Consider the following 144,179-nt stretch of genomic DNA (forward strand, 5'->3'; position numbering starts at 1 on the left):
ATAAATTGTAATTTATTTTGCGTAAAATAATGATGATTTTGTATAGTAATTATAATTTATCAATGAAAGAGAGTTTGTTTTCTTATATAGATAGAAGTAGTGTTTATATATAACTGTATGTATTTAAGTATATATAGTTATGTGTGTTGTGGTCCATGGATATGATTGTATAGAATAATAATAAAAATAGAATAATAATTACTTGGAATTGTTGACAGTTTGATTTTAATAAAGAAATTAAAAGTATTAGTAAAAAATTAACTAATATTGGCTGAATTTCGTGGTACAATTAAATGTAAAGAATTAATTTTTAGTTTTACGTAAAGAGTAATTATGAATTTTATTTATATAAATATTTTGTATTTGGGTAATATGAAATTGGATTTTTTTTTTGAATATTTTATGATTTTGATTTTTTTTTGCAAATTTTAATTCAACCTTTTTTAATCAACTTTAATTTTAAGTGGTATATTATTGATACATATATTCTAAATGGTTAGCTCATTTGTAACTAAACATCATCTGGAAACTAAATTTACGCCTTCCATTTGAAATACTCAATATAACAATTTCTTTACTTCCCGATTTTATATAACTAAAAGGACAAAAATTTGCATAGTTTCGGGGGCTGTAATTTAAAGAAGAATATTTTTTCTCTATTTAATTAAAATTAATATTAAAACTATTATTTTTATTTAAATTGAATTTTATACCATTTTCTTATAAAGATAATGTCAATAATTCTAGATTTATATTATGTCAATATCTATATTTGGATGGCAATAATTTTACCATTAAACCATGTCAATAGTTATACTAGGGTGTTAATAATTGTATTTTTTGGTATTCACGTAAACATTTTTAATTTTTAATATTATTATTTAACATTTGATTGAGGAATATTTTATTTTACTGATGTTTAAATTTTCATAATTCTGTATAAAAAAATAATATTCATAATAAATGTTTAAAAGATATGAGAAATATCGCTCAAGAGTGTCAATAATTATACCCTACACGCTATTTACAAATAATTATTATTTTTATTATTCAAGATTAATTTACAAATTTTTTTCTATAAAATCAATTTTATAAAATTATTATAGTACATATTATATACACACATACTATATATTATATTTAAACTATAATATAACATATATAACATATTATATATAAAAATTATAGTAGTAGGGCTGTGAAAACTAAAGCACTTTTATTAATTGATATTGTAGATTATTATGGATTAAAAATTCTGAATTATTGTAGATGAAAAAATAGGACTAAAAAATTTTGTTCAACGATAATAAATTCAGGGTATATATATTTTAATAATTGTGTAAAACTACTCAATTTTTGTAATTTTATTTAGAACTTAACACATATTTAATTCGAATGCATGTATGTATGTAAAGATTCGTTCTGCTTGGATACCAGTATAAAAATCTTATTTCGAGTAGAAACTATTGAAAAGTCTAATACTTATTATTTCCTTTGAAAAATCCTATTTGCTGCTAAAAAAATTATTTTACTCGGGTAGTTACTTCCACTTTTTTATTTCTTTAATAAAATTTGGTTAAAATTACCAAATTATTGTATTAATTTCTTTAATAATAAAAGATAAACTCAGAAAACTGAAAATATTTAGATAAAACCACGTCTTTTACATTAATCTTCTTTAAACAAATTTTACAGTGTTTAAAGCAAATAGAAAAATCGTGTAAAAATTTTCTGACTAAAATCGTATGGGTATTATGAACATTGTGGGTTTTAATTAATTTTTTTTGAAAATCCTATTACAATTATTTATAAGAAGACTGAAGAGAACAAACTCATATATTTATTACAATATAGGTACTTTCAGAAAAATCATTAAATAATTTCAAATTTTTTAATAACAAAAATATCCTTTTTTCAAAAATAAATTACAAAGTAATGTGTGTTCATTTTATAACAACACTTATAAAATAAAAATAAAAACTTAATTTAAAAATAATATTAAAATATAAAGAAATATATAAAAAAAAAATTTTAAATATTGCAATTTTTCATCATTTCATTTTCTTAAATTTCTTTTTTTCTTCTTATATTAGTTTCGTCTTAAAATCATTTTTTATTGTAAATACAGGAATATATCCTTAGAAACGACAAAGTAAAATATAAAAAGCAGTTAAATTCAACCCCTTTTTTTTTCTTTATTATTATTATATTTTTATTAAATTTTTCGCTTGTTCGTTTTCTCTCTTATATATTATATTATTATTATTTTTATTATACCTCTTCAATATCTTGAATACTTTTGCATAATAAGATTTCTATAGAAAAAAATAAATGATAAAAAAAGAAAAAGAAAATCAAAATAAAAAAAAAAGGATAAAATTCTGACAATTTGCATTTTATTTTCATATATCAAAATAAGTATAGTAGGTACTAAAAAAATTTTTTTAAATATATTCATTCTTAACATTCTTATTGTATAACAATATAAATATAATATAAGCTGTGTATATGAACGTATATGTATATATGATTTATATAAAAAATATATTAATGCCAAATACATGAGTATGTATAGAGTATATATCTAACATTTCGGTTAGTAAATACATGTACATTATAGCCATGTACAGCATCTATATAGTAATTTAATTTAAAACAGAACAAAATCATATACATATGTAAATAGAACACATATACAATGAAAATATCATAATTTTAAAATATATACTTACTATACTAAAATAATGACAGTTTTTACAATTGCTATAAGATATCATATAAAAATTTGTTATATAATTTTAAATATACAAGCAACACATACTTGAAATTCTCATATAATACATTGAAAATTTAGTTTATACATTTTTTTTTAAATATTCTTTTATATAACAGATTACATATGCACATATATTTTCTATATTCATATTATCGTTTAACATCAAAATGAAAATAATCATCAACCCTCACCAAAAACAAAAAAAAAATATTCACCCTCAAATATTCAAATTTATACCCCTATATACATAAAACGCTTCTAAAATTGAGATGAAACTCTCTTCTTTTTTTAGTCTATTACAGCCACCATCAACCAACTTATCCATGTATATTTGATATAAAACGACATACTTTTAAAATTTTTATGAAGAATGTATAACGTAACTCTACCGTATACAAGACTAATATGTGTATTAAAGCATTTAGAAAAAAAAAATTCATGTTTCACACACTCAAAACAACAAAAAAATGGCATAAAATTATTCAGTCACATACACATACAAATCTATAAAAATACAGTTTTAATACAAAATTCATTATTTTTTTTTTAAATCGCGCATGTCCTTCAATATGTATGTACTTATATACCATTGAAAAATAAACAATTATCATGGAAGTTGAAATTTTATTTCCTTTATATACTCAGTTTAAATGTATTGCTCGCATTTAGTTTAAATGTATTGCTTAAATATATATGTGTATAATAATCTACCTAACCACCCCATTAAAACGAAAATATTGAAATTAAAATTATGTACCAGTAATATATAGACTATAAGTACAAATACAATGAAAATTTACATGCACAACAATAACATCGAATACATTTATATTTAATCAACGTTTACAACCACCCTCACTCACATTTACATAATCCTGAAATATTTTAAATAAATTTTCTTTATTTCATTTATTGTTTTCCATAATGAGTAAAAAAAAAATTCAGAAAATTTTCATGAAAATCGGGAAAAAGAGAGGGAGGGAAATTAGTTTGTATACTCAACTCATTTTCATTAAAAAGCAGTTTTTTTTTTTTCTATGTTTTTTTTTTTGTTGTTTCGCTATAGTTGTTGATTTTCCGTACCTAAGGTTTGTATATGCGATTGTTGCTATGTAGGGTAAATGAAAACATTTTTTTTGCTCTTTTTTTTTGTTTTTGCAGTTATTTTCATCAGTGTTAATTGCCAGCAGATTCATTGAGAAAAATAATGAAAAAAAAGGGCATTTTTTTTTGTACTTATTTAAAAAATAAAGAAGCAGGAAAGGAAATAAGAATAAATAAATGAAGAAAAAAAAATGGAAATTTTTTTTTTCCAACCAGAAGGTGTCTAGACACCAGTAATTTACTTTTTTTCTCTTTTTTAAGATTTTCTCTGTTAATTCATTTAGAGTGGAGCGGTTTAACAGTTCACACAAAGGATAATATTTTTTTAATTTTTCGAAAAAATTCTCAATTTTTAATTGATATTTTTAAAATTAGTAATTAAATTATTTTTGTAGATGCGGTGTATAAAATTTAATGAATTGAGTTTGTTAATTTTAATTTATAAAAGAGAGAGAGAGAGAGATAGAGATAGAGTTTAATTAAAATTTCTTTTGAAATTGTGATTAAAATGAGCAATTAATTAAATTTTTTTTTTGTTTTGAATTGAGTTTAAAGTTTAAATACAAAATTAAAGGGTTCTTATTCTCTCATCTTTAAAATTTATGAGATTTTGAAAGAGAGAGAATTTTAAATTAACTCTTATTTTATTATTTTCATATTTAGTTTTCAATATAGAAAATATTTTGACATTGAATATTTGTTTTCTTACTCAATTTCAAATAGAAAAAAAAAAATTATTGAAAAATCGAAAATTTAATTGGAACTACAAAGAAAATGTAAAAAAAAAATATTTGAAAATTTTTATATTTTCCTGGTTTATTATTTTTATTTTTCCAAAATATATTTAAGAATATTGAACAGTACATAAATATTAAATGTATGCAAAATTTCCAAAATAAAATTAAAAATAAGTTGAGAATTGAATTAAAGCTAAGTATACTCGCATTAACACATTCGAATTGTAAAACAGTTAAAAAATATATATAGTGAAAAAAAAGTGTGTAAATGTATAACAGTTACAAAAACAAAAATAAAATAAAAATCTTGAGTGTCTAAATAATTCAATGCAATCAAATCCTGAAAAGGATATCGTCCCACTATATAATATGTAATCACAAGAAAAGAATATATGTGTGCTTAGTATAAGAAAACATTGAACTAAAAATCACAAAAATTTGCACAAAAAAAAAAAAACAATAACGAAATGAAAATAAAATAATTTCTAAAAAAACATAAAGTTTTATTGTTGACAATAAATTACTATACTTCTAACACATACACTGTATGACAATGGCTGTGTGTATGTATGCGAAGTATGTATTAATATGGAAAAATTTATATAATATTTTCGCGTTTATTTTATTTAAAAAATTTTTTATGAATTTTTTTTTCAAAAAATTAAATAAAAATGTAAAAATAAATTTAAAATTAAATTTTAAATTTCGAAAATTTTTTTTGTAAAATTTTCAAATAATTAATTATATTGATAATAAAACTTAATAGGTTATATACCAGGTTATAGAGCAGTTCTATATGTATTGCAACAGTGAAATTAATTTAAAATTTTTCCTATTATTCTTGTATTCTTAGACCTATATTTAAAAATCAAATATTAATTTATTTAAATGCGAAATTTACAATGCATGAGGAGAGAATGTGAATACATAATATTATATTTATAACAAGTTCTGGTAATATTTGTGACAAATTTAATAATAACAAATTAATCCTTCCTTCATTTTTTTTGGTTATTTTTATTAAAATATTAAATTAGAAATTAATTGTTCTATCATATAAGAAAATTAGATTACAAGTTTTATTATTTTACCTATATAAATTACTATTCATACAAAATTTTAGTTATCTTAAGTAAAACTTGTATAAAACTTTCTAAATAACATTGAAAATTCTTTCTAAGCCCTTCACTCAATGAATTTGTCATTGTAATCAAAAACCGCTGGTTCATGAATCTTTTGAATCAATTTTCAGGCAATTTTGTTCAAGCAATGCCATAATTAACGTATTAAAGTAGCCATAAGTATTGTTAGCATTAGGAAAATGAACTAAAATAGCACAAAATATAAATAATTTGTCTGAAAAAAGTGAACCACTTTCCTTCAGAAAGAAAATCACAACTTTTTTTAAATTATAATAAAATTCAAAATTTACAAAATTATTTCTTATTGTGCTAAAACAATTTGTTATATACTAGAAAAGGTAAAAGTGTGTAAAAGAGTGTTAGTAAATTTTGTACAAGGAGAATATTAAAAATTCTTTATAAATTTACAGGATCCAAAAGGTAGGTAAATAACATACACAATTATATGCAAAAATTTTTGCAAACAGAAACTGTTATATAATTGCAGTATATCATGTACGTCCTTAAATCAAAATATTACAGGGACCCGTCAAATGTTAGAAATAATTCAAAAATGAAAAAAAAAATTATAATCGCAGAAGAAAACCAATTTACAAATTTCATATCTTTGTGATACGGCCTTATTGTTATATTTGGCAAAAAAAATTATTTTTTAAATCTTTACAGCATTTAAAGCAAATAATACAGAAAAATTCACTAATTTTAAAGTATTTTCTAATTTTTTTTTCCAAAATTTTAAAAATTTTCGTTCATTTCTGTTACATTTAATATATTTTCCAATTTCAGATCTAAATTTCACCAATTAATCAAAATTTTGCTATTCAATATTAAAATTTTTTTGATTTCCCCCACCATCTTTCCTTAAAAATTTTGGTTTAACAAAGATCTCTTCAAATTATGTAATCACATTTTTATTCAACAGTTTAAAAACCTATTTAAAACTATATAAAATTTTCGGAATATTGGAGCTTATAGTCAATTTTTATTGCATTCATAAATTATTCAAAATCACTTACCAAACCAATTTTAAATAATATTTGCAATCACACCATTTATAGATATTACATACTCTTTAAACTCATCAGTGTCCCGAAAATCCGCAAGAATATTATAATTATACAATTTTTTTATTGTTATATACAATATATAATTTAAAATAAAATTCAATTTATTTTTGATCATAATACTGGCTTAAATGTATAATGCTCTCAATTTTAAATCAAAAAAAAAACAAAAATAATCACCACATGATACAAATTTTTATTCAAATTCTAAAATTCAAAGGATACTCGTATGCAAATTTTATTTTTAAAAAATTTTACAATATAAAAAATATTGAACTACAGTATTACTTATATTGCGCAATGTTAATAATAAAATATAATAGCGAAAAATTTAATTTTTGTCTTAAGAATCAAAAATAATTCAAAAGAATCGAAGATAATCAAAAAAGTAGCGAAAATTTTTTTAATAAAATTTTCTAATAAAACCCAATATATACATGTATGTCAATATGTATATGGAGATATTTTTAAGGATAATGCAATAAAAATGAATTTAAATAAAGAAATAAAAAAAGAAAATGTGAAAAAAATCTAATAATAATTTGTTTTATTGAATCCTTTTTTTTTATTATTATTACAATAGCGACCTTTGAATTGTCCTTTTTAATGTAACATTTTTTTTTCGTTTCTTATTTTCACATCTATATTCCTTTTAAAGGTAATTTCGAATATTGAAAATGCAGATATGTATATATATATATATGTATATGTATGATTGTATATACTCGTACATTAGATTTGAAATGAAGGTAAGTACAATTTATTATGTTGATTGGATTTTAGATTTTACTCGACTTTATTCCCTAATATATGTAAAATAATAATATAATGCTGTATGTAAATGAATATAACATATTATAAAGCATCAACAAACTTATTCTCATCTATATATGTATATACATATGTTTATATATATATATGTACATATGGATGCGCAAAAGAAAGGATTCACAGGATATACACAATGTATATGACATTTTAAGAATACAAAAAAAAAATATTCTTTCCAACTATAAATCTACACCAAGAAGCATAGAATAAAAATCAAAAGAAATGAAAACCAAAGTGAAAAAAAAAAAAACAAGAAGAAAGAATAATAATGAAAAAAATTTTTTTTTTATAATGAAAAGGATATTCGATCCACGGTCGACGTATTCAAATTACGTTTTATTTTTTTAATGTGTTTTGTTGCCTGTTTTTTTTTTTTTTTTGCAAAATAAATTATCGTGGCAATATTTTTAGTCTTTCACATATATTTAAAGCACAAATTTTTGCAATTCACATACTAGACACAATGTAGGAATAATGTATATATATATGTATGTAAGACATCATACTCCACGTACTTATACAATTGAACATTAGAAATGACATATGAAAGGTAAGTAAGAGTGAGTACCTTTGCTATATAAAATGATGGGAAAAAATTTGCATACAATCAAGCAATATTCTCATTTCGAAATTCAAAAAAAAAAAAAAAAATGAAGAAAAGAAGAAAGTAAAAATTATAAAATAAAATAAATAAAAAGATTTTCTCTTTTCGCATCCTTCTTCTTTTTTTTTTCATTAACATACAGTTCCTTTATTTTTTAAATTTTTTACCTGGGTCCTTATTGGATTTTCGTAGTTTTTTTTTTTTGGGTATTTTTACGGGTTACAATTGGAACCCAATTACATCTACTGATTATGCGATTTGATGTCTAGAGTTCAAAATTGTATTAGCAAATGCATGTACTGATTTTTATTAATGCTTTTAAATTATTAATTCAAATTTCATGTAACACTTTATGTATTAATATTATTCGGAATCTAGCGTGCAATAAATTTCAAAAATATCATCTAAGTGACGCTATAAATGAAAATTTAATAAATGAGATCAAAATTAAGCAATAAACGGCTGAAATCATCAAGCTTACTTTATTAATATGAGTTTTTATTTAAAGAAATTTACAAATTTGAGCTCAATTATTGGAATTGATAAAGAATCCACTTTATGCATTAAATAATTTTCGATTACAATCTGGTATTAGCAACTTCAATCACAGCGATATTTATGTAAATATATTTAAGATAATTATTTAAATTGATTTTGTTAAAAACAATTCGATTTAATTGCAGGCTAGCTCCTATGTTTTTGTGTTAAATGTAAGCTTTTTATTGAGCAAATCAAAAAAATTCCATATACAATTTATTTTCAGAAAATATTTTACGCGCATAGAAAATTCCTGTATTAGTTAAGTGTTTTATCATTTTAATTTGAGATTTATTAAAAAAGGCTAATCGATTTTTTTAGTGACTTGGACGAAAAGTGAATTTCAAAAACTTTAAATTGAGTACACCTATAGTTAGCTTCATCTGTGATATTCCTCGAATCTCGACATAATTCGATATATCTTATATTACACAATGTATACAATATTATCTTCGGGAATGAGAGAATGAAATTTTTTTTAACTAATACCAAGATATTAAGAAACTGGACACCACAATATTATAATTTGGAGCAATGCTCTGCATGCAAGAAAATTCTCGACTTTTCAACAAAATTTTCAACAGTGCCTATTGCCTAAACTCAAATATCGAATCTTTTTTAAAAAAAATATACCGTCATATATCGCCACTGTGCATATATTGAAATGTACTCTTATATAAATATAATTTATTATTTTAAGATATTTATAAAGTACATAATGTATGTACATATGTACTCATATAAATTTTCAAAGGATATATGAGATGACGAGAATATAAAAATGAAATTGGCAAAAAAAAAAAAAATTATTTCACTTTTCTTCATTTCTTTTCTTTTTTTTGTCCTTTTCTTTTTTATTTTATTCCGAAATTCAATATGCAAAATAGAAATTGAAAAGTAATTCATTTTTCTTCAATTTCCAAATCACTCAATATACATATTTTATGTGTGTAATTTTGTATATATTTAGAATGTGTATATGCCGTTCACATATCCTTGTTTTACATTATATAAAAATGTAATAATAATAATGTTTAGTATAAAATAAGAACAACAAAAAAAAATAATAATAAAGACCTCCGTATAGGGACTGATTTGCATACAATAATAAAGAAATGAAAAAAAAAACGAAGAAATAAAATAAAATGAAAAATTGTATTAGAGGATCTGAAAAGATCCCTTTTTATCATACACGATATACACACTTATATACATAATTTATATTGTACATTATATTTTATGCAAAATATACTGAATATTTTTAAATTATTGAATAGAAAAAGAAAGTAACAACCGTTGAAAGTTTATAACAGCAAAAAAAAAAAAAAATTAAATTAAAAAACACGGGAATGATAACACAAGTATGAAAAGGACAAAAATAAGAAGAAAAACAAGAAAAAACAAACCTGGTTGACAATAGGGCGCCTCCGGTATATTTTCGTTGTTATTTTTATTGAACACAAAAAAAAAATGTTATTTTCAATTCAATTTCAAACACTAAAAAATAATGTTGTATGTACATTAGAATTTTTAATTTATAACAAGGACCTTTAATAGAAATAAAAATAAAAAATTTAAGATTAATGTCGAAGTATAGCAAAGGTTCAATGATCTTAATGATCTATTTCAGTAATATTACTTAAAATGCGCTCTTACATATGTCTACTATAACTAGAACAAAATAGTTCTCTTGACTCATTCACTTTTTCCCATTTCATTTAATTTTCTTCTTTCTCTATACAAAAATAATGCATAAATATTAATTTCTTGAAAGGGAAAGGTACAAATATAATAGGGATCTGAAATGATCTTCACTATTTTTTAAATAATTAATTGTTATTAAAATTTCTTTTTTTTTAATTTAGATTCCTTTTTGTAGGTATACAATGAAAAAAAGGTTCTTGAACATAAGGGAAATTTCAAGGAGATCATCAATTACAATTTATTATCAAAATAGGAAATCATTTTTTTTTAGTTCTATTTTTTCTTTAATATTCTTTAAGGGTTAAGGCACTTATATTCTGTTAAAAAAAATAAGATATTCTTCCTCTTTGAATAATATTGTATAAAATATAATAAAGATCCTTGTTTTACAAGATATGATAATATTATATAATAGGAGTGAAAACTCATGAAACAGTATAAGTTAACATAAATATATAAAAAGACGTTGGTTAAAAAAAGCAAGCAATAAAAAGATCAAGAGGTTGAATTTTGTAGAAAATTGTGCTTGGTAAAAAAAGGGTTATTCAAAACAAATAAAGGTATGTATGCGAATAAGCAAGAAATTCTACAAAAACTTGCATAAAACGAAATTATAATAGATTAGGAAGTTTATAATAATTACGATCTCCGAAATTTCAGTGTCTTTTCATGCTTAACTCAAAAGTTATACAATATTTATAATTTTTTTTTTTTCAATTTTCAAAAACAACTCCAGTATTACTCAATTGCAAATTTTTTAATACATACTTATTTCAAAAATAGAACAAATTTTATATTATTTTGCGTCTTCACTGTGCAACCTTTTACAATGGAACTCATTTGATTCTCGTTTGAAATTTCTATCATTTCTTAAACTGCTCCAATATGAGTAAATAGTAGATTACAGAAAAATACGAAATAAATAAATCCAGAAATATGGTACCTCAATTAAGTCGACATACATGCGCATTAAATGTTTGAGTTTTCTTCTGTTCAATAAAGTTTTTTAATTCACATAAGTATTTCAGTTAAAACAGTTATGGAACAAAGGTAATATTTGCATTATATTCTACATATTTACATATATACCAAATAATTGCATTTTTATTTCGATGATATGAAGACCAGTTAATACGGATCCTAGATTAATTTGCGATATTTGCTTTATTTCTTTTGGCAATACAATATAAATTTTATAATTTGAATAGCAAAGGTTTTCTAGATTTAGACGGTCCATTCGATTTTTGCAAAATTTTATAAAATAATTATAATTTAACAAATAAATTAAATAAAATATTTAATTAAGATTTTTTTCATAAAAATTTCATAACAATATTGTGTAATAAACCCTATGCCAATAAGACAAATTTGCCGTAATGCTAATTGGGGTGCGGAGAACCTGCTAAATCTACTACGTCAACCAACCAACTAATCTATTCTTTTGAAAAACATACAAGGATTTTGAAAATTTAAGATTTTCAGATCAGATTGTAAGTAATTGTAAATGTGCTTAATTGTTGCGTACATAATTTGTTTAAAATCTCTTATTAATAATAATTAAAATTAATATGAATACTCGTTATATTTTTAACATTTTAACAATTTAAGAAATCTAGTTACTACATAATTAAATTACGAAACTTATACTTTACTTTCCTTATACATATAATTTTACTTAATTTTGTAATAATACAGCTAAATGTAGGTAAATACATAAATATATGATTTGAAAATATTTATAATGTAATTTGTTTTTTATTTGGTATTAATTAAAAATTATTTGGTATTAATTAAATTTATTTTATTAAAATCTATTCCACCGTGTATCCATTCACAATTTTGTTTTTGCGTTCAACATTTTTGACTCAAAATAATAAAAAATAAAAATTTTATCTTAATCATAATTTGTTATGAGATTTAATTGAATCTGTTAGGTTGTCCATTACGCAGCCCCAATAAATGCATAATAATTATTATCTCCTCATAAAATGGCTTATCTAAGTGCTTATAATACATTTCTTATCTCAATTAACTTGCTATGTGTTTCTCTCTTTTACTCTAAATACATACGTATATTTTAACTTTCATTTCTAAAATATTATATGACATATATTTACATAGAATGTAGACGCATATAATAATCTAATAATTATAATTAATCGAAATTGATAACTATAAGATCTAAATCAAGTTGATAGTTGGATTGATTATTTCTAACTATTTTAAAATTGAGAATTTTATTTAATTTGTCATAAATGAATTTTAAAATTTTTAAAGGCAAAATTATATAAATCATAAATGGATTAAAATCTCGTTTATTAGATTATTGATAATAATAATAATAATTGTTTAAATAATTTGAGCCCATACAGTTTTCGATATACAGATACCTTGTACACGTGTTTTACCTAATGTGCACAACAAATGTGTGTGCACATTATATAGACATGTAAGCTTGCATTGCATAGGTATAAGTTGAGTAACTTTTATAAAATTTTATTTAAAGAAATAAATATTTGTTACAAAAACACTTACAGTTTATTTTCATTTGAAAAATTTTTAAAATTTATAAAAATGCAGAGTTGTAACACATCATCATGAGGTACTAAATTAGGCAAAGGTAATTTTTTGCGAAGAGTAAGTTATGAAATTATATAACATTATGTTACTTCATATATATAATAATTTTCTATGTTTTAGCTGAATTTTGTAGATTATATCAATTTTAATAGTAATGAATATTAATAATAAAAAAAACTTTATTACCTTTAATCCAAGATCATGAAATGCTGTCTGCATTGCCCCCTTAAAGAAATTTTCAAAATGTTTAAATCTTAAGTTAGGCAATTTATTTCACAGAATTGTATAAAATGAATAATTGTATAAATCTCATTTGTATAAAATGAGATTTTATTAGAATATTTGAGAAAAATCTGATAGTGCTCAGCACATAACTGACCGCAATGCATTCGTATATTGTCTAGTTTGATGTAAGTGTAACAGAAAATTATGAAAATGCGTTTTAAAAACTTCTTGAAAAATTCAAAAAAATTCCATTAACTAGCTGCGTAGATATGGTGAAAAATGTAAAATCTACCTCTAGTTTTGTTTCCGAGTCCCTTCCAAAAAATTGATAGGTTCAATGTTTTAATACTCCGATTTTGCATGTGAATTTTAAAAGAAACTGGTTGATTATTTCTGTTAACATGCGCATAAATGTAAATTCGTCCCGTGAAAAATCCGTTTTCCAAAATTTGATCGATCCGTGACATTGCCGAACTTAAGATACATGCGTTGCCAAACACACCGACAGATAGACAAACCGACAGACGAACCAACATACAGACAGACGGACGTCTATTTAAGAATAGTTTATTTACACTTACCTACGATGGGGAATTGCGTTCCCAACCAAAATTTGACATCCGAAATTTCGTGCCATCACATAACGTCCCTTATTGTAATGTAATGCGGTCGGTAAAAAAGGGGCATCTTGCTGGTGCCTTCCTTAGGACTTAACTAAAAGCAAGATTGCAACATATTTTGGAGTATTCACAAACGGAATAACTGGATAATTTTTTACCTAATTTTTATATTTGATTCTACTACGATACAATAGCATAAATAACAATCAAAAATTTCGTCGACCTTCAGATACTCGTGAAATTTTCAAACCTCGTAAAAATGATACAACCTTCCACTTAATGAAATCTCGCCTGAATATTAAGAAGTTAAAATTTTATTCCGGTGTAGACGCACTTCTTTGTATACTAAGAGTTAAATAAATTATTTCAACTTATTACTGAATTGAGTCCCTTTATTTCAATATTTCAAATATTTCCAGTTTCATAATGCAAATCTTAATCTTTATTTTTTCACATTATTAAAAACACGAGTTATGAATTATCCATATAAAAATTAAGATAAAAATATTTTTTTGATTTCTTATTTTTTTACTACTCTTTCATACTTAAACTACATAATTTTCATAACCTCACGTTCCAATTGTAATTTTTACTTTCATTTTAATATTTTTTTCTTTTTATTTCGATTGTATTTTAATTATTTCATATATATATTATAAAAAATTTTTATTGAAATTATCAAATAATAATAATAAAAATGATAAAAGCAACAAAAAAATATTGGAATATTTTTAAAATGAAATGAAAGAATAAAAGATTTATAAGAAAATTTACTATATAGAATGGAATAAAAAATAAATAAAATACGGCACATTACTAACACTTAATATACTCTATGTTTCTTGGGCTGTTCTTACTTATAAGTAAGTTAAGCAGTATATTAGGTGATTCTTAGACATTAAGCTACAGCTATGAAATATGTATAATTTTACTGCACGCTCATTATTTTCAACGCATACAGAAATATCAATTTGTAATATTATAAAAAAAAATATGACGGCTTTATGCTGGTAATGCTTTTCTGATTGAATTTGTCATGCTGCAATACTATATTTATATCATGTTATTAAATAGTCACATGTATTTGCAATTAGCAACTTTTTTAATTACATCCTAAAGACAATAATAATTTACAAGTTATTAAAAAAATTAATGAATTAAATTATAATGAAAATTTTAATCAGTTTTACCGACTTTCTTAATTAAATTCTTAAGATTTTAAATATTTTTTAAGAAAATTGTATTTATTGCCTTTTCTTACGACTTTGTAGGGTTTTTCAGTACAATATTATATTTAAACATTGTGAATTTTTATTGTGAACTATTTTATGAATGAATTATTTTTATGGACCTTAAAATTCTTTAATTGCGTTCAAATAATTGTAATTAATTTTAGTTCTTTCTAACCGAAAAAATCATAAGCACAATTGAAGCATATAGGCAGAATTAATTACAAAATAAAAGCAAATTTATCCTTTATACAGAAATGGCAAAGTCATGAACTACTGTAAATCTTTTTAAAACATTTATATTATAAAAATTATATTATAAAATACAAAGAAAGTGACAAATATAGCAAGTGAGTACATAAAAATTAAATTTATTCATATTAAAAATTAAATTATGATTTCCCTTTATTGTTGAAAATGGAATTTTTCCTGTTCTTCCCACAGTAATTAAAACGAGAAAAAAAATAGAGTTGACCTTGTCAACTCTGTGATACCCGTACGAATTTGTTATCCTATGTGCAAATAAAGATGCCATAACTGACTAAGGGACACATTAATTTATGCAAAATTTCAATACTGTCTGTTTTTCAAAATACTGTGTGTGCCAAACTACTATTTAAGTTGTATGGCAGCTACCAGAAAAAGCTAAGAAATTTTAACAAATTTTATCAAAAACAATGGCCCTAGTAATATATTCGCTTGTGTGAAATTTCAATACCATAGCTTTTATAGTTTCTGAGATATAGCCAAATAACTTTTGAAGTTGTATGGCAGGTACCAGAAGGAGCCAAGTAATTTCAACGACTTTTATCATACACATTGGCCCTACTAGTGTATTCGTTTGTGTGAAATTTCAATACCACAACTTTTATAGTTTCTGAGATATAGCCCAATAAATTGTGAAGTTGTATGGCAGCTACCCGAACCCGTACCCCGATCATGTCCAATTTAAATAGGGTTCTGGCACTTACTACAATAAATCATTTGTGAAAATTTGGTGAACTTAGCTCAATTAGTTTTTGAGTTATCGTGGGGACGGACGGACGGACGGACGGACAGACAAAGCTAAATCAACTCAGAATTTGACGCTGATCAAAAACATACACTTGAGTCTATATCTAAGACCGTTATTTCTTAGCGTTACAAACGGTAAGGCAAATTTAGTATACCCTTCGAACATACGTTCGTACGGGTATAAAAAGAGGGATATTCAATTTGTTTCTTACTCTCTGCTGTCAATGTTGACTTTATTACATGAATCTTTGTCTTATATTATTGAGAATCTCGGGACAAAGACTCTTTACTCTTTTGTACTTATTTACAACGTTTACTATAAAAAATGTAATGAATTACTAGTTCATAATTCACAATATTTACTGAAACCATATAAAAGGTATCTATGTTTCTTGGGCTGTTCTTACTTATAAGTAAGTTAAGCAGTATATTAGGTGATTCTTAGACATTAAGCTACAGCTATGAAATATGTATAATTTTACTGCACGCTCATTATTTTCAACGCATACAGAAATATCAATTTGTAATATTATAAAAAAAAATATGACGGCTTTATGCTGGTAATGCTTTTCTGATTGAATTTGTCATGCTGCAATACTATATTTATATCATGTTATTAAATAGTCACATGTATTTGCAATTAGCAACTTTTTTAATTACATCCTAAAGACAATAATAATTTACAAGTTATTAAAAAAATTAATGAATTAAATTATAATGAAAATTTTAATCAGTTTTACCGACTTTCTTAATTAAATTCTTAAGATTTTAAATATTTTTTAAGAAAATTGTATTTATTGCCTTTTCTTACGACTTTGTAGGGTTTTTCAGTACAATATTATATTTAAACATTGTGAATTTTTATTGTGAACTATTTTATGAATGAATTATTTTTATGGACCTTAAAATTCTTTAATTGCGTTCAAATAATTGTAATTAATTTTAGTTCTTTCTAACCGAAAAAATCATAAGCACAATTGAAGCATATAGGCAGAATTAATTACAAAATAAAAGCAAATTTATCCTTTATACAGAAATGGCAAAGTCATGAACTACTGTAAATCTTTTTAAAACATTTATATTATAAAAATTATATTATAAAATACAAAGAAAGTGACAAATATAGCAAGTGAGTACATAAAAATTAAATTTATTCATATTAAAAATTAAATTATGATTTCCCTTTATTGTTGAAAATGGAATTTTTCCTGTTCTTCCCACAGTAATTAAAACGAGAAAAAAAATAGAGTTGACCTTGTCAACTCTGTGATACCCGTACGAATTTGTTATCCTATGTGCAAATAAAGATGCCATAACTGACTAAGGGACACATTAATTTATGCAAAATTTCAATACTGTCTGTTTTTCAAAATACTGTGTGTGCCAAACTACTATTTAAGTTGTATGGCAGCTACCAGAAAAAGCTAAGAAATTTTAACAAATTTTATCAAAAACAATGGCCCTAGTAATATATTCGCTTGTGTGAAATTTCAATACCATAGCTTTTATAGTTTCTGAGATATAGCCAAATAACTTTTGAAGTTGTATGGCAGGTACCAGAAGGAGCCAAGTAATTTCAACGACTTTTATCATACACATTGGCCCTACTAGTGTATTCGTTTGTGTGAAATTTCAATACCACAACTTTTATAGTTTCTGAGATATAGCCCAATAAATTGTGAAGTTGTATGGCAGCTACCCGAACCCGTACCCCGATCATGTCCAATTTAAATAGGGTTCTGGCACTTACTACAATAAATCATTTGTGAAAATTTGGTGAACTTAGCTCAATTAGTTTTTGAGTTATCGTGGGGACGGACGGACGGACGGACGGACAGACAAAGCTAAATCAACTCAGAATTTGACGCTGATCAAAAACATACACTTGAGTCTATATCTAAGACCGTTATTTCTTAGCGTTACAAACGGTAAGGCAAATTTAGTATACCCTTCGAACATACGTTCGTACGGGTATAAAAAGAGGGATATTCAATTTGTTTCTTACTCTCTGCTGTCAATGTTGACTTTATTACATGAATCTTTGTCTTATATTATTGAGAATCTCGGGACAAAGACTCTTTACTCTTTTGTACTTATTTACAACGTTTACTATAAAAAATGTAATGAATTACTAGTTCATAATTCACAATATTTACTGAAACCATATAAAAGGTGTTAAAATAATGTTGTTAAAACTATCACATGATCACACGCACATCGAAATTTTTTTTCTTATCATTCACCACAAACATTTTCCCAAAGGTCCTGTATATATTTTAACAAAATGTACTGATTTATTCTGAAAAACAAAACATGAAATTCCTTTTAAACCTATAACTTAACTTTACTATACTAATTTTCACCTATAATTATAAATTACAGAATAGTTAAAAGAAAAAAAATATATGTTAAAATATAAATGAAAAGAAATAATTAAAGAAACGAAATAAGAAACGAAGACAAAAAAAAAAATATTAATTATAAAAAAAAACAAAGTTGTTAAAATATTTTCACAAAAGGAATTCCTTTCAAAACCTTTTATGGAAAACTGAGCATATTTTTTTATATGAATAAAAAACTACAAAAATATTACTATAGAAATATCCTGAAAACAAAAAAAAAAAATATTTAATTAAATTAATGAAATATTTCTTATCACATTTAATTTCTGTTATTTTACCATTTCTGTTATAGTTTACAATTTTATAGTTTGCCAATCATTCTCCGCCAATGATAACCAAAATTAGTAAAAAAAAAATTATTAAAAAGTTAAAATAATTTACTTTTATAATAACGCGACTTTATACTCTAACTACACGCGTATATGTATTTATTCATAAGGCATAAATTGAATTGGCATAAATTGGCCGCAACATAACATTTACGGTACCGTTTTTATAAATACATCATCAAAGTTATTAATTTAATTAGAGTTACAAGTCGCATTATTTAAAAGGTAATAAACTACTTATATAGTATATAACCTATTAAATTATAGGAGGCAAGTAATCATCTGATTGGCATATCGATAATCATATTTTCATATATTGAATCCTTATATTGATTGTACATATTTCAATAGAATTTATAAGCGTTTCCGTTGAATATTTTACACTGAAAAAATTTTTCTTTTCCATCATAAATATAAATGAATCGAAAATAATTTAAAATAAAATCAAGTTGGTATAGCTGTTATATAGAATTCTTATTCTGCATACGAAATATTAATATTATTTTTAATTTATTATAATGAAACTGTTATACATATATAAAAATATATTTTTTAATAATTATGTTGTATTTGCGAGTATACTCGTATAAATGGAAATATTTTTTTTAAAAATATTTGCGTATTTGACATTTATGAATTTTCTTAGAAAGTTTTATTTTTTTTTTTTATAATAGAAAATTTTCTTGTAAACTGCATTTTTGTTTTCAAAACTTTATGTATGTTAGATATGCAAACATATTTGAAATTAAATATGGTGTTTAGATACTTGAAGACGCTAGAAAATTTGTTGAAAATATTATTAAAATGGTGGTAAAGTGTGAAATTTAAATGAAAATTCTAAAAAAAAAAAAAAAAAATTTCTATGTAATTTTTATAAGGATATTGCTGGATTTTAAACTAAAATGGAGAAAACTGTTAACTTTCTTGTTGGTATTCAATAACATTTAAATTTATAGGGGCAATATAATTGGATTTTTTTTTCTTTAATTACAGCATTTGAATATTATAGGAATGTATTGTAAGAAGATATTTGGATAAGTTTGTAGGAACTATAATTGTTAGAAATAAACAACAATATTGCAATGAAAATTTAAAAAAATTGCAGAACGAACAGATGTTAGACATGTGATTCACACACTAAAGACATTAAGATTAAAAAGGTTGGAAACATCTAAAAGTTAATTATAAAAGAAGATTTTTAACAAACCTCAATATTTATATACTCTCTATTATAATTTTCTCACTTGTAATTATGGGTTAATAAAATTTTTCTATAACAGTAACAAAAAGCTGTTCAGTTTAGCAAAATTCAATATAAAACAAAAACCTGAAACGAAAATTTATAAAATAAGGCGAAGTAAAATAGAAGCAAAGTTAGTAATTTGTCATAACAAAAGATTTCTCATGTTAGAATTGTACAAAATAAACACATGAGCAGAAACCTGTTTTATCTTAACAGTTTTTTTTTTCGTAAAGGAGAAAAAGCAAAAAATATTTCAACTTGTCCCCGAATGTCGTCAGGAATTTCATGTATCGTCAAAAATTTTTTGCATCACTTTTGCTTTTGTCAGATTTCACATGCTCTGGAATAAGCGAAAATTGTTATTTTTAGGTGTTCTAAGCAATTAAAGTGAAAGTTATAATTGTGAACAGTAAGAAGAATCTTCATAATATAAAATGGCTTAATTTTATGTGAAATTTGTGTCACAATATAGTATTTTACTCTATATTTGAAACGACCCATCATTTTCAGAAATCATAAAATAATATTGGGACTTGTTATTCCAGGAAATTCCAGATTTTCCCCATATATGTATGTATATTATTGCAAAAATGAGAATAGGTGAACCTTAAATGAGTAACACCTTTCACATTTCGATCTTTATATTTTTGCTAACCGATAAAATTAGTCATGGGAAAGAGGTTGATATAACAAAACAAAATTAGCACTTCAAAAACTATGGCGAAGCACAATTTAGAGTACTGGTTTTTTTCTATGTATGTCGTTTATTCGTCTTAGCCAGAATAGTTGCCAAATAATGCTCAGGCTTCTATTTTCGAAATCCTGTATTTTATTTGTGTATTCATTTTTTTTGCTAGCCAATTATCGGACTCATGCAATACTTGTGTTAAATATTTTTATTTCTGACTATTCCTGGATAAGTGTGAAGATTTCAGATGATTTTTAATCTGTCGAATGTCACCTTAGCCGGCTTCAACCTATTTTACTATTAAAATAATGTGTATTGACACTCTAAATTTTAAAAATTCTAAAATATTCAAAATATTTAACATCAATATTATAGGTTTTTAAATATAACCAACTTCAATAGCACGGCATTGTTAAATGTGACACATTAATCAACTTCATGACAATATTAAAACTAATATTTTTACAACCTTAGGCAATTAAATTTTAAATTATTTAAATATTTTATGTAATAAAAAAAAATTTTTAAAAAATATCTGTTATGCTTAAAATTTCTTAAGATACCAAATATATTTTGACCAATTTATGATCAAATTAAAAAAATATTTCATTTATAAAAATTTAAGGGGAGAAAAATATTATTTTTCAAAAGTTATTATTAAAATACCTTTGTTTGCATGATTCATGTAAGTTTTATACGTTACTCTTAAAAGAAAAATAAAATTCCAAAACATCCTACATGATTAAACTGAAGCCTGTCGAATAAATAAATTGTAGTAGTACTTATGGCATAAAATTATAAAAAATTTTCTATTATTTATTAAAAAAAAAAAAACATTTTTTTTAATTACATAAACGACTGAATTGTTAAAATTTTCAAGAAATTTTGAATTAAAATGACATAGTTTATAGAGAATAGGTTTTAGCGTTTATAAGCCACGTATCCCTTGTTCTATTCAATCTCTCTTAAAGTGCACTTATGAGCAAAGCATTCAATAAACTTATTGAAAAATTCATCCCTGATATAATCATAAATGGAAATTCGGGGAATAGCTTTGAGTTTATACAAAGTGTTTCGCATAATATGCGTTTTTCCCATGTTTTTTAAACACATTTGACACATCTTACCGAAAAAACTATGAAAGATGGAGGAAAATGTCATATAACACAAATTCTTAAGAAATTTTGAGTTTAAAAAAAAAATTTCAGAAAAAACCAAAATTTCTGATTTTGATGGGACTTATCTCGAAAAATATGGTTCAGATCAAATTGATTGTAAGGCCAAAAATAAAGATAAACAATAAATTATTTATTTATTGGTCGGAAACATGTGGTACCATTTTTATTCAATAGGCGTAGTCCGAAAACCAGTATGGTCCACCCAAACAATCAAAGAATTTTGCTTCAATTGATCAAAAAATCATCCCTGAAATTATTTGACAACTTATGCGGCACACGTTGTACAATTTTTGATAGTTTAACGAATTCAAATTACAAAAATTCAAAATCATAAATTATAAGCAATTTTAATCATGTGACAGTGAAAAAAAAATTTTGGTTTGCAACTGCTAGTTTTGCGCTATTCAACTATGATCCGATTGCTATCCTTTCACTATCTTAAAGTCTTCATAAACAACTTTGCTTTCAATTTGAATTTTTTTTATTATTTTTATTTTGCTAAATAAAATTAGAGCAATAAAAAAATTTTATTTTTTTTTATTTTCATTAAATTTTTCCTATCATTTCTAATTTATTTGGAGGAATTTTTTTTTCCAAACAAAATCATGTTCTCTATGCTATACGATACATAAACATATACATACTATGCATAATCCAAAAAGCTAATAGAAAATCAAAAATGAAAAAAAAAAAACAAACAAGACAAGCCGTTCACCATAGTATTTAAGATTTTAAATGTGCGCGTAACGCGTTTGTTTTTTAATTCAGTTGTTAAAGTTGTTAAATCGTTTCAAAGTACTAATTGGTTTTTAACAATATTTTAAATGCTCTACAGTCACAAAAAACAACAAAAACAAAATAAAAAAAAATTTAAAATAAAAATTCAAATTGACAGTCAACTTTAAATCGTGTTAACAACTTTAACTGTTAACTGTAGGCGATTACAAATTTTAGACACCATATCAAAAAGTAAAACAAGAAAAACAAAAGCAAGGTAAGGCATGATCAGAAGGAAGAAAAAATTTTAGCTGGTTATATTGATTAGATACCAGGCAGGCAATAACGAGCAACTTAAGTAGTTATAAATCTTGATGCTTCCAGGTTTTATAGATTATATAAAAAAAACAAAATCAATGCAACAACAGCATTTTTAGCTTTAAGTTCGAATCAAAAAGCAAAAAAAAAAAAAAATTTATTTCAATACTTGGAGGCTTGCATTTTTCTATCTCAATTCTCCTCAACTCTTTGATATTTTCAAATTGTATAGCAGTACATTTTCTATATGTCTATAAAATTTTTGAAAAGTGAGCAAAAAAAAATATAAAGGTGAGAATTATTATTTAATTGCGCACGCAATATTTTTTTAATAAACGTGATAATAACAAAATTGGAATTATTAATTGAAAATGAAAATTTTTTCAAGTTTTCATTTTTCAAGATAAACGTAACTTTTCAATTGAATAATTGAGCAGTTTGAATATTCGAAAGGTGATTTAATAATAAAAATAGTATACTATGCATATAATGTGGCTATAGATGTGGTTGTGTATAATTTAATGGTTTTATTACGCTCAATTGATTCGTACCTAACAAGTACGAGTATAAAATACTGTTGATTAACTAAGAATATATTTGCTATATATATATATATATGTATGTATATAGCTTGATTGCTAAAAACGCATAATAAAATCTAATACAATATTTAATATAAACAAGAATATGTGAATAATAATTGAGCAATAATTTTTGTTGATGTATAGGAAAATTTAAGATTCGAAGTTAGATTAGAAATTACAGTTTTAAGAATACAATAATGTTCAAGAACTTGTTGTATTTTTATTTTGAACATTAGTCTTTCGAACAGTAATAAGTTCTGCAGAGGATAACTGTCTGTAATCTAGGCTAACAACTGAGCTGTGTTATTATTGAAAAATTTAAAAATATTGAAAAGTAATTATTTAATTCCATGTTCCAAAGCCTAGAATATATAAGACAAGTTAAAAATAATGAGTTTGAAAATAAAAAATACTTGGAAACCCTGCAATGCACATTTCTTTTCGAAGCAAAACCTTTTTTTTTTAAATGGACCAAGTTTTCTTTTAAATGAATAAAAAAAACATTTATAAAGTCGATTGTCATTAGTAATATCAAATTAATATATTGTGTACACATGAAACAATACCCAATATAAATCGTATAGATTTTGTTGATTATATCACTTAATTTTTCTTGGATGTACCCAATTATCCCAGAAAAAGTAACGAAACACAATATTTTGGCTGGATTTTTTGATTTTTCTATACATTGTGCTAATGTATACGAGCTGATAATGTCCAGGTGTCATAGTAACCAGCTGTACGGAAGTATAATCAGTTTTTTGTAAATGTTACACATCGACAATGCATGCGATTATACAATTCAGATTAACCAAACGCTATACAATTTGGTTCATATTGCTCATTCAGCCGGTTTCCGTTGCACATCTTAACACATATACAACACAAAAAAAATAAACTAACAATTTGGAATTTAATAATATTAGTGCTAATTACGGAATATTTTAGAGCATAATGCTTATGATTTTAGTTAAAAAATCAAGTTTTAGTAAAATTTCCTAATAATAAGGTAATAGTAAAAGTAAAATAACAGTTTTGCAAAACGAAATGACGGTATAAAAGACAATAATGGTTCGAATTGAAAATCACGCTTCCTTTCTCTATTTTAATTTACTTGTATGCATAATTTTAGCATATTAACACTATAAATAACTATTTCTTCAAATGCATTAGCTTTCTACATAATAATATAGTACAACTGCTTACAAACTTTAACTAAATATTTCAAAACGCTAATTTTAAACCGTATTTTATATTTTTTAACGGATTTCAGTACTATTAAGATACTCAGATTCGGTAAAGAGAGTAAATTCCCGCACAGCAAATGAATTATTTTTATTTTCTCAAACATTTGAGGAAAAAAATCTTAATGTATGAATGTAGGTATATATACGAATAAAGAAAATCGAAGAGCAAAAAAAATATAAATTTGAAAAAATATTCAACTTACCGTTTTATGCGCCATCTGTTAGACAGCAGTGTTGACATTCAAATATGCTGGTTTGTTACTAAAATAAATTGAAAAAAATTCTTATTAGAAATGATTTTGCAGACATGTGAGTTTTTATATGTAGTGTTCTGCACAAAAAATAGAATAGTAGAAATAGACTTAAGATTCAATAGATTTAAAGGAATGTACATATACATAGGTAAGTAGTTTTAAGAGAAATGCATTTGATTTTGCTAATATCAATGATGGTAAAGCAGTTTAATGAAGACTAAAATACAATATCTACAAATTAAAATTATGATTTTTTGAACTTTTACTAAAAAAGGAAAGTACTCGTATTTTATTCTAATGGTATGTAAAACTATGTAATAATTTTTAATATCATTGAATATAATGTACTTTAAGAATAAACTAATATAAATAAATTCAACTTACTTTTGCGAAATTAAATAGGTTTAATAGTTAATGGTTATAATATTTTTGCTCTTTCTAAGTTGACGGCCCAAAAAAATATGACTTACAAGAAATTCACTGAATATTTTGTTTATATAAATTAAAGTGAATTATTCTTGATGAAGGTATAAAAACCGAAATACATGCGTACACATTTGTAAGTAAAATCAAATATTTGGATAATATTCAAATACTTAAATTAAACTACAACAAAAACCAGCAGCACTGTTTTATTGTTGTCAAAATAATTGGAACTTAACTAAAAGCTGATTTTATCTGATTACAACCAATTACTATTATAAAAATTTTCAACCAATGTTTAAAAAAAAAAAATTTTTTTAACAGCTTTCTAAATTTGGAAAGCACACATGCCCTGTATTTTTAAATTCCATAATATTGGATTGACTGCTATGTAATTTTAATTTTTTTTTTTGAGGAATTCTTTTTGGGAAAAATTTCCTTTTTATGTTATGCAGTATTTCGATTGACCTTCATATATTATATAAAAATTTTGACAATTATTTATTTCAGTTATTTCAACAATAAAGTGGACGTGTGCACTTAAATTGTTACTCTTGTGTGGTGTCATTATGCATAAGAAACATTAAAATGGAGGCATTAAACTTCCCGCATATTTATTGATTATAATATTGAATTTGTGAAATTCTTATATATTAAAACATGCAAAAAATTTCGATATTCCAAATTTTGTGGTTCAGTAAAATTTTCAAAAATATCGTTAATAATAAACTTTCCAATTCAGCAGTTATCAACATTTTTGGAATGAAAATATCAAAACTTGTTCTAATTTATTAGTTATGTGAAATACTGAAGCTTACCAGTTTACAATATTTGAAGAATATGGCTAGTTTTATCATTTGGATTATATTAATCGATTTATTATTGGATTATATATCGATTTTCAAGAAAAATTAGCCATAATTTCAAGTTAAGGTTAAAATTTCCCGATCGTTATGAATGTTCAAATAAGCTTGTATTGAAATTCATTTGAATTCAATGAATTGAATGAAAATTTAAAAAGAATCAATCGCCCAAATTTAAAATTTAATGTTTTTCATTTAAAATATTTTTTTAATATAATTTACAAATAATTTCAAAAATTTTTAATATTTTTACTTGTAAAATATTTATGCATTTAAAAAATAAACTTACTAAAATTAAATATAATTTTTAAGAAATATTTTTTTAAAAAATTCACCTCACTGTAATCAATACTTATTAATATTGTGAAAAGAATGCAAAGAATTTTTTGCAAAAAAAAAAACAAAAAACAAGGCAATATTTCTTTTGACTTTCATAATTGGCATTTGAACATTTCTGAATCGATCATTCAATAAAAAAAACAAGATATTTCTTGCAGAACGTAAAACTGGACAGAGAATATTGAGAAAATAAAACACGAAAAAGGAGTCAACATTTAAACGAAAAAAATAAAAATAAATAAATAAATAAACAAATAAAAGCGATCAAGTAAAAGCGTTTTCGGCATTTCGTGCCGACTTGTGTTATACCCTACACTGATAGTCATTAAAAGTTAGGGAATCGAAAAGCTTTAAATTTTAAATGTTTTCGTTTTGAATTTCGTTGGTAAGAAAAATTATTGAAGTTATGGCATGGTAAGCCGATTTGCAAAATTTCCCGCAAGGAAATACTGAAAGCATTAACAGAAAGCACTCTTTAGCAAAAAATCATTTCAATTCTTTATGTTTAACTTTTTTATTGGACAAAATTTGATTCAGTTCGGAACATTCTATACTAATCAAATCATATTGAGAAAAATGTCACTCAAAAAACTTAATTAGATATTTTTTTGAAAAAAGGCCCTTTTTCTAAAAAGATCTTAGAAACAGACTGATAACTATAATGCAGACTAATAACAGGATGTTCATATCTTACTAAAATGTGTCCTAATGTAAGTTAAATAAGAAATTTATTATTTAATGATTCTATAAACCCTACACTCTTTCAAATATTTTCAAAAGTAGTTGCTAATCTTTTTTAATTTGATAAGTTCGAAATTACTAATTTTGACTTAAGCTGTTTTTTGTTATTGCCATAAAATATTTTATGTGTTGGAATCGTTTCAAATAAATAAAAAAACATAGGCGTAGGGTGCAAGGCTTTTTTAGAATTCTGGGTCATTTGGTACCCAAAATACAAAATAATAAAAACAAAAATTCCACTACTAAATTATGTCAGCACCTATAACCCAAAGAAGCTTTTTCATACCACTATGGATCACCAGCCGATTCATATAATCCAATTTGTTGTCTATTTATTGCCTTTATCTTATGTGACTTTGTAAAGAGTGATTTAGTAAAGTTGGAAAATCAATATTTTTCTTCTATATAAATGTTTACACTATATATTGGGTTTGAAAAATATTTATCAGCCTTATACATTCCTTCGAACCTTTATATTTCAGATTTACTCCTATCGCTTCGTGCTTAATGATAACTGAAAAAAAAAACAATATGAAATCAAAATTGTTATCAAAAATGTAGAATTATTTATTAAACGCGGACCTAATATTAAATTAAAGAAAAAAATTCTTTTATTTTACAAACCCTTTGCCGAAATTTAATTAAAATTTTGAATTTACAGAGGGGCTGAATTAGATTGATGCCGTACTGACTGCACTACCACAAATTGTATCAGAAATCGGAATTATATAATTGCCAATACATAAACTTGATCAAGTTTAAAATTGCTGTAGGAAGATTTTAAAATTTGATTGAGAAGTTTATATTAAAAGTGCAACTAAACTAAATCGTATATATTTGTTAATACCCGTATGTAAACGTAATATAAACTTTCAGGTTTCATAATAGCATATTGAATAAAGGAACAAATGTACATATTTTTTAAATACGAATTGCTCTTCTCTGAGATTGGAAAGCACATTTTATGCAATATGAAAGTCTGCCTGTCATGACTTATATGGTACATAAATCTAATAAAAACTCTACTGCATGATGGTCAATTATAGTATTCCTATTCATATCAAAAATGATTCTTATATACAGAGAATAACAATAAAATAAATTACTATCAAAATTTACTTCCTCAACTTCAAAACAGTTTCTTTTAAATTCTAAAAAATCATCTTTTACAGTTAACATTAAATTCTGCATCGTTATAAATTATTTGCTTATCCTTTTTTTATTCAAGTCTTACATTGAAATCGCATAGTTGTTTAGTAAATATAGAAGTTCAGAACTCAATCAGTGTAACTCAGTAAACAAAAGAACAAATTAAACTATTTTTCGGAAAATAACAACAGCACAAACGGCACGGAAGTTTGTGCCTTTCTGTTATTTTTCAGAAAAAAAAACAGAAAGGCACAAACTTATAGTGTTTTTATCAAATGAAGATCTCAAGAATAAAATATCACTTTTTTTACATACTACAATTAAATTTTGATTGATGGAACGTGACTTATATTGATCTACGTCTGATCTCCGTAAAACGATAGAATGTAATAACATTTTACATCGACAATATTTTAAAAATCTTTAATAAAAGACATGTACATATGACTAAATACTTCTAAATAAATTTTTAAAATTAACACAATGTAATTGTGTAAACGAAAAATAACAGTTATTCTGAAATCATTATCAATACAGAACAGTTAATTGTTCTTTAATTCAATTAATATAGTTATTAAGTCCAACCTCACATACCATATAACATTTTGAATAACATCACATACTAAGTAGTTAATCTTTTAATAAAGATTAACTACGAGTAGTTATCGAACATCATTTTCTTGTATTAAGCATCAATTAAGACTGAATTTTGTTGTTTACTTGAAAAGTTAATAGAACCTCGTAAACGATTAACAAGAAATTAAGAAAAATTCCAAATTTAATTATGCGATGATCATTTAATCCTTATAATAAATTTATAACATTTTTATACGTCTTCTGTTTTTATGTTGCAATTTTCAATTTTAAAATTAAAAAAAAAATAATTACAACTTTTATTTATTGGTACACAGAAAGACCATATAACCTGTCTGCAAGGTTAAAAACTAAGATTTTATGTACATACCTACAAAATTTCATTTAAAAATTAAAAAAATAAGAAACGCCAAACTATAAACCATTAACTGGACGTTTGTAAAAAACGCAACTTGTCTTTTATATAGAAAATAGAAAAAAAAAATAACAAAAATTATTTTACATTACGCTGCTGCCTCTTAAAAGTGGCATCAAAATAAATTTTGATTGTTGCTAAATGATGTTTTTTAATTTAATTTTCAATTTTTTTTTAATGTCTACTATTTTAACATTAAACGTTAATCTTATTTGCACCATAGATGGTATTTAATAAATTTAATTATTTAAAAATGCAGCATAAATTGTTCGCTGCCAAAACTATTTACTTTATGACGTTATTAGGTCGAGAGTGCGTTAAAAAGCAAAGACACAAAGTTTTATAACACAATAAGACCGAATAATTGCATCACGCTGTGCTTCGCGCAGAATTGTATTAACGTATATATGAAGAAGTTCTAATTTTTTATACAAACGAAAGAATTCTTTTAGCCAGTGTTCCAACCCGTCAAAAACAAAATGTATCCCATTTCGAGAAGAAAATGTATTCAAAATGTATCCAGCCTCATAAAGTAGAATTATTATACTAAAACGGCTCTTTTTTTGTACAAATTAATTCATAATTAATATTAATTTGCTTTATTCAACAAGTTGAGTTTTGTTATTTATGGTAAGTTCTTTAAGAAATCACATACAACTTCTATTACATTTTAAATTGCAAAAGTTAAGATCAGAAAATTCATACATATGTCAATGTTCTATAGCTGTAGAACTCTGCGATTAAGACGATTTACCATGAAAACGGAAAAAATTTAAAAAAATAAGAACAGCCATTGCATTTTCTATAGCTTACACCAAAATATTTCTAGTACGTTCTTGTCTAAACACTCTAAATTTAAATACAGAAAGAGGCAGTTCTCATTCAATAAAGTATCTTTCTTACTTTCTTTTAATAAATTCAGAATTCTGCTTAAAAAAGCCAGCAAATAACATTTTTTGAATATAAAGCAATTTCATGATTTAATATTAACAGCATTTTAACAGTTTTGTTATATTTATTTAATGTCTCAGAAATAAATGTATCCACATTTCAGCGAAATTATCAAATGTACCCAATGTCGAAATTTGAACCGAATTGAATATCTTTGTATCCAAGTTAAATTTAAAGCAAAAAAAGTATCCAAATGGATACGTTTTTCCAGGGGATACATCTGCCCCACTCGGTTCCCTTGAAAAATTTACAATCTAATCTAAATGGATACAATTGTATCCAAGTGGGAACGCTGGTTTTGACTGACTTTCTCGGATAATTTCGTCAAAAGTTGTGCAATTTCAGTGGATATAATGTTACTTTGTGTTTATCATAAAATTACTATGTAAATAAGTGTAAAATAAATTTTTTGGACTCGCTTAAACTTTAAGGCCTATATAAAATCGAAATGTAAGAAGTTTGTCTTTCCGATTTAAAAATCAGTCTTGGTTTACTTAAATTGCATTATTTCTCAATTTTAAACTGATATGGCAAACAACATATTTTTCCCTTCTTAAGCATTTTGAACAAATTTCTTTGTAGATTGAGAACAACTGTCGAAAACATGTAATTATTCTAAAATTTAATTACAATTAATATTTGTCATTTATTACAAAACCTTTAATGCTTAAAAATACCTAAAATTACTTAATATTTAATTTATTACAATTCTAGCTCTTGTAATTTATTTAATTATTAAAATAATTTTAACTTGCAACACAAAAATTGATCATCTTATATACATTGTGTTAAGAATTGACCATCGTGACCACATCATTGGCAAAATGGTAAAACTTTCCAATAAAATTAAAACTGAAAATTAAAAAATAACAAAACCCAACAATAAAAACAGAAGAACAAAAATAAAACAAAAAAAAAGTAACAGGTGTTCATCTTTATATATTTCGAAAAAAATACAAAGAAAAACAAAATAAAAATTTATTCATTCACTTGATATTTTCTGTAAATAATCGCGCAATTCACTTTTATACTTGAAGTTAATCAACTCTTTGACTTTTTCCAACTTTTAACTGTTCAGTTAGTATTTTATTTCTTATTGGTTTTCTACTATTCTGTTTTTTTTTGTTTTTTCATTTTATTGAAATTTATTTTTAATCTGGTTACCACCTGTGCTGTGACAAATGATCACCTCACTTAAATAAAGAAAAAAAAAACAAAAACTAAATAGGAAAAAAAAATAAGTGAAAAAATTTATTTCATACGCTCATTGCGCGATTTCATTATTATTTACTTAGCGTAAATAAAAAAAACATCACTTACATAAAAAGAAAAGAGATAGCTGATAATAATTACAATTAAATATTAAAAAGAGAGATGCTATAAGCTTGCTAAAATAAAATTAAATTATTCGATAGTTTTTTATTTTTTTATAGAAACGATCGAAATGAGCTCGTATCTTACTGTGATCACTGCATGCTATAATACTTTAATTAGTGGAAGGTGTTAAAGGTGAGCAAATGATAAATAACAATACACGATTCAGACAAAAACAAAAATTAAAAAAATAAAAGATTATAATGTTATGAAATTGAAAAAAAAAAAATTAAAATAGCAAATCTTAACATTTTATTTATTACGATGAAATTAAAGCCTAAAGAAACAATATACTTCATATATGAGTCTAATAAAGCATAGTGGGTGGCAAAAATATGCACAGTCAAAAATATATTAAACGATTCATTAGTTTCTAGTTTTTAGTTTTTTTGGATTTCGACAAAAAAAAGTTTCATTACACGTCATAAAAGTGAAGGTAAATGTATGTGTAATCAAAGCATTATGGTAACAAGCATACAAGTACCTATAACAAATCTTGATTTTTAATTATAAAATTTAATTACTTAATTCACACATGTTCATGATATTATTGTACTAGATTTATTAGCATTAATAATATGCAGTTGTCTTATGAATTTTGCATAGAATTTAATAAAGTATCAAATTTAGGTCACAATTTATTTAACTAATGAATTAATTTAAGATTATTAAAATTAATAACAATTCAATGATGATTTATATTACACTTGCGAATTGACTAATAAATTTCTTTTTTAAATTAGCTGAAATGTTCGATAAAATAATTCTTTAGAACTAAATTCTACATTGTATGTCTACCCTATAATTTTAATTCAATTGCTATATAAAATATCATTAAATCAATTTAATTCTTACTGAGGCGTGCAGGGTGATTTAGAAAGGTATACCACAACATAAACCATTGGTTAGAGGGTCGAAAATAGGTAAAATTTTTGTTCCGGACTAGATCCTCAGTCCCGTGGATTTTCGAATTACAGGAATTTTAAAGAATGAAAATTCATCAAATTTCTGCTTGTCCAAATTTTTTTGCTTTAAACTAAAAAATAGGGGCTTCAAATAAACAGTTGTTGAAAAACCTCTCATGGTTTCATAATTTAAGAATTTTGAAGTTTCTTCAAAATAACAAGAAGAAATTCTCCATGATTTTACAATTTTTCAGATTTTCGCTATAAGTATAGCTGAATTGTTCAAGCTGTTTACGGATTCTAGAAGTGAAATAGCCTGAACGAAATTAAATATATGCTGTTGCATACCTTTCTGAATCACCATGTATACATACATATATTAGATTCTAAATAGTTTTTTTTATTGAGGATTTATTGTTTAAAATGATTCTAAATGTAATTCTAGTAACTTCTACTTAAAATATAACCATTTAAATAATAAAAGTTTTGTTTTTTTAATAAAAAATAATTTCTTCTATTTGTAGTTTCTTGAATTCTGGAAAAATTACTATATTAAAAACAAATTGTGCCTTGATTAACAAGGTTATATGGAAATTATAGTGAATTTAGACACTGCCTGTAGTTTTTGAATATTCTAGTCACATAAAATCGACTATTTTCTCGAAAAATACGGAAAATCTCTAAAAATAATTTTGAAAGACCGTAAAGTTAGTTAGATAATTTGATTTAATTTTTAATTGTTTAAGCGAAATTGGAAGAATTTTGCAACACGAACTCAGTTCATGGATATTTCTTAAACATGAATCTATTAAAGTCTTAATTAATCTTAACCGTTAGAGTGTCAAACGTCGATTTTCGTCGAATCGAATGTTCCCGAAAAGTGCCGATCGTCGATAATCGTCAATTGCGCAGGCGTCACTTCCAACACACGCTCCCGCGTACAGTGCGCATTTTCCGACCGTGTTTTTTCTTCACACTCTAAACCTAACTCGTGTTATTCTTTGAAGTAGATATTTTTTTGCAAATAATATTTTATTTTATTGATATTCAACGATTCTTATACGTAAAATGTCGCGGTCAAATACACTTCGCGAAGTTTCTCGTCCGAAACTTGTGATAGTTCGAGTGATGGTTATACTGACCAAAGTAATGATGTGTCGCTGTGTGGTTTGTAGTCACAAGGATGGTGCGTAGTCCGTAGATCAACATGGATCTGCATTCGGTATAAAAAAGGGGTGCACACCGAATGTTCAGGAAAACACAATTGTTAATTTTTTTTATTTCATGTTTTTTTTTTTTCTAAATAAAATATTGTGTTCATTATATTGTTTACTTTATTTCAATAACTACGGTTAATTATCGACGAAAATTTAGAAGTTTTTAGAAAATGATTTTTTTTTTAAAAAAGTCATTTTTTACACGGCATTTTGAGGTAAAGATATGCAAATTTTTGGCACTCAATCGGTTAAACCATGAGATTATTCAATAAACAAATTATTTATTATACATTCATTATTTATTTTTAAATCTACAGAACCTGAAGAACGAGTGTTCTAAATTAATAATTTTTAAATAAATTATTCATACTAAAAATATTATACCATGAAATCATATTGTTAGTTAACTTGTATGAACAATCATAACAAGTGTTTGCTCAAATGGTGGTTGTACTTAGTGATATTATACATGCATTTATAATTTTGCTGTTAGTAGATCCAGTTTTCATTTCAAACACTCAATAATAAAACAAATGATTTTTCCTAAACGGTTAAAATAGTTACTTTATTTGTAGTACAAATTTATGACTAGACTGTTTTTCAAATATTAGAACAATTCCAAAGTTTTTTACATCTTTTAATATGAGAAACATTTAAAATGGATAATGACTTTAAAAATTCCATTCCAGCAACATTTATAAGGTTTGCTTCATAAAATAGTTATTTTTCTCAAAAATATCCCAAAACGCTATAAGACACAATGATTTAATAAATTGCTTATGCTATAAAGTCCTTTTCTTTGAATTTACTGAAATTTTTCACTTTTCGAATTGAATTTATCCTTTTGATTTCGAACTTGTATTACATTCTATTCTTTAATAGATGACACTTCATAATTTGAATAAAATTTTTCTAATCTTATTATTGTTACATAATTTTCTATCCTCTCAAATGAATATTATAACAAAAAAAAAAAAAAAATCGGAAAATATTTTAATTGAGAACAGAAATTTTAAAATTTTTGCATATTTTGTTCTATAAGGATAATCCAGGAGTCAGGATATTTTAAGGAATTTTCTAATAAGATTTTTTTTTCCAATGTACCATTAATTTCATACTCAGTACAATATTGGCGAAAATATTTCCCTCTAAAACAAATAAAATAAGAGTAGAAATTCTCAATTTCAAATCAAATATAAGAAGAAAAGTAGAACCTCATTTTTCGTTTCTATATATACATAATATTATATACAATTTCAATACAATAACGCCGTCATATGAAAATCAAATTAGAGCACATAATGGCATCTCAAAATTTTCATTCTCTTTAAAAAGGAATATTGTTTTCTTTCTCTCTACTATGCTCTCATCATTTTAAACTCGTGAGAATAATTTTAATTTGAGTGATTTTGTAAAATGAAAGTATAGAGCGAAAGTAATCCTTGCTGTAAGTTATTTCAAAAATTTATTAATTTTTTCAATATTATTCACGGATTTTATATTAAATTTTAAATAAATAAAATGGAACCCGAATATTTTAGTTTTCTTTTTGAATAATAAAATTTTAAATATTAAAATTACATTTTTAAAATGTGTGTAGTGGTGATTTTATTGTAAAGAAATTTAAGCCAAGAACAAATCAAGAGTCGTTTTCTTTATGAGTAATAAAATTGTAAAAAAAATAGTAAAATAAATACAATACCTCTTCCAACTGTCAACATTCTCTATTTCTGAATGCAATCAATTTTATGCAACGTATAAAAAAATAGAAACTATCTTCATGCTTAACTTAATTTTTCTCTAAATAATTAATGTGAAGGTGCATATAATGAGTTAATAGAGAAGGAAGTGAAATAGAAATTTAAACAGAATAATAGTTATAAAATACTAGTTATTGTAATTATATTAGTACGTTTTTAAAGGTGGAATAAAATATTTGTTATTTTCCTACTTATGTATTTCAATTCTAACTTATCTTTTCACCTAATCAAACCGGTATTTGAACAGTTACAAAATGTTGATATTTCCGTTCTTCGCAATACCATATTATATACATAATATTATTATATCATTAGTTTACAATTAAAAATTACGTGGCACTTTGTATACCCTCCAACTATTTTTTTTCTTTAATAATCCTTGTATTTCATATTAGGTGAATTCTTTTATTCTGAACAGCATATATAAGTACATATGTGTGTTTGTCAGTTAGGTACCTATCCCATCACTATTATTCTTCATTATTTATATTGCGTTATAAAAAGCCTTTTGTTATTATAGAAGAAACTTACAATAATAATAATTGTCTCGTATTAGATATAGAGTTATTTGTATTTTACGCTTCAATGTTTTATTGCAAATAATTGTTTATAAATTGCAAATAGGCAGAAAGTATAGAATTCAAAACACAAATGCTTCCTAGAAAAAATAAAAAGAAAAAAAAAACAAAACAGATGTTGCGTTGCTTGCAACTTACGTATACACTCTTTTACTCCACATTTCATTCTATAATTTAAAAAAATAAAATAGTAAAATAAGAGTTAGATGTTAAGTTATAAAACAATTTGTTTGTATAATTTTATTATTTGGCCTCCCATTTGTATTTTTTTTTTTGCCATTCGTCTAATACTATAATTGCAATAAAAATGGAATATTATAATAATTCAATATGCATAAAGAGAAAAGGTCATTAAACTTTTATTTATTTTCCTATACAGTTGATTTTTCTTGTTTTTTTAATTTTGTTCTTTTTTTTGTATTAACGAGAAAAATTAACTCGTAATCCTTTCTATTATATTTTCATTAGGGATTGTAGATTATAGATTGTAAAATAGGGGTAAAAGTGCACCGCGACCGACTCAAAAGAACTATTGTGTCCCACAAATAGATGCGGGACAAGGTCCTACAACATCCGCTCGAGACTCACTCTTCTGATGAATTCAAGTAACTTTGTAGGCTTAGCAGACCGCAACTCCACCGGAGCAAGCACGTAGTTTCCGAGAATCTCTCTTCTTCTGCTGGTGAGGGCCTCAGATTCTTCCAGAAGGTGTACCTAGGCCTCATAGCCCTGATCGCAAAATCTAGGTCCAGAGATAATTTCATTAGGAATATTCAATAGGGATAAAAACATCGAAAGAAAGTTGTAATATTGTGATTTTATGAATTCCATTCTTACTAATGTGCTATGTATTGAACATTATACCTGAAAAGAGAAATTTATCCTAATTTGTTCTCTGTTCCTTGTACGACAAGACTTTGTGCTTAAAACTATACCGCTAATGTATTATATAAATTTTTCTTTAATTACCCAATCTGAATTCTATTGTAAACTACATTTAAAGAAAATATAGTAAAGTACTAAAGTACGCAACTTAAAAAAAAATTGCGTCATTACCTTTTGTTATTAAATAAGTTAAATTAGCATTCTCAATTGAAGTACAATTATATGTACAAAAAATATTACCATTATTGTCTCATTTTATTATTTAATATCCGAATCTACTATACTATTATGGAAACTTTATTCTCTTGTTTAAAAAAAGTGACTGGTCTCGTCACTTACATTGTTAAGCAGAAATAATAAAGAACTCAAATACCGTAATAATATTAATTACACAATACCCTTCGAGATATTGTTAGTGATTTTTCTAAATATTTTATTCGGACTTTTAAATGCAAATATTTTTAAAACTACTAAAAAACTAATATTCTAAATTCACCTTCATATTTCAAGAACATATTTCCAATTCATTATGTACAAAATATGTATACAACCTTTTTTTCATTTTATCAACAGCTTCCATTTGAAATTTTCATTAATCATTCATTATAGTTTTTATTAAACGCTTCAAAGCTACTGTAAAATATTTAGCCAAACAACAAATTTCTTGAATAATTTCCAATTAACAGTAAGATAATTCTACTAGGAAACCATTTTAAAAACTATTCTCTTTTAATTTCAACCATTTAAATAATTTTAATCAAATTTTCTTTTTACACATTAAAAAATATTATGATAAATAATTTTTATATCAAATTATTTTTAAATTATTTTTAATCATTTTAATAACATTACTCACACACATACACAATTTTTTTTTATTTCTTTTTTAATAATAAAATTATTTCCATTAAATTTAATTTATATTATAACAACGTGTCCAAAAATACATACATATATACATACAAAATATGAATAATAATACAACCAACCATAATTAATAAATTCCTATAGACATGTCCTTATAGATTTCCTAAAGAATATCTTCTGACAAACACATAAAAGTTTATACACAATAAAATATAGAAAAAAGAAACGATTCATATTACTTACACTAAATTTCCCAAGACCCACTCCAATCTCCATAATATTCCAATTATAACATAATTTCTAAATTATTTATAATCAGTATAAAAGTTAAATTTTGTCTATATATACATATATGTATATAACATACATATCTACAAAATGTAAACAATGTTAACAATATGCAATAAAAAACAAAGAAAAACAACAAGAAAATTTAGGACTCAGATCTCAGACCTAACATAATAAATAATTATTAAAATATTAAAAAAAAAGAAACAAGAAGAACAAAAATCATAAAAGATAACAAAGAAACAACAGAATTTGTGTTTCGTGTTAAAAAAATAACTTCATTGCCCTAATTAAATTTAAATTACTTTCACAACTCAACAAAAAAAGTTATGCATACAATATGATTATGTATTATATAGAATACAATTACATAATATATATGAATATTCTACCAATTATTCAGCAGAAGAAAAATAAACCAAAATAGCACAATATACAAAATATAAATAAAAGACGGTATTAAAAGAGAAAAGGAACACAGAAATTAATTCCTTCTAATGATTTTAACATGACCTGACCTGACCCAATTTTTTACTATATTAAGAATTACAATCCTCATTAACATTTTTACATTTTATATATAAGCATTACATAATACAAATATACAACTATATTACATGTCTATATATATAGTAAGTATTATTAAGGATATTAGATACATCCTAAAAATAAAGATAAACAAGCTATTAAATAACAAAAACAAAAAAAAAACAAGAAATTTTACCAATTATCACCCTCATTTTCATATTTATATTTCATGTACATGCCTATGTACATATAATACCAATGTATAATTATACAATACAAGCATTTATATACATATACCTATATACTCACATATATATGCATAGAGACTCACTCATTATCATTACCGACATTTTAATATCATACTCAGTTCTTATTTTTTAACAGTACTGTTCCAACTGAAAAATTATTATAAAAAAGAAAAACAAAGCACAAAACAAGAATAATATTAAAATAAAAATTAAGAATAAAATAAAAGTGAATATCCTTATGGAATCTTTTTTTCTTGTTTTTTGTTATCTTCTCTCATTTTTGTATACCAATTTTATAATGTCATGGCTAAAAAATATTGTTACACTTCTTAACTTACTACCACATTTTATTTTTTTTTTTTTAACTTGCATATTGTATATCATTGTCCAGAACAACATTAACAAAAAAAATAATAACAAGTTAGAGAAAAATTAAAATTTAATTTTTACTTAAAATATACTAAAATTAAAATGTTAATAATTTTGTCGTAAACTAAATTAACTTGTTATTGAAAAAATGTAATGATATTTTCTAAGAGCATTTTTTTCCAGAAAGTTCCGAATCTGGGGATTTTGAAGTTTTTTAATTATTACGATAATATTTGATTTGAAGAAGAAACGGGAATAGAAAACTTAAAATATGTATATGAATCTCAATATATTTTTTTGAAATTTTTAATATTAATAATTAATCGGAAGAAATCGAAGAAAATTTTTCAAAATTCAAATTGCAAATTGTAAAGTACGCAAAACTGATTATTAAAAAATTTGTTTGACACAAGTAATTACTTATACAATTTATACTTACATAAGTATAGAAGCATCTTATTATTAGGAAAAGAATTCTGCTCATGCCGTTTTTAAATATTAATTTTGCTTTATGTGTGGATGATATACATTCCCATCCGACGGAATATACAATGAATGTTTTAGGTACTCTTCGACAGAAACACAAGCTATATATATATATACATTTTCAAAATCAAAATGCAAGTTTGAAATAAAAATACAAAGGAACATAAACTAAGGGCATATAGATTTTGTAACGTCATAATTCTTGACATCGTGCTTGTGCCTCAAAATAAATTAAGAACTATTGAGAAACTTCGAAATTTTTTTTGTTTCCTGAACTTTTCCTGTGCTCTAATTACTTTTCTATTAAAGTAGAGACATTACTCTATTAGAATGTAATTTATTTCAATCAGTACCATACTAAATGACTAACTAGTACATTCGTTTTTACAAAAAAATTCCGAACTTTTGTTCTTGCTTTAGAACATCTTCATGAAATTAAATTTTTCGTTTTTAGTTTTCTTTATAATATTTCGAATTCAGTATATTGAATAAAATTTATGCAATACTTATAGTATGCAAATACCTATACAATAAATTTCATTGTACTTAAAAAAAAAGTATTTTAACTGTGTAAATACGTTTAATATGTAAAAGAGTCATAATACAACAATATACTTCTTGCTCTAACAAATTTCCCTTTAATAAGTAATTGAATGCGATTTTATAAAATATTGATGTGAAGTTATAAAACATAAAAAAACGACAGACAGGCTAATTTCAGTAACAGTTTAAAATTATTAACAAATTTAACAAAAGCAAAACAAAATTCCTATTTTTTACGTGAATTGAAATGTTCATTTTTTTCAACGAATTTTTCCACAAAATGAAATTTTCTTAAATATCCAATTAGGTAAATTTAATTAAAATTAGCCTTCTGGCAGTCCTTCGTTTTTCATTATAAAAAAAAAAAGAATTTTCAAAAGAATTTAAGAACAGAAGAAAAGTGAAAAAAAAAATTAATACCAAAATTCATTTTTCTTTCCCTCCTGACTCCTAATTTATCTAAACTCTCTGTACTAAGAGTCATTTTCTCCTTATCACCCTCTCCATGTGTCCATAATATTCAACATTGTCATAAGTTCGTTTATATACCGTATATTCTAAATTTTTGTAGGTATACACATCTTTATCTACATACACACATTCATATATAAAAAAAATGCGGGACAAAACTGTAACACCTCATCTCGTTTGTTTTAATGTGTTTTTTTTTTTGGTTTTTTCTCCTCTCTTTATTTTCGTCCTTTTGTTTTTATTCTTATTTTGTGTGTAATGTTTTTGTTTTGTTGTCAAAAAAGATTTCTATTTATGCTTGAGCAGTTATTTGTTTTTTTTTTCTTCTATACTAATTTCCCTCGTCCCAACATTGAATACCTCGCTCATTGTTTTTATGTATTTTTTTTTTTGCCTCTCTAATGTCCTTTTTTATTATTGCTCTTATTGTTTTGTTATGTTTCTTTCTGAACTTTTTAGTACCATTATTTCAGAATGGTTCATCATGTTCTTAGAATAGACATACGGTATGGGATAGCTGTATATTTAAATAAAAAAAAAAAGAAACAAATGAAGAAAGAAAAATTTTTAATTTTCGTTTCTTTTCGGCATTTTTTCGTTTATAAAATGGCTGAACGAATATTCGGTATTATCTTATTTTGTGTTATACTTTGTATTAAGTTTTCAAGTACATATACACAAAATATATATGGATGAGTGAAAAGAAGACAAAAAGGACTTAATAAGGCGAGACATTTAAGGACAAAAAATAATGAGAAAAAAAAAAAACAAAATTCTTAAATTTCTGAAACAAATACAGAGCACAAGTGCAGAGATGAAAAACACTGACAAGAGAATGAAAAAAAGAAAATTAAGATTTTCAATTGTTGTTCTTTTTTTGCTTTGAAAAAGTTCGCTTTTTATGTATTAACGAAAGTGAATAGTCCTTGACAAGGATAATTACTTTTTTTTTTTTCAAAAATTCAATTTAATTTTTTTTTTTGTAATGAGTCAAAAGAAAATTTCTTTCATATAATAAAAAATATTTTTTGGAAATTTTTGTTGCGGTAAGTTACTTTTTCCTCTTGAAAATTAGGATCCTATTTTGTCTTATACCATGTTATCCTTATACAAAATGTAAAAATGTCTTCTAAATATAAAAAGAAAGTGAAAGTCATTTTCTTAGTGTTAGTAAAAATTTTTAAAGTGTAAATGAAATTAACACTAACAAAATGTAAAAAAAAAAAAATTTGTTTTCGTTTTTGTTTACAAAAAGAATGCCAACCACCATTTGCTTAATTTTTTTTTTGCTTTGACAGAAGCGAAAATAAGAGAGAAAAAGGACATCATATTCTTGTTTTTTATTTATTTTTTTTTTTATACTTGTTTTGAAAATTCAGTAAGAGTGTTAATAGGATCAGAGTTAATAAAAGAATATAAAAAGAAAGAAAGAGAAAAAAAATTAAATTAAATTATGAAAACTTTTAAAAAAAAAATTTCTTTTAATGGAAAGTAATTTAAACCTTTCTGTTTGTTCTTCTTCTTTTCTTGTTATTCCTATTATTTTTATACGGAAGTAAGATTTTCTTTTCATTAAGGAATGGAAAATTAAAAAATAAATATTTTCCTCCCCAAATGTACAGTTTGTACTTTTTTTTTTGTCGTTGAAAATTTACTTGAAAATTTGATGTAATAAAACAATAAAGAAAATGTAATTGACAAGATAATGATTTAAATGATTGGATTAAAAATATTTCTAAAGAGTGTCGATTAGATGAATTTGATGCGGTCAATATGCTACTAAATTTAGTAAAATTGTAAAATAATTTTGAAGATTTTTTAATTAGTTGAATGAAGAAAGGGATTTGAAATAGATTTGTAATAGGGAGTGGTACGAATTGTTTGCCGGTATATAGTTCTTTGGTTAAGCAATTCCTCACAATTAATGAACAAGTGTTAGTAATGTGTAGAATACGAGTTGATTGACATAAATATTTTTATTAAAAATTATTTGGAATACTCAAATGATTAAATTGACAATAATAAATTTAAATTAATAGTTTCCTAAATAATTATTAAAGTAATTTAAATATTTGAAGCCTTAAAGCAATATGATGATTTTTATTGTTGTGAGATTTTATGTAGAACAAGGCAAAAAGCATTATTGGTTACTCTCATAATTTTTTAAAAGTCACCAAAAGAATATAGCTTCATGAAATAGATCATTGCAACTGCATTCAACTTTTTGTGTTCGTTTCGTTTGTTTAGCCAAGAAAATAATTCAAAATTACAGAAAAACAAAAATCACACTTTTCAATGACCATCTTAATACTTTAGATTTCATTTAAAGAATTAATTTTTTTAATTTAAGCAAGTTAGTTCAGGAAGAATAAATACATGTGAGTTGTTCTATACTCTAACAATATGTATGCGATGCAGTTGAATAAAAGACTCATCTTAAATCTTTACATGACCTGATATAATATAATATATGTGGTAGGAATTTCCAAAATTATATTTGTGTTCTGCATTCTCTCTTAAAAACAAAATATACGCTGAGAATTAATTCATTTGGCTTTAGCAAAATATAAATAGCATTTAAATCGATTCTATAATATGAACATAAAATGTACATAACTATATGCAAATGTGCTAAAATTCAACCTATAATTCCTATGAAGTAAATTATTCTATTTAAAAACGTGACAAACAATATAATTATTGTTTACCGAAACAGTTTTAGAAAATTTGTTTGTTGATTAAAATTGTCATTCTTCAAAACAAGAAATTGAAAATCACTATTTTTCAATTCTAGGTTGCTAATTAAAAAATGAGTTAATTAGCTAAATTTTTTCATTCCAAAATTACATTTAGTCATTAATATTTCACGTATTTTCATTAATTGTAATTAATTGAAATCAATAAATTTTTGTACAAATTATTGAAATTCTAAATTTTTTACTTTAATTTGATTTCAATAAATTGTGAATTAGTGTCAATTAAAGCCATTTAAAAATTCAGGAAAAAATTTATTTTAATCACTTAAACACTATAACTTATGCATAACATGTGGAATGGTCGAAAGTTTAGCAATAGGACCATAGTTTACCACATCACTTTTATTGCCCTTCTTATGAATTGATCTAAAGAAGGGATTTTTCCAAACGGAAGGAAAAATTCATGAAGAATAAGATTTATTTGAAAAAAATATAATAGCGGAGCCGCATTTACTCAAAATTATTTCACGAATACCATTGGGCCCGGAAAAAGGTCTAAAACCCAAGTTGAGGAGGTATTTTTTAACTATAGTCGAATCTTTAGCAAAATTGGAAAAAGTGATTTTCAGAAAGTTATTCATGTGTCAAAAATCAATGCAAATCGTTTTTTACTTTTTAGAATTATTACTTAAATTAGAATACATTAGAACTATTACTTAAAGAACCATTAAGATTCAAAAAAGTTCGATAGCTATCACATTTTCGCTTATGATTTGTAAATTTCCAAGAACATTTTGCATTATTTATAACGTCGTCAGACATTCTTAAAATATACATAATATCATGATGTTATTTAGCTGCTAACTTAAAATTATCATACGTAAGTTGAAAGATGCCATAAATGTTATATGGAGCAGAAATTTATAATTCTTGAGAAATGTAACTGGTTCGTTAATAATATGTATGTGAGTATTATGGTAAGAAAGGTGAATTTAATCAACTACATAATATTTAATAAGAAAAATTTATGAATTATCCATAGCTATATCATTTAAAATGTAATGGAGGTCACTATTAAAATGCACAATGAGGAAAAAAACTCAAATTATTTTGAAAACAAAATTCTTTTTTTAAAATTTCCACAAAACTCGCAATTGACTCATAATAAGGAAATAAGTAAGTATAACAATACGCTGTGTTATCTGATAAGTTGAATTTCAAATGAATTACTCAGTATATTTTATTGGATTAATATGTACATACATATTATATGTACATCCATATAAAAGTATACGTGTGTGTATTTACAAAATAGAACACTTTCTACAGAATGAACACTTTCAACTCTTATACACATACATATTTCTTTTTTGCGAAATGATTAATTTTTCGGAAAATTATTTCTGAATAAAATTATCTAGGTCATTAAATTATTAAAAATTATACATATTAATTTTGAAAAAAATTTGGAAAATTATTTCAGACTTTTTATAAGACTATATTATGATTATTTACATACATATGTACATAGATATACATATGTATGTACATTACCTAAATTTATACTTTATATTTATAATTGCAGCAAAATTATTATAAAATATTAAATATTTTGAGCCAATAAAATTTAATTTTTTCTATTAGATATTTCTTTTTGAAATTATTTAGGAATTTCGAATATTTTGTCGAAAATAAATTAAAAAAAAAAAAAAAATTTCATAATAATTGCGGGCACATCAAACAATCTGTTGTTTGTCTTTAATTATTAACCGAATGCTGTTTTATTTTTTCTATTCATATTTTCTCGTAAAAAAAATTTTTAACGTATTCTCGACGTAAATAAATATCTATGTATATAGGGAGATGTATATAATAATATGAACGTATTTTAAGTAAAACAAACAAAAGTTATTTTTAAAATTAAATTTTGTTTTTGTAAGTTTTTCTTCTAATTTTGTTAATTTTTTTTTTATCAAATTTTTTACTTCAAATTCTAATGTTGTTTTTTATTTTTTAAATACAAGCGCTATGCCAAAACAAAAAATGAATCAGAATAAAATAAATAGAAATACAACTGAACTAATTGTTTTGTTTACGATATGGGTATGTGAACGAAATATCATCTATCTTAGTATAAAGGGTTTTCATAATAAAATATTTTTTAAAATAAGAAAACATTCATAATTCAATGTTATACTCGTAATTATAAACATACGTATGTGTGTAGTTAAGAAGATGCTAAGATATAGATACATATATATACATATGTATAGACAAATATTTTGTTAAAAATATGGGACAGATTAAATTTTTTTGACTTTATTTTTTTTAAATTACTTAAATTTATATTTCTTCATATTCTGTGAGAGTTAAACGTATCATTTGAAAATGCCACATGAAAACGTGATGTCATCCTATTCTGCTATAACCTTAATGTGCTTGAGACATAAACGTCTTAAACATTATCACTTTTGCTATTCTGTCAAACCTTAAAATTGAGATTTTAATCGAATTGACGTAATGGATAATTCAGTAAAGCAAACAATTATTTCATCTATAATTTATCACTAATTTCTCTTTTCGAATATTAGGTCAACTGAAAAACCCTATAGTAGAAGTTCTTAGTTGATATGATGTGATACTTAAGATATTTTCTTCACCTTCCTGATGTCACAATTTCACCCGTATCTAGATAAATGTTAATAAGCAAAAAAATTTTCCAATTCTAATGCTCTATTCTTATTCACTTTTATTGTTTTGAAGGAAAAAACCTAAATTAATAATTTATTATTGAAGATGCTTTAATCAAAAACCATATCAAAAATCACTTCAGAATAATAAATGTCAGAAGACATCTATAAAATTCATTTCTACAAGATGAAAATTTACGACTTTAACAAGAAATCAATCACATTATAATTGGGTGTAAACTATAATCGCTCATAAAAGAGGAGCACATTAAAAATCACAAAAACTTAAGATTTTATGAACAATAATTCGAAAAATGAAAAAATTACTTTTCAATTTAATACCAAACTGCTGATATAAATATTTAATTTGTGTTTTATATATTATGTGTATTTACATATATATACATGACCATATTACGTTCAATATAATATTAATATATACATACAATTTTTGTATTAAAAGTATGCATGTGTTAATTTCATTTAAGTATGATTATTAAACCAAAAATATTCATTTTGTTATAGGAAAATTACTTTGCATTCACTGAATAAACATTTTAAAAATAATTTTAAGTGGAAATTTTTATGATTTTAATGAAAATTCAAAAAAAAAAAAAAAGGTTATTAATATCGGAAATTGAAAAAAAAAAATCATTAATTTTTTTTTATTTTTTTAATTTTTATAATGTTCACTTTAACATTGAGTACATACAAAATTGAGTACATTAAAGTTTTAATTAATTTTCGAGTAATAAAATAATTGGTTAATCAATAAAAAATTTTGTGATGTGATCAGCACATAACCGAATGCTATGTTTATATCCTAGTTTAGTGAGAGTGTTACAGAATATTATGAAAATGTATTTAGAACACTTCCTTTCAATTTTAAGGATGCTAGCAAGCTTTCAGCTAACATACCTACAAATGTGTAAATTTGGCTTTTATTAGAGTTTCGCTTTATAACTCACGATTTTCCCGAAAAGTTCACAAATTAGTTTCGGTAACAACCCGAACTCAAATATTAAATTTTAATGAACTCCACCAATCCGTACCAGATATCGTACAAAAACGTAAAATCAGCAACCAATCAAATTTCCGAACCCTGATCTTTTCCAAAAATTTTAACACCTCGAGTTCAAATATTAAATTTCAAGGAAATTGGTTGACAATTTCTCCTTATGTATACAAAAATGTAAAATCGGCCCGAAAAAGATTTAGTTCCTGAGGTCGGATATATCCCAAAAACTGATCAATTCGTGCTATAGCCAAAGTAAATTCTCATACAAAAATTTACCAAAATTAATTCAGCCGAAGTTAAGACACACGCGTCCGCACACAGACCGATAGACCGACATCTTTCTAAAAATAGTATATTTACGCTTCCTTAATATGGAGAAGTGCGTTTCCACCGAAAAGTCAACATACGTAATTTAGTGCCATCACATAACTTCCCTTGCAATATAAATCGAACTTGAGAATTATTAGATTCAAAAATCACAAAAGTCTATATAACAGCCCATGAAGAAATATTCACAAAATATTATAAAAATCTTGAAGTATTCGCCTCTAATATTAATATAATCGAAGTAATTAAGCTCAAATAATACCAACGGAAACATAAAAGTTTTTTAAATTCACTTTGTCGAATATACTTCTGTTTGATTCAATCCAATTATATGCAAATATCCCTTAAAGTATCAACGCTCTAAATTATGATAAAATCTCAAATGGCAGTTTAGCATAGAACCGACAAAACTTCTCTAAAATACATGCGAAAACCAGATCTTAATATGAGAGCCTTCTTAAAATTTCCAAGTAATCCGGTCTCTAATTTTTCTTTATTCCATCCAACATGCGCATTGGCTCACTCCTCATACCCATTCATCTAAAAACACTCTTATACTTACCTTTTAAGTTATAAAACTAATTAACATTAGGCAACACAAAAAATCTATGGTGTCAAACTTTGGAACTTTCAATTTCGTTTTTTTCTTTTTGACCAAAGTAAATTTATTCGAGTTGATAATTGGATCACCTTTAAATTCAGTCAATGACATTTGATTCAACATTTTATTACACCCACAACAGCATTAGTAACGGTAGCAAATAAGTACCTATTAGCATTAATTTTGTCTATATATGTATCTATATACATACGTATACAAATTTATGATTGTCATTTAAAATTTTAATAATTTTTTGTCAAATTTCAAAAGACAATCAAAATTTATGAATACTTGGAAAGATTTATTCTCTTAGTTTAATTTAAATTTTAAATTTGTATAAGTAATTTGAAATGAAAACAAAAAAAACAAAATTAATTATGTTTAACATGATATTTGTGTGTGTATATTGTCATAATAAAATAATTATTTTATTGAAAAGAAAATAAAGATTTTAAAAATTAATCCATTTTTTTTGTTTGAAGGTTAACATGAGAGCTGATTTACACTCTACATACTATAATTTTATTATGAATATTCTAGAATAATATTCGTGAATTTCGTAAATGTAGTACATATATAAGATATATACGAGTATGTACATAAATATAAAAATTAAATAGACTCTGAAATTATAATTTAAGAATTTATTTCTTAATGTATATATGTATATATGTATGTATATACGCTTGCTGTTTTCTATTCAATATGAGTTTTCTATCATAAAAAATAAAAATGTAATTTTTGAAAGAAATTCTTGTACTAGACAAATTAAAACTCATGTCCTTGTCTATCATATAAAAATTTATAATTAATATATTAATTGTTAGTGAATAAATTGTATATATCGAAATTATAATTAAAATCCAAACATTTTAATATTCTACCAAATAGAAATCCAAAATGTAGTCATTTCAAAACTGAATATTGGCAATTAATTTGAAAAATTTTAATGAAAATTTTCTAATTAAATTAATGACATTATTAATCACTTAAACTAACAATTTGTTTTTTACAAATTAGTTCTGTGGTAATAAAGAAAAATATTATAAGTCACATTTAGCACAAAATTCGAATTTTGTCATTATTGAATTTTTCATTTACAAAATTATAATTAAACATATTTTGACTCCATTCACAATATTCTATGTTGGCTAAATTAATATGAGAAACAAATAAATCAAAAAATTTTATAACAAATCTATTTACGTCAAAAACAAAATCATTAATACAGGGGTTTTTAAAATCATAACCCAAAAATAAAATACTTAAATAAAAATGCTAACTTAAATTATACATACTCGAAATAAGTAACAATCCCTTGAAGGATTAGGTATATTTAAAATAACCATAAATTTTAAATTATATTCAAGACTAACAATACTTTTTAAAAGTAACTTGACTAAATTTACTCGAAACTACTAATTTTGACTTAAGTTGTTTTTTGTTATTGCCACAGAATTTACTTACGTTATTACAGAATTTACTTACGTTATTTTGTTTTGACCTAAATTAAATGTGCAATCTTATAATCTTTTAAAAATTTTTATAAGCATTTAGACCCATAACTCAAAAGTGACCTTTAGATTCAATATGAGAGGAATTAATTAATAAATTCAGCAAATTAAACTATGGAAATTTTAACAAAATGAAGAGTTCAAAAATTTTTATATAGCAATTTTGATTTCACATTAATACTTACATTTATAATACTTACTCATGTAAAATGCATAAAATCGTAATTCAAATCGTAAATTGAAAATATTTCAATAGTATAGGTCAATGAACTTCAAGATTTTAAAAACTAGATTCTCTCTTTTATACGAGTATATTGACATAGACATTATGAAATTTCAATTTGATTTACCAACCTAAATATTTTTCGTTAACAGAGATAAGAAATGTTAGTAGGAAAACCAATATCGATATTATCATGATTGTTTAACAGAAAAAGTGTGATCGCATTGCATTTTTGATAAAAATTTAATAAAGGTGCTATTTTTATATCACATACTGAAAAAATATTTCTTTTGCTTTCTTAAATGGGATTTTTAGGTGATTATTATTTTCTTACTGGAAAAGCATAATACTGAAAAATATATATAATTGCAAAATTTTGTAGCCGTTTGTCAATCGTTTCAAGTTTGCTATAGGATAATTTGAAATTTGCAATAGAACAATGTTCGTGATTTGTTCAAATTTGCTTTAGAAAACGCACAAATTATTGCCTTTCTTTCATACGTATCCAAAAAAATTTTTTCACGAATATTATGTTAATGCACATAAATAGTTACACAGCCTTTACATAAATTTGTAAAGCATAATTTTCGTCCTCAATTTTGAAGAACAATTTTGAAATCATTGTATATTTACTTTGAAAATGTTAGTTAAGCTAACTAGCTCAAATCGTTAGTTAGTTAAGATCGACTTGATTTAAGATGGTTTGGTGATAATATTAATAATTATCGAAATTTGAACTGCATTTTCTAACACATTTACTGTTAGATAAATCTACAGCCTTCATATTTTCGTGTTTAATTAAAAATTTTGTTATCACATAATTTTCATTTTATACAATGTTCCCATTCAAAATCAAATAGAATGACACGCAATTGAAATATTTGGAATTTTGTTTTTTTGACTCTGACTATGTAAAATATTTTTCCACACTGAGAGAAAATTTTAATACGGACAAATGATTAAAAATTATATTTATGATCGTGATGATTAATATTTTCAAAATTTTATTAAATATTATGTAAATAGAATTTTGGACGACCTTTGATGCCAAAGATTATATCAATGCTAATATAGTTTTTATAACATTTTCAAATCCATTTTTTTTTATTTTTCGACCTATAAACTGAAGAAATGACACTATAAGTTCACCTAGGTTGATATTAAATTTTACGTAAGCTCTTCAAGAAATGAATAAAATAAACACAGTAAAAAAATATAATCCATTAAATGAGATTAAAATTTTGAATAAAATATAAAAAAAATTTTTATAAATGAAACACTCAATTTGTTTAGCATTAATAATAAAAATTAAATTAAAGATTTTCCTAATAACTGCTAAGCATTCCAAGTTAAAAAAAATGTATAATTTAAATGGAAATCATTTGAATAAAAGACTAAAAATAAATAAAGAAAAAATTTAATTTTTTAAATTTAGATTTTTTTTTTTTTTTGAATTTTTTTTTTTATTTATATTTTTGTTTCTATTTTAATAATTTTTGTTTTTTATAAAGAAATAAAATTTTGGTCAACAAAATTTTTTTGTATATTTTTTTTTATTCTTAAAATTTTCTTTCATTAAATTTTTCTAAATAATATTAAATAAAATTTTTGTTTTTGGTTTTGTTGTTTGCCTAAAGTCTAAATTGAAAAAAAAAAAAATTTCGATCTACAAAATTTTTTTATTTTATTTTTCACATTATTTTAAATATTTTTCAGTTCTTCTTCTTGTTCTTCTATATTAAAAATTGCTTCTTCTTTTTTTCTAAAAACACCTACACTTTTAACTTATACTCGTAACATTTTTTTTTCGTATGATTTATTTATTTTTCATAAAAATTGCTGTTTTTTTCTTATATTTGTTTTTTTACATAAATCGTGTGTATTTTCTTAAAACATTAAATTTTGTTTCTTATTTATTTTTCAAAACAATAAATTTGAAAAATTATACACAGCATTATTGTTATTTTTTGTATATGAATTTAAATTTAAACACATTTTTCAAATTATTATTTTACAAATTTTTTTTTTAAGAAAAATCAATAATTTTTATTTTAAATAGAAAAAAAAATATTTAAGACAATTAAAATAATAAATAAATAAATTAAAAGAGATAAAACAAAAGAAATTCTTTTTATACAGATAATGAAACAAAACTGTTATATTGTGTAATATTACGTTTAAGAATTTCCGAACATGGACCTAATACACGTTCAAATCTAGCCCGATCTAATTTAACACATTTTAAATGATCTTTAGCAATAACAGTTGCTGCTCTCGGTCTATCCAATAATAATGCAATTTCACCAAAATAATCACCGGGTCCGAGACGTCCAACTTCAGCTATTTCATCATTATTATCATTTTTCTTTTGTGATACAATTGCTGTACCCTCTAATATTATATAAAAATCATCACCGGGTTCACCTTGTTTAACAATAATATGACCATCATCAAATTGACATGCTTCTAATGCATCAGCAATTGTTAAACGTTCCCAATCATCTAATGATTTTAATATTGATACACGTGATAAAAATTCTTCATATAATTTACGTTTACGTATTGTTGAACCCATTAATATACGACGATATGAATCACGATCAATACCCCATAATTTACAATCAGTTTTTGCTTTAACTGTTGCTGCACGCGGTGTACCATAAATTAAAGCTAATTCACCAAAGCTTGCATTATCTTTTAATGATACAACTAATGTATCATTAACATAAACATCAACTTCACCATGATCGATTACATAGAAATTATCACCTTCATCACCTTGTTGCATAATTGTTTCACCAGCTTTTGAATCAACTGGAAACATTGCATCAAATATATCAGAACGTTCATTATCATCTAAATGTGCGAATAGAACATTTTGTGATATTGCTTTTGATAATGCTGCTTTTGTTGCATCATCTTTTGGTACAACTTTTTTAACATAATTTGTTAAATCTTCTTCTTTAACAGCTTCAGCTGAAACGGCACCACGTCTACGTACTCCTTTTGGTGCAACAGCTGGTAAATCTTCCGTTTGTTCTGCCATAATATTTTTTTTTCTATTAATTAATGCAAAAGGTGATATTTAATTAATAAAATTGAGTTTCGTTAAGTTTTTATTTTAAGTTTCGTTAAGTTTATTTTTCTTTATATTAAACTGTTTTTTTTTTCTTTGTACTTTTTAATATCTAGGTTAATTTAATTATTTTTTTAAAATTTTAATATTTAATTCTTCGTTAAATTTTTCTTAAGTGAATTGAATCACTAGTTTTATAAAAACACGTCTTTATAATTTTTTATAAATTTATATTTTTATTAAGAATCTAAAACATTCATACACAGAGAGATCACCTTTTAAACTATTGAATTCGAAATAAAAATTTTACTAAGGTTGCACACAAAAATTCTTACTGAAATAAATTTCTAATTCAAATTTCGATAATTAAATATAAAACCCAAGTTTTTTTTTCTTTTTTTTTTGTTATCTTATCAAATTTTAAATAATTTGTTATTTTTGGTAACTAATAATATTTGATTTAAAAGAAGAAAAACGGAAAATAAGAATAAAAATTAATTAAATAATCTTTTTCCAAAAAAAAACGATAGTAGTAAAGTAATATTGACTTATACAACAGTTCGAACGGAATTGCTGCGACGAACTGGTGCGATACGTGATGTGATAACTATGAAATTTTTCTATATTATTTTTTTTCTATCTGATTTGTTGTTGTTTGTATTTTTTCGTTAATTTTCAGTTATTATTATTATTAATATTGTTGTTGTTGTTTTTAATATATTAAAACGCGAAAGATCCATTTAGAAGATATTTACGTATTTTTTTCTGAGATTTTCTTAAAATATCTTTGAAAAAAATCATACATGAATGATATATAGAACTCATATGTTCCGAAGATATTTTGCTTTATTTTATTTATTTTTTTTTTTCTTCTAAAATTCTCTTATATCGTGTATAGAATGAATTTGCATAAATAAATATTTGTACACGTACGAACATATTTATGTACCTACGATATTTTGTTCATAAAGATTAGATATTTAACATAAAATTTTTTTCTTTTGAATTTAGAGCTTTAGTTCAAAGTTATTTTCGTAATACAAATTTATGATCTCAAAAAAATATAATAAAAATAATAAAAAAATTTATAATATTAACAAAAATTTATGAATGTATACGTTGGTATGAATTGAGAGTATCCAAATGTATTTTATTTAACGAAAACTATTTTTATATTTCAAGTTTTTTTTTTTCTTTAATTTTGTTACATTGCTGCTTGCTATCTTTTCGGATCAAAATAATTTTAATATTTTTTCTCTTTTAAATTACACACAAATACGAAAAAAGAAAAAAAAACAAATTTTAATTTCTTGATTAGCCCGCCTGTTGATTGGTAACATTATGTTTTTTTTTATCACAGGCTTCACGAAATTAATACCAAAATTAAAATTATAATGCTAAAAAGACATGATATAATGTAAAAAAAAATGAAATATAAAGAAAATTCTCATGCGTTTAATTACCGAATTTCCGAGAAAAAACCCCGAAAAATTAATTTTTCTGGAATTTTTATTCGAATCAATAGATGAAATCTAATTTCAAGGAAGATAAACAAGCAAATCAAAGAACTGCACCTTTAAAAACTTATTGTAATTCTCCACGAAAAATAATAAGATTTCCACTAACATGGAATATTATGAAATCGTAAAGCCCCACAATGCCAAATCGAATGCCAAATTCATTACAGAATCTGCATAAGTGATTCGCGATAAGTCCCAACTTGAGTTTTTTTTATGTACAGGCAGTTAAAAGTTTACCTATCCAACTTGTTGAATTAATTAACGTTCGAATTCCATTTATTAATTAACTTCCGATTTTGAATTCTGAACTAATTTTTCACACATTCCTTCAAAATGAAAATAAAACGAGAAAAAAATAGAGTTGACCTTGTCAACTCTGTGATACCCGTACGAATTCGTTATCCTATGTGCGAATAAAGATGCCATAACTGACTATGTAGTTGCCGTATATTGATTTATGAAAAATTTCAGTACAATGTGTTTTTCAAAATACTGTGTGTGCCAAACTACTGTTGTAAGTTGTATGGCAGCTACCAGAAAGAGCCAAGAAATTTTAACGAATTTTATCAAGCACATCGGCCCTACTAATATATTCCCCTGTGTGAAATTTCAATACCATAGCTTTTATAGTTTCTGAGATGTAGCCAAATAACTTTTGCAGTTGTATGGCAGGTACCAGAAGGAGCCAAGTAATTTCAACGAATTTTATCAGACACATTGGCCCTACTAATATATTCGTTTGTGTGAAATTTCAATACCAAAGCTTTTATAGTTTCTGAGATATAGCCAAATAAATTTTGAAGTTGTATGGCAGCTACCCGAACCGGTACCCCGATCAAGTCCAATTTAAATAGGGTTCTGGCACTTACTACAATAAATCATTTGTGAAAATTTGGTGAACTTAACTCAATTAGTTTTTGAGTTATCGTTGGGACGGACGGACGGACGGACGGACAGACAAAGCTAAATCAACTCAGAATTTGACGCTGATCAAAAACATACACTTGAGTCTATATCTAACACCGTTATTTCTTAGCGTTACAAACGGTAAGGCAAATTTAGTATACCCTTCGAACATACGTTCGTACGGGTATAATGAAAGAGATCCAAAATTATGGTCAAGTAGTATTGATAATGATTTCATGCATGAGTATCAAAAACTGATTATCAACGATCAATTCCAAATTTCTTACGGTGTACTGTTTAAGTTTTTATCAAAATGAATCCCAAAGTAAAGACGTATTACGTCAAAAATTTTTCTGTGCACAGAAGGCATAATAAACAAATTAGATAGTATCGGCGTAATGTACGAGCCATGTTAAAATATTTTATGAAAAAAAAATACGCAGTATAAGTTTTTATCATAGATACCTTTTGTTCTTTTTCTCTTATTTATCTCATCTTGTATAGCAAATTAATTGATATACATTACATAACTAATTATATTATCATAACGGATACATGTGTAGATAAATTCTTTAAGTATGTCAACAATGTCAACAAAATATACGTGTATGTATGTGAAATTGAATGACAATTTTCTTTTGAAACGCAATTATTATTTTAAAATATTTGGTCAAACTTTGTTTAATCTTGTCTGTTATATGTTAATTATATGTAAATTCTTAATTGAATTTTCATAATTCTGGATAAAATTTTTTGCTCATATTTCAAAGTTTCTTCATTCTCTTTCGAATAAACTTGAATATGCCAACATTGTCGACAAAAATCTTTGAATATTATTTTTAGAGTTAACTCTGTGAATATGAGTTTTGTAGATTTAACATAAGAAAATTAACGATAGAATTAAGAAGAGTGCGGAAGACATACGAAAAAAACCTGATTCGATTAAGAGTTTTTGTACCCTATTCTTTTCATATACAAAATGCTTCATTCCATACGTTTAATTATTTCCAAATCAATGAAATTTCATACTAAATGCACCTAAATTTCGTACACCGCAACATTTAAATTTTCTTCGACATAAAAAATATTGGTAATGAATAATTATTTTGGAACATTTTTCAATAAGCTCAATACAGAGCTAATTTTTATACCCTGCACTTCGTGAAGGGTATATTAACTTTGGTATGGAGTTTGTAACTACTTGAAGGAGTCATCTGCGGTATGGACATATATATATATTCTTGCTCAGCGTAAAATTCTGCGTTGATTTAGATATGTCCGTCCGTCCGTCCGTCCGTCCGTCCGTCCGTCCGTCCGTCCGATCGCACGATAACTCAAAAACGAATAATGCAATCGACACCAAACTTTCACAAGTTGCTTCTTTTGTGCCAAGGACGAACCCTATTGTTATTGGACCCATTCGGACAACGGGTTCGGGTAGCTGCCATACAACTCAAAGAGTTTATTTTAATTATTTCAAAAACTAATAAAGGTACAAATATAAAATTTTGTATACATGTGTCCAATTATATTCTACATATGCTCTAAAAATTTTAATGAGATAGCTGCACCGGTTGGGGTGGCTGCCATACAACTCCAAAAGCAAATTTTTTATATTCGGCAAAATAATAAAGTCAGATTCATGAAACTTGGCAGTCGTGTGTCCAATTATAGGTCAAACATATTTCTGAAGTTTTGGTGGAATTGCCTGACAGGTTCGAGTGGCTCCCATACAAGTCCAAAAGCTTATTTTAAATATTTGGAAAAATAATAAAGTCAGATTCATGAAACTTGGCAGTTGTGTGTCCAATTATAGGTCAAAGATATTTCTGAAGTTTTGGTGGAATTGCTTGACAGGTTCCAGTAGCTCCCATACAAGTCCAAAAGCTAATTTTAAATATTTGGAAAAATAATAAAGTCAAATTCATGAAACTTGGCAGTTGTGTGTCCAATTATAGATCAGATATATTTGCGAAGTTTTAGTGGAATTGCTTGACAGGTTCGGGTACCTGCCACACAACTCCAAAAGCTAATTTTAAATATTTGGAAAAATAATAAAAACAGATTCATGAAACTTGGCAGTTGTGTGTCCAATTATAGGTCTAACATATTTCTGAAGTTTTGGTGGAATTGTTTGACAGGTTCGAGTGGCTCCCATACAAGTGCAAAAGCTTATTTTAAATATTTGGAAAAGTAGTAAAGTTAGATTCATGAAATTTGGCAGTTGTGTGTCCAATTATAGATCAGATATACCTGCGAAGTTTTAGTGGAATTGCTTGACAGGTTCGGGTACCTGCCATACAACTCCAAAAGCTAATTTTAAATATTTGGAAAAATAATAAAGTCAGATTCACGAAACTTGGTAGTTGTGTGTTCAGTTATAGATCAGACATATCCGTGAAGTTTCTATAGAATGGTTTCACAGGTTTGAGTAATTGCTATACAACAATGAAAGGTGCAGGGTATAATTCAATCGGTTCATACCGACTGAAACGTTTTTACTTGTTTGAGCATAATTTTGTTTTTTTTCTTGATAGAATAATGTCACCATTAAATGTGATATGTGAAAAGTAGACACGCGTGTGAACGATCATGACAAGTAGCACAAAATAAAACAAAAACAAAAATACAAATGATTTCGTTTTTTCTATGTTTTTTTCATTTTTAATTTAAAATTCTCTCAAACCAATTTTTTTACGTTTTCTCATTTTTAAGTTTTCGGGTGTTTCTACTTACTTAATTCAAAAATAATCTTGCAAGGGTTTCCCATTTCTCTGTGTTATAATTGAAATTGCCCGAAAATATGAGAATATTCTGGAATTATTCTCATATTCTCAGAATTAATGGTAAATCCGAATTTTCTTCTTTTTAACTGCACAAATAGAATCACAAGAAATATAGAAATATAGTGAAATGGGTTTGTGATATATCTTGCGTTTGCTGATTGCCATGAAAATATTTGGTAACATATGTCAAATTCGTTGCTTTTGAAAATGGACCCATGGACATGATTATTCATTCAACTTGCTCAGGAATTGTGATAATTTTTTAATACAATACAACAAATGTTGATATAGAACCACATTGACCCACTTTATGGTAGAAGAATCAATTGGAAAATTAAATTTTAGACTTCTGTCTAATGACATTTCTAATTTTCACAAACAATTTAATATTAAAATTAAAATTTTATATAACAGTCGGATAATATTAATTTTATCAAAGTTAGTTTAAAAGCCAGAAAAAAAATCTTAGTCTATAAAGCATCAACTTATAAAAATGTTATAGTTTAGGCAATTATTTATTTTCTAGAGAAATCTCAACGATTTTTATGAATTTCTCCGTACTTTTCAAAATAAAAAACACAGAGAGTGTAAACCCTAGCTAGTATTTATTGTGTATACGTGCATATAAACATTCAACTTAAAAAAAAAACAACAACTAAATGTAAAAGAAAAACAAATAATTTTTTGAGGTCAAAATCTACGGAAAATAAAATAAAAAATATTTTATTAGTTAGAGGCAAAATATGACCTTTTCCCCAAAATTATGCATTATGAACTTAAAAGATTATCTTGGAGGAAGGTGCTCATTAGAAAAATAATTAATTAAATTAATTATTTTCTATGTAAATTTTCTTTAATTTGTCCCATATTTTGATAACTTAATTATCGTAGATTGTTATTTCTAAAAAAATTGGCAAATAATATTAATATTTAAGAGGAAACAATTTGTTCTGTGTAACACTATGTACTATACAAGTATGTACCCAATTTCAATATTACAAGAGGTGAAATTATTAATGAATGAAAAATTGCAATGCGTAGTCAAACAAAATTTGATTACAATTCTGATGAACAAATTTGTTTAGCTATACTAATTGCCAGAAAAGGAAATTTTAAACAATGAAAAAAGAATATTGTGAATCATAGTTGAATCATAGTTGTAGAGTCATTCTTATCTAAGCACATTTATCTAGATTAATTTAAATTAGATAGTTGCATATTTCTCAATGAGATGCAGAGAAACTGACTTAGCCATAAACTGAAAAACAAAGCAGAAAAGATAAAAAAACAAAATTGATTGTAAATTTTACTTTTAAGCTTATCGTGTTTAAATTTAATTAATCACTTAAGTTTGTATAAACATCAAGTAATAAAAAATACATTTAGACTGGTTTTGCAATCAAGCCTATATTATATGATACATAGAACACGTTTTTATATTTTGTTCTGGTTACTTAAATTTTAATAAAATGCAAGACCATAAAAAAACTTATGGTAATAACATTCTTCTGAGTTGAATTCAATTGACGCTTAGCATTTATATTAGCATTTTACATTGTTATTATCATTACATTTTATAATGACGAAAATAAATTCAAAATCGAAATAAAATTTTTTTTTTAATTAAATACGAAATAATTAAATTTTTTTTATAAAATTTTAACATTTGTAATGAAAATACACAGGAATTAATATAGACAATTGCCATGCTTTCAAAACCGTAAACTATTTTAAAAATCTGGAAGTTGTTTTAGTATAATTACAGAAGCAAGCAAGCGTGCGCATTTAAAAAAAAGTGATAAAAATTAAATTGTAATTTTTAGTTATTTTTTTATAATAAAAAATCAAGTACACAAGTATAAATTAAAATTAAATTGATAAGAGCAAATTAGAAATGAACTACGTTTGAGGGGCTTAGCATAAGGTTGATAATTTATAGTAATAGACTTAAAAGTATAAACGGAGACATGATCTAAAAGCAAAGTTCAATAATATAAAAAACTTTACAATTTGTCAAAACGACAAAAATTTTTTTAAAGAGCGTCAAATGTACTCCGCTGGAGTAGATGAAAAGGCGTGAGATTGATGATCGTGTGTTAGAAGAAAAAATTATTAAAAAACTTTGCTGCCTTAAGCAAAGGAATGCCTTAAGGACTGTTTTTTGGCCCCCAATAAACCAAAATTTCAGAATGTTCAAAGAGACAGTGTCCACGATCATTATAATATCAAAAACTATATATCGACTTGATCGACGGAATAAGAAAAAATTACTCCACGTATTGCTGGCTAATGTTCTAGGTTAACTTAGGAACATATTTGAGCTGTTTGGATTCGAGCAGCAAACTTGATCCCAAAAGCTGGCCGCTTCAGTGTCGCCCGAAAGTCCAATGGGAGTTCTAGCTATTGAGGGATAAGAAACTTATATAAGCATTGTCCTTTCTATCTTATGTCAACCACATTTTTTTAACAGATAACTGATGGAACTCAACAAATTCCCTTACTTAAATTAAATAATAATTTACTTGTTTAATTTTTTTACAAAATGTCTAATTTTTAACTTTTGCTGCCAAAATTAACAATAAAGTGCTAGACATGCATTTTGATTATGTACGTACAAGTCAGAACATAATTTGAATGCTGAGACTGCTGAGAGTTTCATGTTGTTCCAAATGTAGTCGTAATAAATAATCTTATACCAGACCAATTTCAAAAGCAAGCATAAGTATTCGAGTTTTTCTAACAACTCTTATATTTCATATATAACGTATCATAAATAAAATTCGAGTTCGTCATACCCCAAAACGTGCACAAAATATGTAAATATTAACAAAAAAAACAAAAAATTTTTTTATTCTTAACAATTATGATTATGTTTTTTTCCAAATTGAAAAGATCGTAAATAAACTGCACATTATCTGAGAAATGTTTAACTAAATACCCCGTTATGGTGATTACAAAATTATTGCATTTACCACTTGTCTAGTTGTGTATGTATGACATTGCTGTGCATAAGCTTACTTACTATATGTCCATAAGCTTACACATATTTACTTCACGCTATATTAACAAACGCATTGCAGTACATTTTTCAAAATTAGTTTTTTATGGTTGAAATCAATTAAAAAATAGAGAATAAAAATATTTTCTTGTACAATGTAGTTCTAAATTATATTTTTTTCAATATATTTTTAAAGCTTGTTTCAATCAATTCAAGTTTGACAACCATAAAAGTATGATTTTTATTTAAGAAAAAAAATTTTTGTTGTTTTGCTGGCAATCAATGTTTGCGCAACTTTCATTTATTAATGTTCTTTAAATTGAATAAAACAAGAATTTAATTAAATTTATTAAATTTTAAATACCATAGATAACAAAATTGTCGATTAATTAGAAACGAGAAGAGATACAGTCGACCGTGCCAATTCTATGACATCCGTACGAATATTTTCTAACATTTATAATTAATATTTTAGTATAATGTTGGATTTGTTGTTAACTGGTCACCCGTTAAAATTTTCGAGAAATGGTAGAAGTTGTATGACAATTGACAATATTATTGTAAGAACTTATAAAACCGCAACCCAATTTTATTCAATTATTGATCTTAATACCAAAACCGTTTATGCTAAATTTAGTAACTCTACACTTTACAGTTCCTATGATATGATTTAATTATTTGAAAGCTACTAGAACCGATACTTTAATCAAATAGCAACTTAAACGAACATTAATCGAACCCAAATTGGGTAGAGTTTGTACTATAGTTTTTGTAAGCAATTTGGAGATCCCTTGAGTTTTTGGCAATAAATAAGGTTGAAAGAAATCAATTCAAGTTCTACTTGATTAAATTAGTATTGCATCATATATACAAAGGTTGAAGGAAAAATCCTTATGAATGTTTTGATTAATTCTTACTTTTCAAGAGCCTTCTTCACTTTGAGTAAGTTTCGTATCATAATACTTAATAATTAATGCCACTTAGTTAAATAATTACTAAATAAAAAAAACTGTTAGTCAATCGACATTGATTTATTTAAAATTCTGGAGAAATTCAATTTTATTAAAATTAAAAATTTTATTCAGAATTTGGTTTTTTATATGTGTACGTCCATAAAAGTCTTATATGTATTATATTGATTGAATCAACAGTATAGTATGTGTAGATACCTTAATGCACCTGTACAGCATAAAATGTCTACAAAAATATAGGTACCAAAAATTGTATATACATACATACGTATATCACATCATCAATTTAAATCCATCCACCCACATTTTTTCATTTAATTTTTTTTCTTTTTTTATTTTGCCGTAAATCCAACCACCCATTTATCTATTCACATTCATCATTAATGCTTCGTTATATTCTACTTTAAATTCTCTTCAATTCTCTACATAATATAATTCTTCTTAATCATTTCCTTAAAAAGTATTTCAAGAATCCAATTTGAGGTCTTTTGAAAATGAAAATTTACGATTTTTAGTTTACTTTCATTTGAAATATAATTATAGGAATAAGCTGTAAATCAGCGAGTTTTGTGACGAAACTGTAAAGTTTGAAAAAATATGAAATAAATTTATTATCAAAATAATCTGCGCAGCAGTAAATTTTAAGTTATCATTTAAAAAATCGTTGTAATTTGTAGCATAATCTAATCTCTATGACTATACTGTATTTTCCGGCGATTGTAATCTAATATAATTGATAAAATAATATTCAAGTTAAGGTTAACAAAGTTTTATAACATTATTCCGTTAGATTATTTCTTTTTGGTTAAAAAATTTTGAAAAAATTGCTTATTAGTTTCACTCTCTTCGACCGTCCGTCCTTTCGTTCGTGTTCTATCCGTAGAAATGTTTACAAAATTTCGAAACTCTTGACTTTTTCTACTATTCATTGCAGCGAAACCATAAACATTTTTCAAATTTTGCAAATGCAGAACAATAGCGGCTGGTTTGTTTTACCGTACTATATTTGAACTTTAGAAATACAAAATGACCGCCAAAATTTACCTTTATCTAAAATACGTTTTTTCCAAATTCTTGATGTCGTTTTTCTTCTAGACCTCAGGTTGTTGGAGTCTTAAATTTTACCCGCTTTTGGAAATTAATAAATATTTTATTTTGTTAGAAGAAATTTTTTCTCCACCTCTACCCCCTCTCGAGTTATCCCTTCTCAAAATTTCTGTAAGCCTTCCGAATTTCTGTAAATGCATAAAGCTAACGGTAAATGTTACGCCATTAAAAGGTATTATTATTTTTCTTAACTCATGTAAACTCAAAACTCTTAAATTCGGGCATTATGTTTCGAGGCATTATCATAACGCCTCTTTAAATTTTTTTATTATTTTATTTCAAAGACTGCATAAATTGCTCATCCTAAATATATGCAATTTTTTAAATATAATTTTATATGAATGAAAGTAATGTTAATAATATAGTACATACATAGGTAGATTGTTTTTAAAAGTAGCATTTTCAGTTTTCATTAGATTATTATTCTGTTTAAAATGAATAATTTGAATAGTTTGGAATATATCGCAAAAACTGTTCTTACATTCTATGATTTAAAAAAAATTTCATTGTTTTTCTAAAGCAACACATGATATTAAACACTAACACTAATAATTTTAAGAAAAACTCTAATTTCCTTTTATTAGCCAAAATGATAAAGAAACTATACGTGTAACATATTCAATTTTCTGTCATTAAATTAAAATCTCTTCATTTTTAAGGCTTGTAATTTTTGACAACATTATTTTATATATTTATATTGAAACTTTTTCTCCTGAAATCATCAAGAATTTATTATATTCTTGAACAAAAATTTTTTATTTTGCTTTTTTCATTTTTGTTTCCTTTTTTTAACATCTTTACTCAGTTATAATAATATAATAGTGAATCCTGATTTGAATGACATTTTCATACACATAAATACATACATACATATATAAAATATACGTACACATTCACATATTTTAAATTTTTTTTTATTATAAAATTATATAAAAAATAGATAGAAGAAGACAACAACAGCGGATTTGTAAATTTTGTCTTAAAAAAAAACCTAAATCAACAAAAAATATCAAAAAAAAAACAAGAAAATCTTCAATTTTGTTTCTATAATTTTCTATTTAAAATAATTCGACGTGATGGGCTTTTACTGATTGCGAATGGCCCAAGCATAAATAATGTCCTTGTTTGTTCATAAATATAATAAAAAAAAAAAATTGAATAAATACATATAACAAAAGCCCTACCACCGTTAATAATTTTTTTTAGAGATTTTTTTTTTAAGATTTTATTTTAGGATGTTGAAGAGTAAAAAAATAAACTTAAGAAGAAATATTCTTTTTTCCGAAATATTTAATAAAAAAATTATGTTTTCGCTTACTTGGAATTTTGTCTGTTCGTTCATTGTCTGTTCATGTGCAATGTCTGCACTTTTCTGCAAAAGATGTCTTTTAACAGGTGTTAACTGACTCAAATTAGTTTGTCATTTCAATGTAAATAGGCAGACTTTTTAAAAATGTTTCCCATAAATTAGGAGAATTTCTGAAATTGAATTAAAAATTGAATTACCGAAAATATAAAGTTAAATTCAAATTACATACTTGCCAATCGGCCGTCAAACTTATGTAATTTAAAGTCTAGAAAATAATTCGTTTTGGAATGCATCAAATTCTCTTGTTTATGTCCACCATCTCAAATTGATTGCACCATTAAAAAGAGATATAGAAAATATAGCTAGTGACATAATGAAAGTAAAGATGTTCAGAAGAGTTGCTCAAAATAAGGCTCAACGAAAGAACTATATTTAAAAAATGGTAATATTTTCATGAAATTGGGTTTGAAATTATGTTTAATACGTTAATGGTAATGACCTATTTACTCATTTATTATACATTTAAATACACAATTTGTCACTGAGAAGATATAACATTATGAGTGGTTCCTCAGAACTTGTTTGCACAAAATCTTCAGTTCTTTTACCTAATAAATTGTTTATTCTTATTGTACCAAAGGAAGCGTATTAATTTGATATACTTAGATCTAAATAATTATAATTTTTAATTTATAACTCACAAATTATTATTAATGCTTTTAAAAGTTCACGAAGAATTTTAACAATATCTATATTATGCACAATAATGCCAAGTATAGTAATTCAGGGCAATTGAATTTACCATGCATTCCGGTAGAAAGTCTAATAAAATTTTCATTCATAAAGGAAATTTGCTTTCTATAAATCTTTAAATTGATTCTAATTTCTTATGACTGTATACAATATTCAAGTATGGCATCAAAAACAGTGACAGAAAGAGAAAAGACAGACTCTAAAAAAAACAAAAATTATTATTACAGAAATGATGAGATTCAATTTATGATCCAAATTTTTTGACTATAAATTAAAATAATAAAATATTCTTCAACTCTATACACGTGTATATATGCAAAATCAGGTACATAAACCTTCCAAAAAAAAAGGATATTTTATAAGGATTTTCTTTTTTATTTTTTTCTCTATTTTTTTTTTCTTTTTCTTCTTATTTAAGAAGATGTCGATTTTTGATTTAACGAAATAAATAAAATAAAATAAATGCGAAGAAAACGAGACATTTTTTTTTTTCATTTTGTGTTCAACTTTCCTTGAAACGTAAATATGAAAAAAAAAAAATTAAATAAAAATAAAAAATATGTTTATGAAAAATTACAATTATCCTGATGATGACAAACAGAAAAATGAAAAAAATTCAGAAATTTTGTATTGAATGTGAATTGAATCGTAGATTTATAATGAGATCCTTACATCACTCCTATTCGCGTTTATATTTTTTTTCTTTTTTGGAAATGTTCAAAAAAAGAAAAAAAAAAACAAAACTCGAAAAATATCGAAATTTTCAATTTTTTTTTATTTACTCAAAAAATAAAATAATAATTGTTTGTAAAGGACATCATTATAATGTCCTGATAAATAGAAAAGCAAATAAAAGGAAAGAAGAAAAAAAATTAATAGAATATCAATGATTACATTATTGTGCAAAAATTTTTTAAGAAATTTTCCTTTTTTTTTTTTCGTATATATTCGAATATTAAATTATTTCCTAATTTAAATCATAAGAAATAAATTTACTTTGAAAAAAAGCACAATATAAAAAATTTTCTAATTGTTATACTGTTAAATTAATAACATAAGAGACAATCGTGTTATTAATTAATGTTTGTGGAATGAAAATGTTAACAAATTTTTTAAGAGTTCCGAAAATAAAATTTAGTTTTTAATAAAAATAGTGTAACTAAATATTTGAATAGCTAACCCATTGCTAAATGGCATTACGCATTGCTAGCATGAATATTGTCGCGTTTCTTTCAATCCAATATACTATTAATATTCAATTTGTAAAAAGTACAAACCTTCTAGGGCAACAAACATAAATATGCTAGAATAAAAGAAAAATTTGAAGAAATTTACACTTAAATTTTACAAAAAATGGAGTGAGCTAATAATCTTAGCAAATGTTTAGAAAATTGTATCCTGTCTTTTCGTATTTTTATAATTTCATTTATTTGCATGATTAATGATTTGTAACATTTTTCAATTTCAATCAAAAATTTTGTTTATCCACACATATTTTAGTTTTACTTTATTTGTTTATTTCGCTATTCTTAGACTTAGAATTTATGCTATGAAAATGGAGAAAAAATAAAAAAAAACGCAAAAAAACTGACTTTAATTAAAATTGGAATTGGAACATAGTAAATTTTGTATAAGAAGAAAAAAATTATCACGAAAGCCTCAAGACTGTGCAAACATTCTTTACTATCTTTTTGAAAATTTACACATGAAATCCGTTCGAAAAATCCCAGACAAAATTCACAATTTTTGTATTAATGCATTTGAATTTTAATTTGAAATAGAACAAGTCATTGTGAAATTTTTATTCATTAACGATCTTAATTCTTAAGTATAATTTTTTCACGCGTCTCATATAATAAATTTTAGCAGATATTAAATTTTGCAATATTATGAAAATTAGAGCAAAGTGATTTCTTCATAATTGTTGTAAATTGAATACATACATACATAAAAATAGTTTTTGTCATTAATTTATTAAACAAAACTAAAAGTTTTCTTGAATTTCTAATTTTAATTTTTATAAAAATAAAGTACTTTTCAAAGGTTAATTTTAGAATGACTTAAAACTCTTGTACAAAGCTTTTTCCTTTTTGATAGCTTATAATTATTTACTTTTAATTAAAAAACCGTGCAAATATGAATAAATTGTAAAAAAATTTAATGCTCGATTTTTGAGGTTTGTAATGGTGTTATGTTCAATAGAATTAAGAGCTTGCTAAGACCCTAGAATAGAAAATATAACGTGCCAATTATAGTCCAATTTGTTTTTAGCAAACCTTTCCAGAGGCATTCATTAAAATCAGTTAAATTTTACCGAATTTTAATCTAATAAAAATCAGTAAGATTTTATAAAAAATATTTTTATATTCCAGTGAAAATTCCAAATGATGTATAGAGAAACAGTTTTCCTGTAAAACTAACACACGATGTCTGAAAAGTTCCCGTTCTTTTGGAAATACTAATTTTTCTCTATATAATTCTTTTTTTTTCAATTTGGTTTCATTATTTGCATTCGTCGTGCAATTTTACTCCAAGTAGTACCTGTTAACTGTGTCTTTATTTTTTGTTAGACTGGAAATGAATCGCGATAAAAAACGCATTACTGTTATTAAATTACACAGGTCAGGTATATGAAACAGCTGAGATTGTAATGACGGCTGGTCACAAAAATATGACTGTCTATGATGCCATAAAACGTTACCAGGAGTTGGGGAGCACATCGGAGAGGCACTCAAGGGAGCTTTGAGACGCGCATGTGATGAAATTACAATCAAACATTGTAACCATTGATGACGGAGGCGCGACCATTGTCAACAATTTTTCAAAGCACCTCCGTCCATGTATTGCTGCAAATTGAGCTAATTTTGAGCATGTATTATAAATTTTTTATTGAATATTTTTATTACTACTCTAGTAAACGTCTTTGACCAGTTAACAATGTTGTTTTCTTAATCCATGTAGCAGTTTTAAGCTGTAAAAATATTTAAAGAAATACGGAAACTTTTCAGACACCCTGTATATGTAAGTTAAATTTGAATTTTAATTAGCCCCAACTATAGTTTTGCAATAACGTAATCTATTACCCTTTGAAATACTTATTTACTCAACAAAATTTGCAGTTATATACAAAATCGAATTTTTATATGTATAATATAGACCCAGTTTACGTTTGAATTATTAAAAATTTAATAGATTTCAAGAATTTAAAGATAAAATTATTTACGAATTTCTTATACTTATGCCTTGAAATTCATCACACCTCCTTCTCTTCCCTAAATAATATTTTCTTCTATATGTAGACACGCATTTTATGAAAATTTTATTATACAAAAATTTTTTAATATTTAAATAAAAAAAACTTTGTAATAAATAATATTGAGAAAAAAAATTCATTATCTTTTAATTTTGCTTTCAAATTCATTGAATTTTCTAATTTTAATTTTTGCAATTTGAAAAATTTTTTTGGTGAATTTTTAATAAAAAAAAATTAATTTTTTTCTTCTTCTTTTCAAGCATAGCTAAGCCTCAAATTTTTTTATTTTCAACACATAATTCACTACATGTGCACATGTATGTATACCATAATATTGGATATTAAATTAAAAAACAAAATTCTTTTGAAGTTTTTCATTTAGGAAAGACTAATAAGAACAGGATATACACTGGACACATCACACACACAGAATATTTCTCTACACCATATTCCCATTTATATTGCAAAATAATAAGAAAAGCTCAAAAAATTAAAAAGAAAAAAGTTTCCAGCTCAAAAACTTCTCTTGAAGATTTAGATTTTTTTTTTTAATAAAATACTATAAAAGAAATCCATTTTTTATTTAGAAAGAAAAAAAAAATATGAAATAAATAAAAAAAAAATGTAAATAAATAAAAAATTCACTAAAAAGCAATTTTATTTTTTATTTTTTTATTATTTTGTTTTTATTTAGGCAGAGAGGAATAAAAAAACAATATTTTTATTTTTCATAAAGAGGAAGGAGGCAAATTTGCATTCTTATTTTCGATTAAAGGACCACATTCAATTTTAACGATTTTCAAAACAAACAAGAAAAAAAAAACTTATTACAATACGCAAAGAAAATCTAACAAAGAAAATGTAAAAATAAAATTTGTTTTCCCTCATAAATAGTCAGTATTCATAAAAGAATATGTAAAACTTAAAACTAAAGTAAAGTCCTGTAACACACACATGCTAATTAAAATAAAAACTTCAACTATTATGTAGACAATCTGAAATTCATTTAAGGTTTCGAAATTGCAAGTTTAAGTTTATATTTTAAACACATATTTCAACAGTCTACCTGACTCGCAGTAATACGGCATTGAACTTCACTTCAGCTTGGGAGTTGTACTTGCTTGGTAAAAAATACAGTGTAAACGTAATTCTGAAGTGGCAGTCTTTGGAAATAACTTTCTAAATTAATTACAACAAATGTTATTTTAAGTATAAATAGTGAAGGAAATAAATTTAATTTATGAAAAATTATTTTCTTAATATTTTATTTATTAAAATATACAATAGCTCCAAAATTGCAGGAGCAAAGTGAATTTTACATTCCATTCAGTTTAAGAGTTTTAATTTCTAAATTTCGTAGCATTACAGTCTCGCTAGAATTTTGAAAACAATAATGTTTATTTATTTGATACTTTATTCAAAATATCATCAGTCTCAAAAATATATTAGTGATATAGACAAAGTTCTTGAAAGAATAAGACAATTTTAATACTATAATGAATTGAACTTCATTAAAGATGTAAATACGGCAGCATTGTAAGTTCTAGGATTTGACTTTCTAAGAAAATATTGGTAGGTTAAATATATGTAACCTTATAGGTTTTTTCATTTGAGTACAATATCCGGCAAATATGGCAAATTAAAATTATTTTTTAACTGAAAGTTTCCAATTTTTCGTAAAAAAAGCAAGATACAAAAGTTGAGATTATATGAAAAATTCTTCCATAATTTCTGAAATAAAAACTTCTTGAAATTCTTGACAGCAATATAGTATTCATCGTCCGTCCGCCTTACTTCTCGCATTCAAATTTACATACACATATACATACATACGTATGTACTTATGATAGAAATTTTCCGAATAATAACTTTAGGTAAAGTAATAAAAAATATTGTTCTTTTATTATATTGTAACAAAAGGTAAAATAAATAAATTTGTACATACATGCACACTTTGAATTGAATAAAATTATACAATTATAAAGAAAATTTCAATATTAATACACACATTAATTTATACATAAATATACTTTTCTGTTTACAAAGAAGATACTATTAAAAATATCTTGTAGAAGAGAAAAGAGAAAAATATAAAATCAAATTAAGATTGAATAAAATTAAAAATTCGAATAACTTTCAATGTTTAATGGTTTGATTCGTTTTCAAATTTGCTCCTTAAATGCGAGTTTCATTAAAACAATGTATGGCATTCAATACAACTATCATAATTTAAATGCAACTTAATACACACCCACGATTATTCAAAAGTATGTTTCACAAATAAAATTTTATTTACAATTCAGTTTAAAATTAAAGTTCAGTGAGTATACAAAAAAAGCAAAACCTTCAAAATTTCATCCAAAGCAACTCTTTGTTACATAAAATAAAATATTCAGCTTAGAAAATGATGAAGCTGGAATTTCCAAATTATTGACGCCGTATTCGCACACAATAGTAAATTCGCATCATTAAATATTGTAATCTTAGTATTAAATCATTCAGAATTAGCTTACATTGAATTGCTGCTCAATAAGCAAACGTTTACTTTGATGTAAAGACTCGTTGTTTTCTTGATTTTTTACTGTAAAACTAAAAATGAAGATTTTTATATACTGAGTAAATATTTTTGTTTGCATCAATTACTTGACTTTGAAATTCGGCAACACAATACTGAAACACAATATTTTTTAACAATAATTTGAATACAATTTTTTCTGACTTCAATGGCATCGAAATGGGATTTTGGTAAACATTAATTTCATCATAATTTTATGGTACTGACATTAATTTCCGCCTTAAAAAGTACTGGAACATGTCTCAAATATTGTTATTTTTTACTGTGAATTTCTTTTAAAAATCAGATATACTATAATATTTGGGAAGGAGTTGATATTTTTGTATTCGATACTTTAAAAATATTCAAATGGACCTCAAATATTTCCATGGCATGCTTGTATATTTGTTTCTCTTAACTGTTAAGCCCACTCACACATGCATAATATTATTTTTATTACTTTTACAACTAATACAATAAAAGTAGGCCTTATGTTGGATTCCTTTTCAAAAGTCCTTTTTCAATATTTCAATACAAAATTATTTTCTTTTTGTTTTGTTTCTTTATACTTAATTTTTTTCTCCTTATTTATTTATCTCAAGAAAAAGAAACAAAAACAAAGGAGAGAGTAAGTTAAAAATTTAATAAAACGAGAAATTTAAATACAAAGAAGAGAAAAATAGAAGTTTATGAAAAAAGTATGAGGTTTCATTGAAATTTTTTTTTTGTTCCAAAATATACGAATGGGGACTTATTTAAAAAAATAACATTCTAAAGCACATATGTATGCACATGATTAGGTTTTAAGAATTTATACAAAAATTTTTTTAAAAATAATTTAATTAATCTTACATATAAGGAACAAAAAAATTATTCATTTTTCGCTTTCTCCCACATAATTACAGCATTTGTATAGAATTTTTAAAGGATTTAAGTATTAAAGTACTTCTTGATCTAAATTTTATTTGTCAGGATATTATGGTCTGCCTTAAAGTTGAGACAATTTCAAACATTTATCCAAAAGAGGAATAGTTAATTTGAATATTTGTTTATAATTAATTAATTCTAAGCGTTAGTATTTTGACTACGAGTCGGCAGTTTGATGGGTTATTTGAGTAATGTTTAATAATCATTTTTTATAGTAAATACATATATAATATTAAGGATTGCGTTCATTTAAACCAGACATTCTGACATCAATTCTGTATAACAAACACATTTTTTGTTTTCAATTTCATTCACAATTCTTTTCTATGTCATATTTACGTCGTATTATTTAAAATTTATGTTTTCAAGTTGATTATATAGACTCGTAAATTAATTTTCGAATTTAAGGGACCTTCAAAATTTATGCTATTATATTGAAATTTTAAATTTATGCTATTTATTAAGTAAACTGTACCGCTATAAATAATGTCAACTGAAAAAGCTCAATTATTTATTCAATTTACATATTTTATTTTAGAGCAGTAAGAAATATTTAATTTTTAAACGATAACTGCAGATTTTGTCCCATAATTTTAAAATATCTTTAAAAATTTAAAATTTACGAATTTGGGGCGACTATTTTTAAATGAGTAAAAGTTTTGTAAACGGAAACGTGGACGAACGGATGAACGGAAACAATTTTTTTGAAAAAGCGCTAAAATGTAAGCAGACATATTATGTATGTATGTTTAGTACCGCTTTTCTCTCCATATAATTCTTATAGGTATGTAGAAAATTTAAAAAAAATGAAAGCGGTTATACTTTTTAATTAAGAGATTTTTTTGCCTACAAATTTTAGTAAGAAAAAATGTGTTATAAAATTGTTGTAAAATGTGTTGTAAAATTGTGCTATCACGCAATTCAGCAATAACAACGTATAAGCTGAATTGTGTATCAATACAGTGTTACTGCAATTTTGAAATCAGGTAGACTGTTTACGGGAAAACAATTTTGAAGAACTCAAAAAACAATGTAGCTTCGTACGAATATTGGTAGACTGGAAAAAAATGAGTTAACCATAACATATAACAAATTTAATTGGCCAACGTCCTTTGCAAATAATAATCTAAAAAATTTAATTATAACCTATAATTTATAACTTATTTTATATTCAAACTTATTCACCTATTTATGCTTAAATTAGAATAAAATTGAGTTTCCATTATATTATAAATTAAAATTGTTTATTTTTTTAAAAGCAAAACCCAATTGACTGAATATAATACGAAAGTATATGATGTTTAATTTAATTTTGAAAGTTTTTTAATACCATTCAATAAATTTTAGTTTAGCATAAAATTAATAGAATTAAAAAGAACTAACAAAAGCTATTTGTATATCGATGGTAATAAATTTTGTAGTCTAAAATCTCATCATAGATCAATAATTTTCCCATATTTTTTTATCTATTATGCCTCTCTGTACTCAATAAAACCATTTTTATTTTTTGCTTACAGGAATACAAAAACATTAAAACGGATAATATTTTTCGTGAAATGTGGACAATATTTCAATTCTAAAATCCATTAAAATGTATAACGACGGATAGGGGAAGAAAATATGCGGTGACAACATTTTTTGAAACACCCTCCCTCATTTTTCTTGTTTTTCTTCATATCCTTATAAAACGTTAATATTTATGTAATAATAGTTGATGCGTTTGTTTATTATTATTTTCACATTTAATATTAGAATTTTTGTTATAAACTGCTGTTATATCCTTCCATTATATATCTGTATTTACATATATTGAAGAATGATATTAAATTGTTTAAAAAAAATTAATAGTGCATTTTCACAAAAAAAAAAAATAAAAGAAAAAAACTTTATGTATAATGACTAGAACGCCATCATATCCCGTTCTAATATAAAATAAAAAAAAAAAATAGAATTGAAAAAATATCACGAAAAATTGCCATATTTATTTTGGCCGTCGCCATTCCTGAATAATAACGTCACGCGATATTAAGAATTTTTTTTTTCGTTTCTTTTTTTCATTATTCTTTTAAACGGTCACAAAAACAGCGTAAGTACTGTAATATACACAAAAAAAAAGTTTTTTTTTTTATTTTTGTGGGGTGAAAACTAAAAATATATTGCAGGCAGGAGTTTATGCAGAATAACGTGTAAGTTGTTTATTTTAATGTAATCGAATGAAAAAATTTCTTAAAAAGGACTTAAATTTTAAATTTAAAAAAGTAAAATTTTTTCTTAAATAGCATTTGCCATATTTGCCTTTAGTGTTACAAGAATTTATATGCAAATTTTAATACTAAAACTTTTATGAAATTTCACTATACTTTACTTTTGAAATACAGGCAATAATATGGTCCGACTGTTTAAAGGATTTTAGTTTTAATAACAGGCTTCATTTTGGTTAAGGCTTTCGAATTTTATAATTTGCAACCAATAATAACTTTACTTCATAATAAAATTCAAATTGTAGCAATGCATTCTTAATTTTTGGTTCAAAGAAGGAAAAGTCATTTCCTTCTTCTTTTGCTTATTTTACTGGTTGAATTATTATAGCCTTGTTTGAATGTTCTATTTTAACAAAATTTTGTATTAAGAAACATAAAATTAAGTTTTTTTTGTTTAATTCATCTGCAATTGCTGTAATTTTTATTTAAAATTTTTAAATTATTTAATTAATTAAATTCAAACCCACAATTAATAATGCAACTAACTACATCCCACAAAAATCATGATTAACAGATAAAGAAGCTGAAATTGGCGGATTTCCTGGTATTAGTAACAACGAGAGCATATATTTATTAAGGGTATAGTATGAGTTTATTTTCAACCACTTAAGTTTGTCTGTTTAGTATTAATCAATCATAATTTTATTAAAAAAGAAATATTTAAATCTATCTACTTCAAGTTACACTTCAATTTTTACAATTCAAGAAAAGGTTTAATTTTAGATGATAATTTTGATTTGTTTTTTGTCCTTCCAGCTCAGTTTTCATGTGTCTATGTCTTATTTAACAATATTAAAATTTTTATCGAATCACAAATTTAAAAATTTAAATTATTTGAAAGGCCTAAACGTCAACTAAATAAACTTATTTATTTGACATCATTGCCGAAGCAATGGAAATCATTTGCCAAGACCGATCATGCAAAATTAATCTTCACTAAAAATCCATTTAGATTTCTATATAATTTTTTTAGGGAGAATTAGAGAAAAATATTTAATGCATGCCTATACGATTTCGATTAAAGTAATCTTGTGGAATGCAAAAATTAAAATTTCGCTTATTTTAAGAGCATCAAGATTATAAGACTAGATTTTTTTAAATTAATGTTTGAGTAGTAAAAATTTTTTGAACCGCAAACTGAGAACTAAAAATGAAATTATTCATAAGGTCTAAATACTCCGATTTCTATTCAATTTAATTACGCGGAAACGATTTCTAATTCTTACATTATTGTGACGATATTCCTCATAATTTAGATAAAATAAGTGGAAACCGGACAGAATCTATTATTTTGTCAGGAAAATTACACCCTATATCAATAAGAAACAAGAATTTTGCTTTGTATTTATATATTTACTGAATTTTGTGCAAAAATGATTGAAATTTGCTTTTGCCTTAAATTATTTTCCAAAAATTACATTGATTAGTCAACTTCAAAAACCATTGCCAAATATGCGTATTTCGTATTTCAATAATAAATATTGAACAAATGCATAGTTAAATATTATTTAAAAAAGAATCTACCTTAACACAACCCTATTCAAAACAAATTTCTCTATGAATAATGGAAAATAAATACTCACATGTGTGTTTTTATTTCCTTACGTTTAAGTGATTGTAAGGAAATATTAGTCGGCTTTTCTTTCTTTGATATTTTTCGGAAAAATTCTTTGATTTTTTTTTTTATTCATTCATCATCCATCTTGTTTTCCTGAAAATGATGAAGGGAAATGGATTTTAATTTCGTTTCAATATGAGTTTTCTTTTATCCTTTTATTTTGTATTTGCTATCACCAAATATTTTATCTTCAAAATGCCTTAATAAGATGTTTAAAGCTCAGCAAAAAAAAGCATCGTTTCAAAAAATAATTGCTCTTATGGAATTTTCAATTTAGAAACTGTCTACCGTGCTAGAATGATACAAAAAAAAAAAAACTAAAATAAAATTGCAGCTTATAATGTGGAATCCTTCACAAGGATATAATTTAAGAGTAAAGCGAATAAAGTTATATACCATATATAAACGATTTACCACATACAAAAATCTGTGGGCATTGAATGAGTGTAGCAAAAGAAATTATATTAAAAGCTATGCTCATTCATTTATTAATGTTGAATATTTGGGACAAAGTTATGACCAAAAATAAAACCCGATTACAGCTCAAGAGAAACTTTAATATTTATCGTGCTAATTCTGGGAAATTTGACACTGAAAATAAAGAAGTCATTTTTCCCGAGAGCAGGACAATCCTAAAATTTGTATTTTACATTTGGATACACAACTCACTTCAAATAATTTGTTTTTTTCCATTTCTTGAAACAAAATCGTTCTGTCTACACTTCGTGCGCAAACTACGGGATATAAATTGATTTGCTAACTCCACCCCCGTCACTGACTCAATCTTAGATTTTAGCTCATGTTAAACTAAAATTTTAAGCTTTTTCATTTGAATAGTTTCCCTAAAGAAACACAAAATTTAAAAAAAATTTAATATCTCCTTAGATATACATTCATAAACTTTACCCTTATTTAAAACTAGGACTTTAATATTAATAATAATCATTATTTGAAGATCTTATGTAGGTACATACGTATTTACATTATAAAAGGACACAATTTGTTCATTTCCAACCATCGATTTCAAAACCGATTAAAGTGATGACAATTTGACATTTTAACTACATATGTATATTATATCGTGACATTTAATACACAATTCAATATTAAAATTTTATTCTTGATGTCATCAATTTTTGGAGTAGTTAAAACAGCTTCAGATGTATGTTATTTTTTATGTACTAATAAAATTTATTCCAATATTATTTCCAAGCGAATTAAGTTACCTTGTTTATTATATAAAATTAAAAATTTGCAACCTGTTTTAAGAAACTATATATGCATAATTTCAGGGCTAAGGAAAAAATAAGGTCAGGAATTTCAATTATAATTACAATGTCCAAAATGTTTATAAGAAATAAAAATCAATTTGTTTGCATGTTTCATGAAACAAATAATTAAGTAATTTTTTTTAATTTAAAATTTTTTTATAATACAATCATCGTAGTATCAAACTAATTGTGGAAGACCCTATATAGTTATATTTACTTATATATGTAATAAATAATTTTCCTGACTTATTTCAAATTTCAATAATTTTAATGATAATTGATTGTATGTTTACTTTTAGTGTGGTTACTTAATAATTCAAATAATTATTAGGAGCTATGGACAAAATATTGTCACGATATAATAATAATCACGCTAAAAGAAGTAGAATTTTGAATTATCTACATAATTGCAAAAAAAAAATTTATAAGATCGAAAGGAAGTAGTATGCGCTGTTTTGTCATCTTACAAAAATAATTGAACTTGAAAAAAATTTTTAAGTAATATTTAAAGGGAAAATAAATACAAAAACAGAAAAAAAAGTCCCCAACTGAATCTCTTTTACGAGTAGGTACTAGTATAATTCTTCGGAGGTGTTTCTTTACTTTAATGAAAATAAAATTATAGAGTGGGAAACAGTTGACATCCACTCAATTAAAATAATTTTAAAAATTTAGTACACTTTATTTTTCTATCAAAATATTCTTTGAATTCATCTTCATGAATTTTACAACAATCATTACTACTAATAAGGGACAAGTGAACACATAATTAAATAACTAATTACTTAATTACTACGGTGGTAAGAGAATTACTTAATCACTAAGATGGTAAGTTATATTGGTTGAAAAAGTGACTAAAAATTGAAGTAAGAATGCTTTGGAAACTGAAAATTTATGTGTTTTGGAATGATATTCGACAAAAATTTTGTCTAATTTTAAAAAAAATTCGAACGTATGTTCGAAGGGTATTATAAATTTGCCCTACCATTTGTAACGGGAAGAAATAATGGTCTGAGATACAGACTCAAGCATATGTTTTTGATCAGCGTCGAATTTCGAGTTGTTCCCCCCATGTCAGTTCGTCTGTCCGGTCGTCCCAACGATAACTCAAAAACTAACTGAGCTAAATTCATGAAATTTTCACAAATATAATTTATAAGAGTAAATGCCGGAACCCTTTTGAAATTTTACGTGAAGGAGGCAGTGACTCGGGAAACAGCCTTACTGCTACTTCAAAAGTTATTTGACTATGTGTTAGAAATTATTGAACCTATAAAATCGAAATTTCACACGCAAGTAAATATATTTTATAGGGGCTATATTGAGTAATAAAAATCGTTGAAATTTCTTGACTCCTTGTGATAGCTGCCATACAACTTCAATAACTATTTGTTATTTAAGTAAACATTTAAGAAATTGCTTATGGTACAGTATTGAAATTTCGTATAAACCTATAACCAATATAGGCGAATCTATAAACCAATAATACCAATATATAAACCAATAACCTAACATAGGCGCTTATAATAGCTATCATATAACTTCACAAATTATGTCGAATTATTTCAGAAATTTCTGAACTTATATATTAGTAATTTCGCGCAAATCAAGTATATTATTGAGACGATAAAAGTTGTTGAAATTTTTTGATTCCTTATGGTACCTCCCATGCCACACAACTTTATTATTTGTTTGGTCATATCATAGAAACTATTGAAATTTCAGTACTAAAATATTGAATAAATATGGTAATATGGCAAATATTATTTCCGTGCGGACAAATATAGAATTGAAGAGTATTATAAATTCGAAAATAGAATAACAAGTTCGTATCGGTGTCACATTGTTAATATCATGAATTCTATTGTTCTCGTTTAAAATAATGCATCTAAAAAAATACTTGAACTGAATTGAATTTAAGTCGTAACGTAGTAGATTTACACTGGTTTATATTTTAAAAGGGCTTTATACTTACCTTTCTTATAAGCTAAAAGAGAGAGAGAGGATAAGAAACTTTAACGAAATAAGCTAGCGGATCACGTTTATTAATATTTTTAACAAAATTTTGCAAATCCTATGACGCAGTTTACTTGCAACTGAATTCAGTACGCTAACCGTACTTTGTACAATAACACTGACGTTAGACTGTAAGCACTTTAAAATGATTTCAAAATATTGGTTTAGAAAAATTTTTAAATTAAATTTTTAGATGGTTGATTAAGAATATTGCAATTGATAATCAACACTTCCAATAAACAGTTTAATCTATCTCTAATTTCCAGTTGTATCTTTTGGTGAAAAAGACAAAAATTAAGGTTATATGTGTGAAGAATTTAAAATTTTGAGCAAAATCCTATTCTCTAATCTATTCTCATTTCATCTCTAAAATTCTCATTTTTATTTAGAATAATTTTGTAATACATTTTCTTTTTTTAAAAGAAGACTGTTATCTGGTCCTTTAAATTCACCCCATAAATAATTAGCAACTTATTATATTGACCTCATTATTAATTTTATTTTAAAATTTAATTTATTCCATTTTTTTTTTTTCATCAATGACTAGGTCACGCTTATTTCATTTTTAAAAAAGAAGAACAAAAAAGAGAAATGTCCTTGTTCTCACCTTTCCTTTTCATTGCTCATTATCGCACTAATTGTATAATTATTATAAAGGTTAACGTTCTTGTACGGAAAAGGTCAATGGCGCATAAAAACAAAATTGGTTCATCGTTTTTTTTTCTAATTTTTTTAATTTTTAAAGAAAAAAACAATAAAAAGAAGCAAACAAAAAGGGAAAAATTAAAATTTCATCTCACGTATTGCATAGAGAATTTCGAATTCATAATAATGTAGTTAAACGAAAATATCTTTAATCCCTTTATTACAAAAAAAAAAAGAAAACCCTCTTTAAAAAAAAAGCAACTTTACTAATTTGTTGACTTTTTACAAATACGAAAAAGAAAAAAAGATTCTTAATGAAAAATAATTATAACGGAATAAACTAAATCAAACGGAATCAAGGATAAATCAACAGGGCAATTTTGAAAATTCTCTTTTTTTTATTGACAATTCAAAATTAAAAGTGAAAAGAAAATTTGAAAAAGAAAAAACCTAACGCCCATCTTACAAGTTTGAACAAAAAGAAATTTATTTTTTTTTTTTTTTGAAAATTATTTCACACTAAGATATTCATTAAAAGGATATGAATAAGGAATTTTTTCAATTCTACCGTCGTTACTGACACTTCTATTAAGCTAGTTTTGATTTTGCTTTCTAAGTTATTTTTGTTCCTGCTTTTAATTTACTTATTGATTGCTACTGCTATGGCAAATAATTTTTAAATTTTTTTTACCTTGGTTTTTTCTGTAAATTTTAAGAAAGGTGGTAAAGAAGAAAACATTTTAATCTTCTTTAATATTCAATAATGGTAACTCTAATGAAATCAGGAAGTTAGAGATGCGCATATATTTTTGCTTTCCTTTCCAGTAATTTTTCATTTTTTCATTTATGCTTAATTGTATCAAAAATTTACAAATTTCTTCTTTTTTTTTCAAGAAATTGTTATACAGAGTGTCAAAGTTATTCATTGCCTCCTAGCTTAGCAAAAATTTAATCATTTCAAATTTCCAAATTAACAAATCACTGTGAAAAAGAGTTAAAATATTAAATTTCAAGAAATTCACTTGATTATTCCACAAAATTTAATGAAAATTGTAAAATTACGTACAAATAAAAATGTCCTTGTTTGGGGTTATAATTTCTCTGAAGAATTTTGTGTCACATTTATTAAAAAACTTTTACATTTTAAAATACTCGTGATGTAAAATAAGGCGCCAGTCTCATTCACAAAAAAAAAACAGCTTATAATGTGGACTCCAGTGAAGGCTTTAAAAACTGATAACGATGGAGAAAGATACGTCGTGCTAAAGAAAGATATTTGTTAAAATATTTTACATTTATGATGAAAAATTAAAGATTGCCTAATTTCAAACTGTTCTTACTGTTTGGAAGCTAACATGCAATGAAAATTGATTCTAAACACAATTCTCCGAGAAGAATGAAAAGAAAATATTCACGTTTTTCATTGAATTTAATTTTGTGTCAATAAGGAAATTTTAGAAAAACTTAGAGAACACCTGGATTTTTCGTAACAATTAAGGAAAATATGTTGATTGCGACAATCAATTAGACATTATAATTATATGAATACGTTAATGGTTTTAAATCTCCAATCAGTGAAATTCTACGAAACTCCTAACACTTAATTAATTTTACATTAGCAAGTAACAAGTATTTCGTAGGATAAAATGTAATTTATAGCAATTCCTTGGGAAAATTTATTAAAAAATTTTGGGATTTATTAAAAATTCCAGAACAGTGGTAAAGGTGTGGACAAAAGATTGATAATAAAATTTTCAAAATTAACAAATTTTGAATTTCTTCAGAAACAAATTTTCTTTAATTTAAAATTTTCAAATCGCATGTATTTTTTGGATATGCAGCAGTGTTATAATACACGAATGACATGAGTTTGCTGACGTAACACACCTTGTATATTCTTATAAATCGAAATAATTCGAAATTAAAAGGATACATAAAGCGGTAAAAATAAAATTTCTTCATTTCACTTCTCTTCATGAAATTCCTTTAAAATATTAAATATTTAGCACCTTCATTTGCATATACCTTTAATGTAACATAGAAATTATGAAAAGAAAAAAAATTGTAAGAAAAACTTTACAAGAATTGATTTTTATTATTCTTTTTTTTCTTGCTTTAAATACAAAGAAAACAAAATTACTTCCTGCAACATGAAATCATCATCAGCAAGCGCAACATTAGTTGAATAAATAGATGGAAGGATTTCTTTTAATTTTTGTTCTTTTCTCCTTTTTTTTTCTTGCTCACCCTGCTATTATTACAAAATAATGATTACCTGGAAATTCTTGTTACCTTGATTGAAAAATTTTACATTTTTTCTGTTTTTATTATTATTATTATGCTAACAGGAGCAAGCACCACATGTTTTCGTTGTTCTCTTCTTATTATTTCATTTACTTCAAAAAATTATTTTGATTTAAAATATATAGATCGGTACCACAATCTGTAGCACTAAACTTAAAACACCCATTGGTCCCATAGTCGTCCGATGAAGAAGAAAGAAATTCAATTCTTGTCTTATATAATATTCGGTAGTGATTAGAATTCGAAAGGTAACAATATTTCATAATCAACTGAAACATATATTATTAGAACACATAGATATTATTAAAGGTTAATTGAATATTAGGGATCAATTTAAAATTTTAGTTGGTATGAAAAAATAGAATGAAAAATAAACAGAAAATATCCACAGGAAATTTTATTAGAAATTCTAAAAAAAAATAAATTTAAAATAAAAACGAAAAAAAAACAAGAGAAACTTGCTTGCAGGACGAAAGAATAAAAATTTTTAATTCAGAATTTGATGAGAAATTAAGCTAAAAATTGTTTTTTTTTAAACCGTGTTATGGAAGAAAGTAGAGTAAAACAGGAACTTAAGGAAAAGTACAGGATAATGAAAAACAAAAACTTCAATAAAGGTTGTAATAATAGATTGATTGGGAAAATATGTAAAAAATAAAATGTTGATTTATTTCTAAAGAAAAGTAAATCATCAATTTCAATCATTATCATCTATCGATACAATCATTATCATTCCAAATTTTCATAATTTACTTACTATAATATTCTAATTCAGGAGTAATCAACAAAGTCGAGGAAAACATTCAATAATTTCATAAAAATTAAATAAATTTAAAGATATTTAATATTATTGCCACATAGAATCTTGGAAAATTTGTGGAAAATCAAAAATATTTCATTTAAATTTTTCTTCTTTATCTATAATGAAAATACAAAATCATCAAATTTAAACAATTTTTCATATAAAAACGCAAAATACAAAGTTTTATAATATGCAATGAAGACTCCAATATATATTCCGGCATTATCAATCTTATAAGAAATTGCAAATTGTTGTTGATTTGCCATTATGCAATGTAAGCATTTGTAATGGGCAATGGGCATCCAATTTTTTCAATTAACTGTTTTCTAATAAGTATTTTTTTTCCATTTACAGCAAAACTGATAAAATGTACCTATATATAAATATTGCAAAACAAGCAGCTGAAAGTTAATTTCAAGGCTTCAATTCTAAGACTAATTTTGCCGTTACCCTGATATAATTACAAGAAAGTGATTTATTATGCTTAAAATGGTATATTTATTGCATATTGTTGATTGCTTTGTTGATAACGAGGGGGGGGGGGGGGGTGTGTACTAATTTAAAAATGCCTAGGGCGTTGAAGAAATGAAAACCAGCTATACTAATAATGCTATGATATAAATTAGAAATATTTGAATGCAGGAGTACTTTAATTCGATATATAGAGAACTTTTACCTATTTATAAAGATTCCCCAAGCTACTACGGGAGTGTTGTCTCTATTTTATCTATATGTATACATATATATATATTACCTGTAAGTATTTTACATAATTATAGAATCTACAAATTGTTTTAATGAACAAATAATAAATGATACCAAAGAAGGAAATTAATGCTAAATATTAAAAAAGGAAATAATTAAAGTTTCCCTCTTGTCAATAAAACTGCGTGATTAACCAAAGTGAATAAAAATTACTATTTTATTGTCATTTATTTCAGAGTTTTATAATTTATAGATAAAGAACCTAAAAATCATGTATAATATTTTGTGTATTACAAAAAATTTTGCTTTAAAGCAAAAATAGACTTCTATTGTTTGTTTAGTTTCGTTTAACTTTCATATTTCGGGTTATACTTTACAATTATTCTATAGAAGAGACAATTCTTATAATATGTATGACATATACAACTCAAATCATGTCTTAATTTTAAAACGATTTCGATCATGAAAATTTAAAAAAATATTAAGATGAGATCATTTCTATTCTATGAACCTACATCGGAATGTAAAAAGATAATTGAACAAAAAGTAAGGAAAACAATAATTTAATATTCAAATTTTTATAAAAATAAAAAACAAAATAATAATAAAAGTGTCCTGTTTCCCTTATTTTTATTTCCGTTTTCTATTTCTCATACCCCCTTTTTGTTTGTGTTTTTTTTTTCCTGTGAATGCCTACGTGACATTAGGTAAAATAAAATATTTTGAGGATATCTTCAAGTCCTTACTCCTTTCTTTTAATTTGAATTCTACAATAACCTAATCTTCAATACCTAATCAAAAGAGATGTGTATAGAAAAAAAAAAGGATACAAAGATTTCGGTATTGTTTTCCTTTTCATATTATTTAATAGTTTAGTATGAGAATTTTATTTCTTCCTTTGAATAATTTAAATTTGCATATGAATTGATGATTTAAAAAAAAATACATGTGTTGTAAATGAATACAAAAACAAAATCACAGAAGGATATTTTAATCTCAATATTTATTACCTTTCTTAAAAATGAATACAATGTATTCATTATCCTTTTCTTCTTCTTTTATAAAATCATTTCACTTTTAATTTTTTTTTTTCAAATGATTTGAATAATTATTTTTTTGAGATTAATACAAATTGAAGGTTCTCACGATGTCTTGTCCCATCTGATTAAAAGTTTTATCAAATCTTAAAATTTTTAATGATAAACAATTGCATCAATCTGTTTTTAAGCAGATGGAAGAGTCACAAAAATTTAAAACAGAATTAAACCATGTTATGTTAGAGTAAAACCCTAAAATGCTAGTTTTATCCTCGAATCCGCACGAAATCAAAGCTACAAAATTTTTTATATAAAATGTGTTTTTCTAACAAAGCAAAATCTTCTATAATCTAATAGCAACGCTCTATTAATTGTCTATAAAATTTTAATAGTATTAATTTATATATTGCGCGTATGGCTTCTAGCTTTCTTGAAATTATCATTAACTTTTATTGAAAACAATTAAGAGTGACTCTAAAACGAAGAATGGTGCTCCAATTTGCTCTCAGCAATAGCTCGTAGCAAAAATTTCTTTGCAAATTACTGCAATGATTTCTTAATTTCAAAACTGCAACCGAACACTTGAAACCCATATTTGAATTAATATATTCCATTCAAAATTAATAAATCGAACATACAAAAAAATTTTAATAATAAAATTATTTTACACCATTGAATTTTTTCCTTTTATATTTAACAAAAAAATTTGTCACCTTAACAATATCTTTTATTACTTTAAATTCTTTTGTATTTAAAATAACAATTTTTTTTTCACTATTACAATTATTATGATATTGCCATTTAATCGAATTGATTTGCAATCACTTAAACCTTCATTATTGACTTCAATCCTTTCCTTTGGCAAATTATTCTCCCATTATTGCAAATTTGATAAATCAACTTTTAGAAATTATTAATATAGTTTTACAAATACATTATTTGAAACTTCCACATTAGCTCAAAACAAAAATTTGCAAAACAAGAACAACTTAAGAACTAATTGTGTCATTCATATTGTTTATTTTATTTACCCACAAACAAACAAAAAAGGATATACTTTTCTTTTATTTAAAATTTTGGTGACATTTTCAATTTTATTCATGCATTGTTTGCATTATCCTTATAAACATTATAAATAAAGTGCAATTATCATCGCATCTTAATATTATAACATACATGTATCCGATACAATTAATTTAGACCTACTTACACAGGTTTGTGGTTATAAAATTTTGTAAAAGAAGTGTGTATGCGCTCGTGTTTAAAATTTTTAATAATTCATACACTTTTTTTAGGGGAAATTTTCAATTTCCCTCATTGAAGTTTTTTCTGAATTTAATTTGCAATTTAATTGTGCAAAAATATTAAATCCTATAGGTATAAAATATTGTATATCGAATCCCTTTTTGTAATTTTACATGAAATTTTTATTATATGTGTGTATATTGTGAAAGTCAATTATAAAAGGATATCGGTTGGATTATTATCTCTTTTAAAATCTGAAAAATTATTATTATGTGATAAGAATGTAGTAGCAAATCTAGTTATTCAATGTATACATAAATAGAACCTATTAAATAGGGTATTATTATACAATTAAGAGAGATATTTGTAATTAATTTATAAATCATATACCTATATGTATAATTTTTGCAAAAGCACCATAATAAAAGAATAAAAGGCACTTTCTTTTTTATATTTCTGATTATTCGGTGATAATTACTATTCATTCAAGTATAAAAAGAATGTCAATCGAGAAAAAAAAACTCAGATTTTAATGAGAATAGTGAGAGTCGTGAGAGTAATTGTCATAATAAGGAACTATTGTAACCTATTGTACTATTCTTTTCAATATTACTATCATGGCTATTGTGATTATTGTTAGTATTGTTATTTAGCTTGTAATTTTTTTTTTATTATTCATTATCCTTTTAAATGATCTATTATATGAGTTGAGAGGAATAAAAACAGAATAATAAAAAATTTGAAAGATAATAAAAATCGGTAGTTTTTAAAGGGTTCAATTAATAATAAAAGAAATTCAAAAGAAGGAAACGAATAGTGAGCACATTAACTGAGAAAAAGAATTTCTTTTGCAATCATTATCTTGATAATTTATTGCAAAACTATATAAAGTAATTATGTAAAATTAAGTGATAAAGTAGCATTTTATAGTTAATTTTTGCAATTTTTTATAAAATGAGTGATAATAATGAGCGATAATTAGCCAATATTATTAGTCGAATTCCTTTTGATAACGCAAATGGTTATTTGTGATAAAGATAATGTGTATAAGAGAAGATAGATACAAGGTAATGAGGAAAATGTAAAGAAAAACGAACACTTTAAAATTCATTTTTAATTGGTATAAAAGCGGTCTTCTCTTTTATTTTCATCTCTTTGAGATTCTGAGGTATTATACCGATTCATTTATGAACAAGGAATTTTTTTTATTAAATTAATATAGAATAGCGCAAATTTTTATTTATTAAGCTGAATATTTATTCTATTTATTCTCGGATATGTTAATGATTGAGATAGTACACTTTTAATTTCAAAAAGGGAATTCGATGAACATGTAAATAATAGCAAAAATATAAATTTGGCCCGTAGTAAAATTTCACTTCTTTAAACCTAATTTCTTCGAAAGATTAGGTAGCTTAAGTATTAAACGGAATATTGTACATAAAATTTTATGAAAAACCGCTGATCATTTTCTTAAAAGCAATCGCAAGCGTAAAATCTTGCCGAAATAAAGTTTCAATTCGTGAGACGTGACATATTAAAAAGTTGATTAAACCATCTCATCACCAAATTAAACTCAAATAATAATTTTTGGTGAAAACTAAATCAGTCGAACTTGAGGTACAAGAGTTCACAAGGATGACATTTTTGTAAAAATAATTTAATATTAGGGACATTAATTTTTGGTGAACGATCAACATAACAATAAATTTTTATATTGAAATGTTGCAGTGTTATTAAAATTTTTTCAACAATTACTCTAATTTGAATGACCATATTTATTCTAATGAAACATAATATGAAATCATAAAGTTTTTATTAAGTAAGTATAAGAATTCCATTACAGAATTGTTGTATTTTTCATGTCCACAACTATCAAATTCATCTAATTTAAAGCAAATCAAGGTTTTATTCAATTATTAATGAAATTGAAAGTGAAACCATCGTTTTTTTTTGTAATTCTTTAACATTTTATAGCAGATGCTATAGATAAAAATAAAATTTAAAATTTGCATATCATGAACAATTTGTACAATAATTTATTGTCATTCACAAAAAAAAAACAACAACACTAACCAACTTGTATATAGAATTACTTTACTTCTGCTTATATATGTGCATATGTTGTGCTCACGGCATTTATCCATTTACATTAAATATAATTGAATTCTGTTCTATTTTTATATCAGGCACATATTGTGATTGTGATAAACTATTTCCTATTTTATTCCTTTTTTTATTATTAATTTTTTTTTTTGTTTTGATAAGTAGTTGTTTCATTTCGGAAATGAAACAGCTAATTTTCCAGATGAATATTTTATGAATTCAAGCATTTTAAAACAAAGCAAAAAAAAAATGATCTTCATATGCTTACAGCGAACAATAGAAATTTTTTTTTACTATGCAACGCGACCCTGAATATTATATTGGGAAGTCATCAAGAACGAAAAAAAAATTATCCCAAGAAGAAGGATCTCATAAAATATAGGATAGAATTAAATTAAATGGCATTGTACTACTATATACTCATTGCTTAATTTCACTACAAAAAAAATATTGATAAAAAACAATACACATAGGTATCATGTCCTTTTTTTTTATATCATTACAATATAGCTATACCCAAAAAGTATAGAGACAAAAAAAAAATATTACAATAATACAAAAGGATAACGAGAAGAAAAAAACTAATATGCATACATACGTTTCATCATATCTCACATTTATACCCACATCATTCGAATACCAATACGCACACAAACATATTGACTGCATCAAAGCAAAGAATAAAACATTTGTTTTTATTCAAAAACCAGTTTTCTTTGGAGTTCAACGTTTAATTTCTCATCATCACAAATAAATCTAAAAAAAAAAACAACACATTTTTTTTATCATATGTACAAAAACAAAAAAAAAATATTTTATATTTTTTTATTTAATATCAAGGATCTCATTTGCATATCATAAAAAATTAAAAATTTCATAAAAAAAAATTCTTTTACCTTTTTGTCCCTCCATAGGCTAAGGATACGATTTTTTTCCGAAGTTCAAATCCTTTAAAAAATAAACATAAACTAAAGAACAAGTATACAAACAACATAAAAAAATAAAAAAAAAATTGTGAACCTACATACAATTAATTTTTTTACTTCACACACAATCAAACTGATTTGTTTTAGACTGTTTTGCTTAAACATAACTTGGAAAAATAAAAATTTATAAATTAAAGTCTGGTTTAGAAATAAAAGGAATTTTTGAAGGTTAGGGAAATGCCAATTGTTAAAAATAATCTTCAAACTTGTACGAAAATAAAATATGAAACTTAATACGTGCAATCATTCCACGTGTATTATATTTAAATTTACATAAGAGAGACATTTTTATTACATACAAAAGGGCGTTATTTTGGACATTTGTTATAAGGTATGTGTAATACCAAAAAGCAACAATTTGTGACTCGGTAATTTACAAACTATATCCTTTCTAAGAATTGTATTCTAAATTGTATAGTCTGCCCGTCTATTATCCTACTTTATAAACTTTATGCAATTTACAACTTTCGGCTTACTATTATTGTCCGTCGATCAGTATTGGTATTTAGCAAAATCGGATTGATGAAACTGGAAGACAAAGCATGGTAGCCAGGCAAATGTCACGTACCATTTATTTGTGACTATTTTGAAAATCAATCTTACAAGACCGCAATTATCCTGAAAATGGGCCTTTTTGGATTTTGGGAAGTGACAAACAAAAGTACAATGAACTACGACTTTAGCAGATAATAAATAATGAAATTTTATATAAAATTAGGAAAAAACTAAGAAATATAGTTCATGGGCAACGAAAAAAAAGATGCTTTAATAATAAATATTTGTATAATAAATTTCGTGAGAAATTGAATATCCTCATCCAGAGAAACGAGAATGCTATTGAATTCCACACTCACAATGGAAACGGTCAAATTGTTGCATAAAATCTTCGTTGTGTGAATAACAAGTGAATAATTAGGACGTGGTGTATTTCTCTTGCTACTTCAATTGTCAACCACATCAGATTTTTTTTTCCACAAAATTATTTTTGAAACAATCACTGGCAACTATTATTTATGTAACAGATTAATTCAAATTTAAAATAATTTCATTTCTGCGTTATAAGCCTTGATCGCAACTCAAAAAAAAATCACTCCTTCCCCTACTATAAAACCGAACAAAAATATTAATAAGAATTTTTTCTTTTCTTAATTTATCACATGGTATAAATCAAGATTTAAATCAGAATCACATTAAAAATCTACATTATTCAAGATATGGAAATTTAAATCTTAAAGGTTTCCTACAAAGTTACCTAAAAAAATTTACTTTCCAATTCAACCCTTTCATTATATGTGCATGAACAATACATCAAATTAAATTAAGAATAACACAATTAAAAATTTCATTTTAGTGTTCACAATACAATCGCCGAATATGTTCATTTCATAGTTAAATCGGTTCTCGTACAGTATATGCATAGCATTTACTTAAGCCAAGATTATTTTTGTTAAATTATTTTGTTTCTAAATACGTTACCAAAAAATTCCATGATTTATTAAAAAATTAATATAAAAAACCGCGCCGAGCACTAAAAATTGTAATTAAATTTATGTGTAAAAGGAATAGCTACTAATAATTTTGCATTGTGATCACAAATCTTACAGTTGTTAGAGGTTCTTAAATGTTTAACAGTGTTATTGTGCGGTCTAAGTTTTATAGTATGACAGAAAACAAGAAAAATTCAAATCCTTTTTAGTAATTTGATATTTTAATGGCATGTTTTGCGGTTGATAATTTTTTTTTGCAAATTTTTGGTTTATTATTTTTTTTTTTGCAAAGAGAAGACGGAAATTATAAAAAGGTTTAAATATCTTTAATACAGCAAGAGGTACGAAAATATTTTGCAACTCTTGAAAATTTTATTCAAAGAGTCCTGTTTGTTGATTTGAGAATAAATAAATAAATTTTTTTAAGTGAAATATTTTGATGGATTTTAATAATATTTGAAATTATTTTTCAAAAATATTTTGATAAAGTTTATTCATAATTTTTATAGAATTTTATTAAATTTATATATACAAAAATTTGTAAAGAAATGAAAGTGCCAGGTGAAATTTTTAGAAGTGAAATTCTGATTAATAATAATAGTGACGGAAATGTTAAAGGTATTGAGCCAAATTTTTTTTTGATGAAGATAAATTTAAAGTTAATTTTATTATTATTAATATTGAACAAATTTTGAATTAAATTCGAAAATTTTCATACCATCACCAAAATTGTTAAAATAAATGAGATTATTTCAAGAAGAATAACAGATTGAAATTGTTTTACTAAAAATATTAGCGAAAATGCTTAGTTTTTCACTAAAAATAGAAAGTATCTTTAGAATATTTGCAAAATAATATTAATAAATATTTATCAGTTCTATCAAAACAGTTCTATCAAAAATGAAGGCTGTAAAAGGTTTTTTGCTTCTCGCTCAACCAAATAACTTAGTGTTTCAAAGAATAATAGAAAAACTGTCGATCATAGAATGTGTCTCAAATACTGCAAAATATAAATTTTCCAAGTCATAATTAACACAATATTTTTCTAAAAATATTCTTTAGTTTAATCCATTATGGGTTAATTAGGAAAAGTTCATTATAAAAATCTCAGAATACAGTTAATGAGCTCAAATTGTATACATTTGTAATCTAAAAGAAAACGTAAAACTAATCTTTTTCACATCTACTACAGTTTCCTAAATTAAAATCGAGCAAATGCAATAATTTGTCTCACATTTGTGAACAAATACTCGTATTAGTTTCTAAAAAAAGACCGAATTTCAAATTATTAATCGCTTTTTGTACAAAAATTGTCTTTTTAATTTTTATTAATAATTTCATTTTTAAAACGCATAATATGTACGTACATACCACATTATAACGTTCACTAATAGTATTCCAAATTCAACCAATTCGAAAAAAATCCCGAATTAGGTTCATTTGTAAGAAATTCATAAAATTGAATGAAACACACAATATTTTATTAATGGCATTCACCTATTGATTTTTTATTTGAATTTTTCATTTAAACCATGCAAAATTTCAACAATTCAGAAAATTTTTAAATATTTAAAAATTTTTATTATTTATATAGTTTTTATTGTTAATAGAATTATGTGCAATTCAAAAGTAGTATAAACTCTTGTTTAAAAAACAAAAACTTCCATAGAATATTTTAGAAAAACTTTTATTATTGTGCTATTGAAAATTTATATTTTTTTTTCAAAAACATTTTCAACGTTTGGAAAGTTCAATTTGGTGGAAATTTTTGATTAAAAAAAAAAGTATAACAATAATCGTACAAAAATATTAACACCGTAAGTTTTCAAGGATTTATTGAACTCGAGAAACTCCAATAAAATTATGATTTAAAATATTAAATAAAAAAATATTAACAATGGAAAATGCTGATAGAAAGAAGCATAAGTTGTTGAAGTTAGTTTCTGAGTTATTGAAAGGTTTACGTTACAGTAAGTTAAAAAATTGGAGTCATGTATTTAAATTTTTTGTTCGCGACCCCACGGTAATAATTTCTAAATTCAATTAATAGAAATTCTTTGTCTCATATGTCAGATTCAGAATTTTAGAATTGCAGAATATTGCAACCTATATTTGAACTAACGCCATGATCTATTTTTGATTTCAACACAAACACTTTTTAAAGCTGTTCTATCACGGCTTCGAAATTGTTTGAATTTTAGGAAATGTGAGAATATTAAAAATTTTTTGGTAAGAATCAATGATACATAAGGTGGGATGATGGTATAGTATTTTGATTCCGTTTAAATGTCCTAAATCCAAATAACATTTTACTATTTTCTTCATTTAAACCAAAATTTCCATTTTAATTTCAACGCAATTAATTGGATATTAAGCTTGTAATCAAAATTGTATTGCTGAATAAATCAAATTGATGTTGGATTTGCATTTTAATAGAAGCCAATTAATTAATCTTTTGTCTTTCTTATTTAACTTTTGCTTATTTGAACGCGAATGTCCTTTTTTTAGAAAGAAGTATTTGAATTTGAAACATCTTATGTATTAAAATCAAACTATGTATTTTGGAAAGCAAATCGCAAACATTTAGATTTCAAGACCACAAGCGCAACATTTCCCAATTTTACTACTCGTACTTTTAACAATTTTTGTAATACGAAACAAGGAAAAAAGGTCTAAAATATTTTTTTATAAAATGCTTTACGTTTGCTAAGATAAAATGTTAAATAATTTTTTTTTTTTTTCAAACTATTTAAAGAAGTCCTGCAGTAAAAAAATTATTCTGTACAACAGTTGCTGTGTATTTAAAACAAGAAAAAAAAAGCAATTTTTTTTTTTAATCCTTAATTTATTGACGAAGAGTAAAATGAAAAGTAAAATATTGAGAAAAAATTTTATTCTCTTTTTTTCTAAATTCTTTTAATGCTTACAAATCTCATGTTGATTCGTAATATTCCGGGCTTCATTAGAAAATCACCATTTTAAGGGTAAAGTCAATATAGACGATGACAATGACAATTTCAGTTTGTCATTTGACTTTTTTTTTGTCAATTTTAGGAAAAAAATAAATAAAATTCAAATTAAGTTTTTTTCCCTTTTTTTGGTTTTTTTATTCAAAAACTGACAAAAAAAGGAATAGAGTTTTAAAGATTACTATGTGTGTAGACTTTTTTTTAGACAAAAAAAAAAATAACATTTTATGTTCCGAAGAATAAAATACCCAAGTTTTTTTCTCATCCTATTTTAATTTATTATTTTTTTATTAAATAAAATTAATGTTGTAAAGTCATTTACATGTTTTTAATAGCAAACAATGAAAATTCGATGCTAATAAAAAATTTAAGAAGATAAAAAAGTGAGTATTGAAATTTACGATGTGTTCATAATTTACGGTGACACGGCATTGTGGTTAGATGAAGCTTAGAAAAAAAAAATGCATTTATTTTGTGGAAAAATTTTGTTATATTCTGCCCAATGTTAATCTTGAGTAGATTTTATTTCGAAAAGTTTAATTTGAAATTTTAAGAAAAGTTTTGAAATCGGCGAAATTGCATCTAGTTATTCGAACAGGAAACATTGCCTTTTACAGTTTCCCGTATATTTTGTCAAAATAATTTATTCTCCCTGACTATATAGGCACATATTCTCAAGGTCTTTTGTTATAGCTTTGCCTTCATTAACATACAATATTTAATTCAAGCTTTTCATTTAATCTAATTTTCAATTGATCTGAATTGTAAAATTGTAATATATTGCCATGGTATCTCTTTTGTTAAAGGCTGCAATTTTATTATATATTTATGTGAACTATGTAACTTAAACACAGAAAACTAACCTCATTATTTTTGTGTCCCATACAGTATATAATACAAAATAAGTGTTGAAACTTATGAATTTTTTAAAATTAAAAAAATTTCAATTTTCTGTTTTCACTTTTAACTTACAAGAATAATGAACTTTTCTAATATATTTCTTTATTTTTTCAGTAGGATTTCAATATATCTCGTTTAGTTCTGAAAAATATATAAGCAATTCGACAAAGAAAATATTCTAGAGAAGTTCCCAAAAATATTAAAGAAAATTTTTGAGTAAACCGATAATCGTTAACTTTAATTCCAATTTTAATAATAAAACTTAATGTTGATCGCATTATGCACAAAATATGATGCACGTACATATATTAAAGAAAAACAAGAACATTACAAAATAACCAGAAAACCAACCATTATTAACATAACTATTCATTAGAAAAAAATTTACAGCTCACAGAATTTATTGTGCCCCCCTAGATGTTGGACAATATCCTATCGAGACTCACTCTCCTGATGAATTCGAGTATCGTGAAAGTTTCGGCGTTTTAATCTTTTTAAATCGCTTCGGGTCATAATCTCCCTTGATTTGCTCCTTGGTTTGCCGCAACTCCGTAAGAACTCTCCAGCGTTTTTACCGCCCTTACTCTAATTCCTTTTTTAATTCTCAATGAAAAATACCTGTTACGATTCCGCAGAAGGGCTCCGGCCAAGAAGAGGTGTATTGGCCCCATTTCTAACATGTTTAAGTACTCGGTTGACTGTATGACCCGAACTATTTGTTAAGCTCCTCAAGGCAGACCAGCACTACTACGAAGAATACTGAAAATGAGCGCACTGCATCTAATATAATTTTACTGATAACAGTAAAAGAAATAATGAGAATACCATGAATTAAAATTAATATCAGAGTTTGTATAATGAAAAAATTATTTTTCTACATTTCCTTTAAAAACTTTTATAAAAATTATTGTTCAGTTCTTTGATTCAAGTGATTGAGCAAGATATTTACGATAGTTTTAAATTAGAAAACCAATTACGATCAAAATCTCGTTGTACATTAAAATTATCAAAGCATTTTCTTCTCGTTATTTTCTTAAGATCTTTCACTCCAATCTACTAAAATCGATGATTTTCACCAATATACATACAACGCATAAAATTTGAGAGAACTTTGGTCTTAATGCATGTAAGAACAAACATAAAATGTCGGATATTTTAGAACATTTCGTTCGTATATCGAATTACATTAGTTTCCACCTTTTCAAATAACAATACAAAATTATCATTTTAAAAATCAAAAATATTCTCCTGTGGGATTAAACATTTTTCCCTGTTTTTCTATTTTAATAATATTTTGATACATATTTTCTGTTTTAAGTCCTTCAACACACTTAAAAAGTATTGAACTACTAAAATAAGTACTGCACCCAAAAAAAGAAATATTTTCGTTCGCCATTTTTTATTATTGATCATAAAATTAATGCTAAGAAGGGACAAAATTTTTTTTTTTACTTTCCTTTTTTTCCTTCTATTTACTGTTTAATAAAGTAAAAATAACGCTAATGCGTGTTTGTCATCATTTTATTTGTATTTCATGCCATTCCATTGCGTGGTTTGATTAAAATTGATGACACTTTGCTTACTATTACTTTATATGAAAAATCAATATAGAATTTTACGGGGGCTATTAAAATTAAGTACTTTTAATTCTGAATTTCCTCAGATACAGGTACTCCATTGAGTCCGTCTTTGATTTCCTTCTTCTGCTAATTATTTATCATAATTATATGTATTAGAGATATGATTTAGAGGAATATGAAGACGATTTATATTTTTACCTAATCATGTAACATTTCAGTGCCAAAAAATGATTTTATAATTTAAAAAAAAGTATGCAACTTAATTTTTTTCATCATAAATCAAAAAGGAGTATAAGGCTCAAGTAAACAATTATATCACAGCCAAATGTAACTATGATTACTCTGACAGGACTCTATACTGTGCGGTTTGTGAATAAACAAAATTATATCTGTTATCTGTTATATTGCTTATGTGAATTTTTAAAGAGCTATTTGAGAATATTATTTTTGTTCTCTTTAGCTTCTAATTTATTTTTTTATACACAAAAATGGTCCAGACCTCAAAAAATGTAATAGATTTTATAACTTTAGTGCTTTCTAAATTGTATACAATATAACTGATATATTGATGAAACGTTGCATCGTTTCATCAATATATCAGTTATATATTTGATTAATCTGGTTAAATTTTAACCAGATTAATCAAATATATTCCGCCCCCGTCTAGAGTCCGAACACGTACTGCAGGACTTCGTTTATACTCTAGACAAATGTCGTAGAAATCACGAGATTTAATAATCTCACTCAGGAAAGGGACTCCCAGAATTTGTACTGAGTTTTTCTTATGGCCATAGTTTCTCTGAAAACTTTCAACGGGCAAAGGATTGAAAAATCGTTTTAGTGCGTTAACTGCACCTTATTATTCAACTCCATCCTGGTTTTTCCTGTCATCCAAGCATATAACAACTTACATTGAAATCTAATTTCAGAACGTAATCCTTTTAATGCAATGTTATCTCAAGATAAACTGTAAACAATTTTTCTGAATTAATGAAATTTCTTTTAAAATAATGAAAAACATTTTCTCGAACTTTTCATTATTATAACAAAAAAAAATTGATTTCTTCTTAAAGAAATCCTTAAAGATTTTCATACCATTTTATATTGTGTTGTTGCTTTTGCCAAAAGTATAACAAAAAGTATGGGTTCATTAACGTTATAATTAACGTTATATGACCTTGAATATCAAAATTAAAATTTTATACAAAAAAAAATATCTAGGTTAAATTTAACACATCTTCATCCATAATTAAAATTTTTTTTTGCTATGAACAACAGAAAAACTTTGTTGCCATTACGTTCATTTCACATTTAATATTAAGAGAATAACCCCCATATTCTAATCAAAACTTAATTCAAAAAATATAAAGTATATAATTATGCAAAATATAACAATAAAACCATAATTAAAAAACATTTTTTTTTAAAGAAAATCAAGGTTTTTCATCTGTTATATTTGAAGCAACAAGTAATTAAAATTTCTACAATTACATATATTTATAAGTATAACGGTAAATTTTGGGCAAGTTATACAATGTCTAGAAGTACTTTACTTTTAAATACATCCTATAGGGGTTTCATTTAACTTAAATAACAGTGACATTTTCCAAGAACTTTTCCTATACATTGAGAATTTCAGGTTGTTGTTGATCAAAAACAATGGTTTTTTTTCCCTTTAACAATTATGTCTCAAAGTAAATGACCTTGTTAAAGAAAAATAAAAAACAAAATTTTATTATTTTCTTTTTTTCAACACAAAATTACCTGAAACCGCATTTTTATTTCTCCAAACACTGTTCTTTACCACTATATATTTAATTTCTATGGCCGTTATTTTTCTTTATCTTAAATAATGAAAATTATTATTACTTTTCTTTTTATATTCTTATTTTTCTTTTTCATATTTCTCTGCCATCATATATTTAAAATTTTAATGAAAATTTAAATGGATATTTTCTTCAATATCTTCTATATTATCCATTTTACTGCGCCGTTCTATACCCACATTCTAAAAGAAAATTATTCTCTGTAGGCACATTAAAATTGTACCCACAAAATTTAAAAAACAAAAAAGAAAAATTCAAAAGCAAAAAGAAAGAAAAAAAAATGACAGGATAAAACGACCACTTTTATGTGCTTAGTAAAGAGCCTGCTAAATTTTTTTCCATCCAAAAAAAAAAAAAAAACACATTTTAAGTATTTTTTTATAGATAAATGCTTTCCAAATGAAATCTTAATATGAATGCGCTTCAGAAAATAAATTTAACTGTATAACTATTTTATGAGTCTAGTATTTATTTTCAAATAACGGTTCGAAAGCAGTTCCTTCGAAGTAATATTTTGTTTTCTGAAAACAATTAATTTGATGAAGCATAATTTGAGAACGTTTTTTACTTCAATTTTAACACTTTGGTTTAAGGACATGATACAAGAGATTTCTGCTAATAGAGTTTGCAAACGCTGCAAAATGTTTTCTCGTCTTTTTCATTAAAGCAGCCTGCAGAAATCATTTGCAGGATGGTTTATTCTACTAGCATGTTTGCCAATCGGACACAGCCATATTGCGATCTCTTGTACTTAATCAATATTCTTTGAACATTGGCATACTAGACCACTTGAACGAAGTAAATTTAGTCCTGACCACGATTTTCTTAGTGCTCCATTTGCCCATTCACAATTTTGTTGATTTACTGTTGCATTGAGCAGCACAGTTTGCGTAGAATGTCCTCCTTTTCAGGTAGAATCGTAAAGATTATTCCGGCTCTAAACGAAGATCGCGTCCGCCTTACAACTTCGTAAGATAACATACCACGTTTGACTCGAAATTCGTTAGGTTTTTAATAAAAAACTATTTTCAATGTAGAAGTCTTCTGGAAAGTGAAGATGTAGGGAAAATTCAACATCCCTTTTTTCACTTTCTTTGAAACCATCCGTGTAGAAATGGGCTTCGAGCCTCGTGTTAGAAATACCTTCATATGACTAGGCTTGCTTCCAGAGAAGCCATTTAGTTAGAAACATTATGCTAAAGGGAAATTTGCTCTTTTTCAAACATTTATTTAAAACGTAATATGCATTATTCTTCAGAATTTATTTTTTATTCTCCCAAAATCTAAAAAAAAAAAAATTTTACCTATTATTTTTTTTTTATTTTAATCTTAATATTTACGTATAACATACTAAAAAATACAAATAAAATTTAAAAAGAAAAAAAAAATCATGATCATCAAGAAAATGAATTATAATCATAAAAAAAAAATACAAAAGAAAAAAACAACTGGCAAAATGGAAATCTTGGGCTGTAATTTTAAACGTATCCCCATGGGGTTTGCACACGAATAAGAAAAAAAAAATAAAAAAGAAAAAACAACATGTATTTATATATGAAGAAAGCAATTCAAAACATTTAAAAATATGAAAGAAGAAGGAGCTAAAATAAAAAAAAAGAGAAAAATAACAACAAATTGACAAGGAAAATGTTGAAAATTTTAGAAGACTGAAATGAAGTTTTTGCTTTTAACTTCAACAAAAGATATTATTATTAAAAAAAAAAAAAATTTATAACAGAATTAAAAATAAGAAAAACAAAAAAATCCTCATACAAAAAATTATCCTGACGATGGATGAGAAATTTTTCATAAGGATGACGACATGAAAAACAATTACAATAACAACTATAAAAACAACAATTACCACTATAGAAAAAGCACTCACGCAAAGCTTAACAATAATAGAAAAAAAAAATAAAAAGAGAGAAACCGGAATTGAGAACAAAAATAACAAACGCGTTAAAATTGATGGATGAAAAAATTATTAAAATCATATACATATGTATATGGTGTGCGTTTGTGTACGTGTAGTACATTTACATATTACATAAAATGTGCTGTACGTATGTTATGTAAGTAGGTACACACAACATTTTACAACATATTAAAAATAAATTTAATCATTTTTAATTTAAAATATTCTTCTGTTTTTTTTTTAAATTTCATTTTGTTTTTTTTTTTTCGCTTTCTTAGTAAATAAATGACCCCGAGAGAAGTTTCTTCACAAAAATGATTATAATATGAAAATTTAACGCGTTTTTCATCCCTTGGCGATAAATGATTAAATGTCTTAAAAAATTTTAATTTGTAAATATTAAAATTCTATTTTTAAAATTAAATTTTTGAAAAAAAAAACAATCACATTGAAAATGTAAGTATATTAAAGCACTGACAATATGATGTTGTTAGAAAATGTTACAAATTTGCTAAAAAAAAAATGTCATAAAACTGGACATATATTTGAAAATAGAGCTGAGAAAAATTATTTCTCTATCTTCTTTCAAAATATTGTCGAGAGGCAGGAAGATTATTAGTGTCAACAACAAAATATTCTATACATAAAATAATTATTGAATCTGCACAATTTTTAAAAATTTATTTCCAGTTTTCGAACTAATTATAAAGAAAATACATTTATTTATGATCATCCAAATTGATACTGGAACTGATACCACTGCGAAAGAACCCAATACCGCATACATCACGCTTGACCAATAATTGAGCGATTTTCTATTGCAATCAGATTTTCAAAAAAAGAAAATAAGAAAACTTTAATAGCGGACCTTTTCAATTTACTTATTTTAATATTTTGTTGACCACCTAGAAGTATGCAATAAAAACAAGATTTTAATATTCTATGAATACGATATGACTGAAATCTTACTGTCAACTAAAAAATATTTATGTCTATATATTATCATGGGAGTATTAATGGTAAAATGGAGAATACAAACGTTTCGTTACTATTATGCCGTCCCAAAAGAAATAATAATAACCTGATTTTTGTTAAGAGAATTAATATTATTTCGTAAAACAAACATGGGTATTAGGAAAAATAATTTGTAGTTCACGATATTTTTATGCATAAGTACATTAGACTACGCTTAAGCAGTTAAATTCATAAGAATGAAAATAAAATTTGATGTTGAAAGAAACTAAAAATTTCTGTTTAAATCATAAAAATAATACACAAACACACACACATACATAAGTATATTTTCATATGCAAAAATATTCATGCTTTTCTTCTTTTAAGAATATTATATTTGTTCCTGTTACATACTACCACACATTATTCGTTTGCCTTCCTCTTAAGTTTTTTATTATTGAAATATTAAAAAAGAAATAAAGTACAAAGAAAAAGAAGCAGAAAAAAAAAACAAACTAAACCAATTTTCAATCGAATTTCTTTTTGTTTTGTTTTTTTCAAGTAACAAAAAAAAGTCTTTAAATAAATATCCTCAAAATCATAATACACACATTACATATTACACACGCGAAAAACAACAAAAAAACATAAGAGAAAATTCAGCAAAAAAAAACATCACCCTAAGAACTTTACATTTTTTTTTTGTGTGCAAATAATTCCTTCTAGATCTTTAATCGAAAAAGGTGTGGCCAAATCATATTCAAAAAAAAAAAATTTTTACCCATCGTCCTTTTATCCTCGTACCCTAAATAAAAATTTTTTTTTCATACGAGTATAAGAGCGCACGTACAGGAGTAAGGAAAATGCATGATGACGGTACAGTAACTAACAAACAACCACATAATGTGCATGTACAAATATGTGTATGGATTTTTTAGAGTTCACCTTCATAATACAAGCAATATAATATTTAACATATATATAAACTCTTGATTGTTATGTACACACACACACGCACACACACTAATAAAGTAATGTTTTGCCATATAATCTTTATTTCTTATTCCTTATTACTGTATTTTTTCTCCTTCTTCTTGATTCAAAAATATTTCCAAATTTCACCCTCGCAAAACAAACAAAAAAAATGTTCAAGAAAGATAAAAAAATCCAATTTTCATTTTCTTATTTCTTTTTATTATAATTTTTTCTTAAGCAGAAGCTGTCAAATTCAGGATAAGCTAAAAACAAACATACGTACGAATACGTAAGAAAAGGAAACAAAAAATAAAATATTTTTTAATGTTATTTCTTTCTGTTGTTGGTCGTTTTTTTCTATTATTATTATTTCTTCTGAATTTGTGACACTGAAGGCACACTGAATAAGAAAGAACTAACAGAGAATACAACAACAACAATAACAGTAGCATAGCCAAAAAAAATGTGTATAGCCACCATTTTTTTTATATGCAATAAGGATATTATAACAACAACAAAAAATAACGGAGCTCCTTAAGTAAAAATAAAAAAAAAAGGAAAAAATAAAACAGCAACAATTTTACTAAAGGAGGGAAAAAAAACATAATACACACACCATCTCTCACCTTCAAAGTAAAGAATACGCACAGGGCGCTCAAAAACTTAGAAAAATAAAAACTGATTTTGTTCACACAAATTTACAAATACAACATACGCAACTACTTTTTTACCACACGCACTCGGCAATTTACAAAAACAAATTCAAAGAGTGTTAAAGTACTATGTGAGAGGGAACGAAAGAGAGAGGCTTTTTTTTCTTTTTATAAATTTGTTTAGTTTTAAATAAGAATTTTCTTGTTTCTCTCTCTCTTTGCTCCCTTCTCTAAACATGAAGAAGGTACACTACTCATTCCAATTCAATAAATCCATGGATAATTCCAATTGTCAGCGGAAGGGAATAAAAAAAAAATCACAGAAAAAAATTTTAATAAATTTTATACATAAAATTATTTTTATGAAGAATACAAGTCTTCTCCACTATAGTATAGATGTCGCTATAAAATTCTTGTTATCATTATTTTATGAATTTTGTCAACAAACTTTTAAATATTTTAGAAATATCACGGAAATATTTTGTAAATATTTTTTAAATTTAAAATTAATTCAAAAGAGTTGGAAATTTTAAAAAATTAATCAAAATTATGGCAAGGAGGAATTAATTTACATAATCATAATTTAAAACAATTGCGTAATTCGCGAAATGAATCTAATTGCGTAATTTGCATTGCTGTTAGTATACGCATTATATGTGATTTAGAATTAATAGCAAACCTAATATACAATTAGTTGCAAGACTTAAATTAGCAAAATGATATGCTCTAAAAAACTTTAAAATAAACAACGTGCACACATTTACACACGCAAAATGTACGTAGTTAATGAATATCTAAATGCTATGCTAACATTCAAAGAAATTTTCCACAAGCCGCTGAAAGAAGAAAATATATGCTAATTCTATAACGAGCGAGAAAGATAATTATGGTTCTAAGGCAAAACTGCTATGTCAGAATCTATTACAAAGGGTAAAAACTGAAAGTAATTTTTGGAAAAATTTTATTACCCAGCATAGTAGCATTGTTCTACACATTTAGTCTAATTTTTCAGTGTTCTTTTTTGACAAACGTGTTTTAAATTTTAGTAAAACAATATTAAAAGGTACATTATTTGACTCTTTATAATATTAATAGTAAATTACATTCTTTATTATTTCCTATGCCTTTCCAATCTGGTAGGCCTATGAAAATCGGATTAATATAATTTCTACTTTCTCTACTAACAATTTTTTTTTGGCAAGAAAGTCTTAAGTACTTTTTCTTAAAACAATTATATTTTTTAACAAATCTTTTTTAAATTTTCCTTTCAATAGATGAACGTAAATCATCCCTTAATAAATTCTTTGAAAATCTTTTAATATTTTGAATTAATATTTAAAATACAATTTTTATTTAAGTAGTGGGTAACAAATCTTCATATTGCCTTAACAACTTCCCTTTTTTTGCCAATTCCAAAAATATGATAAAACATTAAAAATAAAATTAAATAAAAATAAAAGTAAGTAAATAAGAAAAATGAAAAAATCCAAAAACAAATTTTTTGTTTTAAATGAAAAAATTAATAACTTGTAAAATAAGAAGAATTAAATGAAAAAAAAAATACAAAATGAAGGGAAAATTAAGAAAAATCAGAATTAAAAAAAAAAACAAGTTTTTTCTATATGAACTTCCAAGACGATCTATGGGGAGCAATGGATTCTTCGAAAAAAAAGCAAATTATTTGAACAATGGACAAATTACACGCACTAAAATAAAAAGAAAAAATGGTTACAAAGAAACACAAATTGATAAAGAGTCCTTAAGAACAATCAAAATAATAAAATACAGAAAGTCCTTAAAACAATAAGAACAATAAAATAAAATTTATTTTTTTTCTTTCATTTTTTAATTGTTACCTGAGGGATTTCAATTACAAAACGTACTCTCCCACTTTTACATTTTATGAAATAATTTAAATTGCCTAAGCATTGCAAATCGTTATTTAACAATAATTTTATTTAATTTAAAAACAAAAATCCAACTTTTAATTAAAATTTATACTTATTTTTTGTATTTTAAAGTTTAAGAAGGATAATCATAAGTATTATTGCCTAGGTGATGTTTAAGAAAAGATTTTACTTAGAATTCATTTTGATTTTTCGGAATTTATAGACGAGAAACAAGAGATTTTGTGAAGTATTTGAGGTCTTGTAATCTTTTAATAACATTTAAGGTATTCCGTTCTCTATGACCATTTCAACTTTTAATTTGAAGTAGAAATTTTGTTACAGTGTCTAACTATATTTTGAAGTCTTTGCTGAAAATATTCCTAATCCGATAAATTTCTCCAATTATAAGTATTTCTTAATTACATTGGTGGAGTTTCTTTCTGAAATTTTAATTAGATAATTTAGATTAGATAAATGCCATTATTGACGGCATAATATATTACAAAAACCTTTCACATAGAAGAAAACATTCTGAAAATTTTATTCTTAATCGATTCATCACACCTGTATCGGCTATTTTCAATTATTACTACTTATAAAGCAACATATTTTTTGCAGAATACTAAAAATTGCACAGATTTAAGTAGATTTACTTCAAGTAATTTTGAAATAATTTTGTTCGAGGTAATCTTAAAATCTGTGTCGAGAAAAAAAAAGTGATAAGAAAAATCACCCCACATTAATTTTGCATAGCCTCCACAATTTTACTGTTTATATTTAAAAAATTCAATTTTTCGTCTTTTTCATGGACATGTTATAGTTATTTCTAATTCTTTTCACTATGAAGTCACCTCTGGCGTGCAAAAATATTTTTCTCTAAAACTCTAGCGTCACCTCTGGCGAGACAAAACAGTTATTCAAGCATGCGCAATTCAATTATTATTAGTATTGAGTGTATTCTCCAAGTAATTACTTCATACCTAACATATGATATCAAAACCAGAAAAATTAAATCAGAATTGGCCGAGAACAAATTAGAAAAACAATTATAGTGCAAAGGGTTAACATATACTCCAACCATGTTCATTATTTGCACGTTGGTAAGCTTCAATTTTCTTATTGTTGAACTAAGTCTCAATTCACAAGTAAACCATTGTTGGTATTATTTTCTTTTCAAATAATTTTGTTGTTTTCTCAACAATTCGTTTAAATAGATTACAACAAAAACTGACATTATCAACAGGGTAATAAATTTTGAAAATTTTCTGCAATCAAAAAGTTAATCGCGGTAAAATAATTTATAATCAATTTAAATTTATAATTTGTACATATTACTTATCTCTTTATTGCTTAATGGTCAGATATTATACAATCTACCCTATTGATTTATACCACTACATAATCAGCTAACCACTACATAATCAATTAGAGTACAAGTACTGCACGTAACTCTTGTTGGAAAATTCACAATTTGCTTTAAGTTATTGACACCAATAATTATTCTTTGTATATGCCACTATTTTCTTGAAGCCATATAATTTATACTATTTTTGTTTGATGTTTAGCCCGTTAAACACGTTCTTTCTGAAATTTTTGGATAATCGACTAAAATAAGTTTTTTTCTTCTAAAAATCATTGTATAAAATCGTGAAATCATTTTTCAGGTCCCTATAAAGACGTACGTTTTTAAATGTTACCCAATATTCACAAGAAAATAAATATTTCATTTTGTTTTTGCTCTTATTAAGCAAATTTAATTATGATTTAAGAATTCAGACCGCTAAGTCGGAATAACAATAAATAAAATAACTTAATCCCTTCAAACAAAATTCTAATTTATAATTTTTTGTTAAATACCACTGCATAACATTTAAATCAGTCAAACTGACCATATAATCGTTAAGAGTAAATTTAAGGGTCCAAAAATTCCAACAAATTACCTTGTAAAACCATGTGTTGGCGTGAAATATATTTATTTATTCCTCTGCTTCTTTTTTTTCAATTAAAAGTTTAAGTCTTCAAAAATTTTCATAAGAAAAAATATTTAATTTTCTGACAGTCATTCACTCGTACAGTTGTTTTTTTTGTTCCGCATTTAAAAGCAAAAAAAAAATATTTTTTTTCTCGATTCTGTTAAACAGAACAGTCTTATACCAACTTGAATATCCGTTGTAATTATTTTTCATGTCCTTAAAAGATAATGTAATTACTCTATACTCTTAAAAATTCACAAAAAAAAAAAAAACAGGACATAAACAATATTCTCTCATCAACTAAAGACAATAAAGTGTACAAGTGGAAAAATTTCCACAAAAAACAAAATCAGGACATTGAAAAACAACAAACCAGGCTGGCGAAAATACAATGAAATTAAAAATAATAATTTTTTTTCCCATTGGGGCTCTCTCTACTTTCTTTTCAGTGTTCTTTTTTTTTTGATGTTTTTTTTTTTGTATATTTTTTCATTTTTAATTGCGGTGTACAACAAAGTGTTATGCCACAGGGTATAAAGTTATTAATCTAAAATTAATTTCATTTTATTTTTCTCCTGCTCTGCTCTCATTTGCTCTCTCTATCAATTTTTAGCGGTTTCCCAATCGGCTTGAAAGAAAGAAAAATTTGTTTGTTTTTTTTTCTTTATAATTTTATACAGTCTCGACCAAAGAAAATATACGATAAAAATAATTATTATGATGAGTTCCATATTTCATGATTTTTTTTTTGTTTTTAAATTACAAAAAATATGAGACAAATAAATATTAATAAAGTAATAAGCTTGAAAACTTTAGGATACCCGTACGAATACACTCAATATTTGAAAAACAAACACTAAAAGTTACTTGTGTGTAGTTATAAAGCTCTGTAAGTAATAAGACAGAAGTTTTGCAAATTAAGGTTTTCAATAATAATTCAGCAACAATTTGGTCTTATCAGAAAGTGTTTAAATGGAAAGACGGTGAAAGCTCTGTGCAAAGATTGCTGATTGAGAGTTGAAGTCGAAATATTGCGGTCGAAAATTTCAAAATTGAAATCAGTGAATTCAGTAACCATCGAATTATAAAATTGACTAGGTAGCTTAGAATGAACTCTGGACATTAAGGGGAAGCTATTAACAAAAATAACAGAGGATACTCTCATGTTTAAAAACGAAATTACAAATTTGTAATACACTAAATATTTTCCTTATTAAAATATGTACTATATAAATACATTTATAACTGTTCTACATTATTTTTAATACAATATGGTGAATTTTATAAGAATCCTTAAATATCTACTGTTGATTCGCATATTTCATGAGGCATTTCATAAAATGTTATACTTTGTTTTTGTTTTCCTTTTCTTTTTTTGTGTGTGTTATAACACGTTATAATGAAACCCCGTAAAACAAGACAAATGATTCGTAATGAATGAAAAAGAACAATTGAATTAAAAAATAAATTTAATGGAATTAATAATATATTTGATCCTGTATACTATAGGTTGAATGCATAAATTATTATGGAAATATATGAAGTCTAAGACTTTATTAATAATTATTTATTGTAAAATTTCAAAATATTATGAAAACAAAAGTTTTAAGACAAGTTTACAAAATATCTATTTCATTTATTCGAAAAACTCGATGTTTTTTAAAACATTGTGTTATTACAGTTCTAAGAATAGGATATTAATAAATTTTTGAGATTTCTTGGAACAAGTATTAAAAAGAGGATCGTCTCGCTCACGCGTATTATCTGTATTTCTATAATGAAATGGCACAAGAACATATTAGCGAAATTGCATGTGCAAAAAGAGTATCACATAATTTGCAATCTTGCTATAAATATGTGAATTTAAAAGATTTATTATGTAGACTTTAAGGGCCTCAATAATTTCTACACTCCTCTACATATTCATTACACGCGCATATACCCAACTACGTATTTATAAATTTAATTTTATATATGGTCGGCATGGCCATATTCCGTCGGCATGGTATAGTAAAATAAAATCTACAGAATTATAAAAATAAAGAAATTTTACTTGTTTCAAATCTAACTCGTTAGATTTTTATAGACTGAATTCAGTTTGCCCAAAAATATTTACCAATGCAAAACAAAATAAGGCACATACAGTAAGTACACTGTATTACACTCGTCAATTCTCACAAATCAAAAATTTTATTTGTAACATGTTCGCGTTTTATAAAATATGAAAAATTTTTTTTCTTCCAAAAAAAAACAGAATCCTAAAAAATTAATTAGGTAATAAGCAAGAAAATTAAGGGAAAAAACAAACGGAAAATTAAGGAGGGAAATTTCACTTAAAAAAAAATACAATAATTTAAGAAATCTCTGGAATTTTCCCCTTTGTCCTGTTTTAATTTTTTTTAGCATTTGAGTAAAAAAGAGAGAGAGTCAAGTGTTTATTTATTTTATTTCTTTTACGTTATTTTTTTCTCACTTGTTTTTCTCTTCTCGTAGAAAACAACAAATATGTACTAAGAACAATAATGGTAAATAACATGAACAAAATAAAATGGTGTCGATTTAGGGTTTCGTTATATTTTACGCACTTTTCGTTTTTTTTTTTTTGTCATATTCTTAGAAAAACCAAACAACAATAATTGCAATGGAGTGAGTAACAAAAAATAAAATTTTATGTAAGGAAATAAACTAATAATCAAATGGGAAAAGAAAGCAAAAAAAAAAATTTTAACAAGGATAATTATTGTTAATAGATATTTTATGAAAAATATCTCATAATTGGTGTTAAAAAGCACTTTTTACAATCCCTCTTCTTACTATTTATATTCTTACTTATTTTGTTCTTCAATGTTATTTTATTAATTCAACCAAACACAACTGAATTATTTTCTCATACCAATTATGAAAAAAAATATTACAATAAAATGAGTCTTAATTTGAAATTTATAGAAAATTTACTTGATGAGAACAAAAAATGGAGATGGGGGAGAAAATTTAAAATGCTTACAATCGCCCATTGAAATTCTCGTCTCATACGGCAAATTATATTACCATAAAAATAAATTTCAATTGACATAAATTACTCTGTAATAATGACAGTATATTATTATTATTCTTGAATACAAAAATTTTTTACATGTCTACAACTAATAATATAAAGTTCATTAAAACTGTTGTTATGTGTAATATTATCTGTATATTTCAATGGGCAATTGTAAGCATGCAATTTAATTTAAATAATTTCATTTTTACTTATAATATTGTATATTAAGTTTCAGTTACAACTGTAATAGCTAGCTACGGAATCATACAAAAAATATTCACTTATAAAATATACAAATCTTATGCAAATATACAGGTAACAATTCTTATTATAACTACTTTTTAAACAACCGATTCATACACAGCATATATATTCAATTCATAATAAATTTATTGTTACATATGTAAATTATTTGTAAATTATGAAAGAAATTGGTGTAATATAATTTTTATTAGAGAAAACCCCTCTTTTTTAGTCGCGATTCTACATAATCATGAATTTCTAAACACTTTGCAATCATACACATATTCTTGCAAACATTCTCGTTTTATACATAAATACATGTAATTAGTATATTGTAGAAGGAGAAAAATCATTATTAAAAATTATAAGGTATCGTACCCAATTTAATTTGCTTAATATTATCACCTTTACATTAATTTAAAAAGTACATAACAGCTAAAGCGTTTAATTTATATAAAAAAAAAACTACGGAATGGAAGGTAGGTAGAGAAAATGTTGAATTTGTTGTTTGCATAAACAAAACGCAAACAATGCAAGAATAGAATAAATATAATGCAAATCACGATCATTTTTTGAATCTTCACTTAACCATATTTCCTTATGTCAAACTAACACAATTTAACAATTACACATTTCAAACTAACACATTTTAACAATTTATAAATTAAATATTTTTGCTAAATACACTAGCATATAATAATACAATATGGAGTGCAGATATAGTTATTTAGAACTACGATATAAATAATATTTTCCAAATTATTCCTATGCCTGTACTCCAAACCTTGTTAAAAACTTTAAGCAAAATTTTACTATCTTAAATTACCTTCGTATTTCTTAGTTTACGCTTTGAAAATTTTTTTGATATCAAAGTAATTAATTATTGGTGTTACTTTGTTATTGAAAATTGCAGTAAATTTACTGTAATAATTTTATTATTACAGGAAATTATATAAAATTTTATATTAAAGCATTGGGTCCAAAAGATACCTAAGATAAAATTAGATTCTATCATTTATTCTTTTAGGAGTGAAATCAAAATTTTTTTTCCTCAAAGGGCCGCTGGAAAATAGACCTATGACACCATATTAATAAAAGAATTCTATTCGATTCGATTCTTATTTTGTTCCGAATTCTCAGTTTACAAGGACACCAAGTTTGACAAATTAAAAGAAGGTTGTAATATTACGTAAACTGAAAAGTTAAAGTTTTTTTTTAAAAATTAAAATTTTTTCAACTTAAAAGTCATGCAATTCCAGCAATTGAAAAAAAATAATAGTTCGTTTGTATGAGAAATGACATTGTTGGAGTCGAGGATGACTTCAATATCCTCTCAATTCGGAAACTGTTCTGAATTCACAGAAAAATTGTACTTACTTATGAAAATCTATAAAATGATATTTATGACTGGACACTTACAAAACGAGCACTGTGTGTAAGTACATCTTCATCCAATTAAAAAATTTAGAAATTTCCTATTAAAAACTTTATCTCAATTTGTTGGAATCAAAACTATAATTGCAAACTATATTAACTTTACAAAAACTATAGCGAAATATCGCATAGCCTCAATTTGCAAATGCGAAATCCTTTACTGCAAATAATAAGTTTCAAGTCTTATTCTTCAAACTTAACAATCTCTTTTTTTTTGCAACCAAATTTATATAACTTTTTAAGTTAAAAATGCAGGGCTAATACACCTTAATTGCTCTTCAATAATTCATAAAGCTCTGCTACAAAAAGTAGTAGATTTTACTACTCAAAAAAAATTAAATTTTCAATTCCCTACCCATTTCAATTCGGTCTACAATAACAATAAAATATCGCAAGTGTATCATGTAATATAAACGAACAGCTATCAATTTTATAAAACGGATAATGTTACCATATACCAAATTAAAAATATATTAGTCACGATATTTAGCAATTATCTTATTTTCTTATTATGCTTACTTATATAATTTCTATAAGTGGGATGTCTATTATATAATTTTAAAATTAAATAAACCAATAAAATTCTAATTGTTTTTCGTTTTTCTATTTTTTTCCAGTGTGTAAATTTACAATTGAAGTGAGACAATTTTACTCTTCAGCTTTTATGAATCGCGCAAATTTTCTATATAAACTCATGATTATATTTAGACAAATAGATTATAAAAAATTCCAGTAGCTTTCATTTAACAAAAAAAAAAAAACGATTGCATTTCTTTCTCTTGTGTAAATGCTTAAAATACGTTTACTTTTTTTCGGAAAGGTATCGCCGTCGTGATTTAATTTACAATTAAGAATACTTTAACCCTATACATATATAAAAAAAAAAATAAGTAAAATGAGTAAAATGTAGATCGCACTTTCCAGATAAATAACCAACCAACAGGGAAAAAAACAAGCAACATTGTTTTAATAGCCTTTCTTTTTTTTTGTTTTTTTATAACTTTATTCAACGCTTTCTTTGGAATTGATGCAACATTGTTGCTATACTGAACCCTATATTTCTTTTTTTTTCATTTTTTTTAACATGAATCTTTTTGTTTCGAACCAAAGACATTTTATTTGGTTTGCCAGACCACTCACTTCTTTCTGGCTGTAGTCATCGAATATATGAAATCTTTCACTTCTTTTTGCATGAGAATATTAAATAATTTTTTTTATTGTATTCTTTAACGAACCCGTGATCTTTAAAAAATGTTTATAACTGAAAAATATTTTATTTATATGCATACTTTATTAAATATGTAAGATACTTTCTGCAGAAGTATGTTAAGCGTTAAAAAGAACGTAAAAATAAAATTATAATTAAAATTCATTATACATACATTAATTATTATGGTATGAAAAAAGAAATGTAATCATTTCAAAAAAATTGACATACACGAATAAATCAAACACAAAGCGAAAAAAAAAATTATTTAACCGGTTATTTTGCTTTTTAATTTTTCTTTTCGGATCAGTTGTAACTTGTAACTGATATTTAAGTTAACTATGGTTGTTTAACATCTTATTTGTTTGTCTGGATGATGAGTGAACAGAAAATACTAGCTAACTACCATGATACCAGCAATTAATCAAAATTATAAAACATTTATGACAAATTAATGATTTGATTTGCTTTTATACTGAAATTTTATTAAAAAAATTATTATAAAAATTTTGTGAAGCATTTCTAAATTAAACAAGTAAAAACGTTTTAGTCGGCAAAAACTGATTGAATTATATTCTGCATCTTTCATTGTATTTAGCTAAATTTCGTGAATATTCGTTAAAATCCCTGGAACTTGGAAACTCTTGAGATTTGGCACCCAGTCCGGAACAAAAATTTTATCCATTTTCGATCTTCTAACCAATGGAATGTGTTGTTGTGTTGATATGTTGGAACTTTCAGAATCACAATGTATATATCCATACCGCAAATGACTCCTAGTTACAAGCTCCGTATCAAAGTTGATATGCCCTTCACGAAGTACAGGTTATAAAAAGAGTTTTTGTGTTATAATAAAATTTAATTTATTATTGTATAAGAGGCATTTCAAAAAAAAATTAAATTTTTGTATGCCCATATTGTCGTGCCGCAAGCTAATATCGCATAACTAACAAATTTATATAAATCCAGTTTTTGATCGAATTGGGATCTATAAGACAGTAACAATATTTTTGTATCCAAACATTACTGTACTCACTTTCAACAGCTATATAAAACAACGACAAAATACCGGATCGTTAATAATCGTTTTGGTAATTTCATAGAACATATACATAGTAATCTTAAATTTAAGTAACAAAAAAAAATTAAAAAATGTGCTGTGAGACAGTGGATGAGACACGGTGATATTATTATAATGTTAAGCCCATTCAAATTCCATTTTTATCTATTAAATCAATTATAATATGAATTAGGCTGTATCCAATATTAAAAATAATAACAGGTTAATAATATTACTCTAAATATTGCTAAAATATTTTTGAAAAGAATTAATTTGATTAAGAATTTTATTAATTCAATTAATTTCAAATTAGTTTTTTTTTGGGTCATAAAATCTGTATTCACTCAAATTAAACTATATACGTAAATAATAAACCAACAATATAAAATTTAAGAGAACGTATCCTTACTTTATTACCTTATAACGTAACATACAGAAGTAAATGTTAATAAACTGTTAATATTAAAAATATAATATTACAGGACAAGATTATTTGAAATCATTCAAAATGGAGTGATCTTAACAATTCAAGTACTTAATTTAAAATCTTCAAAACTGTAGAATCAAAAATTTGCCTCTCTCAAAAATATCTCTTGATATTTCTGTATACGAGTATATACGAGTATTAACAGATTCTATTTAAATTCTACTGAAAAAAAAAAAGATTTCATGTTAAACTAAAATTTGAATATTTTTGAATACCTATATATACCTATATATACAAAATATACAAATTATGTGAATACTTTTTTAAACTAAAGTCCTTGAAAATCACATCCTTATAATTATATAGGAAGCATAAATTTAATAAAGACTGCAGAATACAGAAGAAAATAAAAAAAAAATTCCCACAGTGCAGGTATTAACAATACCATGTTACACATTATAATATCTCTTCAGGTATAACTTTAATTTTACACTCTTAACTCTCTTGTTGCTTACTCTCTTTTTCTATATCCTTTTAATCCTTTATATAATATTGATTTTAAATATTTAAATTATATATTATTTACAATAAATCACTTTTTAACCCCATATCCTTGTTCCGGATTTCATATTATTATTTCATTTGCATTTTTCTTATTGTTCTTTTCTTTTTAATTTATTATTATTTATTTATACCCAAAAAAAAAAAAGAACTTTTTTATTGATAATAATAATAATGTTTATCAATTCAAAGAGCAAAGATTTTTTTTTATTTTCGAATCCTTAATTGCATAATATGATTATAAAAACCTCAATATAACAATTGGGAAAACATGCATATACCAAAAAAAAAAATATTCAAAAGGATAATAATTTCCGAATTAATAAAAAAAGAAAACAGAGCCAGCAAAAAAACAAAAATGGGAATGTCAAATTTTGCATTTAGCAGTCAATAAAATAATAACAACAATAAAACAAAAAAAAAAATTTATTTGCAACAGTTGGAATTTTTAAAGAGAAGGTCCTTGCAAAAATTTCCTGGTTTTATAAATGTATAGAGAAAAGAATATGTTGCAATTTTGTTTTTTTTTTTTTCTTCTTTTTTGCACCCTATTAAATTGTGTCCTTTTGTGTTAAAGTACAATAAAATAATAAAATAAAAAAAACAACAATTATTATATTATTCTTCCTTATTTTTTTTCCTGTTTTGCATAAATTATTCACCTGAATAATCATAACAACAACTGAGAGAGAAAAGATTTTTCCTCTTTTTTTTTATATTATCCTTAATTTTTTCACACAACAATCATGAATGAATAGTTTTATAGATATTCTCTTTTATTTTTATAAAATTATTAATTTGTGAGGTGTAAAGCGGGTATTTGTGTGCATTTTTTGTCAATATTCTTTACCTTCCTTATAAAAAGTGAAACTGATTTTTTAAATACCTTTCTTCTTACCCATATTATAATTTGATTTATTTGCTACTCTTGAAAATGCAAACTACTCGTAAAATATGCTTGCAAAAAATGGTAACAAAAATGCAATTTAATAAAAGGGCTACAATTTTTTTTTTGGCAAGAACTCAAATTACATTTTGATATAAATGAATTTTTGCTTATTTTTATTTTTGCAATATTGCAATTGTATATATATATACAAACATCATCAACAACTTGTAACCTATATAAATATATGACGTGTTGTATGAAATTATAGAAATCAAGGATTTTATTTACTATTCAAAATTTTGAATATTTAATGTATAGGTACTGTGAAAAGGTCCTGTTGATTTTTACTATTTTGTTATAAATGTTACTGTTTTTTTTATAATTATTATTATGATTATTGATGTTGTTTGCTATACATTCGTAAACGAATAATAAAAATTAAAAAATATTAATATAATGGGTGTATAACATTTTATTAATATACAATTTGCATGATTGTTTTGTATGATCGTAATAAAAAATGTTCGAATAATTCAATGTTGGTAAGCTAGCTGATTTTATTAATGATTTTGATATTTAATAATATAAAAGGATACTAAATATTGTTAAAGGAAAATAATTTGCCTTGTATTTCCTTTATTGTGGTGAGTTCTTGACGAGTTAAGTGGTTTTTGTTTTAATGGTGCTATAGTAAAATTCATTGAAATATGCAATTTAATATTTATGAAAAATATAAATTAAATCTAAAACCGAAGGAATTGAAGCTAATTTTAAATATGCAGAGAAATTTTGCATAAGTTGCAAGTTTTTTCAAAGAGAAATTTTAAATATTATCTTCCACCTATTTTATCACCAGCAGCAGCCAAAAAAAAAATAAGTTTGCGGTTCGAATCAATTTTATTTCAAATTTTTTACTGTTATTTAATTTCTAGAAATTTTGCTGAAAATAAAAGTTTTTCCTTAAATTACAGAAATTTCTTTGATTTACTTAAAACTTGCAGAAATATTAAAGTTTAAAGGAAAAAGTTTCTTATTCGACAAATCAAGCATGTCTTACCTATTGTCATTTTGCAACAAAGTTTTGAATTCTAGATCTCATTGTAACTAAAATTTTCGAGAAATTTTGACATATTTAAAAAAAAAAAAGAAATTCTGACTTCGACGACCATTATTCTTTAAACTATTGCTTAAATTAAATTGATTGTTAAGCAGAAATTAAAGTAATAATAAACTTATTAGTTATAAGCAGGAAAAATCTGGTACCTTTTTTTTCTATCGCTGTAGCTCGAAAACAAGTATATCGCCATCACCCTCCCGCTACCCTTCCACCATCCACAACCCCCTCCTTCCACCCATACATTATTTAGCTGGAAATTATTCAAAGAAAGTAAGTTTAAAAAAAAAAAAACTTTCCTACAAATTGAGATTTCAAGCCTTGGTCTTGTTATAAAAGAATTTTGTCTCCAAAACATAACTAAAAAACAAATTGCATTTTCTGTTTAGTGAATTTCTTGCTACTTTTCAGCCAAATTACATTAAATATTATCAAAATCTATTATTAAATTTTTGGACATAAGAACCTGCCTCATATAAAAAATATAAAAATTAATTCATTATTCATTTAAAAGAAATTATAATTCTTCAATGTAATTATGCCCTGTTAATGATCTTATAATATTTTCACGTTAAAACTGATGATAACTAAACAAATTACAAGATTATAAATATAAGCATTACAATTTTCTTTTTAATCCTTTACCATTAAATTACATTTTAATTATAGTAATAATATTTTTTTTTTATATATTTATAAAATAAAATATTGCGTAAATTATAAAAGAGCAGTTGGGATTATCTTTATATATTATGCCAAAATATAATTATGGAGGAAGGCGTGTCAAATTATTATTAACAAGACATTTGTCCTACATATTTTAAAGAAAAAGATGTAGTTTTCAATAATATTTTATTTTTATTATTATATTAAAATTATTATCATTATACATACAGTTGTAGTGTAAAATGAATTTGTTGTCATGCAATTATCTTGTTATTTCTGCATTAACTATGCAACAATGTATATATTTGGAAATTTATTAAAAATTAAGCAATGTGAGAATGTTTATGAATTGTAAAAACTTTGTGTTAATTTAACCCATTCAAGACCCCGATCTGTATATGAAGATTAAAATTGCCATAATTAAAATTAATAATTTTTTATTTATTACCAATCATTTACTATTTTCGAATTAATTTTTAAGGACGAAAAAATTTTTAAAATAAAACGGCTGAACGTACGACTGGTTCTTCTTAGAACTTTTTATTGTTAATAAATATGGTAATAATAAAATAAAGTGTATTATCAACGTTTTTATAGGCTCTTCAATTTTATAAGGGGAACAGGAGTTTAAATAAATTGAATTATACTTTTATTTCTTTGTCTTCAGCAATTTATTTGAATCTGACCGTACAAAATCCTTATATGAAATCAACTTGATCCTTTTCATAATTATTATTTTCTTAAATTAAAAAATTAATGAAAATGGCATAAAAATATTTTTAAAAATTTAAATTATGCCAAAAATTAGATTATTTTATTAAAAAACATGCATACACACATAACTTTACTGGTGCAATAGAAATTATAAATTGAAATTAATAAATATGTGAACCGAAAGGGGGTGTTGTAGGGCTTTGTCATGCACCTAGTTATGGGGGGGGTGCACAATAGATCTATATTTTCTGGTCGCGGTGCACTGTTACCCCTTCTTTTCAATTTACAATCTACAAAGAAAACGATCTGTACAAAACGTGTCAAATTAACAAATTCAAAAAGTGAAATGAATAAGTCATCTCACATATTCTTAATAATTAAAAAAAAATAATTTAATTTCCATTAAATTATTTTTTGAACACGCTCTCTATTAATGTTTTTCATAGCCTGGAAGAATATTGCTCAAGAGTTATTGTCTCTTTGACGAAACATAAACAAAACCAAGCTGATTGAATATTAAGAACTTACTGTTTTAGGGAATCATGCAAATTGTACAGATGAAAACATGTTTGTTTCACTTATGTATATTGAAAGAAATTGAAAAACCTTCTCATAAATTTAATTTTGCCCATCGGTCTGTCAATTGATTACAATTGTTTTTTTTAAGTCTTTATAAATTTTGCTACTTTTGTAAATCAACTAGAAAATAACAAGAAAAAAAGAAATTCCTCTTAAATAAATTAGTTGCTCTTTGATAAACCCTTAAATTTAATTTAAACTTGTTCTGCATATTAGTTTTGCGACATCTTTCCAACAGCAGAATAATATGCCCTTGAATATCTATTTAGTACGTGGTGATAATTTTCAATTTTATCCAAAAACTAGTCCTGCGACTATAATTTATTATTATTATTGTGCGATGTGCTCATAATATTAATTTGTTTTTCAAAAAAAAAAACCTAGAGGATATGAAATCCTACAACTGCTTATTAAGAATGAATGTCTTTACTTATTTTTCATATTAAAGCTTAATTTTTGTTATTTTACTACAATATTTTTGTAAAATTATATCTTAATTTTTCACCTGCTTATCTCTATATATTATCTACAGGTGGATGCTTCTTAAAACATATTATTTCTTTTTAATTTTCATGAAAGAAATTGAATATGAATGGAATAAGAAAATACCATAAATTTTGTCAATTTTAATTATTTAAGGCGGGTATCCAATATCAAACCTTCTTAACTTTAATATACATTATGTATACTAGTTTTTTAAAAATATTAAAGTTGCCCACAGGTATACGTTAGGTTTTTAACATGTGAATATTGCTAGACAAAATGCAATTTGTTTAATATTTAATTTCACTCATGAGCTCACTTGACAATTTTTAATTAAAAACCGATGTTATAATTAATATTCATAAATTATTAAAAATTCAATTTAAAATATAAATTATAGGTAAATAATATTTTATTTATTTATACAATATAATTTAGAATACTAATGGAAGTAAATTTGAAATTCAATATAAAGAGTTGTGATAAATAATCTTCTGGTTCACATGAGAAAAAACTAATATCTATAATAGCGAACTATACGTATATTAGATCTCTATTGATTTAAGCTTCTAATATAATAGAAAATTTATTATGAATGTCTCAATATTTGTAACTTACGAGTACATTTATGAATATTAGTTTATAGGCTTAAAAGAAACAACCCAGAAACTTAAAAATAGAAAATTAATTCAGATACCTTTTTTTTAATAAGAAAAACTGAATTTCTAATGCGCAACTTTAATGCTGACTAAATGTGTTGCTGGTTCGAATAATCAAGAAAGATGTGTTCAAGAGCAATAAAGAGTTTTTGCAAAATTTTGAAGATTTTTTCTACACAGGGTGATTCAGTAATTAGTAACATAATAAACATAATTATTTAGGGCATCAAAAATGGTTAAAATTTTTGTTGGGAACTAGGTGTCAATTCTTCATCGGTTTCTGAGATGCAGGGATTTTAAAGAATTTTCACGAAATTTCTACTTGTTCACACTGTTTTGTTTATAACTTCCCTTCCGAAAGAGATAGAAACTTCAAATCCAAAGTTTCTAAAAGAGCTAATAAACGTTAAAAAAATTTCTCAGGGTACGGGAGATATAGCATAAAAAATATTCAATGTGAGGATTTTAAAGGGATAAGTTTGTACTTTAAAAATGGTTTACATAGCTGAAAGCTGCAGGTTTTGGCCCGAACTACAGAAATCAGGATATAAAGTTATGGAAAATAAATTTTTATGGGATATTTCTTAATGTATGTATCCTAATCCATCGAAAAATTGTTGAAAACCCGATTTAACAGATATTTCAGTGTTAACAACATCTCAGACACAATATTAAATAAAATCGGAACATGATATATAGTAAAATTTTTTTGTTGATATTTCAGAAGATGATACAATGTATCTGATCCGTCGTATATGCAATTTCGAAAAGACCAATACTATAAATTAATAACTCTTTATTTTGAATTGTTACTAACGTACTAACTCTTTCTATAACTAAGATTATTTTATAACACCCAATATTCCTAATTTGAAATCTATAAAATTAATTTAAATTTCTTTTTCCTTTTATTGTATTTAATTTTAGATATTCAAATTGTGCAACAATCATAAAAGTGTTCTCATTATATTACCAGAGCGAAAATATTTGAAATTCAAAGCAACAAAACCACAACATAAAAAACATAACAGCATCAACAAATAGCATCCGATAAAATTTTGAATTGAGAGTGAAAGTAACGTGAATTGAAATCAAATCAATTTTAAAAACTGATTTGGCTTTTGTTATTTTAATTATTATAAAAAAATAAATAAAATAAATCATTATAAAAGAATAAATTTCAAATACAACGACTGTGCAAATACAATGTCTCGTATCACACAAAATATAAATTTTGCAGGAGTCGGAAAAAAACATTACATTTTATGGTTACATTTTATTTAAAATAAATTAAATAAAATTTTTTTTTTGGTTTACAATTTACTTGAAAAGCGTTACAAGGAACTGCATTCGCAAAGTTGATTATTTATTAACTTGTCCCATAGAAAAGGAAGAGAATTGCAATAACGCGACTTTCGATAGATTTATTGATAAAATTTTGGTTATAAATAGCTGCATAATAAGATTAATATTAAAGTTACAAATTTCTGTAAAGGTGTTGAAATATCAGAGTTAAATTCAATAATTGAAATATGTTGAAATTTTCAATATATAAATATCCTATATTAATAATCGGATATTCATGTGTGATGGTATATCAAGGTTTCAAATAAATTTTACGTTTCGAATTATTTAATAGACAATTATTATTCATTAACTAAAAATTTCATTGCTATACTCAATACATTCTTGAATAATATTATGTACTCGTATTATTAAAATTATATATGTAAAATTCAAATAATGCTAAATAATTTATAATAATTCAATATTTTAAAGTGCAAATAATCAGCCGCTATACTATAATAATCATCATTTTGATTTACAATATTAAAATTGAAAATAAGCAGGTTAATTGGTTTACCAAATAATAATAATAATGAAAATTGCAAATTATTGATCCAATAGATTAGCTATAATATGCATACATTATAAAAATAATAAAATTTAAATATCATTATTACACAAAATAAATATTTAAAATAAATTTTGCTCAATTACGCCATTATTAGAATTAATTTCAATAAAATTTAACAAATTTTATAAATTCATTGTTTAAAATTTTAAAATAACTTTATAAAATAAATCGATTTAAATTTTGAATTTGCAATATAATTTTCAAATTTTAAAACTTTCATGTAGAGTTTGGGGCTAAGATTTTAGAGTATCATTACCATTATAAGGATTTTGGCGTAATTTTTTACATTTCATACAAAATCAGTGTAGTGAAAATATATTTAAATTGCATGTATGAATAATACAGCTTTCTCGCCTGAGTTGGCTTAGAAATAAATTGGTAAATTCAGGTTGATCATAAATTGTTAATATATGTATAAATATTAAAAATTTTGCAAATATGAGAATGCAATAACAATTTTTATGAAATTTCTAATCTTAAAGTCGGTACTAAAGGAATTCTTAATCAGAATTTTCATCGTTTTTTCTAAAAAGCCCCACTAGGCCTTGTTTAATAGTTCGAAATTACAGTAAATTTGTAAATTTAAATTACAGTAAATTTTTAAATATTACTATAAATATCAATCATCTAAGTCTAAGACAATGAATTTTTTTTTCTATAATAGAATTGTGCAGTAGGAGCAACTTTCCAGAATAATATTTTAATATCATGGCAATCAAATATTTACACAGCCAGAATGTATAAACTTTTTATATATACGATTAATGAATTATTAATAAAAGATTTCCTATTAAATAATCTATTTCATAAAATATTAATAAATAATTTCTCTTAAGGTTTTAATTCTTATATAAAAGTTCTACTCTAATATGTACTTTAGAAATCATTGTGAATATAATTAAGAATAATAAAAGACAGAGAAAATGAGAACCATTTCCAATAAAATATTAAAGTTCTTCTTTATGACCTAATCTTTGAAAACATATAACAATATCTTTCTAATATAACAAAGACGCTTAGATGCTTTTGATTCCCACAATTTTTTTTAAAATAATTATATTTTCATATTATTACAATTCATACTTATGTTTGTTTGTCAACTGTCTGGCTTTATCAAAAAAATTTTTAACAAAGGGTTGAATAGCTTAGCTATATTATGAAATCGACAAAAGCATTTTGCAACAACAGAAAGAAAAATTCTAAAACGCATTCTTCATCCTTTTTTTTTGTCCTCTACATCGAATACGCATATTATAGAAATATTTATGTGCACATACATACATGCATATTTAATAATGAAATTACAGAAAAAAATATTTTTTTTTATTTAATTTATTCATGGAAACGAATAATTTCTGATTTATTCAAATGAGAAGAATATTTAATGAAATAAAATAGTCCTGACAACTGTGGGGTATAAAATCAAGGCACTGTCAAATATTGCTTTAATATTTTCCAGTAGAAACTATAAATTGAAATTTAAATTTAAAATTTTGAGAAAATTAAATTAAATTTTTCGAGAAAGATGAGAAACTCTTTATAATTTTTTACATATTTTCTAAACTACTAAGTTTTAGAACTTAGTTTCGGAATTAAACAGGTATAGAATTATTATAGATATATTATTTTATTTGTAGTTGAAATAGTAGGTATTTCAATTACAAATAAAATAAAAAAATACCTACAAATTAATAAAAAATTGGAATTTGTAATAAAATTAGGAAAATTTGATTAAGCGAATTTTTGTAACTGCAGATTTTAAAGTTTTTAAAGTGTATGTTAATCAGTCCGTTTTCCAATCATTCAACTATAATAATACATGATGATATGATAAGAATTTCCATTAATTGTAACGAGATCTCCGGCCCAATTTTTGAAAAAATCAAATTTAATGATGTCACCCGCATAGAAATCACATCATGTTATGTATATAATTTCTCTAGATGTTAATCCTTTTCTACCTTAGAGACTATACAGACCAAACAATATTTTATAAGTATCAAAATTTTTTAGCAACACTTTTAACTCGGTGTATGGAGTATCCTGTCCAAGACTAACATGATTTTATGAATTTTCCTTACAAACAAAAGGTTTGAATAGTGAAATTATTAAATTACTAACTTTCAAATAGAAAGAAAACCTAAACAAGGCCATTTTAGAGAACTGACAGTAGATTCATCAAATTTTCGTATAACGAAACAAATCAAACAAAATAGTTCCATAAGCACTTTTCAATAAGATTTCTTTTTCAAAATTAATCAAATTATTATAATTTATAGATTTGAATGATTGCAATGCAATCATTCAAATCTCAACTATGGAATTCTAATTAAGTTTTCTTCATATACATAAGATGTAAGGAACAACGATTTGACGAATATTACTTTTTTGCATGTGTTATGGAAGTAATTGATTAAATTTTATAAACAATTCAAGTAAAAGAAAGAATTTTTATTTTTAATTTCCATATTTTTTATTACCAACAAAACGGGTATAATATTTTATGAGTGCTAGAAACGGTCACGCATATTATTCTTTACATAAATTACACACATTTATAACGGAAAATAGTAAAAGAATAACAATAGAGCATTAAAAAAAATGTGATACAAAATTATGAAAATCACAAATTTAAAAAAAAAAATCCTTGCTCCTTTTTTTTTCTCATTTTGTTACCTATCTATTGTTTATTTTATTATGAGCGTAAAATATATGCAAAATACTTACGATATTTTTTTTTAATTCCTTTTCAATAGTTTAAGGATATTCTCTATTTTTATCTGTAAAAAAAAATTATTTATTTTATATAGAAAAAACAAAAAACAAAAAGATTTTATTCAAATTTTTTTTTTGTATCACCAATACACAATTACGGTATTGCTATGTGAAAGGGGTAAATCTAATAATAACTGGTTTTTGACTGATTTTTGTTTTATTTTTTTCAACTTTTGTTCATAGAAGCCAGTCAGCCACCTAGTTTAATTGAAGAATTTTTTTATAGTAAGTTTAAAATGAAATTTGAAATTTTAAAATTTAGTTTTAAAAGAGATTATGTGAGGTGATGGCTGTGATTTTCGTTATTTTGTCAGAATATTTTTAAGAAATTTTTCGAAAAAAAAAGATAAATAAATTTTTAAATTTTGAAAAATAGTTGCGTTAATGAAAAATATTGTATTTGATAATGTCAATTTTTAAAATGGTGATTAATTTGCATATAATTGTTATTTTAAAATAATTCTAAATAAATGTCGTAATAAAAAAGTATAACATAATTTACTAATTACAAATATTACAATATATTTGCATGGAAATATATAATATCAAATAGAAAGTGTTAATTCTAATGGTTCTGAAATACTTAAGTCATGATTTAATAACAAGAATCTACAGCTGAAAATACAATATTAAAATATTGCATAAAAGAATAAATAAATAATTTTAAACAACTAAAGGGAAAAGTTAATTTATGTTGGATAAATCACGATCTAAAAACAATATTTTATTTTAAAAAATAAAGAAATTATGCTAGGATTTCTAAAATACTTAAGATGCGATTTCTTTTATTATTGAAAGACGGCAATACAAATCGCAAGAGAGTAAGGAATGAACCAATTATTTCAAAGCTAGAATTAAAAATTATTCTTTGTCGCTTGCGACATATTAATATTTCAGCTTTGCTATATTTAGTGAAGAACTATTAATATTTAGATCAAATAGTTTAAATTATTTTTAGAATTTCGTATAATGTATAGTAATATATCATAAGAATTCCTACTTTTGATGAAAAAAATGTGGATATTTTGCAATGAAAAAAAAAACAAAAAGTAAGTATTAATACAATAATTTTTATGATTAACCTTCACTTTAGTATAAGTTTTTCTATTAAAGTAAACCAAGCCATTCTTAAATGTGAAATATTCATTCAAACAAATAAATGATGCAAGCAAATACAATTGCTTATGCAACAATGAAAAATTTGAATGTCAAATAATATTTTCTCAAAATCAAATGAATTTTCTCTTATAAGGAACATTCAGTACCTGAAGAATTTTTAAGTGAATAATTTGTTAAAATTGGGGACACATTTTTATTTTAGAAAAATAATAGCGATATTCCATATTTTATATAGTCTCAAAATTTTCAAATATGCCATCTAATATCCTTATTATAATCGGCTAAGCGAATAACTAGACTAGTCGAATGGACTAGGCGAATCGAATGATATTACATTCGGCAGATTCAAAATGCTGCTACAGCAAGATGTCAGAAAACCTATGGAAAATAATAAGGTTAACACCACACATATGTACACTGTTTTTGCAAAAACATTTAAATTTTCGTATCCCTTTAGCAATTACGGGGTTGTTGCCAATTAATTTATTTCACTTTAACTCGTTAATGCTCGAATTGTTTTTGGTTCGTTTTGTTCAAGCTTAAATTAATATTAAACAATCAATATTTTTTAACAATAATTTGTAGAATTTTAAGAACTTACTTTACAGATAATTTAGATTTTTTCATTATATGACTATAAATGCTATAATATCCAATAAAAAACAAACACTTATGTATTATTTTGATTATTTTAATGGTTTCATTCGCCAAGCTTGTCACACAGAATTTTCATTCGACAGATTTCATAAGTCATTCGCCTAAGCAAAATCTCTAATCATAATTCAGCTAAGTTGTTTAATTTAGAAATTTATAATAATCATTCTATAGATTTTAAATCCAACCGAAAATCTTAATATAAGAGCTAGTCTCAAAACTACTTCTGTAGAGAACAAAATTAACTTTATTTTTTGTTCTTCTCCTTGTTTTTAATTCAAAATTTACTCATTTACATAAAAAGTAAAAAGAGACGAAATTTACCCACTGAAATGTTTCCAAAGTAATAAATTTCCCAATAGTTGTTAAACCACTTTTTGAATGAGCTAAAGGATCAACTGTATATTATTTGGAGAAAAAATTAAAAGAACAAGATTTTCAATCAACTAACTATAGCTGTTAGTCTAATGAATAGCATACTTTTAAAATTAACTACCAACTTCAGATTTAATTTGTTATAACAATATAATATTATTATAAATGTCAACATAAACAACCTTACATTAATTTAATATAACGTTAAAATTTCTTCTCATGTTAACATTGAACTAAACTTTTTGTCACAACAATTATTTATCATAATAAAAAGTAAAAACTTTTAAATTAATAGCTATTTATTAATAAAATGATCTACTTTTGAAATTTGTTATTAAATTAAAATGGCTGTATTATGTGCTAACTAAGTAAATTAAAAATTTCCGTTCCATATATAAAAATAATAAACTTTTTCCTATCATAAATAATGAACAGTTTAAAATATAAAATTTACCAAGTCCATTACTAATGTCCTTGAAAAGTGTTAAAAATATCAAATTTTCAGTTAAAATAAAAACTATTTGCAAACTTTTTCTTTCATATTTACAAATAAGCTTTTAAAAGGTATTATATATGTAAAACTCTTTATATTTAATATCCTAAATGTAAATATAGTTAGGAGACTTGTTATTTGTATTAGGAAATAAAATTATGTTTATATAAATACATACTTGTGTGCTTGTACTCCAGAATGTCCAGTTTTTTAATTAAATAACTTATAAAATATTCAACAATAAAAATGATTATTCTTAATATTTTATTTGAAAAATTTGGACCATAACACTTAACAAATAGTTGCATATGTATAATAGAATATAAAAAATATTAAAAACTATACTCACTTGTCCAGAAAGTGAAATTTTTAAATTTAGCAATGGAACTATTTTGTATTTATCCTTTGACAACTTTTCAAAATTTTTAAGGGTTTTTTGGAAAAGTTTTTTGAAAAAAATTTGTCTATTCAGAATAATATTGTAAATATAAATTATTTATTTACTATACTTTAATACATACACACATATACATAATATATATTATAGTACACATATATTTATGTTTACATATATGTACATTTGACTTTCATTTTCATTTTTATAATGAAAAATTTCATTTTAAAATAATATTATAACTTTAAAGTTACTTATATAATATTTTCATGTGGTTTTCATGTGGTGTATTAGCATTAGTACAAATATTTATGTATATAAGATAATATGTATATGTATATCATGTATATTATGTTTTCATAATTGTATATTTGGGTATACAAAATTAAATGAATTAATAAATAATGTCCGAATTCTTGTACCTAAATAGTGCAGAAGTAATAAGGGTGTTCTGAAAACTGAATTCTCTAGTAAAACACTATAAGTGATTTAAGTGTTATTGTTATATGGTTAGATAGTTTATTCAAATGGAAATTCGAAGTTAACCTGATTTATACTCTTCAAGTTAATTGACTCTACAAGAAATTTTTGTAACTGAATAAGATAAAATGACTCTAAATATAATAATTAAATCATATACATGTACATAAACATAAAGCTACAAAGGTTCCGTTCGTACAAATTTGGTGTAAAAGGAAATATTCTTTCAGAAATTTCGAAATGTTTCAAATAAAGAAAAAGAAAAAATGTTAAAACTTTTGCATAAAACCTAAGTACAAATAAGTGGCTTAAGTTATTACCAATTTTAGATTGCCCGAAAGTACTTAATTTTCGTACAAATTCGAATATACCTAAACTTATGGAGTAAATAAAAATTTAATTTATACGAGTATTTGACTTTTTTCAATTACTCATCAAGTTATGTAAATAAGCAAAAATAAAAATTGTGACATTTTTTATGGAAAAACGATTATTATATAGCCGAACATTGAATAGTCTTCATTTTAGAAATATTTCAGATTTATTTAATAAAATAATGAAATATTTTCTTAATAAATATAGTTATTTTATTATAATATACATATATGAATTATAATAAAATAATAATAAAATTCCGAAAGGACTGTATGTTATAATAAATTAAAATGACTAGTCTTCTCTCTTAACAATATTTTTACTTTTTAACTAATCCTTTCAAATCCTTGTAATATTCACACATAAAAAAATTATTATATTTTAATATTGTAAATTTAAATAAGTATGTAGGTATTTCTATTATTGTAGCTATGGAAGGATCTTAGAATTGAAATATGATAACTTCAATTATTCTTATTCAATTAAGATTTATACCAGTATTTCCAAAAATTTTCTTATTCAGTTTATCGATTTTGAATTTAGATAAGAGTCAACCTGAAGTTTTATTTGAGTTTATAATAACTTATTTTTAGAATCCGGAAATTTGAACCTGGATTCTAGAATTCTTAATTCCGGAAAGCAAACTGTGAAAGGCTACATTTTCAGTACAATTAAGTTCTAATTTAAAAAAAGGAAAATTGTCCAATTGTGAAAAAAGCATTACAAAGAGGGTGAATCCTGTTTTAAAGAGAAAGTTCAAATTTAAATAATTTTAATAAACAGACATTATTCATATAAGGGCCATGAATAAATAGACAGGTTCCTTTTAAATCTATTGCGGAGTCTATCAGCAACTTATCTATACATCATTATCATTGAATTAATACATGAAATTTTATTAAAATTTTCGTATCACTTTAAAAATTTTTCATACCTATGTTGTAAAATTTTGATGATTCTACTAAATGCCCCACAATCAACAATTAAATCCTAAAGTTTATTATATAAATTTATTATGTTCAATTTTATAATGTTTATTCTTATTACTGCAAGAGCATATTAAGTTTTTAATATTAAAAGACATTTTGTTATTAAATTCATTATGGTATACATAAACATATACACATATGTAAGTTTCTACTCGTAAAATCATATTATGTACTTATGTATGGTATATAATGTATTTATTTATAATTGAATGCTTAATAATTGTGTGATGACATGACAAAAATTTAAAAAAGGATTTTCAAAAAGAAGGTATTAAAGTATTTAATATCAGTAACATGTTGAAATTCTAAGGATGTGTTTAAATCTTATTTTAATTTGACACATTTGTTTCAAAATTTTTACATATCAGAGTATAGATATATATGAGATTTATTTAATCCATGTGGGTGTATATGTGCGCATATGCATATTCATATGTAGATTTAATTACTATATTAGTATATTAAGTATGAGAATAAAATTTTAATATTTTGCATTAAAAAGGATTTAAAGATATATACTCTGGGATTTTTAATATTAAAAGTATATAAATATTTAATAAAGTAATCAACACATCAATGGGAAACCATTTACAAAGAGAAATTTATTAGTAGTTTTACATACATATAGATAAAACAATTTAATATGAAAAGAAATATTAAATTATTTATTTAAGGAAAAATAATTGTTGTCATTAAATCAAAAGAAATAGTGTTTGGAATTAAAAGATTTTTTATTAATTAAAAATATCTTTAAATTTAAGATGTATAGAGTTTTTAGCAAAACAATTATATTTAATTTAATTTTTGTTATTAATGTGGGAGAAATATGAGTTTTTCAAAATTTCACCTTTCAATTCAAAGTCACAATCGAGTCAAAGCAGAACCAGTAAACCGAACTAGAACCAGTGAACTGGTTTAGAATCAGTTAACTGGACAGGAACCAGTGAGCTAACGCTTTCTAGACGGATGCTCTACTGACTAAGTTACAGAGGTATGAAGAAATTGAGAGCGAATTGCTACTCACATTCCTTTATACAGTAATTTATACATGATTACCAAGCATTTGTTTACATGACCTTCCAATCTATTGTGCCTGTTCCTATCTGATTTTAAGTAAGTACTCACAAAAATTTTAATCTACCTACAACCCCCAATCGCAATAAACTTGTAACTGTATAAAAATAAAAATTTTATACCATTTCATAGTAGTTAAGTGCGCACAAGTTTTGTTACTTACATACAAACAAAAAATTATTATTCTAAATTCATTTGAATGATAACTGAAAATAGCCTAGTTAATATAGCTAAAATATTCTTTAACCCTAGCAGGAACGGTTTTTAAGCACTTACAAAAGACGTTTTCAAAGATAATGCACATAGTCCGGCTTTTGTTTAATTACACTGGAGCATTTTTGAATACTTTCTAAAAGATACTCTCAATATTCAACAGTAAAAGCTATATCTGCAAATTCTCACATTTTTTAATTCAAATGCACCCTTGAATCATTCAAAAATATCCTTTACTTATTATCCTTAAAGTTAAAACTTACTTTAAACTTTTTTTTTTCAATTTTCGATTTCCATTAAAACATTTGAACAAAAAAGAAAACTTAAAACAAAAAACTTGCAAACTGTTGAATGTATAAAGCATAAATTTTTCAAAAACTAAAATTCTCATCAAATTCAATTTATATTTATCTCGGATTTACACACTCCCCAACTCCAATTAAATTCATTATCAGAATTTCTCTTTTTTGTATATCTTTAAAACAAAACTTTTTTGATTATTTTAATTCTTTCCGCATTAAATTTTGTTTCTCTTCTTTGTGATAAATAAGAGGAAAAAAAGTCATGACTAGGTCATTAGAACATTTATCAGGATGTCATTCACTACTAGAACAAGAAAAATGAGAAAAAAAAAGTTTAATTTTTTTTTGCTTGTTTTTTCTATAATTCATTCATTAAAAATCACCAACCACTTATATTAACCCCACCCCTCGCTCACCCACCAGCCGAATAATAATACTTAACTACTTATTCCATTCATTCAATTACATTCATTTGTAACCATAGTAAAGAAGAAAAGCAAAAAAAAACATGAAAATTTCTATGTTTGGTCTGCTTTCGTCATCGTCCTTTTCGTTTTTTTACACTTTATTTTTTCTTTAATAATTTCCATTTTCTTTAAAGTTCGTCTTTTCATTTTCATTATCATTTTCAACTAATTTTCAATTCATTTTTCACTTTCCTCAGCTAGGATTTTTTTTAAAGAATTCCTTTAGTTTTTTTTTCTTCGTAATTTCACTCTATTTTATTATAAAAAGGATATAGCTACAATTTTATATACATTCAAACTGTACAATTTCGCTATTATAATTCTCGCGCCATTTTTAAATGCTACTTTAGTTAAAAAAATTTTTTCTTCTTTTCTTTGGCTCATTATTTAAAAAAAAAAACTGCGACACTTAATACAGTTTATTTAAAAGAAGAAAAAAAAAGCATTCCTTAAAGAAGGAGTAACTTCTCTCTGTTTCTTTCTTTTTCTAAGGTCAACCATAGTAAAACCCCATCATTGTTTTTGTTCTTATTTCTCAGACATAGCCACGTTAAAGGATAACTAGAGTACCAATAATTGTGTGTGCAAACAGTACTATATAAAATTTATAATAGTACTAAATTTTATTAGGTATAAAGAGTACTATAATGAGTATAATAGCAAAATTTATATATATATATATATATATATATATATATATATATATGTATATATATACATAAAATAATATGTACATACAATTAACAAGAAAATATAAATTGGCGGTTTTCATTATACTTGTTGTAACACTGAACTATATTAATAAGCGCATCTTTGTTTCTCTATTTTTAAATATACACACACAAACTTATAACTTGTAAATGTAAAATATTGGGTATTTTTGCATAGAGATGATAATAGTGATGATTTTGATATTCTATTCGTGAGGATGATGATAATCAAACTATAATTATGAAAATGGAAAAAAACTTGAATTTTAAAATACACCAACATTGTAGAAATAAGAAAACAATGAAATACTAAAGGAGATGAAAGACGATCCAAAATTAAAAAGTCAAGATGAAAAAAATAAAAGAAAACAAAAAGTAAAATTTACCAAGTATTTAATAACTCGTACAATAACTTGATTTTATAGAAGAAGAAAAAGAAGAAGAAGGGAAGTAGCTAATATATAAGGTTGTTTGTTATTAGACAGCTAAAAAAAAAAGTTTTATAAAGAATTTGCGCGAAAAAAAATAACAAGAGAAAAAGAAATATGTGCCAGTTTGACCAAAGGAATTTCATTTCATGCCTTTTGAATAAGTTGAAAAGGTTATGAAAACAACTGTAAAATAGAATCGGGATAAGCAAATAACAAACAGGGCTACAATATTTTAAGGAAAAAAGTGTCACAAATTAACAGAATTGTGTGAGGAATACTTGTTATTCCGTTAAGTTTTTAAAAATGGAGATTTTTTTTAAAATCAATCGACAAATCTATCGTGTATCTCAAAATAAATATGTCATCAAATTTGGATTTAAGCAAACCGACGGCTGCTATATTAAAATAGAGACCGCATTCCATTTAGATAACCCAAACTTTTAAACGAAATAATTTTGATCATAACGTAAAAAAGGTAAACAGAGCACGCGGTCTGGTTCGTCCAATGGAATAACGTCAAATGAAATGTTTAAATTAGTAGTCGCACAAGACAGCGCAATTTTCGTATAAGTTAAGGATGCACCAAAACACTTAATGTGTTTTTAATTTTTCGTGTTAGTGAACTATTTACCGCAAAAAAAGCTTCCTCTTTGGACATGATTTTGTAGTTTTGTGAAATGATAGATTTTATGAAGTTATATAGAATTTATTTGAACCAATTTGCTTTTGTCTAAGGGATAGAAAAATTTTTTAGTCTCTACAGTTTTACTAGTATGACTTACTGAAATAGTGTGACGGAAATAGGGACAGAAATAGTGGAAATGATTTTGAAGATGTGACATAAAATTGTGTATGGTTGTTACATGAGCACATGATTCAATAACACAAAATTATGTGAGATGATTCATGTGAGTGAGACGCTTGTTTTCCATTTAATATATTAAGGATTAAAATTATACCTTTCGCAAAATACATACATATTATCTAATGAATTTTCTTTTAAGATTAAACCATTGGGAACCCCATAGATATCCACATAATATAAGCTTATTAATATACAGCCCCAGCGCTACTACTGTATTGCAGTTTTTAAGAAGCAACTTTTTTCTTCTCTTTCTTTTTTAATTTTCTTTCAAAAACTTTTTAATAATAATTGCTATTCCTTTTCAGTCTGAGATTTTTACTTTAAAGACATAATGAGTTTTTTTTTTCTTATTGTTTTTTTCTTTATTGCTTTTTTAGTTACCCACTTGTTCCTACATTTGGCTCAGTCAATTTAATATATTGTCTAGGTCAAGTAAGGTCGGGAAGATTTTTATTTTTTCATTTTTATTGTTTTATCTTTAATTTTTCTTTTCTTTTGACAATTTCTACACATTTTTTAAGTAAAAGATAATAATCAAAATTAAAAAAAAACACTATACAAAAAAAAAACCGAATAGAAAAAATGGAGCAGAGGTTGTGGTTTAGACTGAATTTCCTGAGGCAATATTGCAATGATGGCATACAAGAAAATGATTTTTTTTTATGCTTGTAGTTAAAGATACACTATGGTTGTATTTGCTTTTATTATCCTTAAGACATGCTAATTAGATATTTATAGAGAATGAAAATGACCGTGAATTTTTTTTTTCACTTCTAAAATTATTGGCTTTTTTCTTTTTGCATTTTCATGACAGCAACAAGAAAAAATGGAAATTAAGTTGAAGAGGGAGTAGAAAATATAGCCAATTTATATTTCAAGGGCATTTCAGTGAATGAAAAGAAGTAAAAATAAAACTATATAGCAAACTTTTTCAACAATAATGAAAGTGAGAGTCATTAGTTTAATTTAATTTTCACTTTTTAAATTTTATTCCATTGAAAATGAAATTTTGTTGATTTTGAGCAAATTTAAGATTCTTGTAATAATATTGGATTCTTTGAGAGTTTAGTTGAATAATTTATTTACACAAATAAGGAGTTACGCGATCTTTGATTAAGTTAAATGAGTGTATGTATTTGGTTTATGGATTTGATTAATGCATTGCATTCTATTTAATTAAATGAAGTAAAAGCAATTTTTTTCTAATATTGATGAATATATAAACTTGAGCTATTCTCAATTTTTCGGTGAATTAGATTGAAATCTAATCTAGTGGCTGATTTAATAAAAAATAAAGCAAAGCACAATTTACCTGCCGGAATTTCAAAATTATTTTCAATTCAAAATTATGGAGTAGTTTTAGTTTACATAGTGGAAATCGCCAAGAATGAGAATTTTAAGCTTATGATTGGTTCGAATTGAGTCACAATTTTTCAATTTTGTTTTTAAAGAAATTTTATAGAAAACTGCACTAAACTCATTCTTTAAAGAGGTTTTTTTTGTTCAATATTTAAATCGGCTTCCCAAACTCTCCATCTTGAACACTAACTTATTTGCAATATTTTATTAAAAATTAAAATTTTATTTTAAATTAAAAATAAATAATCATCTTTCAGCAAAATAAATGGAGAAAAAAAAATAAAAAGAACGCATAAATATTTTACATTTTTAGATCAAATCAAATGAATAATGGCAAAAAAATACTCCCTCGGGAGATTTGAACACATTTGTCAATAGCAACTCAAAATGTTATTTCAACACGCTTTATATCTATGCATACAATAAGAAAATAAAATATAGGAAGAAAACTTATGAATCAGACAGGGACAGTAGCAGTTGCAGAGTATGAGAAATGATAAATATCTCATTTTTTCTTAATATTTTTTTTTTTTCCAATTTTCGCTAAAAATTTTTCTTAAAAAAAAACTTTTATCCCATTTATAATCTATTTGGGTCTAAATTAAGTTGAGAAAGAGAAGAATTACTTTTTTCTTTTCCCTTGACGCTATTACTTTTTCTATTCTTATACATATATATTTTCATTTTGAATCCATATATCATGGATAAATAAACGAATAAGGAAAAAAAATATGTCTAGGATTTATAGGGGGAATTTTTGTGTCTATACATTCATAATGGAAAAAATCGAACTGAAAAGAAAGAAATTCATGAAATTTTCTTTAAAAAATTCTATATGAAAAATAATATGCGTACGAAATTGAATCACAATCTTAAATGGATGCTCTTCTATAAAAAGTCAAAGTATCAAAGAGTGTTGTTGAAGTGAAAATATTCGATGGATTATGTTGAAAATATAAAAACTTCAGCACCATTTCGTTAACTTATTTTTATTTAATTATTTGAATGGTTATAAATAGTTAGTTACAACCTATTTTAGCTATATTAACCGCCGTTACCAACACAATATTCTGTTTATAACTTAAGCTAATCACTGCGCTGAAACGTTATTTAACCACGGCATATTCGGATTGTGAGCATTTTTTCTCCACGCAGCGAAAGATAAAAACCTCATATAAGTTAGTAATATGACTTATTTCTATAATTTTATAAGAGTATTTCCAATATAATTTACAAAAAACATGCAATATTCAAGATTTAAAACTAACTTCGTTATTTTGCGAGTATCGAAACAAAATTTCACCAAATACATAGAATAGAACTAATTTCGTATAGAGAACAAAAATTTAATATTCTTAAATTTTCCAATTTTCCTATAACTTTAATTATTGAATTTTTTATATACCAGTATTTAACCGATAATATTATAGTTAGTATTTATTACGTTAAATAAAGACTATGTACAACAATATACATGAAGTAAAATGTATTTTATATTATATAGATTATTAATAGGCTTAAAATTTTTTCATGATATGCTGAAAATGATATCCTTCCTTTAATCTATACACACAATAATACACATATAATATGGCATATTGTATATTGTATTCTAATGGATGTATTCTAATGTATGTATATACATGTTAAAAATATCTAGTCTATATTATGATCAAGAATTTGTACATATACCGTATAAACCTTGTACACTTTGAATTTTTTTAATTCTAATAAAAATTTATATGGTGAAAAGTCATAAATTTCGCGTTTACTGGACCATATATTACTATAAAATATATTCTTATATAAAATATACATACGTTCAAACATTTTTAAGCAACTTACATAATTATACAAATATACCCTTCACTATAATATAATTATATACCCGGTATTTGTAATATTATAGATTCTTCTATAATAAAATCATAGACGACATGATATGTGTGGTAGTAATAAATAGTATATTAGTAGTAGTAGTAGTTTTACTTTATATATGTGCGAAGGAACAAAAAAAAAAATTCGGATTTTTTTTTTTCATCCCTTATAAAAGTTTTCTGTGTATGGCAAGAATTTTTGTGAGGGTAGAAAAAATTTTTTTTTCTTTTTTGTTTTTTTGTTGTGTTTCATTTATCGTCGTCGTCATAGTCACCTTTATACTATCATATTTACTATTTACTATACATACATAAACTTTACTATTGTTTAGTTACTATGCACTTAACTAGAAAGTCGCATATTGTAAATAAAGAGAATTTAAGGATTATAAAAATATTTAAAGGGATAGAGAGAGAAAGAGAGTGATATGGATGAAACGAGAAATAATAGAAAGTAAGAGGGGGTGGTTGGTTATTTATACTATGATTGCTGAGCAAAATATGAATTTAACATTGCCATGTTTTTTTTTCGTTTCGTTTTCTTTTCAACATGTTATACGTATAAATTTTTTATTACATAAATAGAAAATTTTTGTACACTACTTTGTGTATTTTTTTTTTTTTGCGAAAAAAAATTGTTTATACGAGTACATAAGAGGGTTACAACTAACACATAGAAAATTTAGAAAAAATAAATAAAAAAGAAAATCCTAAAAAAAAAAATTAAAAAAGAAAACTGTTTTTTTTTTTTCATATTTTCTTTTACAGCAATTTACGTTTTGCGGGATTTTAACATATCGGGCATGACTTATGGTATAAAAGGAATCTACTCGTATATTATGAAAATATATACGCATAAGCATACATTATATTATACACACATATTTTAACATTTATGCATCAATTCAATAATGGCGTTATACTTACTTATGTATATACGAGGATAATAATAATGATAATGATGATAGTGATTGTTTGTTGATAATGATGATGATGATATTGATAATAATTGTATATTGATATTCGCATGATGTTGATATAAGTAGAGACTGGCAGGGCTCCTTGTGTGGTATAGCGACTATAGTTTTAGATAAATGAATTATGTAAATTATGTAGAAGTTATAAAGAAGAAATACACTCTATTTGCGATCGTATAATGTGTATGTTAAAAATATACGCATATGAACGGTTACACAAAATTCTATATATATTTAGTATATAAAATATATAATTAATATGTATAGTTCAATATCCTTACACAATAAGGATAATTTCTTTCAAACAAACAGCAATATACAATTTTTTTTTTTTCAATTTTACTTTTATGTGCATAAAAAAGTCTAGAATAGTTAAAGGAACATAAATAACAATAAAGTGGGTTATACTCATATATTATAAGTATTCGACATACAATATTATACATGCTAATGTACACACATGCAAGCCTTTAATATATGATTTGAAATTTAAGCGTATTTCTCTACATAACATTTTATATAAGTTCTTCTTCTTCTCATTTTATTGCTACAAAGTTTAAAAGAATTTTTTTATATCATTTTTTCATGATTTCTTCCTTGTTTGTTAGTGAAATTGAAAAAAAAAAAAACAAAAAAAATTCGAAGAAAAATAAAATAAAAAATTTAACAAGGATTTTTATAAAATGAACGAATGAATGAATAGAAAGGAAAATATCTAGATTAAAAAATGAAAATTATCCAAAGAATATACATATTGGAATGGTTGAATTAAATTATGGCATTCATATAAGAAATATACATAGTTCCATATTGTATACAAGTATGTTTATGCAATGAAGAAAATGTGAAATAGAAAAGGATTTACCATATTGCATTAAGGATAATAACAAAGAACAAAAAAGCGGAATTTAAATTCAGAAAGTAGTTTAAATTTTTATTAAAAATTATTTTAAATTTTTTACAGAAAAAATTATCTATATTTTCTATTTTGAAGAAAAAAATGAGTAAAAATGTAAGAAATGGTATTAAATTTAAAAATTTCTCCTTTTTTTGATATTATTTTCTTATAGATAATTCAATATTTTTTTGATAAAATTCGGTTAAAGATTTTCTTATTCAATAATCACTTAAAAATTTCTTAATAATCATTTAAAAATATCAGAATTTTTCATATTAAATTTTGTTCAAAAATTTTTATAATAAATTTAAATGAGTTTGTTGTGAATTGTATAAAATACAACGCGCAATTATGACCCTCAACACCTTCTTTATTTGGTATACGGATTAGTATATAATTAAGCATTAACTAATTAGGATTAAAGGAATAATATCAATACAATTAAGTTGAAAAAACAATCATTAACAATTCTAAAAGCATTGATTAAATTCTTCACAGAATAGCTGTATGTTAAACTGTACGTAAAATAATTGAAATTTACATTAATTTTTAAAAAATTATCAAATTCGGTTTATAAAATTAAATTTCAGGTCTGGTACATTACAACATTTGAGTTCTCTTGCGTATAATTTGAATTACATTTTGTGGTGTCACAGTGTTTATCGAATAGTTCAAAAAATTTTGGCAATATGAGAACTCTTAAAGGATGAATGGGAATTGTAAAATTTAAAGATAAAATTATAAAGATATAGGTTAGATGGAAAAACTAAAAATTTCCTTGTTCGTTTCAGCGCTTTTGAAATTGAAATAGTTAAATCGAAATTTATATTTTTTTCATATACAATGCGGACTTCTACTTTAATAAAATATTTAGGAATAGAGGCGTACTATAAATAAGGATTCTTACACTGTTCTCTAGATATTGCTTTCTTTTTGAAAAGAGATTCCATTCCGTTATATAATTTTTTTGATTATTGATCCGTTCGTCATATAATTTTATCAGTTATTTAAATGACAACGTATTGAAAATCGATAATAATGTTTTCATATAGAAGAAGGCAAATGTAAAGATCCCTTTGTATAAACTTTGTGTAACTGTCCCAGTGGATTATAGATAATCAAATGTAAATCTAATTTTAACTGCTAGAGTAAGCATAGTAGAATGTGATTCTCTTATAGTCTTAGAAGTATAAATAGTAAATTAGTTACCATTTTAACGAGCAAAACATACTTCAAATAGATGTTGTCAGCCAATAGTATAGAGATTTTGGACTAATAAATTTTACATATTCTCCATAAGTCATATAATACCTTTGAACTAATTCAATATTTTGATACTGTTAAAAATTTCTCTTCCCCCTAATTAGGAACAATATTAATAAAATTTAATCAATATAAAAGTTGGCTTTTGTCAGTGCTTTTTCAAAAATTTTTATTCGAGACCAACCTTTTTTTTAAAAGAAAAAAAAAAAAGTCCATCAAAAATGAAATTGCGAAAAATTTCATAAGTATGAAATTCTTCATTTTTTCAAAAGGAATATTACTCGAAATATATACACGTGTATACATACAAATCCACCTACAATATAAAATATCTTCATACACTTTAGAAAAAATATTCGATAATAGAATGATATATAACATCGACCTGCTATGGTACGCACAAATACTGAACAAGAATAGAAATATTTTGCTTACACGTGCATTCAAACTACACAACAAAAACAAAAAAAAAAGCAAACAAAAAAACATAAGCTTTTCAAAAAAAAAATATAAAATTTTCCTTCAAAAATCTTATCCTTCTTATACGTACATAATATATTTTCCTTGTATATTTTTAGAAAAAAGGAGATGAAGTAAAGTTTAAACTAAAATGCGATTGTACGACCACGTAAGTCGTATGGTCTTTGGATTCTATGATATTTTTATTTATATTTATTTTATGCTTTTTTTCATTTATGTTTTTGAATGTCTTATGGTCTTTATCTTTTTTATGGTGAATACACAATAATTTTTCTTTAAGGATATAATTTTTTTTTTAATATTCACATGAATTTAAGTTAGTAACGTATAAAATTGGTAAAAAATTTGTTACTCCCGTTTATAATATATTATACAAGCAAGTCTCCTTTATTCGAATGTTCGCATTATTAAGCTTACTAATATTATTTAATTGAATGTCCTGGGTTCGAGCGTTCTAAATTTTCAATTTATGGAGTAATTCTGATTTTATGGGAAATTCGAAACACAAAAGTTCATATTTAAAATTGCATTATTTAATATTTAAGGACTACTATTTTATCAGCATCGCAGTTGTCAACAGGAGAGGTGATGGTCATAACAATAATATCTCAAGAGTACGCAAAATTCCTTATATAGAATTTGTAAATAATTTTCAATTTAATATTAACAACATATTTTCAGTGTGAATACTTAGAGTACTCTTGCTTGGATATCTTTAAATTTTTGCCTTTCCTTTTTTGATTTTATATGAAATTATTATTATTTTGCTCCGGTTTAAGGATCAAGGATATAATATATATTAGAGTATAAAAATAATGTAAAAATAAAGAAAATTTTTCAATATAATTTTTTTGCTTTATTTTTTTTCTTGACTTTTTTTTTTTTGAAAAATTATATAAAATAAAAATGGAAAATTATATGCCAAGTCAGGATCTAAAAGATATAAATTTTAAATTTAAGAAAAATTGTTCCTTTTATGGTTATTTTCATTTCTTGTTATTTTTACCGTTTTATCCCCAAAAAAGCAAAAAACGCAGAAAAATAAAAAAATATAGAAAATAATAATAATAATAAAATAAAAAAAATCCTCCCTCTTCACTTTCTTCTTTTATCTCTCCATATACAATACATTGTATTTATTCCTTATTCCTCTGCTGATTTTCATTCTAAAATAATCGAAATTATATGGTCGAGAAAAGATATAAATTTCTTCAAAATCCAAAATATAACAAAAACCGAATAAATATGCATACAAAAATTATTCTTAATAGCGAGACAAGGGAAAATTATATTGTTGTTGGAGCGAAGTGAAAATTAAAATGGAGAGTATAACAGAATTGGCAAAGAAAAAAAAAAAGCTGCCACTATGTAAAAGGTGGGCAAACGTACGCAATTTTTTTGATTATCCTCTATACCATATTATAATATGTATGTATGTACATACATTCAACATCCAATATATTATCTTCTTACTTTTATAGTTGAAATTTTGAATTATATTTAATACTTAAAAAAAATAATAATAATAATAAATCTACTTTCTACTTTTATTTTTCAAAATTTTTCAAAAAAAAAATAAAAAACCAAAAAGAAAGAAATAAATTACATAAAATTTAGTCTGCCTTATGAAAAAAAAAATGTATACATAAAACCAGTAGCCATGAAACCATGATCGGAGCCTACGAACAGTTCTAAATAACAGAAAATTAAAAATGCGTTCAAAATCACAAGTTTTTGAAATAAATGAGCACATTTCCTATAAATGCTAAAGATGGATAGCTCTTATTAAAATAGGTTCTTTCATTTCAGGTAATATTATGTGTATTTTATTGAAATTCAAAACATGAATCTGCACAATGGCATCAATAATATGAATAGAGTTCTTAGCTACTAAAATGAAATGCGGAAATTATTGTTAATTTATATTATGATGGCCATAAGGCAAAATTTCTGAAACTACAATTTCGTAAAAAATCGAGATGTTGCATAGAAATGTTTGAGTTTGCAGCGTTGAAACACGATTACAGGTGGCCTGTGTTCTGTTGAAATATCTATTTAAATGTCCGAAGCCAATGTTCGATATCTCGCCAAGTCCCGTTACATTTGTTCTGCTTGCCTCATATGACTCTGGCACCGACCAGAGCCGAACACTCGTAGAATATAGTAGAATATAATATGCTTCTTATCCATTTGCTGGCAGCTGCAACACATCGTATTAAAGAGCAATCCTAGTTTAGCTAAGTTAAATGCATCTCCAATGTTGTAGAATAATTCCTTAAGGTTATATTTCGGCCAAATTCTTCTTGCCGTCCCGCATGTAGATAGGGCTTTTCACATGTGGTCGACGCACGACAGATAATGTTTTTATATATTCATATTCATCACTGTGTTGATGGGAACAAAACCCATCTAATAAGCTCATCCCCCTGTTCACTTCCCGGCATATTATGGTGACCCGATAAAAATAAGAAACCTTTGCCAAAAAATTTGTTAGTGACAGTTTTAAGAAATTGTCAATTTAAAATTGACAAACTTGACGGTAATTATTCCTGATTTAGGAAGTTTTGCTTATTGCCAAAAAAAAATACCAAAAAAAGCTAGCCGATTTAAAATTCAAAATTAAATTTTTCGATTTAATCTTTGCAGAAAAATATTTCAGAAAAAAAAAGGAACAACTGAAGAAAAATTGAATGAAGTAAATTGAAGAAAAATTCAATTTTATTTAATGGTTTTTTCTCCTCCTTGAAATCATTCATAATGCCAGATCATTTCAATCAAAATAAATATTATATAAAAAAACAAGAAAGCAAAAGAAAACATTCTTTTTTTTATAGGTAAATTTTTCATATTACCAATAAAAGCAGATTCACCTCCAAAAACAGAATTAAATAATGAAAATTAATAAAAAAAAACAAAAAATTTCAATAAAAAAGAAACGTATAAGAACAAGTGGATGATCACGGATAGTGGGTCTTTGACCGTTCATGCAATGTAAAATTTTGAGCTGCAGCAGATTCAATTTATTCGTATTTTAAGCTGAAAATTTTCAATATCTTAGTATCCTTTGGATTTAAGAAAACTACAAAATTTTGAAACTACCACCAAATACTCAAATACTTATAATCATGTAAAAAATTTTAGTTGATCGTCAAAAATCATAAAACAATTACAAAAATTAGTTTACAGATCAAATATGTTTTGATTAAAGTTTTTTAAACAAAAATTTTAAAATTTCTATTGAATTCTCAATTAATTAAAGCATCTATCTTTTTCAGATGATATTTTAAAATATTACAAGTCCAGCATGCAATTGCTTGGCTCTATAAATTTTCATCAGAATAATTTCTTATCTTATATTGTAATGCACTTTTTTATTAAAAATTGCATTTTTTTTTGTTATGGCACTAAGATATATAAAGGACATCCGAAACTCGATGGAGTTCCCGAAGCAGGCTGATGAAAAGACTTCAAACGAACAAAAAACACCAAGTGACATTTTATTATTTGTACTTTCCTTCTCGAGTTATGGGGCCTCAAAGTTGAAATATCAAAAAACCGTGTAACTTTATCGATAACTCGGAAAGTATAACAGTTAAATCCAATTTTACACGCCTATTTTAAGTTAATGAGACTCCGGTTCTATAACGATATATGAGTGGTTTGAAAGACTTTTTTCGTTTCAGAGATATTTAAGTGCAAATTCAAAATTTAAAAAAAAAAACACGTTACTAATTTAATAAGAAGTGTTCAAAATTTAAAATGTCACTTTGGTGTTTTTTGTGTTCATCTGAGTCATTCTATGAGCCTATTCTGGGAATTACATTGAGTCACGGACACCCTGCATATAGATTCTTATTTCTTACAAATTCATTTCAATTTTTAATGTTATATAAAAATTTGAGTACATACTATCAAGTTTTAATCAATAGCATTCAACGAATTGTAAAAACACATTTATGAAAATTTGTATATACAAAATGAAATATATACAATGCATATGTACACATATATGCTGACATTTTTTACACATTATGTATATAATACATTATATACAATATTAAATGAATCCAATATAAATTAAGTCATTAATTAGTACACTTTTGAATCCAAAAAATAAATAAATGCAGGCAGCAGTTCACATTTAAAAA

General features: G+C 24.7%; 1 protein-coding gene across 1 annotated transcript; it reads right to left on the minus strand.

The window, feature by feature from the left end:
- Positions 1 to 51,690: 51,690 nt before the first annotated feature.
- On the minus strand, positions 51,691 to 54,036 carry LOC129608973 (cAMP-dependent protein kinase type I regulatory subunit-like). Its single transcript, XM_055520779.1, has one exon. It carries the CDS (start codon positions 53,234 to 53,236, stop codon positions 52,322 to 52,324), a length of 915 nt encoding a protein of 304 aa, XP_055376754.1. The 5' UTR covers positions 53,237 to 54,036; the 3' UTR covers positions 51,691 to 52,321.
- Positions 54,037 to 144,179: the final 90,143 nt, after the last annotated feature.

This window comes from Condylostylus longicornis, unplaced genomic scaffold (genome assembly GCF_029603195.1).
Source record: "Condylostylus longicornis isolate FDR11 unplaced genomic scaffold, ASM2960319v2 ptg000038l, whole genome shotgun sequence".
NCBI classification, from domain to species: Eukaryota; Metazoa; Arthropoda; class Insecta; order Diptera; family Dolichopodidae; genus Condylostylus; species Condylostylus longicornis.

Bases quoted from the DNA above. Each gene is read 5' to 3' on its own strand.
- LOC129608973 (XM_055520779.1), bottom strand. From the start codon at position 53,236: ATGGCAGAACAAACGGAAGATTTACCAGCTGTTGCACCAAAAGGAGTA.